This window comes from Schistocerca nitens, chromosome 4 (genome assembly GCF_023898315.1).
Source record: "Schistocerca nitens isolate TAMUIC-IGC-003100 chromosome 4, iqSchNite1.1, whole genome shotgun sequence".
Classification (NCBI taxonomy): Eukaryota; Metazoa; Arthropoda; class Insecta; order Orthoptera; family Acrididae; genus Schistocerca; species Schistocerca nitens.
Genome location: NC_064617.1, coordinates 599463017 through 599607195, shown reverse-complemented (window position 1 = coordinate 599607195; position 144179 = coordinate 599463017). Strand labels below are relative to the sequence as shown.

Here is a 144179-nt window from a genome sequence, read left to right as displayed (position 1 = left end):
GGAGACCTCGCGCCCCACGTGTTGAGCAATTCGGCGGTACGTCCACCCGGCCTCCCGCAGGCCCACTATACGCCCTCGCTCAAAGTCCGTCAACTGCACATACGGTTCACGTCCACGCTGTCGCGGCATGCTACCAGTGTTAAAGACTGCGATGGAGCTCCGTATGCCACGGCAAACTGGCTGACACTGACGGCGGCGGTGCACAAATGCTGCGCAGCTAGCGCCATTCGACGGCCAACACCGCGGTTCCTGGTGTGTCCGCTGTGCCGTGCGTGTGATCATTGCTTGTACAGCCCTCTCGCAGTGTCCGGAGCAAGTATGGTGGGTCTGACACACCGGTGTCAATGTGTTCTTTTTTCCATTTCCAGGAGTGTACCTTGATAAATATCGTTGGGCGGTTATTTAGATACGCTAATTACTTTCTGTTCTTATCTTTTTCGGTTTTATGTACTCCTCATTTCTGCTAAATGGGGCACATGCACACATGGTTCTTTAGGATCGAAAACAAGGCTTAAAACTACACAGAGATCAGAGCTCGCTTTCTGCCACCAGGAAAGTTCGAAAGTGTCTAACGCAGTGCCTTCGCTACATTTTCAGACGGATCATAAATCATGTGTTTTAAGCATTTTGTCATGTGACTGTATTGCATCGTGCTTTCTTAGTTAACGTGTTCCCTCTTTCCGCAAACATCACGCTTAAAAATATTGTAATTGCTACTCTCGACTTAGCTACTGACATACAAAATGATTGAGGGGCTAGTGAATTAGGGAAAAAAAAGAAAAAAAGAAAGCTCTGTAAACGGTTTACTTGCTGCTGTTGAGGGGCTTTCCCTGAATAAAATACCAGTGAAGTGTGCCGTTGCAATTGCCTGATAAAAGATAGACGTATTTACATTGGAGGTCTTTGTCTAGTGCGGATTGTGAGCACAGTGACGAAGAAGAAATACCCAGTCAATGCCGCAATATGAACCGTCTTATCACTTTCCGTGTTTTCCGAGTTCCGTGACCCGGGGTCCATGTCGCAACACTCAGATTGGAGCTTGTCTGGCCAAAAGTGACTTCAGTGCATCACAATTTCTGTGGTTAGGCTGCTACATTGTACACCAGTTTAGATGTCAAGTGTAAGAAAAAATTCTCGCACGACTTTGCAACGTTGCTGCACTTCGATTTACTTCACGATCTGGTCATACATATAAGGATTCTTCCAACACCGAAATCGATTCAGAACGCAGCTCAGTCTAACTGAGGACACCGTAGAATTCACAACCTAGCATGCTAAGGAATCCACACTTAATGGTGAAAGTTTTGATATAATGTTTTCCTCAATCATTTGGTAAATTTTTCTGCTGATTCCAAAGACAGCCAATATAGGTTTAAGTGATTATGAAAATTGTTTTCTTAGGAAAGTTTCAAATGAACTGGTCATTAATGCAGTTGAACAAACCTTACTACAATACTAATTAGTTACACCCTAGCCTTCATATTCCACGTGCGCAACAATTATGTAGTTCTGCTACACGTGTAATGACACAACTATGTCACTGCTAATAACCAAGTTTGATTGTTCTGTAACGTTTTTTCTAATGATTTGGATAACGATCCATCAAAATTGTGTAATATAAGCATTGGATTTTATTATCTCCCTCGTGGTCTAACGTGATGAGGATGTCTGTGAGTCTTAACGATTCAAACAGTTGTGTTGGTGGGAGCAATGCCCTGTCAAGGTCACCCATGCCACACCGTTCAGTAGGTGAGAGACAAGTGGAACGCCCGGTCAAGGTCACCCATGGTACACAGTTAGAAGGTGAGAGACAAGACAAAGAGTAGTTCCCCAGGGGGCTCCCTTTTCGGAAGTGTCTGGGGGTCAAGCACTTGGACCCTTAGGTAAGTCTGACATGGCTTCCACTTATATGAGTCCGACTTCTTCTGTTTTCTTCAAATAACGTACAGAGCATACAGCCAGGTAACGTCGTCGACAACCGATGGTTGCATTCCCGTAAGTTATTTGAATATTGTGCACGCTGGGAGGAAATCAGATCTCTTCATAAGTTTTCCTCGCTATCGGTCACTCTTGGTCAACTTTTGCTTGTTCGACTCCGATGTGAAGCCTGAAGGTGTTACATTTTTAATTTTTAGTCTTAACTTCCACAGGGGAGGAAGACCTCCTCAGGAGTGGTGAAGGTAGCTTGTCTATGGGAGCAAACCTGTGAGACAAAACTACAAATTCATACTCGCAAGTCTCACACTAAGTCTCGACAAAAGCCGAAAATCATGAATGACAAAAAATGGTTCAAATGGCTCTGAGCACTATGGGACTTAACATCTGAGGTCATCAGTCCCCTAGAACTTAGAACTACTTAAACCTATCTAACCTAAAGACATCAAATAGTTCCATGCCCGAGGCAGGATTCGAACCTGCGACCGTAGCGGTCGCGCGGTTCCAGGCTGAAGCGCCTAGAATCGCTCGGCCACACCGGCCGGCCATGAATGACAATCTAGTAAGGAAATGGTTATGAATTACGAAATGAAAGACATATTCAGTATTTCCACATGGAATGTACGGGGTTTTGGGCAAATGACAGCGAACTTAACAAAACACCCATAAATCATAATGTCAATACAGCAGCGATTACAGAAATCAAAAAGCAACTTAATATCACTCAGTACCTCAATTCAGTATCTCACGTCATTGTCAACTCAATATCTAGAAGATTTGCTTATTCTATACACAGTGTGGTAGTTCTGAACGAAGAGCACATAGTGGAATGGCAGTAATGGTAGACAGAATATGGGAGAGAACATAGGGCAGTATGCTTTAGCAAATAAAAGGATCATCATAGACTGAAAATTTATGGAGGATTCACGCAGTTACAGCAACCCACGCAACAAAGGAAGGAGCAAGGGAACAAACAGATCAGTACTACAAATAATTATAGAAACGTCTGAATAAAATAAACCTTACCAACCATATCATCTTGGCGGCAGACCTAAATGTACGAATAGGTATAGCCACCCGTTGGTCGCAAAAATCTAGAAGATACCATTAATAACAATGATATAAAACGGAGAGAGTTTGTCGCCTTTAATGAACTGAAAATAACCAACACATTTTCTGAAAGGAAAGAAACATTTAGAATGAAATATTTAAATACACATGGTTTGAAAAAGACCCTAGAGCTCCCATTGATCACATGATAGAAGTTGAAAATTTGGCTTCAGGGGGGAGAAACGTAAACAAGAACCATTATCCTCTTATATCAAGGACTCAGCTGTGGGAACGAGCTTAAAAACGGAACAATACGGAAAATGAAAGGTACCAAAACAAATTTTTTAGGGTGCATCTGCTCTGGTTGACTAAGGTACTCCAACAAATGCTGTCAAACTTACATAGAACTGTAGAATCGACAAACATTAAAAAGTATCATAACAGAGGCTGGAAAAGGAGCACTAGGTGAAAAACTCAAAACGAATCGAAGAAGGGGACTTAAAATTTGCAATGAAGCCGAAGCAGAAGCTGTAGATAAGAGAAATGGAGCATAAAAGGAGTTATTGAAGAAACAGAGTGAAGAAGCTAAACTGAAATACAATACAATCAGAAAGGAATCCAAAAAATAGTTAGACAGGCATACAGATCTCCATGGGATACAATTACAAGCAGAGCTAAATCTGACACTCATGGTAGGCAGGAAGTAGTGTATAAACTCATCAGACAGCTGAAAAGAACCGATAAAGGCACTGCAGATACAAATATAATTCCTTCCGAAGTATGGATAAATCATTTTAAGAAATTATGTATAATACAGATGCAGAAGAGCCAACTGAGGTAGGCAGAGGAAGGGACAGATGTAATAGATTTGAAACAATAAAAATAAGCGTTCAAGAAAGCGAAAAACAGAAAAGCAGCTGCACCAGAAGGAATAACTCAGAACTGATAATACAAGGGCGTGCTAAAAAGTAATGCTTCCGAATTTATGTGAAAACTCTTAATGCGTTTTCAATTTAAAAAGTTTTATTAACATTTATTTTCAACAATTTATTTACATTTATTTAATTAACAGTTTTATTTATTCTGCATCTTTATTCTTCATATCTGCGTATTTAATTCTCAAATTAGTCACCCTGGCGAAGAACATATTTCTACCAATGAGAGACCAGTTTGTTGATACAGTTACTGTAGAATGTTTGACTTTCTTCTCAGAGATGTTCTTTAAGCTTAGAAACGGATAAAAATCTGGTGGGGTCAAATTGGGACTGTGTGGAGGATGACTGTATGGAGGATGATCGACGACAGAGAACCCAGTGCGTCAGATTGGTGTAGATGTAGCAGCGCTCGTGTGTGGTCTGGTATTTTTGCTGAAGCAGAGGGTGCTCCATTTATGGATGAAGTCTTCCATTTCGAAATCCTATTAGTGCACACTGTTTCTCACACACCGACATAGTTACGCTATACACCGCCATGATGTATGCTACAATTCGGAGCTCTCTACCGGCAGAGGGTTTCAAATATGCAGACATGAACAAACACGTAGACACAGAGAATAAATATGTGGAATGTTAATAACGTCTATTTTATTTAAAAAAGCTTCTAGAGGTTTCTCACAAAAATTCGGAGGCATTACTTTTCAGTACGCCATCTGATATAGTGGAACATTCCTTGAATTGTGAATGCTCTATAAACTCTCTAATACGTGATGGCGTACAGGTAAAATGGCAGAAGAATGGAGCTGCACTCAAGTTATTACACTGTTTAAAAAGGGAGACGGAGGTAACAAAAATAATTACAGGGTAATCAGTCTTCTGAATGCTTCTTATAAGATGTACAGTAAATTTATTAATGAAAGGCCTCAAAATATCTCATGGTCAGTTCTGTTAGAACTGCAAGCAGGTTTTCATAAAGGAAGATGTGCCGACGATGTTTTCACACTGAAACAAATTATTAAAAGTAGACAAGAATTCAATTTGGAAATATACCTGGCATTTACCGACTACGAAAAAGCACTTGACCGCATCAACACTGATCAGTATTAGAGAAAAGAATTATTCCAAGAATGATCCAAATCACCAAAATAAGAACAGATACTGGCAAAGATCTGACGCCAGAAGTAGAGGTAAGCCATGGAGTGAGGCAAGGCTGTAGTATGTCACCTACACTGTTCAAGATCTACACCGGTGAACTGGTCAGGGAATGGATGGGACACAATAGCTTAAGGTATAAGAACTTAGGACATAAATTTCTAAATACAGTGCTTTATGCCAACGACCAGGTGATAATACAGGAAACTAAAGACAAACCACATACAGCGGTGCATAGAGTAAACTAGGGGTGTCCAACACTCGGTCCGAGCCACCTGCAGCCAAAAGCAAACATCAGTGCGCCACAAGAAGCGAACATCTATCACACGATCGGAAAAAATCAATAAGCATCCGTTTGTTTCAACTTATAATAAACAGGAATATTTTCAATATGGGGAACGAGAACACGAACCTATCCCGTGTAGTAATATCTCAAGTCATTAACGCACACTACAATCATACAACAAAACTATATTTTGAAAATAACTTAATGGAAAGCATATAACAATTCATATAAGGATAATGTAAATGGTGATTACACTGACTGGTCTGGTATCCTCCAATTAGGAATGTTGTGACAATGACTCAGTGCGGCTCACTGTACAAAAGTATTCGGCAAGTAGAAAATTCCATAAAGGAGCAATCAGTATTCCTACGGCCACCAACTATTCGCCCTCGGGTCTCGCTACAATCCACAAAGTGCAACACGTATTGGAATTCCTGGCTCGCTACCACAGTCCACGCCTCGCTTCCACTTATTGTTTATGTGGGGGAGTAGCCGCAGGACAGTAGCGGTACGGTTGAGCAAGTCGCACCAGCAGCTGCTCACGGCAGCGGCTTGTTTCCCATACTTGTTTGGGAGAAACTCCTCTCCTGCCAGATAAGTAGTAGTGCCACATTCCTGTGGCTATGAAGTACTTATTTAAATAATTTTTAAATCCGAAAAAAATTGTATTTAGACAAAAGAACAGAATCATACATTTATAACTATGTGCAAGGGTTACAATTTCTTTTGCAAAGGCTGTTAGGCACTTTTAATAATCACTTGGACGTTGCACTTACTAGTAACACAGAAAAGCTGAATAAGGATCAGGGAACATATAGGAGGTAGCTTTCTTTAAAAAACATACGTATTTCCGCGAAAGCAATTTTATTGTATCTGAAATAGTTGTAGAGACGATTCAGAGACTAAACGTATCAGTCTGATTAGTTTTTAAAAAATCGTATTTCCTTGCGCATATTCCTTGACGACTGTTGCAACAGTTGTTTTTAAATAATATTGTAGGTGAGTATACATATCTGTACCAGTGGCGTGTAATGATCTTGTCACAAAAGAATGAAATCTCATACTTAAAGGTGAAATTATATTGTATGTAATTAAGTTGCATCCCAACTTCCTGGCAGATTAAAACTGTGTGCTGGACCCAAACTCGAACTCGGGACCTTTGCCTTTCGCGGGCAAGTGCTCTACCAACTGAGCCACCCAAGCATGACTCACGCCCCGTACTCACAGCTTTACTTCTGCCAATATCTCGTCTCCTACCTTCCAAACTTTACAGAAGCTCTCCTGCGAACCCTGCAGAACTAGCCCCAGGCTGTGGCTAAGCCATGTCTCTGCAATATCCTTTATTTCAAGAGTGCTAGTTCTGCCTCCTGTAACCAGGTAGGTGTAGCAGACCTCTGGAAGAAGTCCATTTACAAACAGGTAGTACTCCCGAGCTCTCTCATCCTCATCAGAGCCGGTAGGCGTGGCCGAGCGGTTCTAGGCGCTTCAATCCGGAACCGCGTGACCGCTACGGTCGCAGGTTCGATTCCTGCCTCGGGCGTGGATGTGTGTGATTTCCTTAGGTTAGTTAGGTTTAAGTAGTTCTAAGCCTAGGGGACTGATGACCTCAGATGTTAAGTCCCATAGTGCTCAGAGCCATTTGAACCATTTGAACCCTCATCAGAGTGATAGTTCGTGGGCTCACAGTCTTTCCGTAGTGAACATATCCTCTCACGCGACTGCCTTTTAAGTGAGTAAAATGGGAAGGAAAATACTATTTCAGAAAGGTTACGTTTTCGGATCCAAAAATTTGTTAAAATGTGGAATAGCGCACTTGAAGTCCCAACATTAAGCGTCAATACGGCTAGGACCATGTAAAAATAGCTTTAGGCAAAATTCAGAGGCAGAAAATAGTTTTTGATCTGAAGTTGAAAACGACAGACGGAAAATGTGAGAGACCGTCAGAGCTATTGGTTTGGTACAAATGAAATTACAAAAGTTCACGGACTTTACTGGTCTCATATAGATTTGAATTTATGTATATAGACTGAAGCGTCGCGTAAAAATTTGCACCCAGGCCGGTAATCGAACCCGGGTCTCCTGCTTAATTTGGTGCATAAGTTCACAGCGTTTTTCCATATCTTTGATAAACACAGGAGATACATATAACAGGAACTTCAGTCATCAATGGCATTATACTCCTTCACTATTTACAAAAGTCTGCCACCACTGGGGTATCTTTTCAATTCCACGGCTATAGAAATCACGGGGTTTGAGGCGAAGACCTCGTCGAGCCACGTTCGGGGTGTATTTTCATTCGGAAACGAAGTTTTTGGAACGTTGTTAGGCAGAGATCGGAAAAGGTAAAAATCTGAAGGTGCAAGCTCACATGAATAAGATAGATGCTCAATGACATCCCAACCCAGCTCCGTATAGTGCTTTTTGTCGGTCTACCAAATTGCGGGCGGGCATTATCGTGGAATAGTATCACTTCCTACCTGGTTGATGTATTTGGATTGCGTCTGCAAGACATCTAAATTGTGAAAACAAATGTCAGCAGTTATGGTTACACCTTGGGAAAGCAATTCATAGTACATCATACCGTCGCTGTCCCACCAGATGCGTGACGTAATCTTTTATGGATGCGCACGGGTCTTTGTACGGTGAGTTGCTTCTTTGTTTGGGCTCAACCACTCCTTCATTCACCACGCGGGGTAGCCGCGCGTTCTGGGGCGTCTTTCCACGGTTCACGCGGCTCCCCCGTCGGAAGTTCGAGTCCTCCCTCGGGCATGGTTGTGTGTATTGTCCTTAGCGTAAGTTAGTTTATGTTATATTAAGTAGCGTGTAAGCCTATGGACCGATGACGTCAGCAGTTTGATCCCATAGTAACTTACCACCACCACTTCTTCATTCCTTTCTACTCTTTATATTAGCATAAAGACACCTTGTATAGCCACCAGTAACGGTACAGGACAGGAATGATTGAGGTTGTTTACGAGCCAGCTGATGACAAGCAAACAGGGATGCGCATATGGCCACCTGCTGATTTTTGTGATTTTAGCTTAGTGCATGCAGTACACAGACATTCGTTTTTTGGACCTTCCCCACTGAATACAGATGTCGCACGATGCTGTAATGATTACACTTCATCACATTTGGCAGTTATCGAGTTCTCCGACGTGGTCATCGTGGATTAATGCGTCTTAACGATCTTTATCAAACCCCAAGGTATTCCTTAACGTGAAGGATCACTAATGTCAAAACGACCGTCCTTAAAACGAGAAAACCATTTTCTTGATGTGCGTTGTCCAATGGCATTACCTCTTATAGGGCGTAAATGTTTCTGGCTGCCTCCGCTGCTGTCGCACCACTGCTGAACTCAAAGCGAAGCACATGTCGGAAGAATTCCGACTTCTCCACTTGGCCTTCCATTTTCCTAGTGTCCACTGCTTCAATCACTACCACAAAATTACAAAATGACAATATGTAAACTCTAAGAGTAAGAATGAACCAAAAATAAAAAAATCAGAATCGATAAGTGAACCCATTACAACAGGAATAGCAACATACAAAACAGAAACGCGATGAACTTATGCACCAAGCTATCACTTATAGCCGGCCGCGGTGGTCTAGCGGTTCTAGGCGCGCAGTCCGGAACCGCGCGACTGCTACGGTCGCAGGTTCGAATCCTGCCTCGGGCATGGATGTGTGTGATGTCCTTAGGTTAGTTAGGTTTAAGTAGTTCTAAGTTCTAGGGGACTGATGACCACAGATGTTAAGTCCCATAGTGCTCAGAGCCATTTGGACCATTAACACTTATAATATGTAATCAACTGCTGAGAGAACAGACAGATCCATTGAAGATGATGACACCTACGTATATATATTTACAAAGCTTGGCGGAAAATTCTGCCGAAATTGGCAACTAATATTCAGAAGAAACTTCCTGGCAGATTAAAACTGTGTGCCGGTCCGAGACTCGAACTCGGGACGTTTGCCTTTCGCGGGCAAGTGCTCTACCATTCTGGAATATTCAGAAGTTTCGTGTTCTTCTGGAAACTATAGATGGGTCAAATTCGTTGTTACATAATGATACTGATAAAAACATTGTAATGGTATGCGAAGTTGAAAAGCTCAAAAAACTTAGTCGTTGTGACACAATTATGAAACGTCCCCTTTGAAAAATTTTACACGACTGTCCTTAAACTGACACACAATATTTTTAGCGCAACGTAATCTGACTTTCAATAATCCCTACAAAAGAATGGCCCTGACTAACATTAACCTATACCTTTCACAAATCACTTACCTCACGAAAACCTTGGTTACTCGAACTACTGCAATACAGCGAGCACCACTACTGCCAGCTAAATAAAAGATTCAAACTACGGAAGGCACTACCTACTGATAGGAATAGTTAGCAAATGAAAGATTTTGATAGAGAACAAACAATGTATTTACCTCAATAGTCATAATATATATAGCAGTTCATGACAAATTACAAAACTCCGCCATCTCTCTCCCCACATCCACCACTGCTGGCGGCTCACCCCCAACTGCGCAACGCTACGCGCTGTTCACAGCCAGCTGCCTAACACTACAATGCAGACAACAATGCAAACTGGCCACAGGCTGCACACAGCACAGCCAGTGATTTTCATACAGAGGTGGCGTTACCAATAAAAAAACCTAAACAGCCTACTTACACAATGTATGTTGATGGAACGTTCATATATTGCACAAAAATGTGTAATTAAAAGGTCACTCATTGAAATCTCATAATCGTCTCCCATTGGCTCCAAGGTGCCTACAACATCTCACTGTAATGATGCAATAGCCTGCAGCAATGCTACATCGCCCTTTGGGCTTGGCGACACTTCAGAATGGAAGGTATCGTCACATTCGAGAAAAAGGCCAAAGCTCAGAAGCTCATGTGAGGGGCATGTGTGTCGGCATGCTGACTCTAACGGGTGTCGAAGGGGTTGCCTGCCCTCAGGCGTTAGAGCAGAAGTGACTCGCGTCCACATTACGTCGAATGGTTTCGCATCCTGTATACCAGAGCAAAAATTATAGTCATGCTTTGATGTTGCATCCTCACGATGTTGTGTTCTCCTAACCACGAGCGCGTACGGACGTGTCTCGCGCGCGCTCCCGCAACTACGGTCTTTTTGTCGGTTCTATCGGGAGCAATCACGCCAGTAAACGAAAAAACAGTGATCAGTCATGGATAATAGTGAAGTGAAGCAGTCCTACAAAATTTTCTCGTGTTTCGACTAGAGAAATAGTGCAATTAGTGACTTCGCGGGCACATTTACAGCATGTCGGACCTCATCAAAGGTATTTCACTACAACTAACATCCACAAACACTACTAATACGATTAGGAACGCTTGACATTACTAACCGCAGTGCTGTGAAAGTGTTAGAAACAATATGAAAGGAAAGTTACCGTGTGACGAATCATCAAAGTAACGTATGGTGGGATTTTTCTCCGTAATTAGACGTTAAATATCCACCAAACTCACGATAACATGTTAGAACAGTGAAGGGTAGCTTCCAAAAGTGTCCCGAATAAAAAAAAAAACTGATAATAACGGACTTAGACTAAAAACGAAGACTAACATATGGTAGCAAATCTCGCAGAAAAGACTAGCTTAATATGAAGAAAACCAGTGTGAACAATACCCATACAGTGAAGGGAAACGAGCATAATTCTGAATTATAGACATATTATAGGTAAAAGTCATAAACTGTCGAAAGTGAGGAATATTGATTACGAGTAACGTAAAGCGATACACCGAGCGACGGAACGCAAAGTCCCGAGAGTAGATCGCAGTGCGCCAGCTGACATGCACTACGCGTGAGTTTCGCAAGTAGGCCAAATTGTGCTGGCCACAGCGAACCGGTGTTGCTAAGCACGACTCGTGTTTCCGCCCCAACCGCGGGAGTCAGCAGCTTACGCGAGCTCACAGTCCCCACCTGGTCCCGCGAACCATGTGGCCGGCTGACGTGCGGAGCTGACCGCGGCGCTCAGTGTCGATCGGACATCGCCGGCGAAGCCACCCAGCCCACATTCGGCCTCGCTCTGTGACGTATCGCTTTTGGGATTTACGTGTCACAATGTGGTGCCGCACACGCAATACACACCAAATAAAGGTCACTCTTTAAGAATTAACACAGATCCGCAATCCTGGATCGAGCACGCCAGCTAAGTGGTGCTAACACCACAACCAAGTCCACGAAAGGGACGCTTAGTAGAGCGCAGAGCAGCACCAGTTGCAAAGTATCGCCTATAGGCATGGCGTCTGGTGCCCACGAATATGCCGTCATGTCACCGAGCCAGAAGATCGCTGCAATTGACGAGCTATTAAATGACATTGGGGCGGAATTAAAGGCCAAACACGTATCGAGCAGCGTACTGAATACGATAAGGAATAAAATATTCCTTTTGGCTTTCCAACTCACGTCAGCAGAAGCAAAGGTCGAGCTGCTGCAAGAGCAGAACAAAGATCTACTGCGCGAACTTCAGCACTAAGTTGACCCAGTTAAGGACCTTAGAATTGAGTCTCTCACAGAACAGGTCAACAAACTCGAGGAAGACAATACAAAACTCGCTGAAATAAACCAAGAGCTCAGGGACCAAATTAGGGATCTGACAGGAAAGGTTACTGAACAGGCACAGCAACAGGCCAAGACACTAACATACGTTGCGGCACTCTCCACCGCACCCAAAGAACATAGACGCATTGAGGTGGCAAAAGCCAAGCAGGCAACCACTCTCTTCATAAGGTCTACCAAGAACCAAGACACGAAAACAATAAAACAAACGTTGACAAAAAACATCAACCCAAGACGAGACAACCTACACATTAAGTCAATAAGAAACACGAAAACAGCTGTGATTGTCGAAGCAGCAACACAGGAGGACTGTAGGAAAATAATAGAAAAGACGAAAGATATTGAGAATATCGCGTGTGAGGGGCCCAGAAAGCGGCAACCTTTGGTGATAGTCTATCGAGTGACAGACACTATCTCGGATAGAGAATTTGTTAAGTGTCTATACGACCAAAATCTCAGTGACGATTTCACAAAAGACGAATTCGACAAAGATGTGAAAATCAGATTCCGCACAGGGCCCAAAGGAAAGGGATACAACCATCAAGTGTTAGAAGTCACACCCAAAATTTATTGGTACCTCACCAAAAAAGGAAGGGTGTACATAGACTTCCAATCCCTATCTGTCAAAGACTTTACGTCAGTGAGCCAGTGTTACAACTGTTGTGACCTTGGTCATACAACCAAAGCCTGCGTAGACACAGGTACGACCTGTTCAAGGTGTGGCAAAAAGGGCCACAAACGCGCGGACTGTCGAGCATCAGAGCCCATCGATTGCATTCCGTGCAGGAACAGAAACCGAATTTGCAATAAGAGCAGGGATGGCGTCTGCCAGACCTACAAACAGCTGCTTGATAGACTAATTGACAGTACTGACTATGGCAACTGAACACTCCCCTGAGTCAACCAACATGTTCCATAAATCAACCCCTGAAAAAACAAGATCATACAAGTCACCATCCACCAGGCACAGAAACCATCTACGTGCAATACTCTGGCGTAAGAGGCAAAAACTATTACCTGACGACTACCCCAACAATGGTCACATTCCAGGCTTGATACACAATACAAACCTGGAGGACAGCCATCATGCAATCACTGAATACATAGACGACCTAACACTCACAGGACAAATGTCACCAGAAGCCGCCAAACTAATCAAAAGACAAATAATGTACTGGATGACATTCCAGACGATCCTTATGAACAGGATAGACGAACTCGAAGACGAACTACTGAGAATAGACATGATAACCCCAAATCCTGATACCGACAGACCAGAAAACCATACGACACATGACCAACCAAAGCAACTGCACAAAACAGCGTTGCTAACGACTCAAGATTACCCATCCACTCCAGCACAACGACGCACATACGACACTACAAAATGCGAAGGACGCATCAAACCAATCAAATTCATACAAGGTGAGACCTTGAACCCAACGGTGCTAAACACAACCGTAACGCAAGCCTGCACAACTGGAGCCCAAACGGTAAACATGGACAAATCAGACACCACAGACTGTAATCAAATGAAACGTAAAATAACTCTCTCTCTGACTCACTGACAGAGGAAGAAGACGACGTCTATTATTGCCCTTACGCCAGAGATTGTAGTGTTCATAACAATGATATTCGAAACCGTAATACCGACCTTGAACAGGCCACAGCGCCGGCAGACACCACGAATGCCACACAAAAAGCCGCAGCAACAACCGCAACAAAAGTCTGCGGAGGGTCTGGCAACAGAGGCGACAGTGCGCATAACAGACCAAAAGCTGTTATGTCTGTCACAGATAGCGTAGACGAGCAGTCAAGTGGGAACCAAATCACGTCAAATCAATGCAGAATGGAGGCACAAACAACCAACACATCTGATACACATCAAGACTGCACAAACGAAACACACACAAAAAACAAACGAATCATCATAGCCTTTAGGAAACTAAAACCGCATAGAAAACCCAAACAGCCTAAGAGAGTCAAGAAAGTGAAAGCGTGTGACGACCAATCGCGGCAATCGCAGGCTGCCTCAAAACCTAGTGATACGAAAGTGCGTACCCCTGATGATACCAACACCTTCGCAGCCCCCCAACCAACAACCTCAATGCCGACGCCCAAGGAAACCCTCACAACAACCAACGAGGAAGCCAATCCAGCGCCCCCCGCAGAGGTGCACAACAACGCCGCTACACCATCACGACACGTCACGGCTGCAGAGACACCAACACACGCCATCGACACAGATAGTTTTAGTTACGACAAGCTAGATACAAATGTAAAATTAAGTAGGCTAGAAAAAAAGAGACATCTTAGAGACGGCACAGCGGATGCTCATCTGCACCCTACACCCGTACGGCCAATCTGTTTGTTTCCGTACATCAGAGCAAACCGATAGACTGATTCTCAAAACGGAGAATATTCCAACAGATCCAGACAGCCTACTAGACCTGCTCATGCAGGTGTGCGCCCGCAGGGAGGAACCATTCGATATGGACCGATAGACTGATTATCAAAACGGAGAATATTCCAACAGATCCAGACAGCCTACTAGACCTGCTCATGCAGGTGTGCGCCCGCAGGGAGGAACCATTCGATATGGACCGATAGACTGATTATCAAAACGGAGAATATTCCAACAGATCCAGACAGCCTACTAGACCTGCTCATGCAGGTGTGCGCCCGCAGGGAGGAACCATTCGATATGGACAAGCTTTATAAGGATCACGTAAGGGCTCATGGGAGAACATACTTCGATTACAGTCAAACTGGCAGCAAGTGCTACGCCACAGTTAAACACCCAAACTGCTAATAGCACAGCTTAATGCTATGCGGAGTATACTTGTAAATTCGGAGCTCCCACGGGTCCTACGTGAACTAAAACGTGACATTCTGTGCATACAGGAGCCCTACACTAGACAAGGGCATATCCCCAACTTTCCTCCAAGTGCGGCGACAGTTGCGGAGGGGACAGGCTGCATGGCATCTGTCATAATCCTAAACAAAGAAATACATACAGTCAAAATTACAGAACTCTGTTCCGAGCACCTAGTTACAGTTGAAGTCACACGCAAGGGGGATACTTGGATCATCGCGTCGCTGTACGCCCAATTCTGTCATTGCATCAAACCATACGCAGACCTCATCAGAGATGTTGCGCAATACGCTGGCAACAAAAAACTTCTCACCTGTGCAGACATAAATGCCAGATCAACCCTGTGGCATTCAGACAGAACTGACGACAGAGGTAGAATAATAAATGACATCATCCAAGAAAACAGACTACACGTACTCAACAAGGAAGGACATCACCCGACTCACATCGGACACAACGGTCATTCACCAAACATAGACATCACTCTCGTTAATAATGCCGCCGTCAACCACGTACGAGACTGGACGGTACATGACCAGATCACTGCTAGCGACCACAACATCATCACACTAACCTTAAGTGGTACACCAAACGTCAACACAGAAACACTACCACAAAGACTATTATTTGACAAAACAGACTGGGACAGAGTCAGACAAAAAATACAGGAGCACATACCGCAAGACATCACCGGCAGTGTTCATTACAGATCACACATGCTGACAGATATCATCACACACACACACACACACACACACACACACAGAGAGAGAGAGAGAGAGAGAGAGAGAGAGAGAGAGAGAGAGAGAACACCTGCATACCCACACAAAGAATGACAAAACACCAAAATAATCCCTGGACTACACAATTAACACGAGTCAAACAAGACTCAAAACGTAAACGTAAGCTTTACCAACGAGCAATTGCGGATAGAGAAAGACAATTACGACTACACGACTACCGGCTTGCCAAGGACAAATATAAACTTGAGCTGAATAAGACCAGGAAAGACCATTGGAACAGCCATGTAGCAGCAGAAACAACTAAACATTTGGGGGGAACCATACAAAATCATGACAGAGAAAATTAAGAGCCCACTGGTTCTGGGAACGCTGCGACAGGAGGATGGTGAGATGATTAAGGACTGGAGACGCACAGCGGAGTTCCTGCTAAGCAAACTCCTGCCCGACGACATCGCAGACACAGACACACCACAACATGCAGCACTGAGACGCGAAGTAGACAGTATACACCACACCAACCGTCACCTGTCCATTTACGCTGGAAGAAGTGGCGACAGCGATCTCTGAACTCAAAAACAAAAAGGCGCCTGGACCGGATGGTATCCACTCCGAGGTACTGAAACAAATTGCACCGCAGATCACCCCGTTTCTCACAACGTTGTTAAACGATGCATTAAGGCTGGGCCGTGTGCCTGCAGTGTGGAAGACCTCGAAGGCGGTTATCATCAAAAAGGCTCCAGACAAAGACCCATCAGACCCCAAGTCATACGGACCAATTTGCCTTATCAATACACTCGGTAAAGTACAAGAAAAACTACTCTGCAAAAGACTACAAGCACACCGAACACTACGGGGACTGACACCACACCAATACGGCTTCAGGGAAGGGAAATCTATAGACGACGCAATTAACAGAGCACTCCACATAGTACACGACACACCCTCCAAATACACACTTGCAATTATGATAGACATCTCAGGTGCCTTCGACGACCTCTGGTGGCCGGCCTTGTTCAAGAGGCTCAGACACCTGCAGGTACCGGAGTCTCTGTATAATAGTTTCATGGACTACTGCAGAGACAGAACGGTCGTTTGGCAAATGGACAACAAGAAAGTGAATAAACGAATTACAAAAGGCTGTCCACAAGGGTCGATCTGCGGCCCCATCTTCTGGGACATAGTTATAGAACCGCTCCTACAGTTACTAGAGGAGCACATCTTGACAGATGGAGTTGTCGCTTATGCTGATGATCTACTCGTCGTAGTTTCAGCAAACAACCGTGCCCAGCTAGAAGAAAGAGCCAATGGAACACTTAGGACAATAACCCAATGGTGCACAGATAATAAATTAAAGATAGCAGGAAACAAAACAACTTATACATTGCTAAAGGGTATCCTGCGCAGGAACCCAATAGTCAAAATCGGGGACACAAACATAAAAAGACTAGCAGTCACACGCTATCTAGGAGTATACATTGATGAACGATTGAACTTCCACGAACACATGCGAATATGCACAAACAAAGCAGAAAAGATACTACACAAACTGGCTACGCTAAATTCGGAACAATTCAGACTACCCCGGTAGTGACACGAACATACCATTGCGCTCTCTTCGAGTCAGTACTATGCTTTGCTCCCAGTACGTGGGCCCACAGGTTAAATCTCTCAACCAACCCCATTGTACGTCGAGGCCAAAGAATTGTTCTACTTCGACTAACAGGGGCATTCAACACAACATCAAATAACGCACTATGTGTCGTCATGGGAATCTTCCTCGTAGATATCACCATCAGGTACCGCGCAGCAATGTACTGGCTTAGGATGGGGAGAATAGACAAGGTTCGGCAGATCACTGGTGTACCGATTGAGACACCACGCCAACTCAGAGCATGGCGAGTGGATACCTGGCAGAGCGAGTGGGCCAACAGCGACAAGGGCCGCCGTGTACACAACTTCTTCCCTGACATCCGGGAAAGACTAAAACTAAAACATATTGATCCCAGCCGCGGTATGGTACATTTCATCACAAGACATGGCCCTTATGCCACGCACCTGTACCGCGTGAGTCTGCAGCAGACTAATAGATGCACATGCGGGGAAGAAGGTTTCCCTGAACATACTGTCTTCTTCTGCGGACAACGCACGAACATAAGACACACAGTACACATAAATCGCCTGAACACACAGAACGAACTACATGCCATAATACGCGACCCGGAAAGGTGGACTGAACTCAACAAACTAACGGACGAAATCTCGAAGATCCAACAAATAGAATACTTGCGCAACAGACCCTACCGAAGGCAACTCGGTCCAAACAGACGTCACGATGCCCAGGGGGACACAGATATGATTAGCACCACGAGTGATTAAGAAGAAACAGATACAGACCAGGGCACCAACACAGATATTGAAGCGTCCAGCGGGGATGATCCATAGTGTCAACCAAGTCAAATTCAAAGAACAGAGTGGAACAACCGACAAGAGGTGCACAAGTCACACACAATCCAAAAAACAGATTGTACCTTATATGTAAATAGTTAACAGCATCTCCATGTCTAATAAGAGCTTAAAGCTAGGTACCTCTTCAAGGGACCTACGCCTTCCGTTAAGAGGCAGCGCACAGTCTGGATGGAAGGATCTTAACTGTGGTCCCTCTCTTTTGAGCCCAACCCGACGGATACCCATGGTAGATCGGGGAAAACCACCGCTCAAGCTGTGTTGCTGGCGGGGCCAGAAGGTGCTAACTGCCACACCACGTATCATTGTAAGTCTCATTGACTCAGCGTGAACTGTTTGTACAACCAACCTACACAGCCTATACCTCAACCTCCACTACACTAACAACTTCTGATCTGAAGCTTAAAGTTAGGCACCTCTTCAAGGGACCTACGCTCCCCTGGTAAGAGGCGGCGCACATCCTGGATGGAAGCCTCTTAATTGTGGTTCCTCTCTTTTGAGTCCAACCCGACGGATACCTATGGTAGATCGGGGAAAACCACCGTTCTGGTCGTGTTGTCGGCGGGGCCGGGAGGTGCTTGCGCCTGATGTACTCTACTAGGAGCCTTGTAGGCTCAACACAAACCGTTAGCGTCATTACCTTATTACTTTTACCACAAGTACCCTTTCATTAGCAACTTTGAGCCAAGCACAAAATCAGTTACTCTCTATTGTATATCGTAAATATTTTAGCAGGCTGGACATGGAGGTCTTAGTTTCTAGCTTTAATGTACCCTAATCTCTTCTAGTTAAGGTAGCTTTTAGGATGGTAGATGTTGAAGGCATGGTGAGCAACGGCCAGCGTCTTGCGGGTCATACCAAGACCCGGGCCGCCGCCCACAACCAGGTGACGGGCAATATTATACCTATCCCTTCGCTATTCAGTTCTCTTCCTTCCTTCTTTCTAAATATTTAATTTCGTTTTGTTTATTAATATCTTACTTGATTTTGTATTAGTTATAAGTTTTTCTAATGCTGCACAAAAAAAAAAGATATCAAATGGATCTAAACAGAGTCCGCCTCCACGTGGCGGGACACGGGCAACGGTGTGAGTGGGGACGGGAGCCGGTGTGGTGTTACTTTCAGTCACTCCGGACCCCGGACCCAGTCACAGCGGCTAAGTGGCAACATACGACCCACCATAAGAAATTAGACGGTGGGTCATAAAATATAAGCAGCTAGTGAAAAAAAAAGTGTCCTTCGAGAAGATTTGAATCATATGTTTACGGGGAGAGGGAGGGGAGTGGGGGAGGGGAGTAGGGGAGGGGAAGGTGTCAATAGTGTCGAGCGTTGTCAAGAACGTCGCTCTGTTGCTCATCGCACTGCGAACTGCCGTTTTGGACAGCAAAATGTTTGGGAATCAGCTTCCCAAGGGGTGGGGCGGTTTCAATGACGAACTTCATGCCATCTCCTGAGACCTTTTAATGCAGTTACATAGTGCACAATTATGTAGACTAAAACGCACTCTTTTTCCATCGATGAAAAAAAAATCACGAAGAGAGTGAGAGAAAGAGAGAGGGAGATGGAGAGACAGACGTCTTTGCTGACTTCAAAATTCGTAACGCAACAAGTGGCGAACTTATAAGCTGTAGAAATTTCTAAAATGCCATATGGGAAAATTAGTTTCATATAGAATAAGATATGGAAGTGCCAATTAAAATGAATAAGAGTCCCAGTGAAAGGTGGCTACACTGAGCCACAGCGCCAGAGATCGCGCTAGAGAGTATTGTTCCGCCGCCTCCACTGGCAGTGATTATTGAGATGTCGTAGTGGGCAGTGCCTGTCGAGGACTCGTAGTAGTCAGTTCGTGTTGAGATGTGCTAGTGGGCAGTGCTTGTCGAGATGTTGTAGTAAGGAGTGCTTGTTCCATGTTTTATGCAGTTGTTTGATGGGATGGACAGCAGATGGTTCGAATGGAAATACTGTAATGATCAGAATGCTTTTCGTCAATATATATGAAGGTAAAATTTTCCGTGTTTTTTTTTCATTATTTCCATGTTTTAAATAATGCGTCATTACAGGTTCAGTCAACAAAGCATCTGGCTTGTGTTCTTGTATTAGAGTGTAATTCTGGTTTTCTTGAGTAATTATGGTATTTCTATTTTCTTTAATTAATTCAGTATAAATGTTATTTAAAATTTCTTGTGTTATTGAAGAAGAACTGTGCCAGATGCGTACGTTGAGTCATACTTCCACACACAGAACAGTTACACTTGTGCTTTGGTTTCGTAGGTTTTATAGTTGCTGGGGACTTAATTAATTAATTGTGTTAATGAAAATTTCCATTTCATTCTTTGTTGTTGTTCTATGCAGTCAGATAGCGTAATAATACTAGTCAGGGCCAACCGTTACGAGTCTTCGTAACCGAACAGACAGCTACTAAATCAAAAAATTAAAATTATTTGCATTCTATTTTAATTAAGCCCCCATGCACGTGGCGACCGCTGCTTCGGATCGTCCCTTGGAAATCTTCTGATTATAAAAATAGTAGACAGTAGTATTGTTGTAGTAATTTGTAGTTTAGTAATTGTAGTCTATTTTGCATGTGTAGATTTGGTAATTGTCATTCTTCTAATGGTATTTTTTTTCAGAATTTAATTTTGTTGTCTTGTATACGCGTTTGACAATTTAGTGCAATTATTTCAATTGTTCGATTAATCGTGTTTGAGGGAAACATTTCGTGTGAATGGTATTGTTGGAGATAAAGTGTCATTGTGTGTAATTTTCATATAGTGACGAGTTTTGTATGTTTTGTAAATGATTACGCGTTCGATGAAAAAGGCAAAAATGATGGATAGTCAGAATGACGAAATTGTTGACATGGCGAACTCGCCAACACAGGAGAACAGTATAATGAATAATGAAGTGGAAAACAATTTAATAAGTCGGGAAAATAGTCCGGAACCATTTCAAAATTTTTCTCAATCAGGAAATTCGCAGAATACGAGATTAACGATAGAAGATTCTGAAATAGTATCGAACACAGATAGCTTTACAGCTATGACGAAAGAAGTTGGTTTCGCGGGAAATGTTAGGGGCGAAAAGAATTTCGAACCGGCTATTATGGAGCAGTTGATGAGTGCAATATTAAATTTGGGATCACAGTTCCGATCTGAATTAAAAACATATAGGGAATCAATGGAAACACGGTTAGACTCACTGGGATCACTGTTACAATCTGAATTAAAAACAGAAATAGGAACAATTAAAACCGAGATGAAAGCAGTGGGATCACAGTTACGATCTGAATTAGAAACTGATATGGGAACAATGGAAACACAGTTAGGCTCACGAACAGGGACAGGTTTCAAAAACATGGAAGATGAATCAAAGAAAGAAATTAGAGAAGAAGTACAACCGATTTTGAAGGCTCACAATAATAGTTTAATTTCAACAGGAATTAGACAAGAGGAACAGGAAAGGGAACAGGAAGAAAAAGATCGCGTGATAGTTCAAAAATTTTCAGAGTTAAATTTACAACGTGCACACGATAATGAAGAAGTATTTGAAAGAATCGAGGAATCCGTAACAAATGACTTAACGCAACAGTGTGAACAGTCAACTACTAAATGTGCCAATACCGAAACCCGAGTTACGACACTGACGGAAGACGTAAACTTATCGGAAAGAGTTGAGGAGATTTCACACAAATTGACAAATCTTTGTTTAAATGGGGACAGAGATTCGGATGATACAGCTCCATTGCCATTTGCAGAAACCGAAGAGTACCAGAACATGAATAAGCATGTTGAAAATCAGGGAAAATTTAATGAACGTGTTAAAAGGGAAGTTGAGGCATTACGAAAGCAAGTCAAACAAATTGAAGGGGAAATCGTAGGAAGAGACAGTAGAAGAAATTTAGAATCACAGATAGCACAGGGCTTTGAAGAAAGTAATTTGTTTCATTTAAGGGATGCAACGAGAGAGCGCCAGGCGCGTGAACTTGACAATAATCGACATTGGGACTGGGACAGACGCGGTAGGTCTTTGTCGCCACGAGGCGAATACTTTGACTATAAACACTTTTTGACTGTTCGGAAATTTAAGATCTTTCGTAATTCTAAGAATGACATACATCCATGTTCATGGATAGATCAGTTTACGTACGCACTTCCGCCAGATTTGCCACTGAGTCACAAACTGAAATTTATGTGCAGCTATTAAAGTCCTCAGGGGATTCACTATACTAAGTGAATATGTGCTGTAGCGTTCACAGGGCCCCGAGCTGTAGTGGTGCTATTTCCCTTTTAGTTTTCTGCACCGCTGCCTACTCTTTCACTATTCTTTGCATCTATAAAAAACAATTCTTCTACTATCCATCTGTCTAGACAGTAGGTAAAGAATAACCGGATTTGACTGTTTTACCCAAAAGTGACTTTGGATATTACCGTTTGGACTTACTATGTTGTCTGCAGCATTCATTCGTAATTTAAACGAAATTTTACCTGTTTATCTTCGTGACAATATTACTTCAAATGTTGACGACATTCTTATTGCTAAACATTCTTGGAGTGAGCACAACAAAATTTTGGATTCATTATTACGTATTTTTGCAAGAGTTGGCATTACAGTGAACTTGGAAAAGTCTGAATTTGGTCGTTCTCAGGTGAAATTTCTCGGTCACATTATTTCTACAGAAGGTATTCTTCCTGATCCAGAGAAGCTAGACGCTATTCGTAATTATGCTGTTCCTTCCACAAAACGTGATGTTCGTAGTTTCCTTGGTGTCTGTAATTTTCTTAGACGCTTTGTTAGATTGGATGATTTGGCCTCACCTCGTTTACACATTTCAGTTATGCGCACTTTGGTCCCAGAAAATGCTTTCATAAATTACGAGAAAATTGCTACTTCAGTAATATGGAAAAAACGTATTCGATCTGTTCTTGCCAAATGCAAATTATGTCAAAAGGCTAAGCCGCCAACTGTTTCTCACAGAGCACCGTTGTTTCCTATCATTCCAGCGAAATTAAAGGACATGGCTGCAGTCGATTTGTTCGGTCCAGTGGTTCGTTCTACTAATGGTTTTGCGTACATTTTCGTAGCAGTGGAATTGACATCAAAATATGTGTGTTTTACACCTTTACGCAAAGCAACAGCTCGTTCAGTATCTAACGCTTTCATCAAACATTTTCTTAAAGAAGTGGGTCATGTTGATAAGGTTATATCAGATAATGGATCACAGTTTCGCTCTAAAATTTGGCTTCGTACTCTACGGCGTCGTAAGATTAAACCAATTTTTATTTCACTTTTTCACCCTCAATCTAATGCTTCAAAGAGATGGATGAAGGAAATCAATAAATTGTGCCGTCTTATTGTCATCAGAATCACAGAACTTGGGATCAGTATCTTCATATTTTTCAAAACATTCTGAATGAACTTCCAAATGACTCAACTTCTTTACCGCCTCTATTGTTATTAAAAAATAAAGTACCAACAAGTCGCATTTCTGAAATCGTTCCTTTTCCGCCTTCACGGAAACTGCGGCATTCTGAAGTTGTCAACCTGGCTCTACAAAATATTGCATCTGCGGCTGCTAGAAGAGAGAAATCAGCTAAGCGTCCTGGTCGTTTAAAAACTTTGTCAGTTGGTCAGAGGGTATTAATTAAGTCCCACCGTTTGTCTCATAAAGGAAAAGGCTTATGTCGAAAATTTTTTCTGCTTTATAACGGTCCATATAGGGTTCGCAAAATCATTCATGATAACACTGTTGAAGTAGAAACTCTTAAATCTCGACGCTCTAAGGGAATACATCATATATATAACGTTAAAATTTTTGTGGAATGATATAATTTTGAAAAAATTTTGTGGAATGACATACTTGTGAGAAACTAACAGCTACATGTAAACACGAAGAGAGTACAAGGATACCGCGCTGTGTTTTGGCGGCGGCACATACTCAAAGCAACAGTCAGTCTGCGCGCCGCACAAGGCAGTCGTTGACCGCAAACAATTACTTCCTACGTCACGCGCCTACAGCTGATCGAGCGCTCAGTGCGAATGCACTGACAGAAGTAAACAAATACACAGTGGAATTTCTCCGATTAAATTCAGTATAAAGCTATAGTGACTTGATAAATTATGTTATTAACGTTCAGTATTTTTCAGGATACGGTTGTATAAAATATTTAAGAACTTCAGGTAAATTCTGTGCGTGTCCGACGTTAAGACGACTTGCTATCGAGAAAATTTCAGGAAGAGTGTAATTTCTAAAAAAAAAAAAAAAAAAAAAAAAGTAATAAACTAAAAAAGGTAACTATTAATTGAGTTTATTTTTCAGGTAACATAATTCCACTTAGGTACGTACTTTAGACGTAATTTGCTGCTTACGATTACGTGACTCATACTTTGTGCTAAATTTCATGTTCTATGAATTTACTTGTGAAGCGACGTGCTTGTGTACATTTACTGATTTTGACAATTATTGATTAATGAACAGTGTTATTACTTGTGTATTCCTTTTCACGGATGTCATATTTTTTTTATTATGTGCCTACTGTGCTTATTTATTTAAATTGTAATTGTCAACTGATTAATTGTGCTGACTGTGGTTATGTATGTAAGTTAAACTTTGTGATTTATCTGCTTTTGCCTTCATGTTTACTTATTAAGGTTACATATGAACATTTATTTGCTTATGCTGATATGATGATAATGACCTGTTTATTATGTAAGATACATATTTGCTGCTTTGCGTATGGATTGCATATTAACACATTTCTGTTTGTTGTCATAACTACTCTTTAATTTGGTATATAGAAATGCTGATGTACAAACATGGAGGTTAGATTACTCTATGGTATTAATTGTAGATTGTTCGCTTGGCAGAGCCTCGTTATAGGGATTGTGCTGCATCCACTTGTTGACATTCTGTTCTCTACTGGTATATTTACTCGCTATTGCATGTTTTGCTTACGCTCAGTGCCTTATATTTTTAAGATAAGAAAATGAACTGCTATAATTCTACGAACGACATTGGTACAAGAAACTGCATAGAAGTCACATGAGCTGGAGGTTTTATGGAAGCTGTATAAATTTATGCTAATAGGAAGGAAGCTAACGACATGACATACCAACACTAGGTTAGACCATTGACAGTTATTACACTGCATTCTTCGTGAGCAATTGAAATAGGAAGTGACACTTGACACAAGAAATACTCCACATGTTTGCTTCTGTTTGCCATAATTTTTGAAGTGGTGTACACACTGAAATATCACGATCATTAACACTTCGTAATCGTACTTAATTACTGAGAGTTATTCGAACTAAGTCTGTTAGAGGTCATGTATGCATTTCTTTTATTTAATGATGGACAAGGAACCAAAATGTATCTTATAATTTATAATGAGTAGAAAATTTGGGTCAGATGGATTACACAGAGGTTGTGTGTGGACACTGTGTCTTCGGATTGTATGGGATGCTGAATTGAAGTTTGCATTAGGATTTTATCTGTACTTGTTCGAGGAGACTGACTAGAGGAAAGAGTTGTTATGGAAGTAAAATGATATTGGTGCTGAGGTTTATATGTATCGACGTATTGAAGAGGTATTATTGAGGTATTGAGATTACGTGAAGTTGATGATTATTGGAGTTTTGGTGGACAAGAGGTAAGGTAAATGATATTGATAAGGTTTATATGTATCGACGTAAGAGGTATTAGTGAAGTATTGAGATTATGTGATGCTGATGATTATTGGAGTTCTGGTGGATAAGAGGTAAAGTAAGTGAGGAGCATATTTTTTTTGTTGGTCTATATGGAACAAGGAGGATGAAGATGGCAGACTAGAACACTCAAGTAGAAGGAAGATTGTGTACACACACACTTTGTCAAATCACTAAGCAGTATATACTTTTTTTTGAGAGAAGAAGCATTTGCATATCTTGGCTCACTGACAGTTGTTCAGCAACCGTACATTTTGATCTGGCTTGGCAAACATTGGTCTTGACATGATGACTATGACGTTGACTAACTATTGACTGTTATACATTGCTGCCACTACTACTTGATACACATGATGAACATAAAATTTTGACAGAATTGCATTTACACGGTTAACACTATTCAATTACACAGTAGCACTAATGTGGATGAAAGATGAGTGAGTGTTTTGTGTGTTTTCCTTTTATAATCCCAGAGAAGTGATCCCAACCTATCTCCATAAATATTATTTTACTTGTTTGTTGTGGCTTGCACTGACACCCATAAATATTATAGGTTTACTGCTATTTGTGTATTGTAATAGTTAATATGACAATTATCTGATATCATTTGTGTGTTTATTATTATTTGTATGATGAACTGTCTCATTAGTGATAGTGAATATTATGGACTGTTACCTGCACTTATTCAACATGGTGGATGCCACCTGGACATGTTTAATTTCTGCTGATGAACAGTGTGATTAGTTATAGTGAATTTTATGGACTGCGGTCAGCACCTGGTCAGCATTACTGGGTGCCACTGATGGACTGCTTCTACTGAAATGATGTCACTTGTTGGTGTCTGCACCTGCTCAACATTGCTGGGTGCCACTGATGGACTGCTTCTACTGAAAAGATGTGACTTGTTGGTGTCTGCACCTGCTCAACATTGCTGGGTGCCACTGATGGACTGCTTCTACTGAAAAGATGTCACCTGTTGATGTCTGCACCTGCTCAACATTGCTGGTGCCACTAATGGAACTGCTTATACTGAAATGGTGTTACTTGTTGGTGTGTGCACCTATTCAACATTACTGGGTGCCACTGATGGACTGTTTCTACTGAAAAAATGATACTTGTTGGTATTTGCACCCGTTGACCATTGCTGGGTGCTACTGCTGGAACTGTCAACTACTTGTTTCTTGGGCTATGGAAAGCGTTTATGTGAATATTTGTATAAACTGATTTTTTGTGTATTACTGTTTGCGAAAAGTTATGAGACTCTTACCTGCACATATTCGTCATTGCTGACGCTATTGATTGAACTGTTTAACCACATAATACTTGTGTAAACTATTATGTAAAGTCACATGTATGAAAGAATTTGTATTGCTTACTGTATTTTATATATTAGGTTCTTGAAAGGTCAGTGCAAAGCCAAAATTTTATCTAGTTATATGATATTTACGCATTAATATTATCTTTTATTTTTGTCTGTATTTTTTTGGACGAATTTGGTGGTATTTTCACCACCAATGCTGGCAAAAATACCATCAAATTCTAGCCCGTGGAGGAAGGGCATATGAAAGGTGGCTACACTGAGCCACAGCGCCAGAGATCGCGCTAGAGAGTATTGTTCCGCCGCCTCCACTGGCAGTGATTATTGAGATGTCGTAGTGGGCAGTGCCTGTCGAGGCCTCGTAGTAGTCAGTTCGTGTTGAGATGTGCTAGTGGGCAGTGCTTGTCGAGATGATGTAGTAAGGAGTGCTTGTTCCATGTTTTATGCAGTTTGATGGGATGGATAGCAGATGGTTCGAATGGAAATACTGTAATGATCAGAGTGCTTTTCGTCAATATATATGAAGGTAAAATATTCCGTGTTTTTTTCATTATTTCCATGTTTTAAATAATGCGTCATTACAGGTTCACTCAGCAAAGCATCTGGCTTGTGTTCTTGTATTAGAGTGTAATTCTGGTTTTCTTGAGTAATTATGGTATTTCTATTTTCTTTAATTAATTCAGTATAAATGTTATTTAAAATTTCTTGTGTTATTGAAGAAGAACTGTGCCAGATGCGTACGTTGAGTCATACTTCTACACACAGAACAGTTACACTTGTGCTTTGGTTTCGTAGGTTTTATAGTTGCTGGGGACTTAATTAATTAATTGTGTTAATGAAAATTTCCATTTCATTCTTTGTTGTTGTTCTATGCAGTCAGATAGCGTAATAATACTAGTCAGGGCCAACCGTTACGAGTCTTCGTAACCGAACAGACAGCTACTAAATAAAAAAATAAAATTATTTGCATTCTATTTTAATTAAGCCCCCATGCACCAGTTTTAATGATGAAACTGAAATGAAATGATCGAATGGCGTTATTGCCTGGAGAACCCCGTGGTGTTGTCTGGCCGCATAGTATGAGTCATATTATTCGGCGAATTACGTGTCGATGTTGATGAAATGATGATAAGCGCAACATAGAACACCAGCCAGTCCCCAATCGGCTAAAATCTCCGACGTGTCCGGGAATCGAACACCGGGCCGCTGCATGGCATTCAGCGAAGCGGACTACTCAGCTACGGAGGCAGACACTTGTTAAGATGGATATATAAATTGACTACGTTGACAATAAATTTGTAAATATATTTAAGAATATAAAAAAATGAAAATTTGTAGAAAATTCTGTGCTTTGAAAAAGTTTGTCTCCTCGCGATGGACTCTGCGTAACACTGAACGAATTGGTAGAAAAGCCTTTAATTAACATTTAAGCATTAGAGGCTCATTTTCTTTTGATCTCAACGTACAGGGTCGCTTTTTTTGTTACGACTTATGCGAAAAATATTTTAGAGCTTCGAGTAGAAGTATATTTGTAGCTGCTTGCTTTGAACAGAAGGACTGGGCCCGATCTCTGACCCCGAGAGGCGTTGGTCCTATTTTTCCGACGGTGGGAGGCGTCGGTCATGCACCCTCAGGAGTTTCTTTTCAATTGACAACATAGTTAAGTTAGTAAACCTTCGCGAAATTTCGGACCGAAAAACTTCTCTTAACTGAGGCTCTGGACGCGGAATAGTTAAAATACGTTCACAGAATCTCACCGCAGGCTGCTCTTCGAAATACAGCTGACAAATTACCAACGCCATTATGAAGCAGTTCTCCTAAACTATGCGTTACTACTAGCTGCGATCTTAAGTGGGAAAATAAAATGTTCCATAGTAATCTTTTTGCGATTAAAATCAAAGATCAACGAGACAGTGTTTATACCGATCAAAATTATGCACGTTTAGAAGTTAAAAAAGTAAAACAATTCGAGTTACTGAATCTGTCTTGCAACTGCTCGAGTACTGTGTCCTAGATTTTGCAATAGATTCTTCTGAAGTTCCCAAACTGACTAACATCATGCCTAGGATGTTTATTTGCTTGTTCATTCACATGTTGACGATGAATGACCCACACTCCTTCAGGTCAGTCACATTTTGTCCCCAACATTAAAAAAACCATTGTTACACAATAACCATTGTCGTAAGCTCTGGCTTAAAATGTATCGAATAATGCGTCAATGAGGAAGAAATTATCCGCAAAAGCATGTAGAATGGAGTTGAAACACATCTTGCATCATGATTTCAACTCTACGAGCAGCTGTATCGGCACCATCCTCCCATATCTCATTTGAATCTATTATTACATTAAGAAATGAAACCAGTTAACTAATGTACTCATATACGGTTTTGGCTTAACGAACTGGAGAACGCCGCCTCGTGGCAGACACTTTAGGCAACCGTTTCTTTGCTTCCTCATTTGGAACCCTGGCTCTATTGGCTGACATGGAAAATAAGTAGAAAGACCATTCAAAATGAGGAGATAACTTCTGCGCTTTTTTATCTTTGACACACCTTGAGATAGCGTTAAATTCAGTCGGTGAGCGAAAGAATGAACGGACATTGCAGTACGAAACGTGTATTTCACAGTAGACTGCAATCCATTCAAATGACCAGCCCTTGTTTGTTGCTCCATCGTAACTACAAGCGTTTGGTTTTTTATTGCACCCGTATCTGTCTGTCAGTTGTACCACAGTATGATACGGGACCTCGGATGTTCTGTCGTCATAAATTTTAAAGAATTTTAAATATCTTAAGGGGACTCGACCATGAGCTGTAACGGAGCGAAAGGCTGTGACCTGTGAGGGGCTATTCACATCAGTTGTTCCGTCCAGAATAACCGAAGAAAAGTTAGTTTCACTTATCTCCATTCTTACTTCACTCATGAGCGTGTATGAAACGTAAACAATTAAATCGTTCACTGTTAGAACACAGTAGAGTGTTCTAAATGATGTTTCCGCTTTTCGTCATATTCACAGACGACCTGTATGGGTCAACGAACTGCCTTTATTCAGAGACTCACGTGATTCATCACGCCCTTTGAAGGCCATCTCTTGTGCTGACATTTATGTGTATGCCCCTATTCTATCGTACGAGATTGTTATGCTGTAAATTACGAACTTTCTTCTATTCGTTCAACATGCAATCAACTATCGCCTTTCGAACGTTGTTTCATTGATTGTGGAAAGCTAATGTTTCTGGGACTGGCTCTGCATTTTGCTAGGTTTGTAAATGTTAACCGTATCGCAGTAACCAACCCTATTCCAAACAGATTTATCATTTATGAATGAAAGACGTATGCATATTAGTGAATCCTGTTACCCACCTATTGCTGTTACACAGGTGCGTACTGATACGCCGTATGCAAGGTGTCACCTTAACTGCAACGCATCATTCAGGTGTAGTTGTATCCTCTTCTCTTGGAAACTGCGAGCGGGTAAGTTGGGCTGGTCGCAGTGGCCGAGCGGTTCTAGGCGCTGCAGTCCGGGACTGTGCGACTGCTACGGTCGGAGGTTGGAATCCTACCTCGGCCATGGATGTGTGTGATGTCCTTAGGTTAGTTAGGTTTAAGTAGTTCTAAGTTCTAGGGGACTGATGACCTCAGATGTTAAGTCCCATAGAGCTCAGAGCCATTTGAACCATTTTTGAGCGGGTAAGTTGTGGATAGGAGTTTCACAGACTGCACATTCACACGTGCGTTGCCCTGCTTGGATATTTATGCCCTCTGCTCTCTACACTACGATACTCAACGAACTAGGTTGTTAACGATCCCATACATATACCATGTTTATTACAAACCGTTAAGGCTGTTTATGCCGTTGAGACATCGTAAAAAAATGGTTTAAATGGCTCTGAGCACTATGGGACTCAACATCTGTGGTCATAAGTCCCCTAGAACTTAGAACTACTTAAACCTAACTAACCTAAGGACATCACACATCCATGCCCGAGGCAGGATTCGAACCTGCGACCGTAGCAGTCGCGCGGTTCCTGACTGAGCGCCTAGAACCGCTAGACCACCGCGGCCGGCAGACATCGTAAAAGCATGAACCACATGAGTAATTATTCATTTACCTTAAACACGAACACCTTTACTCCGCGGTAAAGATATTCGTGTTTAAGGTAAATGACAATACAAATATTACTCCTCATAATCTCTCGCCAAGACCTGCACTCGAGAGTAGCATGCAGCGACGCCTTCTGGAAGTCCAGCGGGTGCCCAGTTAACATCGGTCCTCACTGGAATCGTGCCACACTGTGAGCGCGAAGTTACGAAGTTTGCTGAGAATCACGAGAAATCGGCAGCGCTAAATCAAAAACATTGCACAAAATCGTATTTGTCAACCCACATAAGGCACACTTTTAAACTTTAGCAACGTCGTTGTTGCCAGTTTATGCTGTGTAAGCAGTGCTTAGCTTCCGTCCATTCAATCCACTCCACTGACCCCTACATATTTTTTTTTAACTCCTCTGTAGTTCTTTTCCTCGGTGTGTCGTTCTGAGCTATATCATGCCAGTGTATGTGCTGTGTACACTGTACACAGACAGACTTGACGGGGGAACCACATTGGACACCGATGCACAGAGCTTCATTTTCAATCGACGTATTTAATTTTTCTATGTATGTATTTTAAAAACGGATTCATAGTTCCTCAGAGGAAATGTTTTTATGATTGTACGAACTCGGTAAGATGTGCTATATTTTTTGCCGTATCGTCGAAAGTATGTGGCTCACTAAAGCCTGAACTGTTATATGTAGACTAAAAACAATGTATTTTATTGAATAGTGCCAAGGCGACGTACAAACATTCATTCCAAAAAACTAAAGAATATTAGCCATTTTACGAAGTTGTTGAAGCGAGCACCAGAAGGTCGTCAGATTTTTGATTACGACGAAATGCTGCTTGGCCAATGTTCATTAAATAGCCCACTAAGACCACTAAACATGCTGCTTCGATTTCTTGCAGGAGCTCTTATAGTAGATACGAATTTCTGTGACGCGCAGAATCTTGTAAGGATTCTCTTATCTAAACGTCAAACGGGGTTAAAAGTGAAGAATGTGGTAAGGCAGCTGCACTTCCTCTTTCATTCGAGCAACCTAAAAGATTGTCAGTCGTACACAATATGGTAATGTCTAGGTGCACAACATACCATACAGGAAGCGTGACTGAGGCGTTTGTGTGTAGGTTGTTCGTGAACTATTGTCCCCGACCATGTTCTTGTAAGTTGGCTCCATTTAGACTCCTAGACGAAATCAAACATTAAATTCGTTGTAAACTGAAGAAAGATCTGCGTTTAACTTCTAGTCGATGACGTCATTAGAGAAGGAGGATAAACTCAGGAAAGCAATGGAAAAGGTAGTCGGCCATGTCCGTTTCAAAGGGACCATCCAACATTTAGTTTAATTTATTTATGGAAACACCGGAAAAAATATAAATTAGTGACCTCTTGATTAAGAATCCAGTGCCTTAACTCTAGTGGCTGATGACCTAGTAGTTTAGTCCCTTTAATAATCCAACCAACCTAGGCTCTGCACCACCTCAGTCGGTCCGTAAGCTCACTTTCTTTGCTCTAAGACATGTTAGTTGCCTACTTTGCAGCACCCACAATAACTGCTGTTTGCTGAACAAAGTGCTGATCCTTTTACAGTCAGTTTCTGTAACATGCTGCTGCAGCCACGTATCAGGTTATCTGCTTTCGTTTCATGAGTGATGACGTGGTGGTATTACATTTTAAAGCTTGCTACTTTAGAAATGTGACGCAATTTGGTTCTCGTAACACAAATATCATGTTTGCTATACTTTAACTGTGAGGGAATAAACTGTTCCGATACGAGACGCCCAACAATCTGGTCACACTGCGGCACGAAGTCGCCATACTGCCCACATGGGATGTAATATTGGTCCACAAGATTTCATACTTATAGTTGCTTGAAAGCGTCTCGTTTGTTATTCTGGTCCGTATTGATCTGTTCACTGACAGAACAGCAACGACTTTCTCAAATTTCACTTTAAAACAGTTTTAGCTGCTATAATTAGAGCAGCCAATACTTTGGGTCAGAAATATATTTGTCTTAAGTTATGTACTCTAATGTATACACCTAAAGAAGCTATAAGACCGTACTTACACATTTCGGCAGTAATTTATCAACTCTCTGCAGTTCTCTCTAAATTTCATGCAACGTAATACAGAGAGTCTGGACAAACGTTAACGATCAGCATTTTAAAAACTTCCCGTTCTTGCGTACAAAAATATTTTTCCAGGTAAGAAATTCTCTGTTAATTAGACTAAATCAAACGTTACTAACTTCACAAGGCTGAAAACAATGTATTCGAGTTGTCATACGAAAGGATGATATAAACGGTGGCAAATTATGCGTCTCACGACTTCTATCCTACGTTAGGGTCACAAATCAAATACCACTATTGAAGAAACGAATTCAGTCCTAAATTATGGCTGCTTTGAATAACGCAATTGGTAAAGCATTTTGGTATGAGAAACAGTGAACTCTTGAATTGATGCTTGTTTCTGGTATCTTAATTCATTTTTGCCTCATAATTTAATGGAAGGCATTATTATAAATAAAAGGCCGCTGTAGTCTCTAAGACGATAACCACACCTACGGGAATCATACAAAAATCATGTAAGGAGACATGGTTGCAATATATCATTTACGAAAACTACGTTTAATGCGTTAAACGTCATCGTCCGCTAAACCCGCTGGGCAGAACAGGTGATTTGGATTGCGGAAAGGGCCAAAGGAGGTTGGGATCAGTTTCACCTTAAAATTATAATTTAATAACATATTTACAATCAGAGCGGCACATAGCAGAACTTTTGCAACTACGATATTCAAACTCCAAATCTTTCACGGCTGAAGGCCTCCAAACAAGAAATCTTAAAAATCAGCAAAGTAAATTTCAAGTGACCGCAAACACGCAGTTACAATTACAAATAACATACATATCACGGCTAGGCTGAAAGCCTCAAGGCAAGGGTGGATAGACAAACAAAAACAATGTAATACAAACGGCTGAAGATCGACAGTAAAATTTTCAAGATTTTAAAATAAATTACCATAACCTTTCAAAGGCAGAAGGCTGCAATGTTTAAGCTTGAAAGGTAATTTTAAGAATAAGGTTCCAAGGCTGAAGGCCAACAATTAATTTTCCAGAATTTAAAAAAGAAATATAAACATAAGCCTTAAGTTTTAAGTAGCTGAAACCAGACTAAAAGATAAGACAACACAACTACAATAACCTTTCAGCAAATATCCACTTGCTGGAATTCAAACTTACTTCCATAAAACAAAGTAAAACCAGGAATTTTTTTATCATTGGCTATGATAGATTATAAACAGACAATTAAGCACTTGTGAGAAAGACAGTAAAGACAACAGCACTCAGAAGCCTCCAGGGCGTCGGTCTGCCCTCGTTCACTTAGATGAGACAAGTGGTGAGCCCAACTACACTTTATCTGTCGGAACCCAACCAAGGGACAGCCACAGACCGACCAACAAACGACTTGCTTGCCACTAATCGGTACATGAGGATTCAAACAAAATGTTACAGGCGTGATTATCGACAATCAAAGACGTATATGTATTAAGCTGTCAAAACTACACACCGTGATGGATAGCGACAACAGGTGAGGAAAGGACACTGCCTGAAATTACGTTAGTGGCTAGTGCACGTAAAATGGTTCAAATGGCTCTGAGCACTATGGGACTTAACATCTCAGGTCATCAGCCCCCTAGAACTTAGAACCACTTAAACTAACTAACATAAGGACACCACACACATCCATGCCCGAGGCAGGATTCGAACCTGCGACCGTAGCGGTCGCGCGGTTCCAGACTGAAGCACCTAGAACCGCTCGGCCACCAGCGGCCGGCCCACTGCAGGTAACCGGAACACTAACGTCCACAAGGCAGAAAATTCCGCTGGTGCACTTGAATTTTAGTCGACCAATATAGTTAATTCAACAGAATGGCGGCTAAATTTCAGCAATACAAACACTGTGTTGCCCACAGGAAAACCTCCCCAGCAGCGAACCACCAAAACGAACCACACAACTTGAATGGACATGGCTTGGCTACTTGAAACCACTACTCAACTGGGTCGGTGAACCACGAAGCTCGTAGCGATCGGACAGCTCCACACACGCACTGACACCGCGCAGGTACCGCCAGCGGACCCAGCGGACCCAGCCGACTGCACCACACGGAGATAACTTCCCTGGTCCGCAGGAACCGACCGACTCCTCTCACAATGCCGACAACATCTAAAATAGTTGTCAGTGGAAATAACGCCAACTACACACACAACCTGACCAACACTTGCACGAGGACCTGAACGATACCCAACTGTAACTAAGCACGCACGAAAACAAACCGGGAGTTGATGCGCGCACACACACACACACACACACACACACACACACACAGCCGGCTCATGTACGATCGGCGAGCCAAAACGCGTCGTCCGATAGGACGACCGACCAACGATCCATCAAAAACCGTGGCCCGGCCGAAGTGATGTGTGGCGGCAATGGTCGGGCGAGCCAAGTAGACGCAGACCTCACTGCTGCTCGAACCCGACTGCACTAGTGCCGCATCGCAACTCCCCGACTTGCAGGTCCGGACTGAGCTCCATACTCGTTCCAACTCATTGGCAGCCCGAACTCGCGACTCGAACACGGCCTACGACCGACAACGGCCGGGAAGTAATAGCAGTCGAACAAAGATACTACGAGAGGGGATATATCGATACGCGCTGCTAACGCTGCTCACGGTCAGGTAAAGCAGCAACTCACTGACAGTAGTAATTTAAATTAACGTAATGAGGCGGAAATACGTTAAAGACAGGGTGAAAATACATGATGGCGGGAACATGAGCCACGCATGGCTTACATCGTACAAGAAGTAAGGATGATTAGGGTTTAACGTCCCGTCGACATCGGTTCATTAGGGACAGAGCAGAACCCACGTATGTTTCGAGACTGGGGAAGGCAATCGGCCGTACTATTTCAAAGGAACCATCCCGGCATTAGCATGGAGAGATTTAGGGAAATCACGGGAAATCTAAATGTGGATGGCCGGATGCGGGTTTGAACCGCCGTTCTCCCGAAAGATAGTCCAGTGTGCTGACCACTGAATTACCTAGTCGGGTGCATTGTAGAGATTTAGAGAATACTACGATATCCAACATACGTAGGTTTTTTTTGCTGAAGAAGCTCTTGCAGATTCTCAAGTAGAATTAATAGAATGCTGGAAATACCTGTTCAGTGTTGGTTTGCAAATCGTTTCCGGACGTTATAACGCCTCTCAGTTTCAGGTTATCAAGTACCTATTTCTTTGGCCTTGTGTTCCACTCGAAAATGAAAAGAAAGTCAAAAAATGGCTATTCGTGAATACAAATAATTCTGTTGAATTAATGAACAGCACTGCGGAAACAACGGTTTCCTTCAACAAATCCTGTGTCGTCAGGGTACAGATATCGATTCCATACTGCAAGGATCGAATTACCCTCACGCTCCTTCGCTACAGAGCAGCGGCATCGCTGACGGGGATTACCCACAGTTGTACAACGGAGAGACTGGCGCCTGGAGATCGTATGGCGGTTTACGAGAGAGTCAGTCGAGCCTGAGCAAGCCCGCAGGGCAGGTCCCGGAAGCTCGTGCTCAGCGCATCGAGCGTAAAGGAATGAATTAGTTTTTCGATATTGGGGGATATTGTCAGCGGAGCCGGAGCATTCTTACAGAGCAGATCATAAGTGCCTAAACTTCTCGCGATCGTGCATAAAAGTGATAGATTTTACTGATAGTCGCGCCAGAGTTAAAACGCAAGTAGAACTAGTATTTCTGTGTGCGCAAAGTTAGAATTTTGTAGCTCAGAATCATATTTTATTTCCGGAAAACTTGAAATATATCAACAGAAAATCGAGCAGGCCAAAACATCAATAAATCAAAGTAATAAACTCATGATAAATATTTATAAGCTAAGAAATATGTAAATAACAATTATAGAGTCTAAGAAAATGGGAAGAAAAATGTTAAGAAAAAATGTATTGTAAAATTTATTTGAGTTCTTTGCATATCGATGGTGACAGTGATGTGTCCGCACCAAGCTCTTTGTTGGCGGAAGAGCCCGCACATTGATACATAGGGAGCGCGACGAGAAGCGCGCAGCATTGTCGATGGAACACTCTTGAGCCAACCTTTGTGCAGTGAAGTTCTGTGTAGCGACAGAGCGGTGTGCCTGTTCGCCACCAGCTATATATTACTTGAAGAATACTATAATTATGTAATTGGTAATTATTCATGACTTATTAAAAATCGACGTGATGAAGACATATAAGGTATTTAAGCGCTAACTGAATATTGTAAGTTAGTTGTTACACTTTTAATCTGTTTTATATAAACGATCCCCAAACTAAAGTTTTATAAGTTGAATCACTATAAAGAGTTAAAAATTTATATTCAATCATTTTCAGAATAGATCAGTTTATCTCAGTCAATATCGTATTATTATTCATTCAACCCATTAACCACAACATTTAACTTTTGTTGAGTTTTCTCAATTTTTTTAGTTAATAATGACATTGAATTTTTCACCAGTAACTTCAATGAAAAAAGCAAATGAATAATAGGTACAGTTTTAGTTCACGTATTTGCAAATCCCAGTAAATGAATGCCAACCCAAAGAATTATCAACAATAGATCAGAGTGAGTATATTCAGATATGCAGTCAGATGACGTTATCCATAGGCGACACAGTAAAATAAAAGGTAAGGAAAATATATATGTCTGTTTTCAGGTTCACTACATAGACAACCAGTACTAAGGGCCAAGGCGTAAGTTTATGTGTTCAAGTCGAAATAAACTTATTTTGATCAGTCACATTAATATTGTTAACAATAAAGGAACAAGGCGTACAACATTGTGTACGCTAAAGACTATCAGATCAGACACGTTGTCAAAAGCAAGCGCAGACAGGAAAGCTGCAAGGCTCAAAAAAGTTCAATTCTCTTTCTTTCATTAGGCGGAAAGTAAGTTAAATTATTTTATTCTAGACGGGAAGGTTATCGTCTAAACGCATTAAGCTCAATCATTATTTCTTTTATTTATTCGACGGAAAGGTTTCACACTGGTGTAATGAAAAGACGATATTAATGATAAGACAATGGTAAACTCATACAGACGCGTGATAAATCAGTGACTGCATTTGTAGAGTGCAGCCAGAATCGGCCGAGATATATTTCCTGATTTTAAAGTGGAACAAAATAACTGAACGTACAAAACTGTTCACCTATTAAAACCTCTTCATCATTAATATAATGTTTTGGAAGGAACAGAATCATAATGTGGGAGAACTGATAGGGCATGTGTTTTAGCCTCGCGGTCAGAACTTGAGTTATCGGCGCACGTACCTCTATAGCTGCCTACTTATCAATATCCGATGCCTAATTTTCCCAACTAGGCAGACTATAACAAATATTGGTTGACTACACTACTGGCCATTAAAATTGCTACACCAAGAAGAAATGCAGATGGTAAACGGGTATTCATTGGACAAATATATTATACTAGAACTCACATGTGATTACATTTTCAAGCAATTTGGGTGCATAGATCTTGAGAAATCAATACCCAGAACAACCACCTATGGCCGTAATAACGGCCTTGATACGCCTGGCCATTGAGTCAAACTGAGCTTGGATGGCGTGTACAGGTAGGCAACAGTCGAACATTTTCTGTATCCAGAAAGGCCCGTACAGGACCTGCAACATGCCGTCGTGCATTATCCTGCCGAAATGTAGGGTTTCGCAGGGATCGAATGTAGGGTAGAACCACGGGTCGTAACACATCTGAAATGTAACGTCCACAGTTCAAAGTGCCGTCAATGTGAACAAGAGGTGACCGAGACGTGAAACCAATGGCACACCATACCATCACGCCGGGTGATACGCCAGTATGGTGATGACGAATACACGCTTCCAATGTGCGTTCACCGCGAAGTCGCCAAACACGGATGCGACCATCATGATGCTGTAAACAGAACCTGGATTCATCCGAAACAATGACGTTTTGCCATTCGTGCACCCAGGTTCGTCGTCGAGTACACCATCGCAGGCGCTCCTATCTGTGATGCAGCGTCAAGGGTAACCGCAGTCACGGTCTCGGAGCTGATAGCCCATGCTGCTGCAAACGTCGTCGAACTGTTCGCGCAGATGGTTGTTGTCTTGAAAACGTCCCCATGTGTTGACTCAGGGATCGTGACGTGGCTGCACGATCCGTTACAGCCATGCGGATAATATGCCTGTCATCTCGACTGCTAGTGATACGATACCGTTGGGATCCAGCACGGCGTTCCGTATTAACCTCCTGAACCCACCGATTCCATATTCTGCTAACAGTCATTGGATCTCGACCAACGCGAGCAGCAATGTAGCGATGCGATAAAGCGCTATCGCGATAGGCTGCAATCCGACCTTTATCAAAGTCGGAAACGTGATGGTACGCATTTCTCCTCCTTACACGAGGCATCACAACAACGTTTCACCAGGCAACGCCGGTCTACTGCTGTTTGTGTATGAGAAATCGGTTGGAAACTTTCCTCGTGTCAGCACAGTGCAGGTGTCGCCACCTGCGCCAACCTTGTGTGAATGCTCTGAAAAGCTAATCATTTGCATATCATAGCATCTTCTTCCTGTCGGTTAAATTTCGCGTCTGTAGAATGTCATGTTCGTGGTATAGCAATTTTAATGGCCAGTAGTTTATATTCACTTGTAGAATCAATAAACTATTAGGTGCCGCTTGAAGTGTAAGTTTGACTAAAAAAAGGTCTGATGTTTCTTTTTTAGTTTTCGATTAATCTCTGGAACTGCAGCAATGTCTTCTACAGCCCGACCTTACCTGATCTCCGCCTCCAAATATTACGAGTAGGAGTACTATTAGCAGAGGTCTCACTGATACTGATTCCCGCTGATTTTGTGCGGACCCTGTAGATGGGCTTTCACTCTTCTGTTTTTGGGGAGAGGGATGAGTCTCCGCGTACCTCTGCGCTCATTATTTAGGTCTGCGCTTCACTCAGTCTTGTAATTGTTAATCAAATATCATGGTTTTATTACATGAAGATATATTCCATCTTTAGGACAGAGGACAGTGTATACCGAAATAGGTATAACTCGCAGCCTGATATAGATTCGAGCGGTCCAAGGCGCTGCAGTCATGGACTGTGCGGCTGGTCCCGGCGGAGGTTCGAGTCCTCCCTCGGGCATGGGTGTGTGTGTTTGTCCTTAGGATGATTTAGGTTAAGTAGTGTGTAAGCTTAGGGATTGATGACCTTTGCAGTTAAGTCCCATAAGATTTCACACAGATTTGAACATTTTTGATATAGATTAACTCACAACTCCAGAAATGATTTTAACGGACGTGTGGTCTAACGCACTGCTTCCTGAGCGGGAAGGCATGCCGGTCCCCAGCACGTATCCGCCCGGCGGATTAGTGTCGAGGTCCGGTGCGCGGGCCAGCCTGTGGATGGTTTTTAGGCGGTTTCCCATCTGCCTCGGCGAATGCGGCCTGGTTCCCCTTATTCTGCCTCAGGTACACTATGTCGGCGATTGCTGCGCATACATTTGTCTGTAAAAATGCGTACACCATAGTTACTCTACCATGCAAACATTGGGCTTTCACTCGTCTAGAATGAGACGTTTCCGGGGGCCAAACAGCAAACCAACCCTGGGTTCGGTGTGGGGCGACGGTGGGGTGGGTGGACTGCTGTAGCCTGTTGTGGGGTTGTGTACCACTGAAGGCTACGGCGGCGACGGAGCCTCTCCGTCGTTTCTAGGTCCCCAGTTCAATACATACACACATACATTACATTGCAGTTTTCAATTCCATTTTGAATTTATCACCAGTAGTGCCCTCCGATTGAAGAAAATCTATCGTTACCTGCATCGCTCTATTCAGGGTGTCACACTTGTTTCTGTCTTGTTTTGCATTCTTGCTTTCTTAATAGGAGAAATCTTTTATTTCTTACTAGCTGACAAACCCGGCAGTCCCCGGTATTCATTTTGCCAATTTTATATTAAAAACGAAAACAAAAAATGAGATGATTTTTACTGAAGTATGTAAAAAATTTCATTTTCATTTGTTCGTGAAAACAACTTTGAAATTATGAATCAGTCATACAAAGAAACTGAAGTGGAGATGTTCACAGAGGCCCAACGTGGGCCGTAATCATCGTACGGCAGAAAAACTTGGTAATGCGTTAATGCGGAACCGATTTATTCAAGAAAAAAATTGTTCAAATTTTGACCAGCAGGTGCCAATATGGCCGGCCGATGTGGCCGAGCGGTTCTATTTGCTTCAGTGTGGCACCGCGCGACCGCTACGGCCGCAGGTTCGAATCCTGCCTCGGCATGGATATGTGTGATGTCTTTAAGTTAGTCAGGTTTAAGTAGTTCTAAGTTCTAGTGGACTGATGACCTCAGATGTTAATTCCCATAGTGCTCAGAGCCATTTGAACTATTTGAAGGTGCAAACCTGGCGCCGTGCAGAATCTCGTCGACGCATCCGGTGTCCATATTGAACAAATTACCTAAGCGACGGTTAATAGTATCCAAATTATGTCTGTATTAATAATATCAACATTACGCCTTTCTCACTTATTTGGCCCTTCCTGCCGCACCTCCCGTTCCCAACCCATCACATACAGAAATATTTCTATACGACTTCCTTGCATCCACAGAGTCAAATTTGGAACTGATGCCTAAAATTGGGTCTAATTATTTTCCAGCGTAAATCGTTTCCTCATTAACACATTAGAATATCTATCGAGTTCCGCTGCCATACGATAATTACAGCCCACAGCGGACCTCTGTAAGTAGCTGCACAATAATTATAACCTCCCGATAGTAATGTATTAGTCTGCAGATTAAGAAACATGATCGCGGAGAGTTTCGGTCCGTTGGGCGCAGTTACTTCACGTGTCTACATCTGGATTATGTCACTTGTCTACGGCAATGTTTCTTCATACCTCTATAGACGACTATCGTTTTCGCCTACAGACGTTTCCGCTTCGCAGTTGACAGATATCAAAATCACTCCCAGGTATCAGTGATTTCCTTAATTGACTCGACAGTAGGAGTGTCTTATAAAAGGAATAAATGTATTAAAATGTAATGCACGACGCGGCCTTTTCTCCACTTATTTCAGTGTTTGTGACGTTGTACCTCTTGAAATATGTGTCGTACAATGACATATTTTTGTAGGTACATTCAGCGGATTATGTGGACACTGTCAGCGAAGTATGTTGCGAATAGAGTTAGTATCAAAGAAGTGACTGCGGCAGTTTTTCATGCAGCTCATTGTTTATGACATCATATCTCCCGAAGTGTGACAAAGATGTGACTCTTAACCCCACAGCGACTGTTGCCTGACAGCAAGGGTGACCTGTTCCAAGTTTAATTAAAGTCATTCTAGTGATTTAGTAGGAGACATGGAACATACACACATACACACATCCATTTTTATAACGTTTTCCGATGAAAGTCAACATAGGTAAAATCAAGTAGGTAAGAGAACTATGTGTCGCCATCGAAACGGCACAATACGTTTGTCACAGGTATTGCAAAATTTAAAAGTACGTCGACTAATGCAGCGCCTTTTTCCTAGTCCGTACACCTAATAAGTATGCTATTTTTTTTTATTCCTACCATACCACGTAGATCTTTTTGAATGTAATAGTAGAGCCAGAAGTCAATAGTACTGGGCCTACGGTACACAGTTCTAAGTTGCCCACTTGGTAAATGATGCCAGCAATGGTAAGTCGGGTGGTGGGCGACTTCCCGGTAGTGTTTACGTTGCATCAGCTGGTCTATTCGCAGCTTCAGTCGGAACGCCGCACGCCGCGCCGCGAGCCAAAAACCGCCAGTATATACATGGCAGGCCACGCGTGAGCAGCGCAGTCTGCTTGGTATCTCCGCCCCAGGCCAGGTGGTCGCGTGCGCTCTGGGGGCCGGCTCGTTGACAACTGCGCAACTGGATAGGGTCACTGGTTCGCACCTGTTGGTGTCTGCTTCGCTGGAGCAAGGCTACTTCTCTCAACATGGATCAGGTTAGCGAGGTACGTCCAGCGATTTGCCCGACGCAACTTAAGCATGCACACTCTGTACTCATTCAAGTAGTTTTCAATCACTCGTGCTTTGTGCCGAAAGTGATACACTTCCATGGGGACTTGATCGAGAAGTTTACATTTCACGTACGCTAGAACTAACTAGGACAATGTTTGACACTGTAGTGAGTTGCGGCTCCCTAGCCACACTTCCGCAACTGTCTCGCGAACGATTCGTTTTCAGACCAATGTTCATTGAACGTTTTAGTTTCAGTTAGCCTATTGTTTCTAGAGATCAGAAACGGAGAGAGTATGCGTCTATTGGTCGGTCTGCGCGCGTCACAAATCAAGGCGCAGCTGTTACATCAGTGCTAACGGGAACCTTTCGTTCCCGCTGTAGTTCAGCGGGTATGGCGATTCTGAGAACTGGGCGCTGCGGTCGCTTCATACCTGTCGACTCGTTCTCTTTTACTGAAGCATACTGGAGTGTACGGCTAGTCGTAACTTACTCTTTGCAAGAGACAGAAGTACGTGATCTTCCTGCTGTAATGTAGCACCGAGAAGGCGAAGTGGCCGACTGCCGGCATCGCATGTCATTTATCGGCTAATAGCGAGTTGTGTAGTTTATCATTCATTTCGGCAATTTATTTTAACAATTAATCACCATTTGGAGACTGCGCTTCGCCCTTACGTCACGTGTTCTGGCTCTGTCGAAATCGTTAACGTCTCTAAAATGTGTACATGTCTACATAATTGTTAAACTTCCTTTGAATAGATATTAAATACTAAAATAAATCTAATGCTTTCTTGAAAAAAGATATATCTTTATCAATAAATGTATAAACAAAACAATATTCGCTTCTAACCAGTCATATTGACATGTAAAGTGCTTCTGTCATTTAGTAATGTCGGTCATTTTGTGACATTTCAACCTGCAATCAACAATGGCTATAAAGCCGAAATCATGATTGTGTGAATTAAGATAATATCAATTTACAGTTTAATAGTGGAAATTTCTTTCAATACGTTTGCATACATAGCGGAAATGTCGTGGGTTCGCTGTTATATTTCCTAACTCGTGTTCTCGCACGCGTTTCTGAGTCGAGTCCCGACAACAGGCTCAAATGACGTGTCGGCTGCGGCGGAGAGGCGCGGAGGTGGCGAGTTAGAAGATGACGTCACAGGACTCGCTGGCGTCAGTTTGATATTATACGTCCTGTGTACTAGTTTTGTGTCGGGAAGTTGTTATCGTTGTCGATAAAATTATTGAATTCTGTCCTTGGAGTACGATGAGTGGAAAGAACTGCCTGCTTATAGCGCAATCAGCAGTTCTACTGATAAAGAAGATATGACGTTTTTAGCAATATCAAGATGAATGCAACCGAGCCTTCAGTAGTAAGCGTAGGGGAATCTGTAGTGTCGATTAACGTGGCACCTGTCACGTATGCCATTGCAAGGCAGGCAGGTGGCGTCGCCTGTGTGTGAGTCAAGTCAATCTGCAGCAGCGCCCAATGTTCTTCCCCTGCGTCAGTCCGGAACACAGTGCCACACGGTTTTGCGTATGCCCTTCAGCCTTCCTTTCACGGAACTTGAAAAAGTACGTGAACGAGGAGCTGGTGACGTTAAAGTGTGAAATTCCGCGAGCCTGAAATGAATCTGGCGTATCAGATTTTTGCTTCATGAAGCGGAATGTGGCCGAAAAGATGCGACATCGTTGTACGTTGCCAGCAGAACATAGCAGCGGCCATATTGCATGGCGTTAAAAACGTGTATGTGTGCCTCTTATTTCATAGAGTACGTACAATTAATATAAGCTGTTTCGAAGCATCAGCAAAATGAAGATCACTAAAAAATGCGTCGTTTTAGCTACGGTGTGTTATAATAAGATGTCAAGAAATTACATATCAGTAGGTAAAGGCATCGTGTAGGTAATTTTAGTGTTATAACTTATATACTACGAAAGTGTACCTTTTCAATGCTACGGCACAACAATTATCAAAGTATGTCTCACTGGTACTGTTTGCATACTAAATGTAACATTTATAGTTACGATCTTAACAACAGTGTTTGCCATGTGCGGTAGCCATGTAGCTGTGTTGAAACTCTAGCGCCGGCACGCTAGGCAAAGGTTTTCGGTCAGAGGGCTGGCTACGCTCGGTAACAAAATAAAAATTAAAAAAAACTGAGTGATGTGTTCAACGCCTAACCTGAACAGGTTCAAATGGCTCTGAGCCCTATGGGACTTAACATCTATGGTCATCAGTCCCCTAGAACTTAGAACTACTTAAACCTAACTAACCTAAGGACAGCACACAACACCCAGTCATCACGAGGCAGAGAAAGATGAACAAGGTAGCGAGTTTGCGTCCGGCCGCCTCCGGTATTTTTAAATGTATTGTTCTATACATTAATCTGCGTCGTTTTTATTCATTTACAAGTATTATCTCAAAAGTCGGTGTTACCTGTTATAACTAATAAAGTTGCAGCAATTCCAGTTGCAGAGGACAACGATTGGAATGTTTCACCAGCTCCCAGAATGTGTGAAGGTAACTTTACTCACCGTAGGTATTTGCTGTTATGAAACTTTCTGTACCCATCTCTGGGTTTATGGACGGGCCTATATTTGGTGTCTTGTAGGTAAATACACTACTGGCCATTAAAATTACTACACCACGAAGATGAAGTGCTACAGACGCGAAATTTAACCGACAGGAAGAAGATACTATGATATGACAATGATAAGCTTTTCAGAGCATTACACAAGGTTCGCGCCGGTGGCGACATCTACAACGTGCTGACATGAGGAAAGTTTCCAACCGACTTCTCACACACAAACATCAGCCGACCGGCGTTGCCCGGTGAAACGTTGTGATGCCTCGCGTAAGGAGGAGAAATGCGTACCATGACGTTTACGACTTTGTTAAAGGTCGGATTGTAGCCTATCGCGATTGCGGTTTATCGTATCGCGACATTGCTGCTCGCGTTGGTCGATATCCAATGACTGTTAGCAGAATATGGAATCGGTGGGTTCAGGAGGGTAATACGGAACACCGTGCTGGATACCAATGGCCTCGTATCACTACCAGTCGAGATGACAGCCGTCTTATCAGCATGACTGCAACGAATCGTGCAGCCACGTCTCGATCCCTGAGTCAACTGATGGGGACGTTTGCAAGATAACAACCATCTCCACGAACAGTTCGACGACGTTTGCAGCAGCATGGACTATCAGCTCGGAGACCGTGGCTGCGGTTACCCTTGACGCTGCATCACAGACAGGAGCGACTGCGATGGTGTACTCAATGACTAACCTGGGTGCACGAATGGCAAAACGTCATTGTTTCGGATGATCCAGGTTCTGTTTACAGCATCATGATGGTCGCATCAGTGTTTGGTGAAATCGCGGTGAACGCACATTGGAAGCGTGTATTCGTCATCGCCATACTGGCGAATCGCCCTCCTGACGGTACAGGGTTACACGTCTCGGTCACCTCTTGTTCGCATTGACGGCATTTTGAACAGTGGACGTTACATTTCAGATGTGTTACGACCCGTGGCTCTACCCTTCATTCGATCTCTGCGAAACCCTACATTTCAGCAGGATAATGCACGACAGCATGTTGCAGGTCCTGTACGGGCCTTTCTGGATACAGAAAATGTTCGACTGCTGCCCTGGCCAGCACATTCTCCAGATCTCTCACCAACTGAAAACGTCTGGTCAATGGTGGCCGAACAACTGGCTTGTCACAATACGCCAGTCGCTATTCTCGATGAACTGTGGTATCGTGTTGAAACTGCATGGGCAGTTGTACCTGTACACGCCATCCAAGCTCTGCTTGACTGAATGCCCAAGCGTATCAAGGACTTTATTACGGCCAGAGGTGGGTGGTCTGGGTACTGATTTCTCAGGATCTATGCACCCAAACTGAGTGAAAATTTAATCACTTGTCAGTTCTAGTACAATATATTAGTCCAATGAATACCCGATTATCATCTGCATTTCTTCTTGGTGTAGCAATTTTAATGGCCAGTAGTGTATCTTCTTCAGTGATGGTATGCACCTTCGAAAAAATCTCTTCTTCCATTCAAGTTAAATTACGAAATGAATCTCGATCTTCAAATCTATGTAATGAAGTATGTTATTTCAGAGTGTTAGTAGTGAATAAAACGTCGAGAATATGGATATTACGCATGCGCAAACTGCCGTTAGAGATTATACCTTAACCATATTTCGTTTAAAACCGACAATGGGATGAAAATTTGATTGAGTTAAGGAATAATTTCTACCGATATGTTTATCAGAAAGCTGTATAGCGTAATGCAGTGATCCTCTAACAGAAATTCGTTGTTCAAGCAATCTACGAATCCAGAATCTCTTTTGAGATTTTCTACGCTCTTCTTCTGACAATAGCTAACAGAGTTATCGCAACTGTTTTACGCGTGTCCATTTTCGTAAACTGCGTGTTTTTCAAGCCAAATAAAGTAGACAACGGCCGCTGGAGAGCGCTGAGAGCGCAGAGCTCGTGTCGTGTGCTGCCGGTGCTGTGACTCGTGAGGTCAGACGGGACATGTTGGCGACTTCGCGGTGAACGCACATTGCGTCCACGTCAACGTTTGCTGTCTCGTTCCTTGTGAGGACGGCTATAGTTAGCTAGCGTTGACGTGAAGCTGTACCAGTTTTGTGATGTCACTTCCTTATGTTTCACGTTGAGGAGCTATTTTGTCACGTAACATACAGAAAAATTCTGCTATATTTCGGCAACATGTCAGTAGAATCAACAGGAAGCAAGAACACTCTCTACGTTACACAGAACTGGCGAGTCGGCATACTGTATTTGTCATTTTCGGTGGTGGGTTTTATATTCTACATCTGCATCATACTTTGCAAACCACCTAACACTGTGTGGTGAGGGTAGTTCTGGTACCACTAACTAGTGCCCCCTTCCCTGTTCGACCCCCGAGTGGCGCGTGGGAAGAATGATTGTCGGTAAGCCTTTGTATTGGCTCTACTTTCTCCAATTTCCTCGTCGTGGTCATTTCGCAAGTTATATATGGTAGGAACTAATATGTTGTGCGACTTTTCCCGGAAAGAGCTCTATCGAAGGTGCAATAGTAAACATCTCCGCGCTGCACAACGCCACTCTTGCAGCTTCTCCCACTAGAGTTCGTTAAGCATCTCTGTAACGTTCTCGCGCCGACTAAGCTATCTCGTGACGAAAACCACGGCTGTTCGTTGTATCTTCGGCATCTCCTCCATCAGTCCTACCTGCTAAGGATCCCATACTGATGAACAGTACTCAAGACTCGGTCCAACAAACTCCTTGTAAGCCGCTTCATTCGTGGATGAGCCACGTTTCCTTAACAATCTTTCTATGAATCTGTCAGACATCTGCTTTTCGTACTGTTTTGTTTATGTGATCATTCCACGTAATGTCGTTCTGGATGGTTACTCATAGATATTTGACGGTATATACTGTTTCCAGTGATTCATGATGAGTAGTATAGTTCTACAGTAGTGAAGATCTTTTCCTATGTATGAGGAATATGTTAAATTTACTTACGTTCAGCGTCAACTGCCAGAGCTTGCACTATTCATCAGTCCTCTGCAGGACATCCTGCAATTCGATACTGTCTTCTGGCACTGCTATTTTCTTAGAGAGAGCCGCATCATCTGCTAACAGTCTCATAGAAAATCCGACGCTTTCCTCTATATCATTTATGCACATATACGGTCCTATCACACTTCCTTGGGATACTCCCGAAATCACCTGTCGATTTTGTTCCGTGAAGAGTCACGAGTTCAGTCTGCAAGGAAGTCTTGAATCCTGTCGCAAATCTGCTCTGATATTCGGTAAGCTCGTATTTTATTCACTAAACAAAAGTGCAAGACGCTGTGAAGATGCACTCTATGAATGTATACTGTTTCTAGTCCCCAGCACATTGAGGATCTCTCGCAAACGATTCGTTATTGTTCCGATTTGTTGTAATAAACTGTAGGGAAACGTCATACTGGTAGTTAAAGAATTGTCTTATTTAGTTGTTTTTGTTATGACTCGTGACTTACGAAATTATGCCGTTTTAAGGCAACGGCATATTAAAGATTCGTAAAAAACCGTCGTTTATAGTAGGATTCATTATAATTAAATGTCAGTTGCTAACGATGAAGTCCTTCAGAAGTTCAAAATGGTTCAAATGGCTCTAAGCACTATGGGACTTAACATCTGAGGTCATCAGTCCCCTAGACATGGAACTACTTAAACCTGACTAACATAAGGACATCACACACATCCATGCCCGGGGCAGGATTCGAACCTGCGACCGTAGCAGGCGCGTGGTCCCGTACTGAAGCGCCTAGCGCCACAGCGGTCGGCCCTTAAGAAGATTCTAACATAAAATACAAGGTCGTTTGTTGCAGAATATCAGTGTAGCATAAGTTGTCGACGCGCCGGGCTGCGAAGCAATGTGTACTGGATTCGCGTGTCGCCTATCGAAGTTCATCTTCCCCTCTACCTCCTCCTCATCACCTCTATCTTTTCTTCCTCCTCTCTTTGTCCATCCCCTTCTCCTCACCCCTCTCTCTATTTTGTCAAGCTCCTTCTCCCTATTTCCATGTCTCCTCTATCACATCCTCACCTTTTCTCGTTTCCAATCTCTTCCTCCTCCCTGTCTCTATCCGTCTCCTTATCTTATCATCTTATTCTTTCTCCGTTCAATTTCTCTTCTCCCCATTCTCTATCCATATGACCTTCTCTCCTTTCTATTCACTTCACCCGCCCCCTCTCTCTGTCCATCTCCTCCTCTCACCTATCTGTTTCCATCCCCTCCTTGTCCCTCACTTTCCGTCCATCTCCTCGTATCCGCTTCTTTCTCCTTGTTATCGTCCCCATCCCAATAGGAAGTTGCTTGTCGTTACCCCGAATAGTATTTCTATCCAGATAGCGAGTAGTACCTGTACCAAGTTTGACTGAAGACGTTTAGGGATTTAGGAGGAGCGTTTTACACGTGTGTGGCCTTTCTCTTGCACGCCTATGTCACATATATGTAACATACGTCGCATATATTCGTACATGTAGTCCATCTGTATCACTAGCGAATTTCGCCCTGCAGTTTCGTTTCCACGCGACTTCCCTTTCCTTCTAGTACCGCTTTGCGATAATCGTTGCGAAGTTGCTCGGGGGTGTGACTCAAAGGTTACGGGACGAACTGAAGACTTAAATTGACAACTGTCTGCCTAATGGCATGCACTGCGGGTTGTTTGCACCAGTGAATGAGCTACAACAAACTGAATCGAAATTAACTGTTTTTATACAATCGAGAGTATGTTAACATATTTACAGTTAACGGAAATTTGTGACTTTTCTGTCATTTTCGCTGTTAGTTTCCACACTATAGTTTAATTTTACTGGGCGACAGTGGCGCTGCTAGTCACAGAAAATAAAACTACCCGTATGATATATCTCTTTCTTGCTATTTGCTCCCACTGCCGCACAGTACATGAAACACGGAACGCCACATACTCGTCCCACTGCACTCTTTTTCTCAAATGTCTCCCGCAGTAGCCTAGAAGATTAACAGTTGTATACAACGTCATGTTTTTGTGTCTCGCGTACAAAGATGATGTTCAAAAGCTGATCCTCCATTTTCTAAATAAAACAATACAGAGTTGTTATGTAGGAGGTGACGCAACTCACATCGCTTCGTATCGTGGACTCTAAGACGCTGATAACTGGATAGTAACACGTTGCAAACGATTTGTTGGTGTGTTAATCTACAGTCGCGGCATCTGCAGAGTCATACTCAACTATACAGAAAATGATTCGCAAACTACCAGCTATTAACTTGCGCCGTCAACGAGCCTCAATTCAGTTGCTCTGTTGGAGGCCTTAGCGCAAGCGACGCTACAGAGTAACACAGAAACGCCTAAGCAGTCTATAACTGTTTGTACTGTTTGTATCCCGCAAGTCGCAGTACGGCGTGGGTAGAAATTGCGTGGAGGGAGGGGAGCAGACAGGGAAAGGTTGCGCGGAGTGTCAGTACTATTCTCCCCACTTCTGTTCCCATTCGTGGTTGGTACAGCGGATTAAGTATTGTCAATGTACATTATGAACCTTTGCGCATATCTTTATCAGTATAATTCTTACGCGTTGTTGATCGAATTGACAGTATATAAAATTGTCCGACGTTTCGGGCGCTATTGCAAACGGCCTCTCTCAGGGCTTTGTGCTGAGCTGAATGACGGATTTTGTATAGTATCGGAGGAAACTGTTTACGTGCTTTCATAGTATACTTGAGGATAGGAGGAGGGGTGTTAGGCGTTCTTTATTCTACATCTACATCTACATTTACACTCCGCAAGCCACCCAACTGTGTGTGGCGGAGGGCACTTTACGTGTCACTGTCATTACCTCCCTTTCCTGTTCCAGTCGCGTACGGTTCGCGGGAAGAACAACTGCCGGAAAGCGCGCTCGAATCCCTCTAATTTTACATTCGTGATCTCCTCGGGAGGTATAAGTAGGGGGAAGCAATATATTCGATACCTTATCCAGAAACGCACCCTCTCGAAACCTGGCGAGCAAGTTACACCGCGATGCAGGTCGCCTTTCTTGCCGAGTCTGCCACTTGAGTTTGCTAAACATCTCCGTAACGCTATCACGCTTACCAAATAACCCTGCGACGAAACGCGCCGCTCTTCTTTGGATCTTCTCTATCTCCTCCGTCAAACCGACCTGGTACGGATCCCACACTGATGAGCAATACTCAAGTATAGGTCGAACGAGTGTTTTGTAAGCCACCTCCTTTGTTGATGGACTACATTTTCTAAGGACTCTACCAATGAATCTCAACCTGGTTCCCGCCTTACCAACAATTAATTTTATATGATCATTCCATTTCAAATCGTTCCGCACGCGTACTACCAGATATTTTACAGAAGTAACTGCTACCAGTGTTTGTTCCGCTATCATATAATCATACAATAAAGGATCCTTCTTTCTATGTATTCGCAATACATCACGTTTGTCTATGCTAAGGGTCAGTTGCCACTCCCTGCACCAAGTGCCTATCCGCTGCAGATCTTCCTGCATTTCGCTGCAATTTTCTAATGCTGCAACTTCTCTGTATACTACAGCATCATCCGCGAAAAGCCGCATGGAACTTCCGACACTATCTACTAGGTCATTTATATATATTGTGAAAAGCAATGGTCCCATAATACTCGCCTGTGGCACGCCAGAGGTTACTTTAACGTCTGCAGACGTCTCTCCATTGAGAACAACATGCTGTGTTCTGTTTGCTAAAAACTCTTCAATCCAGCCACACAGCTGGTCTGATATTCCGTAAGCTCTCACTTTGTTTATCAGGAGACAGTGCGGAACTGTATCGAACGCCTTCCGGAAGTCAAGGAAAATGGCATCTACTTGGGAGCCTGTATCTAATATTTTCTGGGTCTCATGAACAAATAAAGCGAGTTAGGTCTCACACGATCGCTGTTTCCGGAATCCATGTTGATTCCTACAGAGTAGATTCTGGGTTTCAAGAAACGACATGATACACGAGCTAAAAACATGTTCTAAAATTCTACAGCAGATCGACGTCAGAGATATACGTCTATAGTTTTGCGCATCAGCTCGACGACCCCTGTTGAAGACTGGGACTACCTACGCTCTTTTCCAATCATTTGGAACCTTCCGTCCCTCTAGAGACTTGCGGTACACCGATGTTAGAAGGGGGGCAAGTTCTTTAGCGTACTCTGTGTAGAATCGAATTGGTATCCCGTCGGGTCCAGCGGACTTTCCTCTGTTGAGTGATTCCAGTTGCTTTTGTATTCATTGGACACTTATTTCGATGTAAGACATTGGGATCGAGCACGGCGTTCCGTATTACCCTGCTAAACCCACCGATTCCATATTCTGCTAAGTCACTGGATCTCGACCAACGCGAGCAGCAATGTCGTGATACGATAAACCTCAATCGCGATAGGCTACAATCCGACCTTTATCAAAGTCGGAAACGTGATGGTACGCATTTTTCTTTCTTACACGAGGCATCACATCAACGTTTCACCGGGCAACGCCGGTCAGCTGATGTTAGTGTGTGAGAAATCGGTTGGAAACTTTCCTCATGTCAGCACGTTGTAGGTGTTGCCACCGGCGCGAACCTTGTGTGAATGCTCTGAAAAGCTTATTTGCATATCACAGCATCTTCTTCCTGTCGGTTAAATTTCCCTTCTGTAGCACATCGTCTTCGTGGTGTAGAAATTTTAATGGCCATCGCATTTATCCCAGTGTTCCGCCACCGCTGCCCGTGTGCCTTGTCCCTGACGGATATATCTTTCATGAGCTACAGTTCCTGGGCTATCGGCCGCCCAGTCTCGCCTACACGTCCTAGCCCACATTCGCAACCGATGTCGTAGACTTCTGCGGTGTTTAGCTTCTCGACAGCATCTGTCGTTGGACCTGTAACATCTTTAATTTTATTTTTGCTCCGAAAGATTAGCTTCGTGCTCTCTCGGCGGAGAATTTTGCCCACACGTTCAGTGACCCCTTGTACATATGGTAATAGGTCTACGTTCTGTGCTTCCTTCTGCTATTCGGTATTGGCTTCATACTTTATCTTCATAGTTTCATCTGTCATATTCTTGCCACAACCGATGGCTGCAGAAACGGATCTAAGGTGTCATAGTTTCGCCTACAGGTGTCCGTCATCGCTGATTTTGTGGGGTTTCATGGTTTAAGTGTGAACGGGGAACTTCTGTGTGGATGATGGTGGGAGGAGCCCCCGGAAGCCTACGCTTAATTTAACTAACCTGTTTGGGCAGGAAGTATACAGAAACATAAGGCAGCTTTAATCGCTGCGACTAAAAAGAGGTAAACTACTGAATGATTCTGCTTTCCTGAAAAGATGTAGTGACACCAATGTAGCTCTAAAACTCTTACAGCTGACGTACCGTACAAAATCGAACAAGGCTAAGAATATCTGTTTACAGGCGAATAAGGCTTTACTGAGAAAGAGGATCCGGCACATTCGTATTAGACTCGACAACATCACCACCAACAACAACAACAGGAAACTGTGTGAACCGCACCTCTTCCTGACAAGAAAGCTGGAGATGGGAGACTGGGACAAGGTCGACAGGCTAACCTTTCAACAAGCCACAAGATGGAGTGACAATATCACTGACCGTGACTACGACATATACCACGAGCTAAAGCAGAGAATATCCGACAAGAAACGATACGAGTCCTGACTGATGTAAAGCCATACAAAGAAAACATAAGCGGGGAGGAACGACGTGCTATCGTGGAGCTGAAGAAGACCCTCAGTTAGTAATGGCACAGGCAGACAAGGGCAACGCTACCATTGTACAGGACACAGCAGACTACAACAAACGAATGAAGGAGCTTCTTCTTCTTGTTTTTTTTTTTTTTTCTTTCTTTATTCGTCAGTCTTCTGAATTCCTCTCTTGTGTCAACCACTTCATCTCAGAGCAGTATTTGCAACCTACGTCCTCAATTATTTACTAGATGTATTCTAATCTCTCTCTTCCTCTACAGTTTCTGCCCTGTACACCTCCCTCTAGTACCATTGAAGTCATTCCCTGAACTATGGAAGTATTCTGTGATATCTTAACAGATGCCCTCTCATCCGGTCCCTTCTTGCTGTCACTGTTTTCCACATATTCCTTTCCTCTCCAATTCCTCACAGAACCTCTTCATTCCTTACCTCATCATTCCACCTATTTCCAAGAATCGTCTGTAGTACCACATTTCAAATGTTTCGCTTGTCTGTTCAGATTTTCTCACATTCCATGTTTCACTGCCATACAATCCTGTGCTCTAGACGTACAGTGTCAGAAATTTCTTTCTCAAATTAATGCCTGTGTTTGATACTAGTAGACTTCTCTTGGCCAGGGATGCTCTTTTTGCCAGTGCTAGTAAGCTTTTGATGTCCTTGCTCCGCCCGTCATTGGTTATTTTGCGGCCTATGTAGTAGAATTCCTTAATTTCATCTACATCGTGACCATCAGTCCTGATGTTCGGTTTCTCGCTGTCCTCATTTCTGCTACTTCTCATTACTTTCGTTTTTCTTCGCTTTATTCTCAATCCATATTCTTCACTCATTAACGCGTTCATTCCATTCAGCAGATCTGTAATTCTTCTTCATTTTCACTGTAGATAACGATGTCCTCACCGAATTGTATCATTGATACCCTTTCACCTTCCAATTTAATCCCACTTCTGAACCTTTCTTTATTTCCTTCATTGCTTCTTCATTATACAGATTGAACAATAGGGGTGAAAGACTTACACCCTTTTTAATCCGAGAACTTCGTTCTTGGGCGTCCATTCTTATTATTCCTCTTGGCTCTTGTACATATTGTATATTATCCGTCTCTCCCTATTCCTTACCGCATTTTTCTCAGAATTTCGAACATCTTGCACAGTTTTACATTGTCGAACTCTTTTTCCAGGTAGACGAGTCCTACGAAAATCTCTTGATTTTTGTACAGACTTGCTTCTTGGTGTCTTTACTTTTCCTATAACTAAACTGATCATCATTTACCACATCTTCAGTATTCTGTTCCATTGTTTGAATGGAATACTTAATGAATGCATGCTTGCATTCAATATTTCGGCGGCTACATCGGATATTAATGTACCAGCATTACACATTTGTAATGCCTTATCTCGTGCTTACATCAACCTCTGATCTTGCAATGTCAGTCACTTATATATGTTGCCTAGACAGATGTATTCACTGAATATAGTTACTCTACATTAATTACGCTTTGGTGTTGCAGTGTTTTCTCCCGTCATTTTGTTATGAACATATTTACCGATTATGCAGTATGTGACGATGACATGTAATACACCGTCTAGTAGTTTTGTATTTCCACTTCTACTAAATGAAAATATTCCGTAGATCTTATTTTTCAGAAATTGTTCCACTTGAAAATCGCTATAAGTGTAATTGCAGTTGTGTAGGTTGTAAATAAAGTAATTTTACCAGTCAATGGGGACCCAAGACAAGAAAAGATAATCAGTACTGTAAACTGATCTTCCGCACTACTGTTTTTGTGTCTGCCATTGGAAGGTAGTACATCAACACCAACTGCCATTATACCGCCATCGAGAAAGACTTAAGTAGGAATATACACTACTGGCCCTTATAATTGCTACACCACGAAGATGGTGTGCTACAGACGCGAAATTTAACCGACAGGAGAAGATGCTGTGATATGCAAATGATTAGCTTTTCAGAGCATTCACACAAGGTTGGCTCCGGTGGCGACACCTACAACGTGCTGACATGAGGAAAGTTTCCAACCGATTTCTCATACACAAACAGCAGTTGACCGGCGTCGTTGTGATGCCTCGTGTAAGGAGGAGAAATGCGTACCATCACGTTTCCGACTTTGATAAAGGTCGGATTGCAGCCTATCGCGATAGCGCTTTATCGCATCGCTACATTGCTGCTCGCGTTGGTCGAGATCCAATGACTGTTAGCAGAATATGGAATCGGTGGGTTCAGGAGGGTAATACGGAACGCCGTGCTGGATCTCAACGGCCTCGTATCACTACCAGTCGAGATGACAGCCATCTTATCCGCATGGCTGTAACGGATCGTGCAGCCACGTCTCGATCCCTGAGTCAGCAGATGGAGACGTTTGCAAGACAACCACCATCTGAACGAACCGTTCGACGACGTTTGCAGCAGCATGGACTATCAGCTCGGAGACCATGGCTGCGGTTACCCTTGACGCTGCATCACAGACAGGAGCCCCTGCGATGGTGTAGTCAACGATGAACCTGGGTGCACGAATGGCAAAATGTCTTTTTTTTCGGATGAATTCAGGTTCTGTTTACAGCATCATGATGGTCGCATCCGTGTTTGGCGACATCGCGGTGAACGCACATTGGAAGCGTGTAGTAGTTATCGCCATACTGGCGTATCACCCGGCGTGATGGTATGGGGTGCCATTGGTTACACGTCTCGGTCACCTCTTGTTCGCATTGACGGCACTTTGAACAGTGGACGTTACATTTCAGACGTGTAACGACGCGTGGCTCTACCCTTCATTTGATCCCTGCGAAACCCTCAATTTCAGCAGGATAATGCACTACCAAATGTTGCAGGTCCTGTACGGGCCTTTCTGGATACAGAAAATGTTCGACTGCTGCCCTGGCCAGCACATTCTCCAGATCTCTCACCAATTGAAAATGTCTGGTCAATGGTGGCCGAGCAACTGGCTCGTCACAATACGCCAGTCACTACTCTTGATGAACTGTGGTATCGTGTTGAAGCTGCATGGGCAGCTGTACCTGTACACGCCATGCAAGCTCTGTTTGACTCAATGCCCAGGCGTATCAAGGCTATTATTACGGCCAGAGGTGGTTGTTCTGGGTACTGTTTCTCAGGATGTATGCACCCAAATTGCATGAAAATGTAATCACATGTCAGTTCTAGTATAATATATTTGTCCATGAATACGCGTTTATAATCTGCATTTCTTCTTGGTGTAGCAATTTTAATGGGCAGTAGTGTAATTGGATTACGAATCGCTGAAAGTGCAAAATCGTGCCAAGGGTGCGAAGTGTCTCTGAAGAATATTATAGCCACGACAAGTGTTTTATTTTAGTATTAGAAAATCTCCTATGACATTAACTACAATCAGTTCCCGTCATAAACAGGATCAGATAATGGTGACAAAGACTAAAGAAGAAAACTAGAAAAAATATTTTTTTCTTAAACGTATTGGCTACAGAAATTTTTATCCAACTGTTATGTTTGTTTCTTTTAAACAAAAACAAAAAAATCGTAACCGATAGGAGACTAAACTTCAGAGCTAAGACAGTTCGTCACAGAAGGGAGCTCTGAACCCGAACTTTATGGTTTCTCAACCAAGACTAGTTAGTGCCAAATATATATCGTAAAAGCTACTTACAACGTTTTAGTTAATTTTATGCTATGGTAATTACTGTTTCTGCTGATTTTTCTTCAGAAGATGCTGCAATTGGCGTCACACTGGTCTCGTTCACTGTTTCAAGTTCTTCTTGCTAATTCGGAATCCTGTTTTTCTAGACAGCACATGGTTTGCGACATTGTGGACCGAACTCTTCACAGAGATCATTCCCCGTCATGTTTGTCACTCTGTTGACAATGACGAAAGCTGAGAGTATAAGTTCGACGTGGAAACATCTCCGTGAAGCATTTATTACTGAAGTTACGGGTAATTATATGACAGATCTCCACATGGCAGTCACACACGCTGACCGAAGAGCTGTATTGATTGTACGTTGGCACTAATGCAGGAAACCATCGTGCTAAAAATAAAGTAAAAGAAACACAATAATTATATGATTTTAAATTTAGCCTTTTCTGTAGCTTACGTTCTTGTTTTCCTGCTAGTTTTGTGGTTTTGCGCATTAATACCAACATACAATCACTATAGCTCTATGCTGGTTGAAGTGAAACTTGAATGAGAAGTAACGGCTCCAATATTAGGAAAGCTGACAACACCTGGAAGACCGCGTATCCCTCCCCACCGAATCTAAATGGCGCAGAATGGTAATGGACGACAAGATAGTCTGTTAGCAACGCGGAATCGTCCAGGTCTGTTCTCGGGTCTTATAAAAATTAAACAGTACGTATGTTGTGGGGTTGAATGGGTGTGTGCATGTACGTGGATGTGTATTATTCTAATAACGTAGATAAGAACATGAGTTGGCGAGAGCGAAGGTGGGCGAAGTGGGGTGCACAAAATGAGAAGGAAGGGTGCTGGCTATAGTAGGGAGGACCCCGGGGTAGGGAGGATCGAGGTTTCAGTAGGATAGATGTAGGTTGGAGTGTGGATAGTCGAGGTTGGAGTAGGGAGGATGAAGATTGGACGAGGAAGATGGAAACGAGAAAGGACGAAGAAAAAGAAACATGGTAGGAAAATGTATCAGCTATACGATTTGCATAGCCTTTTGATGGAGTGTAGGCTTCCAAACTTGACGAATTGAAAAAAGCGACTTCTTGTATCTTTTCCATTTTTGACTTAAAATGTGGGAAAGGAGAGAGTGGTACAGGCAGGTGAGAGATAGCAATGAAGACTGACAGATGTGAGCCACTCGGTCTGATTCTGGTGGTAGATCAATACCTGGTGAAGTAGCAGCACGGGATCTCTAGGGAGAAAGCTGGGCCAGTTCTTGCCTCTGGCAGGTGGCGCCGGGGTTCCCCGCGCAGTTCATCTGAACAGTTCCCCTGCCTCCTCCCTCCCGCCTTTCCCCTCTATTGGAGGTAGTAGGTAGTACGCACTGCCCCCACTCCCGAGCGCCACGTGCGTCACGCCGGCGGTGGCGGCACGCGGTCCCCGACCCTGAGGAGTAGGAGGCGGCGTCGGCCGGCTAGCGGTCCCGCGTATAAAAGAGACGGCCGGGGCACGCCGACCACTGTTCTACCATAACCTGCGACCAACAGTGCTGCCACCCTACTGGGCTCCTCCGAAAGCAGCCTGCCGCAGCCGACAACTCAGGCCGTTCCGTGACAGACGCCGCTGCAGTAAAAGTCGCATAGCCGACGGCAGGGGGTTCCCACTCAGAGCTCCTCGTATTGTATAAGGTAAGCAGCTTTTCGGCAAAACATCTCACCAAGTCGCCCAATAGAAGGCTATGTCACACTTAGTTAGGATTAAAATCTATGAGCGAGTATAATTTCATTGCACTGCTGATTTCATCTGCAACGGCTGGAAAGTTAGTTTCTAACAATAGTCCCAAATATCGTGTGAACATTTCGTCAGAGGGTTAGAGTATATTTTACTGTGTTATTTTGCTGTCTGAGGCTTTGTCCTTCTTCTAGTACTTCTATACTCAGCTTTTACTGTGATCAAAATATGTTGCAACGCCACCTGAATCCTCGACTGTAAGAAAGGTAAGAGTTTGATGGCATGTGTTTGCACGACCGGTGTAAACATTATAACGTATATTTATCATGTCGGGCACGTTACTGTGAGATGACCAATCATTTCTTTTTATTTAATATCATTTGATACCGTTCTCCATTTCATTCTACCATATGTCTCTCGTTTCGACACTATTTACCACACCCAACATGGTCGACAAACTTCCCCTACAGTATTTCACCAATGACGCATATTTCAGTACTAAATTATCAAATGTTCCACTACCATGGCTCTTTTCTAGTGAACATTTCCAACGATTTTTTCTTCTCCCCCTCGGTTCCTGCTGACCCCATAATTTTTAACATCGCTTACAAAACCACACTATCAGACCATTTTCCTTCAGTTCCGGCGTTTTTAATTTTTTAGTTTTACTAGATTGTACTCCAGACGCGCAACTTACATAATTTCTCTCTGAATTCCATGTTGAAACTTGATAACCGTCAACCTTATTTGGTAAATATGGCTTTCTTTGTCTGCAGTAATCTGTTTCCGATTCTTCTGTGGTTCAGTCGTCTTTTAATTTCTCTCCACGTCTTAGTGTCGTGTTTGTACATGTCAGTGTAATAATTACTTATAAAGACCATGATACTTCTTATTTCTCTTCAAAATGAGTCTGCGTTAGACAATCGGTAACCCAGCTGCTGAGAGGTGCTATATTCCAGACGAAAAAGGAAAAAATAATTTAAAATAAATCTGATCACGCTATACGTAGCTCCGATATTTTCTATGAGTTGATAAAAACTTTAACAAGCGACATTCTACAAAATACTGAAATACCCTATTACGTGCGTCTTCAACTGTATGTGCAGGGTATATATTACACGTACAAATGAAAGGAGCGTGTGGGAGACAGTGAAACAAGCAAATAATGCGGATAAACATAGGTCAGAAAATTAATCGTTTCCTCGATACGACGTATCCGCAAGCGCTCTGATGCATATATTACAACAGTGTTAATGTCTAAGGCTACGTCTATTTTGAAACACTGCAAGTGAGGCGTAAGGTGCTAAGTAATAAATCAGATAAATATAATTCCGGGTACACAAGTACCGTTAATAGTGTTGCGACAGCTAGTGTATCTGTCTTTGCTCACCATGGCCTCCCAGTTCCCGACTTGAACCCGCTGAAATTTTTTGTATGGGAATATTTAAAAGTTTATGAATAAAATCGGCTAGATCGTCAGACTGCAGATATCTCATGTTCGTAGGAGGCGAAACGTCGTAATAAATAAAGAAATTGTAATAAGTATTCACAATGCAATGATATCGGACTCACAGAGGAAATTCATTTCCTATATTAACAAATATTCAAAAGGTTTGGTGTATTCCGTCCCTGTATTCCATCCATGCTGGTAGTGTAGAGGAAATTCGGGAAACCACTGTGGATGGTTGTATATGCTTCTCGGAACACGCCTGGTATTTCCGAACGTGTATGGGAATACGCTGTAGACTGCCTTCACATAAGCGTTGGCAGTGTGGAACACATGTTGGAAAGTGTTTCTCGTCTATAGTTTCGATCCTCGAGGACTCTGCTATAAGGTGCTCATGTACGACGTATCGGGGAAACCATCGGTTTATTAGTTGGAAATTCTACACAAAATATTTTACGGTCCTCCTAATAATGCCTTTTTCTCTACATTATCATCAATGGTTCTGTATAAAATACCATAGCCAGGTCGTTGTCTTCTCAAAATATTGTTTGGATTCCGTATATAAAGATCTGATTTGTCATTAATCTCTGTTACCAGGAATGCTGTCGTCACTCGTGAACGGGCACATGTTGATTTTGATACCTAAAATAAGAGAAATTTACTAAAACTAAAAAACGGATTTTGATTGGTCTAATTTCCTTGGACCAACTAATGTCAAGATACTTCTGAGCTTATACACTGAAAAGCCAAAGAAACTGAGCCACCTTCTTAACATCGTGTAGGGCCCCCTCGAGCACTCAGAAGTGCCGCAACATGGTGTGGCATGAACTCGACTATTGTCTGAAGTAATGCTGGAGGGAAGTGATATCATGAATCCTGCTGGGCTGTCCATAAATCTGTAAGAGTACGAAGGGATGGAGATCTCTTCTGAATAGCACGTTGTAAGGCATCCCAGAAATGCTCTATAATGTTCATGTCTGGGGAGTCTGCTGGCCAGCGGAAGTGTTTAGACTCAGATGAGTGTTCTTGGAGCCACTCTGTAGCAATTCTAGACCTGTGGGGTGTCGCCGTGTCCTGCTGGAATTGCCCAGGTCCGTCGGAATGTAGAATGGACATGAATTGATGCAGGTGATCAGACACGATGCTTACGTATGTGTCTCCTGTCAGAGTCGTACGTAGGCGTATCTTGGGTCCCGTATCACTCCAACTGCACACTCCCCACACCATTACAGAGCCTCCACCAGATAGAACAGTTCCCTGCTGACACGAAGGTCCATGGATTCATGAGGTTGTCTCCATACCCGTGCACGTCCATATGCTCGATATAATATAAAATGAAACTCGTCCGACCAGGCAACATGTTTGCAATCAGCAGCTCAGTGTCGGTGTTGACTGGCCCAGACGAGCTTTAAAGCTTTGTGTCGTGCAGTCATCAAGGGTACAGGAGTGGGACTTCGGCTCCGAAAGCCCATATCGATGATGATCGTTGAACGGTTCGCAAGCTGACACTTGATGGCCCAGCACTGAAATCTGCAGCAGTTTGCGGAAGGGTTGCACTTCTGTCACGTTGAATGATTCTCTTCAGTCGCCGTTGGTCCCCTTCTTGCAGGATCTTTTTCCGGCAGCAGCGGTGTCGGAGATTTGATGATTTACCGGATACCTGATATTTACGGTACACTCTTGAAATGGTCGTACGGGAAAGTCTCAACTTCATCGCTACCGGCAATGCTGTGTCCCATCGGTCGTGCGCCAGCTATAACACTGAGTTCTAACTCACTTAAATGTTGATAACCTGCCACTGTAAAAGCAGTAACCGATCTAACAACTGCCCCAAACACTTTCTATCTGTTTACATATCTCTGTATTTGAATACGTATGCCTATATCCGTTTCTTTGGCGCTTCAGTGTAGAAACCTGCAAGCATTGCGGCAGAAATGAATGTCTTTGGTGACGAGCTGATAACCACAAAAAACAGTCAGATAAAAAAAAAAAAAAGAAAACAAGTTGGTATGTCTTCACTGGATAGCTCTTCACTGATTTACAACGCTTGCAAAATGCGAGGGTCTTTTGCGGAGCTGTCGGGACAGATACACAAGGTCAGCAATCTCAGCTGATCTCGATTTTGCAACTGTAACACTAACGTAACTTTTCGTAATCGAACGTGTCATTCCGCGCATGTGCTGAAGAGAACGAGAGACTATGTTCACGGTGTAAATGCTTCGTTCGGAAAAAATTAAACCGAATCGAATTGGTTATTTCAGTAGCAATTCTGCAAAAGAAACGCACACGCATATCCGTGTCGCTAGGAATGCTTACTTACCATTTACGTGGCCGTTGTTTGTGGCGTGAAGAAATTATGGTATTCGACTGAAGAAGCGTTGCTAGCGGTGGAAAAGATAATGACGTGTGAACGACAACGACGTCTCTGAGGACCATTTACACTCGCGTAAGTGTGTCCCATAATTTCAGTTCTCTGTCAGACAAATTCTGTGGAAGTCAGGTCACTTTCGATTTAACTGGTTATCGGAGTGCGATTTGTTAAAAACGATTCAGATAAAGCGATGCTTTCCGAAAAAAGTAACTTTTTTATCTGATACATTTTCAGAATAATAGTTTAAAAAAATGGTTCAAATGGCTCTGAGCACTATGGGACTTAACTTCTAAGGTCATCAGTCCCCTCGAACTTAGAACTACTTAAACCTAACTAACCTAAGGACATCACACACATCCATTCCCGAGGCAGGATTCGAACCTGCGACCGTAGCGGTCGCGCGGTTCCAGAACGTAGCGCCTAGAACCGCTCGGCCACCCCGGCCGGCAGAATAATAGTGAAACTGAAGTTTACAACAATATGTATCCGTACTATACCGGTTACTAAGCTGTAATAAAGTTTAGTGCCTGAGGCCTCGAATATGATATGCAGCCGCCATTACATGTAACTGTCGGACGTTGAAAGTTATGCGATGACCATGGAGGTACGGCTAAATGACTGTGAACTTTTCTTTCATTAAAGACAACTTGGGTAATATCCATTACTTCTTAAGAAGAGAAATGTTTAAGTATTTCCACAGACCATCTTCTATTTATTTTGCCTAGCGTTATTCTGTATTCTGATGAAATTAAATATGAAACGGTTCTCTTATTTTCTATTTCTTCATTCCGCCAATATTTATGTAATTTAAGACTAACTGTACAGGAGCTGTCGAGGCAGTCCTGAATGTGGCTACAAGCTACTTTGTTTGGACTTCGTACGAAGTTGAAAAATGAGATCCGTCAGTGAGACGTGATACTTCTCTTTCATGGTAATCTTCTAAGAAGGAATGTTGAAACTGAGCGGCCTGGCTTCTGTTATCAGTGGCGCTAAATACGAGGAAACTGAGGCTGGACAGGGGCCGTCGGTGTTGATGGGTCAAGGCGGTTGCCTGGGGTTCCCGAACCCCACGACCACTGGCGGCGGGCAACCACGATAACTAACAGCACGGCCTATCTCTCCTGTTGTCTCAGCATCGCCTGCTGCACACTCAGCACTGCTGATTACTACGAAAAGCGTCTTTTCCGGTTCCGTGGGCTCTACGAACCAGAATCAGCATCCACGCGACGCTGCCATCTCTTATCCTGCACGATTGTTTAGGTCTGTAGGAGACATTGGGAGAGTCGTACCCCAAATATAGAGCATTTGCTATTTAGATTTGATATGATAACTATACGTATCGCACCACGTCCAGAACAGTGACACAACTAAAAAAAGCAATATTTGAGAAAAGTCGACATGAAGAATTCTTTAAAACTTATATAAAAATGCTATAACTTCGTTAAAATTTCAAGTAAGAATTTTTGGCACGAAATTTCATTGTGTTCTAGGCAACAGTAATACGGAAATGTACTTCTGTTCTCACCGAATGTAAAGTGTTACCAGGTGACTTTTAGTTAGTTCTCTGAGTTGTCACTTTCCTTGGTTTTCTAAAACCTTCTTTTGTTTTATTATGACCCTCATGTAATACAAAATGCTACTTTCCTACCCCAAATAATATAACTTTTTTTTTGCTTACTATAATATAATATGACATTCGAATCTCCCTCGGGCGAAATTTGTACTTAATTTGAATATAGAATGAGAAAAAAGTTGGTACTGTTTTGTTAAGAAAATGCAAAAGGCAACATTATAATTCATGAAAATTAATACAATTTAATTAGGAACATCAAATAGTTAAAGTTTAAAGAAAACGATTTACGAGAACACAAAATCGTAAATGGGCTTTTGTAATGTAGCAATACTTTCCGCTGAGAAAAGGGATGCAATACGAACTTTCTTAATAGCAGAAATTTTCCTTTTTTTATTGTACACTGCAACACACGAAGTTTCGTAGTATTTACGTCAGCTGTTATCGTTAAAACAATGTTCCTTTAGACATGCATGCATGTCTGAACGAAATTGTAATGTGAGATGCAGACACTGTATAATCAGAGACATTCTGATAATCAATAATGCTAAAAATTACATTCAACTTATATTATGCAGAAAAATGTCACAACGCAGACTGTTGCGCTCTTCTTGACTGAGCCACGCACACCTGCCGTTAGCAACACTGAACCGACGCTGTCCTTCCCGCGGTGAATCATGAAGTAACCGACAACAAAACTGACAGGAATGCCCTGTACTGGACAACTTGCGAGACAGAGTGATGTTTCTCGTGCAAATTGGTGCACTTCACACGCACTTTTCATTGACAAACTAAAAGTTGTCGTTTTTTCGACTTGTGTCACTTTTTTTGGCGCGGTGCGATATGATTGCCCAAGAGGCTGCACCACTTCACCGGATGTATTTCTTTGTAGATAAGTGAAATTCAAAACGGGATTTCTACTGCCGCATCACACCTGCCTAAGACAAGTACTGAGTCTTGAAATTTGTGATACACCTATTTCAGTTTATTTTCCCGAGGCTAACTGAAAAAGTGTCATCTTTTACAAAACAGCGTCACTGACGTGCCAATGGGTGAAATGATTTGGCGCATTACATAGAATCACAAAGGCAGATCAACAGTTTGAGTACTTAATGTCCTCTAATTTCTATAATTGGTAATAATTGCAACTTCTACTGTTTTCTACAGCAAATGAACATATTAAGTTTTTATTTTGTGTTTCATTGCGGTAGAGTTTCTTTATTGTACCTGTTCTAACGAAGACTGCTTAGCAGTTAAAGACGGTCAAACTTGTTACCAGTTTGTGCGATTATAAAAAATTCAATTAAAATGTATAAAGAAATGTCCCACAGCACTGTTCCTACCAAAACGACAAAATATTCTGGTGTAACTACGAAAGGCCGTAAAGAAATTTTGAAGACTGTATACAAAATGAGCAATTACCATTCTAGGTTTGTCTATTTCGGTAGCGAGGATGAATTAACTGAAGTGAACGCCTTGCGTAGAACAAGACGAACCACAATCAGCAACGTGCGAATATTTTATAAGTGCTGCATCTTCTCACACAATTTTTTCATCAGTTATCTCTACACATAAAAGATATTGCCTGTGACGACAAAGACTTGTAGCTCCAACAGAAACATGCTCCACGCTCACTTTATAGATTAACGTTAGTGTTCTCTAGAAGATTGGACAGACATGACAATTTCCTGCTGAATAGCCTACAGGCTGCCATGTTATTCATATAGAATCTATTGTGTAACTATATTTCGACGATCACATTGCAGGTACTTATTCTGATGATTACTGAATGGCCTATTGAAAGCATCGTGTTTGGTGTTTTGGCGTATTGCAATCCTTTCCCGTAGCTCCTGCAAAACCATACATTTCTCAGGGACATTTACGACAAGCGGCGACCGCAACACTCCGATGTAAGAAACCGCATATCATGTTCCTGCAATCAGCTGCCTCACTGCATCACTTCCGGACGCTGCAGTGGTGGAAGTATGGCGCAGGGAATGTCCCGCAGCAGGTGACGCCCACACATTGCTCGCTGAAAAATTGCTGCTCGGGGCACCTTTGATGACCAAGACATTTTATCTGACTCGATATTCTTCTGATTGGTTTGATGAGGCCAAATTCCTCTCCTGTGCCGACCTTTTGAAATCATAGTAGCACTTGCAATCTTCAAGTATCCGCTGGATGTATTGCAATCTGTGTTTCCTTTACAGGTTTTACCCTCTACAGCTTCCTCTAGTCCCATAGAAGTTACTCCCTGTTGTCTTAACAGATGTCCTGTCGCTTCTTCTTGTCAGTGTTTTCAATACATTCGTTTCCTCACCGATTCTGCAGCGACCACCTCATTTCTTACTTTATCAGTCCACATGATTTGCAATATTTTTCTGTATCGCTACATCTCAAAGGCTTCGATTCTCTTCTGTTCCGGTTTCCCATAGTCCGTGCTTCACTACCATAGAATGCTGTGCTCCATTATTCACAGAGATTTCTTCCTCGAATTTAAGGCCAATGTTTGATACTAGTAGACTTCTCCTGGCTAGGAATACCCTCTTTGCCAGAACGATATTGCTTTTTATGTCCTCCTTGCTCCGTCCGTCATCTGTTATTTTGCTATCTAGGTAGCAGAATTCCTTAACTTCTTCTACAGTTCTGATGTTAAGTTTCTCGCAATTCTCATTTCTGCTATTTCTCTTGCAATTCTCATTTCTTCTATTTATCATTGCTTCCGTCTTCCTTCGATTTACTCTCAATACATACTCTGTACTTATTAGACTGCATTCCTTTCAACAGGTCTTGTAATTCTTCTTTACTTTCACTGAGGACAGCAATGTCATCAGCGAATCTCATCACCGTTATCCTTTCACCGTGAATTTTATTCCCACTCTCGAAGTTTTCATTTACATCCGTTATTGCTTCTTCGATGTATAGACTGAACAGTACGGGCGAAAGACTACATGCCTGTCTTACCCTTTTTAATCCGAGCACTTCGTCTTGGTGTATCAGTCTTATTGTTCCTGCTTCGCTCTTGTACGTATTGTGTGTCACCCTTCTTTCCCTATAGCTAACCCCTATTTTTCGCCGAATTTCGAACATCTTACGTCACTTTATATTGTGGAACGCCTTTTTCAGGTCGACAATCCATTGAACGTGTTTCGAATTCTCTTCATTCTTTCTTCCATTACCAACCGAAACGTCAGAACTGCTTCGCTTGTGCTTTTAGCTGTTCTAAAACCAAACTGATGTCTTCTAATGCATCCCCAATTTTTTGGCATTCTTCTATGTATTATGCTTGTCAGCAACCTGGATGCATGAGCTGTTAAGCTGATTTTGCTATAATTCTCACATTTGTCGGCCCTTGCTTTCTTCGGAATTGTGTGGATAATGTTTTCCCGAAAGTCTGACGATATATCTCCAATCTCATACATTAAACACACCAGCTAAATAGACGTTTTGTTGCCACTTCCCGAAACGACTTTGCAAATTCTGATGAAAAGTTTTCTATCCCTTATGCCTTACTTGATCTTAAATCGTCCAAAGCCATCCTATTACTGAATCCTCTGTCTCTACCCTGACGACTCCTGTTTCTTCTTCTATCACGTCATTAGACGTATCATGATACACTATCGATTTAAGTTTCGGTTGTATTGACCAACAAGGCGATGTCTTCCAATAGATCAGATCCAGTGGTGAGTGTAGATCCTCTTATCCGTCAGAAAATGAATTCTGTTGAACATATTGTTAATCAGTTACCTAAAAGAGAAAAAGAAAGTTACACTAGGGCAAAGTCATAAGTTATTCCAGTGCTCTGAAACAATATTCAATGTCTGGCAGTAGGTGATAACCAATTTCGTGCTATGTTATTAGTTTCACGCTTTTATTCATCGCTGGGTATAGTTACAGCAAATTATACTATAGTATTGTACCATACAGTAAATTATACTATAGGTCGACAGATAGAAATGACTTTGGTTGCATAAAGTTGTGTACTGTCAAAATATCGGACTTCGTGAGGAAGCAACAATCTGCGAGTATTTGACCAGCATACTGGATGGGCGCGTACTCCATCGACCAAGTTTCAGAGGTTTTTCAGGGATATTTTCTGAGTTTTTGGTTTAAGGAGCAATAATATAATTACGTGATTCTTGAGTTTCTCCCGGCGTATTTGATAATCAAAATATCCACGGGTGTACTGCCGGTCTACAGTGTCCAACGGGCCCGTTGGACACTGTAGACCGGCAGTACACCCGTGGATATTTTGAATATAATTACGATTTATTCGGTTTGTTACTCTTAATTATCTTTGTTCCTCTGAAATTACCATTACAACACTGAAAAAGCCTGTAATATGCAATCATTAAAAGGTACATGAAACACACTGAATTAGCGCCTTTATGTAGATGCGAGACTGCCGCGCGAGATTAGCTGAGCGGTGTGAGGCGCTGCAGTCATGGACAGTGCGGCTGGTCCCGGCGGAGGTTCGAGCCCTCCCTCGGGCATGGGTGTGTGTGTTTGTCCTTAGGATAATTTAGGTTAAGTAGTGTGTAAGCTTAGGGACTGATGACCTTAGCAGTTAAGTCCCATAAGATTTCACACACATTTGAAGATTTTGTAGATGCGAGACTGCTGTGATGTTGTTGCCGTCGCAGCTGGAACAGCTCAGAACAGCGTCATTGCACAGTTCTTCAATTACATACAGTGGAACCATACACAGCATACCTACTGGCCAAATCTTCACTAGTAAAGCTGTCCACGCTGCTTTCTATCACTGTTAATGTACAACAAACACTGCTGGAAAAACAATTCAGAGGCAGAACCCTGTAATATTAATTGCAAGCTTGAGGGTGTTACTGTTGTCAGCGGGAAATATCGTGAGTGAATGGGAAAAGTGTGTTTCCAAGCAAAGCACACAGTGCGACATTTGCCGCCATTGTATACAGGGTGTTACAAAAAGGTACGGCCAAACTTTCAGGAAACATTCCTCGCACACAAAGAAAGAAAATATGTTATGTGGACATGTGTCCCGGAAACGCTTACTTACCATGTTAGAGCTGATTTTATTACTTCAAATCACATTAATCAGGGAATGGAAACACACAGCAACAGAACGTTCCAGCGTGACTTCAGACACTTTGTTACAGGAAATGTTCAAAATGTCCTCCGTTAGCGAGGATACATGCATCCACCCTCCGTCGCATGGAATCCCTCATGCGCTGATACAGCCCTGGAGAATGGCGTATTGTATCACAGCCGTCCAAAATACACGAAGAGTCTCTACATTTGGTACCGGGGTTGCGTAGACAAGAGCTTTCAAATGCCCCCATAAATGAAAGTCAAGAGGGTTGAGGTCAGGAGAGCGTGGAGCCCATGGAATTGGTCTGCCTCTACCAATCCATCGGTCACCGAATCTGTTGTTGAGAAGCGTACGAACACTTTGATTAAAATGTGCAGGAGCTCCATCGTGCATGAACCACATGTTGTGTCGTACTTGTAAAGGCACATGTTCTAGCAGCACAGATAGAGCATCCCGTATGAAACCATGATAACGTGCTCCATTGAGCGTAGGTGGAAGAACATGGGGCCCAATCAAGACATCACCAACAATGCCTGCCCAATGAGTCGCATGTCAACACAAGCACCGAAGTCAACATTACCTTCCTTCAATTGGGCCAACTGGCGGTGAATCGAGGAAGTACAGTACATACTGACGAAACCAAAATGAGCTCTAACATGGAAATTAAACGTTTCCGGACACATGTCCACATAACATCTTTTCTTTATTTGTGTGTGAGGAATGTTTCCTGAAAGTTGGCCTTATCTTTTTGTAACACCATGTATATACTTCCAGTCCAACACAAAGGGAAATGTGGCTAAGAAATCAAACGAAATTCAGTTAAATCAAACAGTACGTTTTTAGAGACCTTTTCAAGTCTCAGACATCTGTATGCAAACTGAAGCGACGAACGAAAATTTGTAACAGGTCTCCTGCTCACTATGCAGATGCGCTTACCAGTACGCCACCCTGGCACAGTGCCTTTCCACAACTGCGGAGTCTACCCAGCACGCCTCCCTCCTCAATCAAAGTTCCCATCCATGCCTAATCCCACTTGGTATTCCCATTTACTTCGAACAGCATTGCTGTACCTCTCCGACTGTATTGGAATAGCACGTAAGTGTCAAACGAAACGGTGGATCCTGCCTGAAACACAGGCATAGGTGCTTTAATCGAATGAAACTGTGTGTTTTAAAAGACCTATGCCTAGGTTTCAGGTACGATCCACTGTTTCTTTCGGTGCTAGGTGCTATTCCAGTACAGTTGGAGATCTGCAATGCTGTTTGAGTTCAAGTGGAGCACAAAGTGGACTGAGGGTGGATGGGAATTTTGATTGAGGAGGGAGGTGTACCAGGGCAGTCCCTGCTGTTGTGCCAAGTAACTTTGCCAGAGTGGCGTAATGGTTAGCGACTCAGCCTAGAGAACAGGAGACCTGGGTTTGAATTCTGGTGTTGCTACAAATTTTCAGTCACCGCTTCTGTCTGCATGTACACGTCACAGAAATGTAATTACTCTGTAACGATTCATTGAAGACGAATACACTCAGAACCCCCCCCCCCCAAAAAAGGCCTAAATTTTGTCGGCAGAGTTCTGATTCACCTTGTATAGCCTTCTTTATTGGAATAACATTTGGTGGGCCGACCGTGTTAAAATTCCAATGTAATGCCGGGGTCACGATCAAAAGTGACATTCTGTGATACACGGGAGAACGTTGGAATTCTGACTCTCAGTGTAATTGGAGAGTCACGGAAGGCAATTATTTTGACGCAACTGCAGTTATACATGTACTGTCAACTGGCCTTCCAACTCCACTGAGTTCCTCACTCGACTGCATCTGGTAAAATATATGTAGGAGCGGTCAGTACGGAAGGCATATTCCCTACTGCATGCTGTTTCATTTTACCGCCTTCTGTACATCTTTCTGTTAGCGAATTCGTTGGCACTATGGTTAATCTGCTTCCGTGACCCAGATTTCCGACCGCCCATCATGAATTAGGTTTTCGATGATTTCTCTTTTTACAATGTTGGCTGAAGTACTCTCTTTTGAAAATCTGAAGGGACAAAACACAGCAATCAAAAGTCTGTTTACAAATCATAGAGTAACCAGAAAGCACTTACAAGAGTCGAGAGGAATCAAAGGAATTGTAGCCTATCTCCTATGTTACTCAATCTGTACACTGAGCAACAAAGAGAAATTTGGAGTAGAAATTGAAGTTGAGGAACAAGAAATAAAAACTTTGAGGTTCGCTGTTGACATAGTAATTCTGTCACAGACAGGAAATGACTTGGAAGAGTAGTTGAATGTAATGGACCGTGTCTTGTAAGTAGCATATAAGACGAACTCCAACAAAAGTAATAGAAGGAGAGTCGAATGTAGTCGAATTAAATCAGGTGATGCGGGAAATTACAGCCGGGAACAAGACACTTGTAGTAGTAGACGAATTGTGTTATTTGGGCAGCAAAATAACTGATGATGGCAGAATTAGAGAGGATAAAAAATGTAGACTGACAGTGGAAAGGGAAACGTTTCAGAAGATAACAAATTTATTGCCATCGAATATCGACTTAAATGTTAGGAGATCTTTGCTGAAGGTATTTGTCTGGGGTGTTGCCATATATGGAAGTGAAACATATACGAGGAACAGTTTATACAAGAATCATTAGACTGCTAAAGATTAGATGGATAGATCTTGTAACTAATGAAGAGATACTGAATAAAATGGAGCGAAAAGAAATTTGTGGCACAACCTGTCTAGAAGAAAGGCTCAGTTGATAGGACACATTCTAAGACATTAAGGGATTACCACTTTAGTATCGAAGGTAAGTAGGGAGAGTAAATGTTGTAGTGGGTGACCAAGAGATAAATATAGTAAGCAGATTCAGAAAGATGTAAGCTTCACTGGATTGCACGGGATAGAGGAGTATTAAACTAGCCTTCGGTCTCAAGACCGCAACAAAAACGGCAACATGATTTACTTAATCACTTTAGGCAAATGCTGTGTTGGTTTGTACAAGGTAAAAGTCGCTCCGCATCTTTGTTCAACAAAACCTGCATTCCTTTTCTTCAAATACGCCGAAGTTCAGTGGTTGTGAACCTCCTACCTTTTTGTGGCACCTCTGGGCACAAACATTAAGTTCCTCGTAACGCAACCCTGAAGAAGCTGCAGACTCGCACACGGCGTCTGACAGTGCGTGGTCGGTCTCTGCACACAATGAATTAACGGCCGAGTTGTGCCGGCGGCCGTGGCCGTGACCCTGACCCTGACCCTTACCCTTACGCGTCACGTGGCAGAATCCACGTCAGCCGAGGTCGCGTTGTGGCCGGAAGACCTGCTGCGCTGTTGCGCGTCGGGACCTGGGAGACTGTACGGCCGGGGTGTCAGACCGTGACCCAGCTGCACGTCGTCCTGCGATTACATGTGGTGGAGCGCACAGGTAGCTGCAACGTGACGGAAGCCAGTCCCGCAACACGGGAAAGCATTTACTAACGAAATAAACTGTCATCGGAACTAAAAACGTACACTACTGGCCATTAAAATTGCTACACCCAGAAGAAATACGATGATAAATGGGTATTCATTGGACAGATATATTACACTAGAACTGACATGTGATTACATTTTCACGCAATTTGAGTGCATAGATCCTGGGAAATCAGTACCCACAACAACCACCTCTGGCCGTAATAACGGCCTTGATACGCCTGGGCATTGTGTCAAACAGAGCTTGCATGGCGTGTACAGGTACAGCTGCCCATGCAGCTTCGACACGACACCACAGTTCATCAAGAGTAGTGACTGGCGTATTGTGACGAGCCAGTTGCTCGGCCACCATTGACCAGACGTTTTCAGTTGATGAGAGATGTGGAGAATGTGCTGGCCAGGGCAGCAGTCGAACATTTTCTGTATCCAGAAAGGCCCGTACAGGACCTGCAACATGCGGTCGTGCATTATCCTGCTGAAATGAAGGATTTCGAAGCGATCGAATGAAGGGTGGAGCCACGGGTCGTAACACATCGGAAATGTAACGTCCACTGTTCAACGTGCCGTCAATGCGAACAAGTGGTGACCGAGACGTGATACCAATGGCACCCCATACCATCACGCCGGCTGATACACCAGTATGGCGATGACGAACACAGGCTTCCAACGTGCGTTTACCGCGATGTCGCCAAACACGGATGCGACCATCGTGATGCTGTAAACAGAACCTGGATTCATCCGAGAAAATGACGTTTTGCCATTCGTGCACCCAGGTTCGTCGTCGAGTACACCATCACAGGCGTTCCTGTCTGTGATGCACCGTCAGGGGTAACCGCAGCCACGGTCTCCGAGCTGATAGTCCATGCTGATGCAAACGTCGTCGAACTGTTCGTGCAGATGGTCGTTTTCTTGCAAACGTCCCCATCTGTTAACTCAGGGATTGGGACGTGGCTGCACGATCCGTAACAGCCATGCGGATAAGATGCCTGTCATCTCGATTGCTAGAGGTACGAGGTCGTTGGGAACCAGCACGGCGTTCCGTATTACCCTCCTGAACCCACCGATTCCATATTCTGCTAACAGTCATTGGATCTCGACCAACGCGAGCAGCAATGTCGCGATACGATAAACCGCAATCGCGATAGGCTACAGTCCGACCTTTATCAAAGTCGGAAACGTGATGGTACGCATTTCTCCCCCTTACACGAGGCATCACAACAACGTTTCATCAGGCAACGCCGGCCAACTGCTGTTTGTGTATAAGAAATCGGTTGGAAAATTTCCTCATGTCAGCGCGTTGTAGGTGTGAATGCTCTGAAAAGCTAATCATTTGCATATCACAGCATCTCCTTCGTGTCGGTTAAATTTCGCCTCTGTAGCACGTCATCTTCGTTGTGTAACCATTTTAATGGCAAGTAGTGTATTACTATTTGCAGGGTTCCGATTATTAAGTTGAAGTATCTGGTTTATTTGAAAGAAAATCTACTGTTCCTCGTATAATAATTTTTCGGGCGTCTGGCTGAATAATGGATTTCATATGCCATAATATTTGTGAAAGCTTTTGAACCCATGCTACATATAGCCGAGTCCAGATTGCCCCTTCTAAGACGTTTGACTTTTGAACAAAAGCAAGAACACGAATTAGTGTATCATCGAGAATGGAGGAGGACAAAAAATGGATTGTACCCTTTTCAGAGGCACCAATACGGCATTTGCTTCATAGAACATGGGGAACGACGGTAAAACCTTTATCTCCAAGCGCGGAGAATAGAAAGTGCTGTATACTGAGTCACGACTTCATATTTCAGTACAGTCTTCGTACGTCCGTTCTTTTCTATGCTCCACATGGAAACGTTTATAAAATTTGGGTCACGTAGAAAATATTTAAGGAAAGTTGTGCGGCTGATTAAGTGCAAAGATAATTATCCGAAAAAAACTGTTCAATATAAGTATTTCAGTTGTTGGTGAGGCGATAGCCTGGTTACGCCAATATGTAGTCGTGCCAGACAGCGTGTTTACTGATTAATTTTGTTTTGAATCTCAAAGCTTCCGGCATATGATCAGCAGCTTGCTAGTCAGTTGAATTTCCGTCTGACCTCGAGGACTGTGGCTCAAGGTACCCGTGCAGTTGTATGGAACCATGTCTGTTGCTGCTGACAGTTAATATGTTCTGAAAAAACATAAGCGTCTGCATGTGATTTTTGTTGTACAACGCAACTAGATATAAATATAGCGAACTCAGTTATACATTATTGGAACTTTTCCATCATAGATGCATCGTTTACCTTTCTGATAGACATTCTGTGATTTGCTTTAAATACTTTTCTTCTCTTTTTACATTAAGAGAATTGATGGATACTCATGTATTTCATACGGTGGGATGTTTTGAAATGTGTGTTTGAAGTTCTTTTCGTTTCTTCTTACCTCCTTGTCGTCACAAACTTCACTCTGAAGCAACGTATATGTAGTAACTGCTTTCTTCTTATTTCTATAATACCTACGTAGAAATTACTATTGATGTACAAGAATGACGAAAGAACAACGAAAGAAGGCCTGTCTTAGGTCTTAGGTCTGTTTATTTCGAATGAGCCTTGTAATATTTTTTATACAGCAGTGATGTAATTTATCCATGTTATTCACATTATTTCATTGTTAATTCCAAACTCTTTCCTTTTCTCCCATTCCCTGTAAATTGTAAATTATTTATCTTCTCAACAACTGTCACCGTGTTAAAAGCGATTTTAATAAGTTTTCTTCCTCTTCAATGGTCATCATACAGCTTTATGTGTGGCTTATGTGTTACGTTTGCTTACTCTGTTGCAGATGCGGCGGGAGAAAAACGTCGTCGCTCGTGAAAGCGACACGGTCCTCACCCTGAGCGTATTCAATCCTCCGTAAGTAACGACACTCTGACTTTGATATAGAAAACACAAAACACAAGTGTCTCTGTCATAATGTTTTGATACATCTTTTAACCGATAGTGACATCAATATCATGTCATCAACTTTCTAACGCTTACAGGTTCCGACATACCTGCTTCCTTTTGCGTAAGTCTCGTCTGTTCTTCTCGGTACCTGCACGGGCTCCAAAACTAGAATAGAGGTGTTAGTTCTGGTTACAGGTTATAGCAATATTGTGGTCGACACCAGAGGTGGATTTAAAACACCTCAGTTGCACTCTAGGTGTAAAGTATTCACTGATGTCATTTTTGAGTCTCACATACATCTCGAATTAAAGGAAAGCTTCCAGAATGAGATTTTTCACTCTGCAGCGGAGTGTGCGCTGATATGAAACTTCCTGGCAGATTAAAACTGTGTGCCCGACCGAGACTCGAACTCGGGACCTTTGCCTTTTGCGGGCAAGTGCTCTAGGAAAGCTGCTTGTTACCTAATACATTATGTCATAGATTCTGAAACTGTTCTAGTGCGGTAATCATATAACACATTTCAGTGGTTCAAAACGATTCACACATTGCAAAAAATGTGAAATATCACTCCCCCGTACCACTGTCCTCAAACTCATTTAAGGAATACGAAAAAATTAAGATAGTGCACAAAAATAATCAGTAAGTCCATCAATACTTCCCTGCTAACCAGTCATTGTTCTTAGGACTCTGTAATCACTGCGTTCATCTAATACGTTCTCACTGAGGATTAATGTCCACCCCCGGTCGCTGAGTTGCGCCGGCACGGTAGCTCAGCGTTTTCGGTGAGAGGGTTTAGGTAGCCTCTGTAATAAAAAAACTGAGTGAACGGATCAACGAACAACCTGAACGGGTGTCGTTGGACGTCCGCCAAACAAAAAACGAGATCAACAGAAAAAAAGTGGTCAGCGCGACGGAATGTCAATCCTAAGGGCCTGGGTTCGATTCGCGGCTGGGTCGGAGATTTTCTCCGCTCAGGGACTGGGTGTTTCGTTGTCCTAATCATCATCATTTCATCCCCATCGACGCGCAAGTCGCCGAAGTGGCATCAAATCGAAAGACTTGCGCCCAGCGAACGGTCTACCCGACGAGAGGACCTAATCACACGACATTTACTGAGGATTAATGAGTAATTACTGTCACAGAAGTCATGAATTAAGCCCACGAGTAATGAAAACGAACTGTACGCAATATTTGCGAATATTTCAGAATGTTAGCTTTCGGACTGCGGCATACTACTCACAACAAGAGACGTATTCGTCGCTCCCTTTATTCTCAGCCGCAGACTGCCTGACCTCAGAAGTCCTAGGTTTATATATAGTTTCGCCTACGAACAATGTGTTTTACACTACTCATTATTGACTTTAGCCATACTAAACAAAATATTTTATTACACTCAAAATATTGAGCTTCCTAATTAGTTAATTAACAAATCCTGAACGTCAGTTGGAAAATATAAAATATATCGACAAAATTATAATGCCGAAGTTCACAATCTGACACTAATGTTGACGTAATTTGTAACTGAAATCTAAACCTTTAATGTTATATGCCTTACGGAAAATTTGGAGATATGTAAATCCAAATGATAGCCGTTAATATGCCGAAATATGTTTCCTACTTCTCATTAAATAAGTGCTATTGCCTTAACATTTTAAGTTAACAATATCTCACAACGAACAAGGTTTCTGATCACTGCAACTGTATTAGCAATTAGTGAGAAATGAGCAATGAAATTCAGTGGGATTAAGCTTATTGATTAATCTAAAATTACTATGCACTCATTGGGTACTAAGTACACTATCATATTGTCATTATCAAACGTACTTCGTCTGAAGCTGAATCGTGTGACGCCATTCAGAACGAATCGTGTGACGCCATTCAGGAAAAATACTTAATTCTTGGTTAGGGCTTCTATATTCTCAGCTGGCCGGTGTTGCCGAGCGGTTCTAGGCGCTTCAGTCCGGAACCACGCGACCGCTACGGTCGAGGTTCGAATCCTGCCTCGGTCATTTATGTGTGTGATGTCCTTAGGTTAGTTACGTTTATATAGGTCTAAGTTCTAGGGTCCCCCCCATGAACCATGGACCTTGCCGTTGGTGGGGAGGCTTGCGTGCCTCAACGATACAAATAGCCGTACCGTGGGTGCAACCACAACGGAGGGGTATCTGTTGAGAGGCCAGACAAACGTGTGGTTCCTGAAGAGGGGCAGCAGCCTTTTCAGTAGTTGCAGGGGCAACAGTCTGGATGATTGACTGATCTGGCCTTGAAACGTTAACCAAAATAGCCTTGCTGTTCTGGTACTGCGAACGGCTGAAAGCAAGGGGAAACTACAGCGTAATTTTTGCCGAGGGCATGCAGCTTTACTGTATGATTAAACGATGATGGCGTCCTCTTGGGTAAAATATTCCGGAGGTAAAATAGTCTCCCATTCGGATCTCCGGGCGGGGACTACTTAGGGGGACGTCGTTATCAGGAGAAAGAAAACTGGCGTTCTACGGATCGGAGCGTGGAATGTCAGATCCCTTAATTGGGCAGGTAGGTTAGAAAATTTAAAAAGGGAAATGGATAGGTTAAAGTTAGATATAGTGGGATTAGTGAAGTTCGGTGGCAGGAGGAACAAGACTTTGGTCAGGTGAACACAGGTTGTTGTTGTTGTTGTGGTCTTCAGTCCTGACACTGGTTTGATGCAGCTCTCCATTCTACCCTATCCTGTGCGAGTTTCTTCATCTCCCAGTACCTACTGCAACCTACATCCCTCTGAATCTGCTTAGTGTATTCATCTCTTGGTCTCCCTCTACGATTTTTTCCCTCCACGCTGCCCTCCAATGCTAAATTTGTGATCCCTTGATGCCGCAGAACATGTCCTACCAACCGATCCCTTCTTCTCGTCAAGTTGTGCCACAAACTCCTCTTCTCCCCAATTCTATGCAATACCTCCTCATTAGTTATGTGATCTACCCATCTAATCTTCAGCATTATTCTGCCGCACCACATTTCGAAAGCTTCTATTCTCTTCTTGTCCAAACTATTTATCGTCCACGTTTCACTTCCATACTTGGCTACAATCCATAAAAATACTTTCAGAAACGACTTCCTGACACTTAAATCTATACTCGATGTTAACAAATTTCTCTCCTTCAGAAACGCTTTCCTTGCCATTGCCAGTCTACATTTTATATCCTCTCCACTTCGACCATCATCAGTTATTTTGCTCCCCAAATAGCAAAACTCCTTTACTACTTTAAGTGTCTCATTTCCTAATCTAATTCCCTCAGCATCACCCGACTTAATTCGACTACATTCCATTATCCTCGTTTTGCTTTTGTTGATGTTCATCTTATATTCTCCTTTCAAGACAATGTCCATTTCGTTCAACTGCTCTTCCAAGTCCTTTGCTGTCTCTGACAGAATTACAATGTCATCGGCAAACCGCAAAGTTTTTACTTCTTCTCCATGGATTTTAACACGTACTCCGAACTCTTCTTTTCTTTCCTTTATTGCTTGCTCAATATACAGATTGAATAACATCGGGGAGAGGCTACAAACCTGTCTCACTCCCTTCCCAACCACTGCTTCCCTTTCATACCCCTCGACTCTTATGACTGTCATCTGCTTTCTGTACAAATTGTAAATAGCCTTTCGTTCCCGTTATTTTACCCCTGCCACCTTCAGAATTTGAAAGAGAGTATTCCAATCAACATTGTAAAAAGCTTTCTCTAAGTCTGCAAGTGCTAGAGACGTAGGTTTGCCTTTCCTTAATCTTTCTTCTAAGATAAGTCGTAGGGTCATTATTGCCTCACATGTTCCAATATTTCTACGGAATCCAAACTGATCTTCCCCAAGGTCCGCTTCTACCAGTTTTTCCATTTGTCTGTAAAGAATTCGTGTTAGTATTTTGCAGCTGTGACTTATTAAACTGATAGTTCGGTAATATTCACATCTGTCAACACCTGCTTTCTTTGGGATTGGAATTATTATATTCTTCTTGAAGTCTGAGGATATTTCACCTGTCTCATACATCTTGCTCACCAGATGGTAGAGTTTTGTCAGGACTGGCTCTCCCAAGGCAGTCATTAGTTCTAGTGGAATGTTGTCTACTCCTGGGGCCTTGTTTCGGCTCAGGTCTTTCAATGCTCTGTCAAACTCTTCACGCAGTATCGCATCTCCCATTTCATCTTCATCTACATCCTCTTCCAATTCCATAATATTCTCCTCAAGTACATCGCCCTTGTATAGACCCTCCATATACTCCTTCCATCTTTCTGCTTTCCCTTCGTTGGTTAGAACTGGGTTTCCATCTGAGCTCGTGATATTCATACAAGTGGTTCTCTTTTCTCCAAAGATCTCTTTAATTTTCCTGTAGGCAGTATCTATCTTAACCCTAGTGAGACAAGCCTCTGCATCCTTACATTTGTCCTCTAGCCATCCCTGCTTAGCCATTTTGCACTTCCTGTCGATCTCATTTTTGAGATGTTTGTATTCCTTTTTGCCTGCTTCATTTACTGCAATTTTATATTTTCTCCTTTCATCAATTAAATTCAATATCTCTCCTGTTACCCAAGGATTTCGACTAGCTCTCGTCTTTTTACCTACATGATCCTCTGCTGCCTTCACTACTTCATCCCTCAGAGCTACCCATTCTTCTTCTACTGTACTTCGTTCTCCCACTACTGTCAAATGTTCCCTTATTCTTTCCCTGAAACTCCCTGTACAACCTCTGGTTTAGTCAGCTTATACAGGTCCCATCTCCTTAAATTCCCACATTCTTGCAGTTTCTTCAATTTTAATCTGCAGTTCATAACCAATAGATTGTGGTCAGAGTCCACATCTGCCCCTGGAAATATCTTACAATTTAAAACCTGGTTCCCAAATCTCTGTCTTACCATTATATAATCTATCTGATACCTTTTAGTATCTCCGGCATTCTTCCATGTATACAACCTTCTTTTATGTTTCTTGAACCAAGTGTTAGCTATGATTAAGTTATGCTCTGTGCAAAATTCTACGAGACGGCTTCCTCTTTCATTTCTTAGCCCCAATCCATATTCACGTGCTATGTTTCCTTCTCTCCCTTTTCCTACACTCGAATTCCAGTCACTCATGACTATCAAATTTTCGTCTCCCTTCACTATCTGAATAATTTCTTTTATCTCATCATACATTTCATCAATTTCTTCATCATCTGCAGAGCTACTTGGCATATAAACTTGTACTACTGTAGTAGGCGTGGGCTTCATGTCTATCTTGTCCACAATAATGCGTTCACTATGTTGTTTGTAGTAGCTTACCCGCACGCCTATTTTTTTATTCATTATTATACCTACTCCTGCATTACCTCTATTCGATTTTTTATTTATAACCCTGTATTCACCTGACCAAAAGTCTTGTTCCTCCTGCCACCGAACTTCACTAATTCCCACTATATCTAACTTTAATCTATCCATTTCCCTTTTTAAATTTTCTAACTTTCCTGCCCGATTAAGGGATCTGACATTCCACGCTCCGATCCGTAGAACGCCAGTTTTCTTTCTCCTGATAACAACGTCCTCTTGAGTAGTCCCCGCCCGGAGATCCGAATGGGGGACTACTTTACCTCCGGAATATTTTACCCAAGAGGTCGCCATCATCATTTAACCATACAGTGAAGTTGCATGCCCTCGGGAAAAATTACGGCTGTAGTTTCCCCTTGCTTTCAGCCGTTCGCAGTACCAGCACACCAAGGCCGTTTTGGTTATTGTTACAAAGCCAGATCATTCAATAATCCAGACTGTTGCCCCTGCAACTACTGAAAAGGCTGCTGCCCGTCTTCAGGAGCCATACGTTTGTCTGGCCTCTCAACAGATACCCCTCCATTGTGGTTGCACCTACGGTACGGCTATCTGTATCGTTGAGGCACGCAAGCCTCCCCACCAACGGAAAGGTCCATGGTTCATGGGGGAGGAATACAGGGTTATAAATACAAAATCAAATATGGGTAATGCTGGAGTAGGTTTAATAATGAATTAAAAGAATAGGAGTACGGGTAAGCTACTACAAACAGCATAGTGAACGCATTATTGTGGCCAAGATAGACACGAAGCCCACGCCAACTACAGTAGTACAAGTTTATATGCCACCTAGCTCTGCAGATGAAGAAATTGATGAAATGTATGATGAGATAAATGAAATTATTCAGGTAGTGAAGGGAGACGAAAATTTAATAGTCATGGGTGACTGAAATTCGAGAGTAGGAAAAAGGAGAGAAGGAAACAAAGTAGGTGAATATGGATTGGGGCTAAGAAATGAAAGAGGAAGCCGCCTGGTAGAATTTTGCACAGAGCATAACTTAATCATAGCAAACACTTGGTTCAAGAATCATGAAAGAAGGTTGTATACATGGAAGAACCCTGGAGATACTAAAAGGTATCAGATAGATTATATAATGGTAAGTCAGAGATTTTGGAACCATGTTTTAAATTGCAAGACATTTTCAGTGGCATATGTGGATTCTGACCACAATCTATTGGTTATGAACTGTAGATTAAAACTGAAGAATCTGCAGAAAGGTGGGAATTTAAGGAGATGGGACCTGGATAAACTGAAAGAACCAGAGGTTGTACAGAGTTTAAGGGAGAGCATAAGTGAACAATTGACAGGAATGGGGGAAAGAAATACAATAGAAGAAGAATGGGTAGCTTTGAGGTATGCAATAGTGAAGGCAGTAGAGGATCAAATAGGTAAAAAGACAAGCGCTAGTAGAAACCATTGGGTAACAGAAGAAATATTGAATTTAATTGATGAAAGGAGAAAATATAAAAATGCAGTAAATGAAGCAGGCAAAAAGGAATACAAACGTCTCAAAAATGAGATTGATAGGAAGTGCAAAATGACTAAGCAGGGATGGCTAGAGGACAAATGTAAGGATGTAGAGGCTTATCTCACTAGGGGTAAGATAGATACTGCCTACAGGAAAATTAAAGAGACCTTTGGAGAAAGGAGAACCACTTGCATGAACATCAAGAGCTCAGATGAAAACCCAGTTCTAAGTACAGAAGGGAAAGCAGAAAGGTGGAAGTAGTATATAGAGGGTCTATACAAGGGCGATGAACTTGAGGAGAATATTATGGAATTGGAAGAGGATGTAGATGAAAATGAAATGGGACATGTAATACTGTGTGAAGAGTTTGACAGAGCACTGAAAGACTTGAGTCGAAACAAGGCCCCGGGAGTAGACAACATTCCATTAGAACTACTGACAGCCTTGGGAGAGCCAGTCCTGACAAAACTTTACCATCTGGTGAGCAAGATGTATGAAACAGGCGAAATATCCTCAGACTTCAAGAAGAATATAATAATTCCAATCCCAAAGAAAGCAGGTGTTGACAGATGTGAAAATTACCGAACTTTCAGTTTAATAAGTCACAGCTGCAAAATACTAACGCGATTTCTGTACAGACGAATGGAAAAACTGATAGAAGCCGACCCCGGGGAAGATCAGTTTGGATTCCGTAGAAATGTTGGAACACGTGAGGCAATAATGACCCTACGACTTATCTTAGTAGAAAGATTAAGGAAAGGTAAACCTACGTCTCTAGCACTTGCAGACTTAGAGAAAGCTTTTTACAATGTTGATTGGAATACTCTCTTTCAAATTCTGAAGGTGGCAGGGGTAAAATAACGGGAACGAAAGGCTATTTACAATTTGTACAGAAAGCAGATGACAGTCATAAGAGTCGAGGGGTATGAAAGGGAAGCAGTGGTTGGGAAGGGAGTGAGACAGGTTTGTAGCCTCTCCCCGATGTTATTCAATCTGTATATTGAACAAGCAATAAAGGAAACAAAAGAAAAATTCGGAGTAGGTATTAAAATCCACGGAGAAGAAATAAAAACTTTGAAGTTCGCCGAACACATTGTAAGTCTGTCAGAGACAGCAAATGACTTGGAAGAGCAGTTGAACGGAATGGACAGTGTCTTGAAAGGAGGGTATAAGATGAACATCAACAAAAGCAAAACGAGGATGGAATGTAGTCGATTTAAGTCGGGTGATGCTGAGGCTATTAGATTAGGAAATGAGACACTTAAAGTAGTAAAGGAGGTTTGCTATTTGGGGAGCAAAGTAACTGATGATGGTCGAAATAGGGAGGATATAAAATGTAGGCTGGCAATGGCAAGGAAAGCGTTTCTGAAGAAGAAAAATTTGCTAACATCGAGTGTAGATTTAAATGTCAGGAAGTCGTTTCTGAAAGTATTTGTATGGAGTGTAGCCATGTATGGAAGTGAAACGTGGACGATTAATAGTTTAGACAAGAAGAGAATAGAAGCTTTCGAAATGTGGTGCTACAGAAGAATGCTGAAGATTAGATGGGTAGATCACATAACTAATGAGGAGGTATTGAATAGAATTGTGGGGAAGAGGAGCTTGTGGCGCAACTTTACTAGAAGAAGGAATCGGTTGGTAGGACATGTTCTGAGACATCGAGGGATCACCAATTTAGTATTGGAGGGCAGCGTGGAGGGTAAAAATCGTAGAGGGAGACCAAGAGATGAATACACTAAGTAGATTCAGAAGGATGTAGGCTGTAGTAGGTACTGGGAGATGAAGAAGCTTGCACAGGATAGAGTAGCATGGAGAGCTGCATCAAACCAGTGTCAGGACTGAAGACCACAACAACAACACAAGTTCTAGGTGATGATGACCTCAGATGTTGAGTCCCATAGTGCTCGGAGCCATTTGAACCATTTTTTCTATATTCTCAGGTGTTTTTCAGAACTGTTGTTTCAATTACTGTTAAATCAAGGGCTGGTGACACGTAACAGTTTACGTGAACTCTGGTTCTTCATTCACTTGTTGGTGCTACGTAGCCCTGTTTGGCAATTTTTTTTCCATGTCATTGCACTTAGTGTGTGCCTGCTTACTGTGTTATTAATGTTATGTCTATGACATTAGAAATAAATCCCTGGTTTTATGCAATGGGCTACGTTATCGTGCAAGAATTCTGTATACTTTCATTATTTCGTCTACATCTACATCTACATACATCCTCCGCAATCCACCATACGGTACGTGGCTGAGGGTACCTCGTACCACAAGCAGCATCGTCTCTCCCTGTTCCACTCCCAAACAGAACGATTGAAAGATGACTGCCTATATGCCTCTGTACGAGCCCTAATCTTCCTTATCTTATCATTGTGGGGTTTCCGCGAAATATAAGTTGGCGGCAGTAAAATTGTACTGCAGTCAGCCTCAAATGCTGGTTCTGTAAATTTCCTCAGTAGCGATTCACGAAATGAACGCCTCCTTTCCTCCAGAGACTCCCACCCGAGTTCCTGAAGCATTTCCGTAACACTCGCGTGATGGTCAAACCTACCAGTAACAAATCTAGCAGCCCGCCTCTGAATTGCTTCTACGTCCTCCCTCAATCTGGCCTGATAGGGATCCCAAACGCTCGAGCAGTACTCAAGAATAGGTGGTATTAGTGTTTTATAAGCGGTCTCCTTTACAGATGAATCACATCTTCCCAAAATTCTACCAATGAACCGAAGATGACTATCCGCTTTCCCCACAACTGCCATTACATGCTTGCCCCACTTCATATCGCTCTGCAATGTTACGCCCAAGTATTTAATCGGCGTGACTGTGTCAAGCTCTACACAACTAATGGAGTATTCAAACATTACGTGATTCTTTTTCCTATTCATCTGCACTAATTTACATTTATCTACATTTAGAGTTAGCTGCCATTCTTTACACTAGTCACAAATCCTGTCCAAGTCATCTTGTATCCTCCTACAGTTACTCAACGACGACACCTTCCCGTACACCACAGCATCATCAGCAAACAGCCGCAAATTGCTATCCACCCTATCCAAAAGATCATTTATGTTGAAAATCAGCATTCAGGATGGAAAGTAACCTGGAAATCGGATATTCACAAGGCGCGTGGTGAAATACAGTCTCCACTTTTTTTTCAGACTCAGATTGTGGTCTACCACACCCGAATCACAATAATGCTTGAATAAATTCCCCTCTTAATCTTAAAATCAGAGCTGGTTGAGGAGATGGTATAGAAGAACATGACATTAGTGAATATCAAAAACCTTTTGTTCCAGTGAGAACTCCATTTGTTTCTGTGTTTCAGTAATCTCTTAACCTATGGACATTTGCTGAACATCTGCAACAATTGCAATCATTGTTACTAATTGTACACGCAATTATCGTACATAAGTACTTTTCAAATGTTGATTACGTCACAGAAATTTACTTGGATGAAACGTTCAGAAACACTACATGCTTTCTCGTCGTTAATCGTCTTTCAACGGAATGCACCAATTAAAAAATTGTAGACACAAAGCTGTTCAGTTACGCAACAAATCTCAGTACTGCAGAATGACCATGTGTCAAATGAATTTCGGTACAATGTGAGCGACAGTTCACACTTAGTGTGTACTGCTTTACTCTTCCACAGGGTGAACGTGACGGATTTAAAGAGCGGCGGGCAGAATGGTTCGGCACCCGCAGCTACAGCTGACTACGATCCTTTCGCCGAAAGGAACCGTGAAAATGCCTACTCGTAAGTATTCATGACGATAATTCTGTGTATAGTAGTCACTCATGATGAACATTTAATAATTTATTAAATTTTATTGATTTCACTGTCGGCAGGGGGCCAAACATAATTACAGGGAAAATCATCACTATTTTACCACTGTTTCATTTTTTTCTGTCTAGATTTTGAATTATTATCCCGTCGTCTGGCGTTACAGGCAAAGATGTAATGCACACTGACAGACAAAGAAAAAAAAATCTTCAAAATGATTAACTGCCAATATTAAATACACGATATAATAGGTTTAAAATAGTAGAATAGTGAAACGAATTACTGTAAAATACACTTTCATTGGGACACGACCTAATTATAATGTACTGGGTACTCATTCAGGAATGGAGAGAAACTTGTGTGTTTGTTCATTCACTAACTGTTCAAGATTATTCTTGCGGTTCCTCTTGATCTCGAGCATTACGAATAGCGCAAGTTTATATTTGTCTAGTGTGAAATTTACCTTCTCTTAACCTTATGACTTCACTTTCATACATTCGTTACGTCTGTTAGAAGGATTTGACATAATACATAGCGTTCTGTTACTCATCTTTTCGCACTAAAATTCTCGCAACTATAGGAAACTACACTACTGGCCATTAAAATTGCTATACCAGGAAGATGATGTGCTACACACGCGAAATTTACCCGACAGGAAGAAGATGCTGTAATATGCAAATGATAAGCTTTTCAGAGCATTCACACAAGGCTGGCGCCGGTGGCGACACCTACAACGTTATGACATGAGGAACGTTTCCAACAGATTTCTCATACACAAACAGCAGTTGACCGGCGTTGCCTGGTGAAACGTTGTTGTGAAGCCTCGTGTAAGGAGGAGAAATGCGTACCATCACGTTTCCGACTTTGATAAAGGTCGGATTGTAGCCTATCGCGATTGCGGTTTATCGTATCGCGACATTGCTGCTCGCGTTGGTCGAGATCCAATGACTGTTAGCAAAATATGGAATCGGTGGGTTCAAGAGGGTAATACAGAACGCCGTGCTGGCTCCCAACGGCCGCGTATCCCTAGCAGTCGAGATGATAGGCATCTCATCCGCATGGCTGTAACGGATCGTGCAGCCACGTCTCAATCCCTGAATCAACATATGGGGATGTTTGCATGACAACAACCATCTGCACGAACAGTTCGACGACGTTTGCAGCAGCATGGACTATCAACTCGGAGACCATGGCTGCGGTTACCCTTGACGCTGCATCACAGACAGGAGCGCCTGCGATGGTGTACTCAACGACGAACCTGGGTGTACGAATGGCAAAACGTCATTTTATCGGATGAATCCAAGTTCTGTTTACTGCATCATGATGGTCGCATCCGTGTTTTTGCGACATCGCGGTGAACGCACATTGGAAGCGTGTATTCGTCATCGCCATACTGGCGTATCACCCGGCGTGATGGTATGGGGTGCCTTTGGTTACACGTCTCTGTCACCTCTTGTTCGCATTGACGGCACTTTTGAACAGTGGACGTTACTATTCAGACGTGTTACGACCCGTGGCTCTACCCTTCATTCGATTCCTATGAAAACCTACATTTCAGCAGGATAATGCACGACCGCATGTAGCACGTCCTGTACGGGCATTTTTCTGGATACAGAAAATGTTTGACTGCTGCCCTGACCAGCACATTCTGCAGATTTCTCACCAATTGAAAACGTCTGGTCAATGGTGGCCGAGCAACTGGCTCGTCACAATACGCCAGTCACTACTGTTGATGAACTGTGGTATCGTGTTGAAGCTGCATGTGCAGCTGTACCTGTACACGCCATTCAAGCTCTGTTTGACTCAATGCCCAGGCGTATGAAGGCCGTTATTACGACCAGAGGTCAATTCTAGCATAATAAATTTTTTTCCAATGAATACCCGTTTATCATCTGTGTTTCTTCTTGGTTTAGCAATTTTAATGGCCAGTAGTGTAAATATCAGTTTTTCGAATTGGTTAGAAAGCAGTTCGTGATTAGAAGTATAACGATTTTTTAACGAGAGAAAAATTTCAATAGGTTTTAAATACTCCCTTACAGCTCATTATCTATTAGAATGGAGATCATTGTATAAGTTACAACAAAAATCTCTTTTTTTATGCGCAGTTAGTCATTTGACTTGGGGCGCTGAAGTCGGCTAAGATTCCCATCCGAAGCTTTTAATTCAGTTAAAATACGTTTCATGGACATTTCTTTGATGTTTATTGTCTTTAGTATAGCTACAAAGGAAAGGATATTCAATAACTGAATCAACTGGTGCCATGTTTGTAATAGCCTGTAGAGAGGACGTGTCTCAATTTTTGTGTTTTTCAGTGTCTTTGTGGAAAAGAACAGCAGGTTTAATTTAGTTTGAGAGATAAATTCCGCCAAGTTCTTGTGCTCCAGTGTAACTTGATTTGTTAGGTAATTCTAAATGTAACAAAGCTGTACGTACTGAGTTCCCTTGCCTGAGGTTCATTCTGGAAACCCTTGTGGTTCAATGTGATAGCCGTACCCAAAATTTAGCTCCTGCAACACTGTTGTTACAACAATATTAGCTACTTAAATAACCAGCCTGTCATAAACGGTTCCACACAGCAACAACAATTTACATAGAGAGACGCGTAGGTCCACTCTCGCCTCCACAAATACACACAGAGGAAGAGAGAGAGAGAGAGAGAGAGAGAGAGAGAGAGAGAGAGAAAGGTGTGGGGGGAATAAGTGTGAACTTATGGATTTCCAACGCTTCGCGCTGAATGTGGCCACCGAGTCCCCTGACCTTTCTCTCCTTTTGCAGCGACTACGGTGCCTTGGCGCACCTGCTGAAGTCGGCTCTGAGCAGCGGCTTTCTGGTGATGCCGAATGCTTTCAAGAACGCCGGGCTCGGGTTTGGACTGGTTTCTACCTTCGTCATTGCCTTCATCTTCAACCATACTATACAACTGCTGGTAAGAGTTTCTCAACATTTTTTCCATCAATCTGCTTTAAACTTCTAGTGATATTGTTGACACAGGCTGGGAAAAATAAAGTAAACCCGGAAAATGCCTACGCAGTACTGACCTTTGTTAATGGAAGACATAGAAGGTGCTGGCTATCGTTAAAGATACAGCGTTGTGCTCTATTTATCAAGCTCTGGCTAACGGATAACAGCAACAGCTTTTTCAGTGTGTGAGGATTACTTATGTTCACCTGCCCCTTCAATTTTCCCCACAGGTAAAAATCACAAGGGCACTGACTGTCCTCTCATCACCGAACAGCTCGTGCAGTCGTGACAGAATAGTCATAAAGGTGATACAGGTGCTTGCTGTTCCCTTGTCTCGCTCAAAATATCCACACAGCCTTTCTTCTTCCGTGATTTGATACCCATATTGATTAAGCAGTTGCTGCACATACCGTTTAGCATTAACAGCTAGATGAGAGAATACTGTTGCGATGCGGACACCGGATATTGCGCACCAAACACCAATCTTCAGATTATGCAACGGATTTTCAGAGTGCTTGCGTATTGACGCATATTCTGTGAGTTCACATACTCTGACAGGCTGAACTCAGACTCATCTAAAGAAATTAAAATGCAGATCCAAAAGTCCTAATTCCAGTTCACTTGGAAACCACCGGCAGAACTCAAGGTCTCAAGTTCACTTATACGTTTTAATTCAAGGAGAACAGTAAACTTGTAAGGATTTACATGAAGGTCCTTTTTGATAACATTTCGACGCGATGATCACTCAATTTCCAGTTGCACAGAGAAACAATATTGAGAGCTCGTCGTACCGTGTTCGAGGCTTTCTTTCACTCGACCAATGTATTCTGCTATTCGAGATCGTTACGTATAGCTACGGTTTTTATTCGCTACGCAACACTTCTCGCGCCATTTTGCCACTATATTATCCATTGTAAACTTAGATGGAGGTTTTCCACAACAATTAAAATCTTAAACATTTGCGAAAACAGTTCAGCAAATGTTTTTCACTATTTGCGCTTCACGTAACACTGGATGACGAAATACGTAAGTAGTGTCACAAAAGACGGTGCATAAATTTGCATAAAGGTGAGAAGTCATGAGATACCGCATCATATGGAGTCAGATTTCTTTTGACCGGTGTAGTGCAGCGACTAGATGCGGCGGGATGGACTCAACAAGGCGTTGGAACTCCTCTGCAGACATTGTGTTAGCCATGTTGCGTCTTTAATCGTATTGCCGGTGAAGGATTCTGTGCACGAACTGACCTCTCGATTCTCTCTCTCTCTCTTTTCTTTTCTTTTTTTTTTTTTTTTTTTTTTTTTTCATCAGTCTACTGACTGGTTTGATGCAGCCCGCCACGAAGTCCTTTCCTGTGCTAACCTCTTCATCTCAGAGTAGCACTTGCAACCTACGTCCTCAATTATTTGCTTGACGTATTCCAATCTCTGTCTTCCTCTACAGTTTTTGCCCTCTACAGCTCCCTCTAGTGCCATGGAAGTCATTCCCTCATGTCTTATCTGATGTCCTATAATCCTGTCCCTTCTCCTTATCAGTGTTTTCCACATATTTCTTTTCTCTCCTCATTCCTTACCTTATCAGTCTATAGCACCACATTTCAAATGCTTCGATTCTCTTCTGTTCCGGTTTTCCCACAGTCCATGTTTCACTACCATACAATGCTGTACTCCAGACGTACATCCTCAGAAATTTCTTCCTCAAATTAAGGCCGGTATTTGATATTAGTAGACTTCTCTTGGCCAGAAATGCCTTTTTTGCCATAGCGAGTCTGCTTTTGATGTCCTCCTTGCTCCGTCCGTCATTGGTTATTTTACTGCCTAGGCAGCAGAATTCCTTAACTTCATTGACTTCATCAATCCTCTCGATTAGGTCCCATAAATGTTCGATGGGACTTATGTCGGGCGATCTGAGTGCGGAATGTTCTTCAAACCAATCGCCAGCCCGGTGACATGGTGTATTGCCATCCATACAAATTCCATCGTTGTTTGGAAACATAAAGTCCATGAATGACTGCAAGTGGTGTCCAAGTAGCCGTCCAATCAGTTGTCGGTTCGCCAGCCGTGGTGGCCGAGCGGTTCTAGGAGCTACAGTCTGGAACCGCGCGACCACTACGGTCGCAGGTTCGAATCCTACCTCGGGCATGGATGTGTGTGATGTACTTAGGTTAGTTAGGTTTAAGTAGTTCTAAGTTCTAGGGGACTGATGACTTCAGAAGTTAAGTCCCATAGTGCTCAGAGCCATTTGAAGTTGTCGGTTCAGTTGAACCAGAGGGTCCAGTCTATTTCACGTAAATACAGCACACACCATTATGGAGCCACCACCAGCTTGCACAGAGCCTTATTGAGAAGGTGGTTCCCGGACACGTCCGTCGTACGCGTAACGCTGATTTTTACGATTATCTATGTTAGTATTGACATCTCAAAGCAAAAGCCGCTGCTTTTAGTCATTAAATGAGGACCATCAGCCACTGCGTTGTGCGTGGCAGAAGGTAATGCCTGAAATGTGTTATTCTCTGCACTCTCTTGACACTGTGACCTCGGAATATGGAGTTCGCTAATTCCGAAAATGGAATGTTCCATGCGTCTAGCTCCAACTACCGTTTCGCGTTCAAAGTCTGTTAATTCCTGTCAGGAGGCCATAGACACGTCAGTAACCTTTCCACATGAATTACTTGAGTACAAATGACAGCTCCTCCAATGCAGTGCCCTTTTATGCCTTGTGTATACGATACAACGGCCACCTGTGATTGTGCGTATCGGTTCCCATGACTTTTGGCACCTCAGTGTATTTCTAGACGGTAAGGGACTAGCTAGGAAACAGCAATCTAAGAGCACAGTTTTACTGTGTGTTAACCAGTTCCTAGATAGCAAAATATTTCTCGTTTTTAGGTTAATGCGCAAATAATAAAACACAATTTCTATTAATAACATAGTACTATACAAAAATGTGTCTGACAGCAATTTCATATGGCTGAATAACCAAAACTCTCCGTAAACAGAAACACGCGGACGTAATTGTAGTGTAGTGTCCGCCAGTAACGACGCATATCTAAATTTATAGGATGAAGGAAAGCAATCATGAAGTCATCTACGAGAAACCAAAGACACAGAACTTTACAAGTAACTATCGTAACTCCTTCCGCCGCGAGGACGTCTGTCGAAGAAGGTTCAGCATTAATTTCTAGCGAGAAGAAATTAGGTGTCTGTTAAAGAAAAGAAACTGTATTTTATCATCCAGGGATTGATAAGTAAACTTTGGAGTTATTCATTTGTTTGATCAAAGAGGTACACGAGATACAAAATACCGCAGCAGTCCGTCTGAACCTACCTTAACACTCTGAAACTACTGAACTTTGTTCAACGCCACTGGCCAGAGTCTAAGATCAAAGCTTGGGTGGATGCGTATGTTGGAAATATAATGATCCCTGTTATAAAAAAAAAAATCCTCTGTCCTCGTAGTCAACAGGATTCCATTTTCAAGAACGGCGACAAGAAAAGATAAGAAAATAAAGAAGCAGACAACTACTGTGGATCGTTTATTCGTGAAGCACGGACCATGTGCAAGACGATTAATAAGATACTGTTTTTCTTGTTACAGTCTTTACGTAATTGGAGGGGAGGGGGGACTTTCCTTGGCTCTTACAGTCTCAAGGCTAGAAGGTGCGCATCATATGCCCAGGCACGGACAGATACTTCCAGGAAATAGTGGCTAAGAAGGTGTCGCAACGCTTCCTGGAAGACGTAGGACATTATGAGTACTCTTTGTCACCGGTTCTTTGTGGCCACGATCTGTGAAGTGTACCTCCCATTGACAAAATAATAGCGATTTTTTTCAGCCTTCGCAAAGCAGCTAAGAGTAAAATGCTGGCAGTGTCTGCAGCTTTCCCGGCTGACTAAATCGACTTCGCATATTTCGGTAGAAGTCTAACAGTTTCTAACTACTGCATGATTGCCATTTAATTTCCAGCGTAAAGTAATGAAACTGTATTTTATCCACAGTGACAAATACGTGAATACATTCTGTTACATTATAAAATCACTATACAATGCTGAGAAATAATTTTACGCATTTTATTTCGGTTGGAATTCATTAAATCCGGCGGACGCTTTGCACAAAGCATTCTCATAGCTAATTTTCCGAGTGAATTGTACGACACCTTTTCCTTCTGATACGTCTATTATGCTAGCTACTGCGTACCTTATGCAATTTAAAGTGGATTTGCACTGTTTAAAATACGTCCACCATATGTAAACAGATGTGGTTCTGCATACCGTGTCTGTATGATGTAACAAGCATCGATGAGTAATATGTATAGGGACGTGGCCTTTTGCACAAGGTGCTTTATGTTTATCAATAATTATTTTAGTGATGAGAAGCCTTTTATAATGTGCTGATTTTAATCGATCTGGCATCTTGTGTGTGAGGTTCAGAGTAAAATGAATATGTTTCACAACAAAAAGATTTTAAGACCTGAAAATGACAGCAAAGTCTGTTGCAACCGGTTGTTTTAAATAAAGAAATGTTTTGTGCGCTCTTGGCTATTGAACGGTTTTTTACAATTAAAACCGATCTCTAAGTGAGAAAATCCAACTTTTCAGGTCATCGACTGAAGTGAAGCTCACAGAACGTGCTCACTTCGTAATGTTGTGTACTAGAAAGTAAGCCCACTTCGTAATGTCGTGTACTAGAAACTAAATACAACAAACTAATTTAACGCTTGACCCCTAATAACAAAAAATAAAGCACCATGCCTCTGCAAGGCCGAGAGTTCTTGTCCTTGTTATTGTGTAGCCTTCTCGAGCCCATGTATCTAAAGGTTTTTCTGTAGTTCCGCTCCATCTTTTCTCTGTTTGTCCCTCTTTTCTATTTTTCTCTCTGTCCCTCTTTTCTTTCTTGAAGCGAAAACTTTTAGCTTCGTTTGTGAAAGTGAATCAGTCGCAGCTTGTCAAACTTCCGCCTCATTTTCTGCAGAGCAGTCAATAACGTCCTCTCCTTCTTGTTTCATTGACAATCCAAACCAAAGGACAAAAACAGGTGCACCGCCCTAGTTTCGGTCTGTAGTGGCAAACCTTATTGGTAGCTCTAGCACAAAGATGTAACGGGCAGATAGCGTCTGACTATGTTCCTAGTCACTCATTTATTTCAACTAACGACGTACTTAGCAACACACCAGTTTTACGTTAAGAATGTGACTCATATTCAGTTTTGACAATATTCGCCAGAACGTTCCGTCAAGAGAAACTTCTCATCGTCTTCGTAACCGAAGAAGCTAAATTTTGTCCTGCGAATACCTGGGCTTGATTTTTGTGTATGTGATCAGATGGTAGGATGTATATGACGCTGAACTGGCGGGGTGTTGAGACTGCAGAAAGAGTATACTAAAAGTGACATTTCATAGTGTATTTACTACGTTGTTAAAGTTTCTCCGATAGCGTATTTACGTGAGTTCATATATTAAAAAGGAAAGGGGGAAATAGTTCATACCACGCAAGAAAGTTAAAAAAACAAGATTTGATGATTGTTGTTGAGTTATGTTAAGAACATACTTTTTAAAAGGTACTGATGTGTATGTATCTTCCAGAACCTGAAAATATCCTTTAGTACGTTCACAGCAATTTCAGTGCATTTTCAGTAACATCTTGTACCCCAGTTGGGATCATGACTACCAAGAAAAAAAAATTAAAAAATGCAAATGTTGTCAGCTGTTGTGACTTTTACTCCCAACATGGTCCTGAATTTGAAGATATTGAGCATTAAATTCACTGGAAAGTGGCATCTACTACTAAAACTTAAATTTCTGGGTTAGGTGTAACTGAAAAATTTAAAACATTTATGGAATACTGTACAAGTATTAATTGCAAACAATAATTAGGTTTTGCAAAATTTTAAAATATTAAGTAACTGACCAGATTACAATGTTTTCAAAAGGTGGGCATCAATTATCCCCCCCCCCCCCCCCCCCCGTCACAGTTTACAGTCCTGCGAGGCTTAAGAGCGAACAGCCTTCTTCTTTATCCATGGTCACACTAAAGCACTGTGATAGAAAAGGTAAGTGACAATGCGAGAGTACTCAGTAAATTTCTAAACTGCAATAGGTACGTATAATGGGAAAAAGCTAATAACTGGAAAATTAGACATAAGATTTAGAACTGAGAAATAAATTAATGACGATGAGGGCCATGCGGAATGTCGTGCGTTGTGTAGTACTAACCTACATCTAGAGGAGTGTGAAGCTTGTAGGTCTGTCAAATAATCTCTACAGAACCTCGTAGGAGAACTCTGTTTGCTTTGAGGATGCACTGGTGATAGAAAAACAATAAGCAGTGTTCTTTCGAGCGTGGGTGAAACTTAATTTTACAGTTTGAGATTTGTAGCAGATGTGCGAATGAGGAAACTAGGAAGCTGCTACTCACAAACCAAATGTTCTTTGAAACGCGTCTTTCTGATAGACATTCTATGAGACGGACTACGACGCTAGCGTTTCAGCTGCATCACTGCATGTAGCTCAGTTTCCGATATATAACAGTGGGTAGCTAACGGGCCTGGGTTGAACTTGACAACTTCAGAATGTCGGTGAATAAAAGTCTCTCGGTGTACATGCCACGTCAATTCAGGATAAAACTCCAAGCTTTCGACCACTACCTCCATGGTCGTCGTCAGGGCGAAAACTGACTGTCGTAAACTATTTTTTTTTCTTTACTTATTTTCAATTCTCCCCGAAGGGGGCGGGCTGGCAGCAGCTTAGTACGCTGCTCTACAGCCTACAGACTTTTTTAAAAACGGAAGAAGAAAAGAAACAAGAAAAACAGGCGATAAAATGGTGACTTAAAGTGTAAAATGGCGGAAAAATGCGGAAAGTTAAAACAGAAAGCAAAGGTGTTGGCATAGTTAATAAAATACACAGGAATCAGACAAGTAACATAGTAGACACACAATTAAAAAACATGGCGATAGTCTGGTTTCTGTTCGCAAGAGACAAAAAATTACACCCAGCGACAGTATGATGGCCGTTCGCAACACTTCCCAAAAGACACAACACGGAACACTCACTGTAAAACACTGTAAAACAATGGCGGCACAAAGATGACACTCCCGAGCCAATGGCAGATGTGGGGGGGGGGGGGGGACCTGGAGGAGGGGGAAAAACAAGGAGGGAGGAGGGGAAAAACGAAAGGGGGGGGGGAACAAGGAGGGAGAGGACTCATGAGGGGGGAGAGGGGCAGGGCAGACGCGAGAGGGAATGAGAAGAGGCAGAGGAGGGAAATGCAAAAGGACTCGGGGGAGAGAGGTCGTAAACTAGCGACGCTCTCACTTTTATATGCAAAGGACGGCTTCTGATTGGCTGGAATACGTCATAGCAACAGCGATATGGCGTGTAGTGAAGTGGTGCCCTCTACTTCCATAGTAGTAGTTTCTATCCAGCGTTGCTTGCAGCGCCATCCCTTGAATCAGGAGGTAAAGTGCGGAAAGTTATCCTCTGCGATTTTTCTTTATCCAGTGCACTCTTCCAGGTGTTGCTAATTGCATAGCCGTTCTCTCTGTTGAAGTTACTGTCGCTAAGTCTAATTTCGACTGCTTCCTGGATCACAGATTCCCAGTAATTCGATGCGTGGGCTGTTACTGTGGTTTCTTCGTGTAAAATCTTATGCTTGTTAAGCAGGCTATGCTCAGCCACCGCTGATTTTTCCAAATACCTGTATTTCAGGTGGCGCTGGTGCTCGATGCAATGGTCGGCAACGGTTCTTACTGACTGGCCCACGTAATTCTTGCCGCATTCGCAAGGAATACTATAAATTCCCGGCACCCTTAAGCCGAGACTATCTTTGACTGGTCTCAACATTTCCTAAATTTTCCTAGATGGTCGGAAAACAGGTTTAATACCTTGCCTCTTTAGGACTCTGCCTATCTTGCTTGTTGTAGCACCGCAAAATGGAAGCCGCGCTATGTGTTGGTCCTCTTCTTGTTTATGGACGGCAAGTGTCTTACTTTCTTACACAATACTGATTTAATTTCACCGGCATAATAACCATTCCTCTTGAAAACAGTCGTCAAATGATTGATCTCGGAACCGAGGTGGTCCTTGTCGGAAATAGTCCTGGCTCTGTGTACTAAAGTATTCATCATAGCTCTCTTCTCAGACGGATGATGGAAGCTGTGGCTATGCAGATATAAGTCTGTATGTGTTGGCTTCCTGTACACAGAATGGCCCAGTAGTGGGCCAGTCTGTAAGAACCGTTGCCGACCGCTGCATCGAGCACCAGCGCCTCCTGAAATACAGGTATTTGGAAAAATCAGCGGTAGCTGAGCATTACCTGCTTAACAAGCATAAGAGATTCTTTGAAGAAACCAGAGTAATAGCCCACGCATCGAATTACTGGGACTCCGTGATCTGGGAAGCAGTCGAAATTACACTTAGCGACAATAACTTTAACAGAGACAACGGCTATGCAATTAGTAACACCTGGAAGAGTGCACTGGATAAAGAAAAATCGCAGAGGATAGCTTCCCGCACTTTACCTCCTGATTCAAGGCATGGCGCTGCAAGCAACACTGGATAGAAACTACATCTATGGAAGTAGAGGGCACCACTTCACTACGCGCCATACCGCTGTTGCTATGACGCACTCCAGCCAATCAGAAGCCATCCTTTGCATGTAAGTGGGAGCCTCGCTACTTAACGACACCACCCTGAGATACCTTGGCCTCACCCTTGACTGGCATCTCACCTGGGCCACTCACCTCCAGACCATCCAGCAGAAAGCCCATTCCCACCTCCACCTTCTGAAACTCCTGTGTGGCCGGACATGGCGATTGCATCCTTCTACCATCCTCCAGACCTACAAATCCCTCATCTATCCTATCCTCTGTTATGCCAGCATTGCCTGGATCTCCACACCCACCCGCTTTTACAAGGCCCTCCAAATCCTTGAACTTCATGTGCTCCACCTCGCCTTCCGTATCCGCCTTCCTTCCCCCACACAGCTCCTGTATGAACTCATCCCCTTCCCCCATCTCCTCCTGTTCCTCCAACATCTCCACATCCTTTACATTGTCCGCAGGCTTGATTCCCTCCACCCTCTGGTTTTGTCCTTCCTCTCTCAATCTCAACCCCCCACTCACTGCCGCGCCTCTATCTCTGTATCCCTCCCTCTCTCCACATCCACACCCTCCATCTCCTTCATCTGGGCAATTTCCAGTGCCTCCCCCTCCTGGATGATGAACTTCGCCATGACATCCACCCTTCCTTCCAACTATAACCTGGCCTTGTCCCCCCCCCCCCCCCAGGGTCCCCTTTTTCCTCTCCCCTCCTTCTCCCTGAGCGGATTTTCCTCCTCACCCCCCACCCCCCCGAGACCCTGCACCCCATCTTTGCCTCTTTCCTTCCCACATCCCTCCCTACCTGGCCCTCTTCAGCGCGCCCCCCGCCCATCTCCCCCCCTCTTCCCCTCCCTCCCACCCTTCTTCCGGTCTCCCTCATCTCCTTGTGCCTGGCAGATCTTCCTTTTTGACCATCTTCAGTGTGCCACGTCAGTGTTTTGTTTAGTGCTGTTTCTCCTGTGCGTCAAGAGGTGTGATTTTAATTGTGTGCTGCCTTGAGGCTCCATGTCAGTGTTTGTTATGTGCTACGCCATCTGTCGATACTTTTATGCTCTGGTCATACTGTGCCTTGTGTTCTTTTAATTGTCCCAGTGTGTGGTTTTTTGTGTGCGCTACTTTCTTACGGTTTTTATCTCCATTTTACAGTCGCCCCTTTTTTTGTCTATTGCCTTCCATGATGTTCCCCCTTTTTTATATCTATGTTCACCATATTTTCTCCTTTGTATATTTTGAAATGTCTTCTCTTGTTTGTTCTATGTCTTTCGGCTCACGAGCAGCGCATATGCTGCTGCCAGCCATCCCCGATGGGGAATTGAAATACAATGAAGGAAAAAAAAATAGTTTATGTTGTGTCTATTTCCTACAGCATAGACACAATGAGGTAGCTAGGTGCACGCTAAACTAACGCAGACGGGCTTGAAGTTCTGGAACATGAGACTTATTAATGAATAAGAGGAAAAGTACGTAGATGCGTTTAATACTTATCTTTATTCTCTTGTTGGAATACATCTCTCTTGAATATTAGTACGCTATTAGCACTGATACAAATGGCGCCTTGCTAGGTAGTAGCTATGGACTAAGCTGAAGGCTATTCGATCTGTCTCTCGGCAAATGAGAGGAAGACTTGGTAGGTCTAGTCGCAAGCTATGTCGTCCGTACAACTGGGGCGAGGTCATGTCCGTGTCTTGTGACCTGCCATGTGGTGGCGCTAGGTTTGCGATTACACAGTGGCGACACGCGGGTCCGACATGTACTACAGGACCGCGGCCGATTTAAGTTACCACCTAGCAAGTGTGGTGTCTAGCGGTGACACCACAGTTTACGACAGTCAGTTTTAGCCCTGACGATCACCATGGAGGTAGTGGTCGAAAGCTTGGAGTTTTATTCTGAATTGACGCGGCATGTACACCGAGAGACTTTTATTCAAGAAACACGTCGCGAAAGACTTCGTAGCCATACTAGACTGTCAGTAGTCATTAGTGGTCCGTGCACCGTTTGCGGTCGCTGGCGGTAGTGCCACCAATTGGATTTGAACCAGAGTCCGTTGCTTTGCAGGTGCGGTGCTCCCAAGAGCTGTGCCGGCGGGAGCGCGTGCCGGTGCTCGCCTTCGCTGAGACCGCGGAGGCGGCCTTCAAGACCTCCAGGTTTCCAGTCCTCCGCTCCTACTCCACGTTCGCAAAGTGAGTAATCGTATCGAGCCGAGAATAATTTTAATAACTAGTAATAATGTAACTACCACTGCATAGTGACTCTAAAGAAACCTGTAGCGCCGGCCGGTGTGGCCTTGCGGTTCTAGGCGCTTCAGTCTGGAACCGCGTGATCACTACGGTCGCAGGTTCGAATCCTGCCTCGGGTATGGATGTGTGTGGTTAGTTAGGTTAGTTAGGTTTAAGTAGTTCTAAGTTCTAGGGGACTGATGACCACAGATGTTAAGTCCCATAGTGCTCAGAGCCATTTGAACCATTTGAAACCTGTAGTATTTAAACTCAACTTGATGTTTCTGCTTAATGAATTCTTCTTCTCGAAAGTGTATAAACTGCCGGCTAATAAAATTACAACACAAAGAAGGCGGTATGTAACAAACCTCGGGTTGTCATGAAGTAAACTAAATGTTAAAAAAGAAAACAACCAACGCGTCATGAAGGAATTATCCGAATGGGACGGAAAGCCCTGCCCATAATGAGCCAAAGGTCATCAACTGAGGAGAGACCCGGCGATCTTGCTCGCCAAGGTAGGGTTTGGCAAGCACGAAGACAAGCTCTCGCCGTGTTCCGACGGGTAGTCTGTTGCCGAAATGTAAGAAGAGGATGGTTCGCCTTGAAGGGCAACAAAACGGGACGCAGAGTACCGTCATTGTACGTCTGTGCTGTTAAGGCGCCGCGGATGACAACGAAAAGAGTCCTGATATCGAATGAAATAGCATCACACTTGGTTGTACTGCGGGCGACTGTGGGGTTCGGTTCCCGGGTTCGATTCCCGGCGGGGTCAGGGATTTTCTCTGCCTCGTGCTGTACTTAGGTTAGTTAGGTTTAAGTAGTTCTAAGTTCTAGGGGACTGATGACCATAGATGTTAAGTCCCATAGTGCTCAGAGCCATTTGAGCCATTTGACTGTGGAGTTTGTAACCCACCGCCGTCCGGGGCATCTCCAGAGATGTCTTCGCTGGTGATCGGGCCTCAGTTAGAAGCGGGACTCATTACTGAAGATGCTCATAACGCTGATCCCTTCAGAATACTGTACAGCATGTGAGACACTGCTCTCCGTACACCACTTTCATCTTGCGATAAATTTGTGAAGCGTGCTTCCCTTCTGCGTGAAGAAACTGGATAACAGCTCTTTGAGCTGATCGGGAGAAATCCATCATGGAGCGAACTGCGGAAAGCATTATTTAGAAAAGATGAAATTCTTGCGAAGCCGTTAACTCTGCTTATGCAACTGCGAATATCATCACGCCACCTCTCGGTAAGAACATTCCCTCACTGTGATTATACCGGGTGATCAAAAAATCGGTATAAATTTGAAAACTGAATAAATCACGGAATAATGTAGATAGAGAGGTACAAATTGACACTCATGCTTGGAATGGCATGGGGTTTTATTAGAACCAAAAAAATGCAAAAGTTTAAAAAGTGTCCGACAGATGGCGCTTCATCTGATCAAAATAGCAATAATTAGCGTAACAAAGTAAGACAAAGCAAAGATGATGTTCTTTACAGAAAATGCTCAATATGTCCACCATCATTCCTCAATAATAGCTGTAGTCGAGGAATAATGTTGTGAACAGCACTGTAAAGCATGACCGGAGCTATGTAGAGGCATTGGCGTCGGATGTTGTCTTTCAGCATTCCTAGAGATGTCGGTCGATCACGATACACTTGCGACTTCAGGTAACCCCAAACCCAATAATCGCACGGACTGAGGTCTGGGGACCTGGGAGGCCAAGCATGTCAAAAGTGGCGGCTGAGCACACGATCATCACCAAACGACGCGCGCAAGAGATCTGTCGGACATTTTGTGAACTTTGTTTTTTTTTTTTTGTTCTAATAAAACCCCATGTCATTCCAAGCCAGTGTGTCAATTTTTACCTCTCTATCTACATTATTCCATGGTTTATTAAGTTCTTAAATTTATACTGACTTTTTTATCACCCGGTATACAATGGAGCTACCTTGAAGGTCTCCTTTTGAATTTGGCACATGTTGCTGGTAGAAGTAACACTCTCTACATTCCGTCTGTCAGAAATAAGTAAGCAGTTGGTTCCTCCATTCAGAAATGGCATCTGTATACTGTTTGTGTGTGAGGAGATGGTTTCATGCCTCGTATAAGAAGGAGAAACGTCTGTCGCAATTAAACAGCCTTCTTACCAAATCAGGCGACCCTGAGGGAATTATATTCGGTTATATGGTTAGGAAATCTTTCAGACGGTATTTTCCTGATGTGTAGCCTTATATAGAATTGAAACGTTGACAGTAAACGGTTCAGACAACGATACACACTGGTTGGGCAAAGAGCAAACGCACAATGTTCTGGTAACTGATATGTCCACCCGGTTACATGTTTCATACAAAGAAAACGAGAATATCTAGAAACCTTCTTTAAAGCAGACTCCTTTTCTTCCGAATAGAAATTCCTCGTAGTAGGAGCTACATATACCATACAACATTTAATACTTAGAAGGTTCAGTTATAGACTTTCGTATGCCCCCACAACATTATCTGTCAATTTCACTATAATGCAAAATCTTGCCACTCCTTATAGATTCAGAGTTGTGAAGGGCTTTGTCGCAACAGGTCATACGAAAAGCAGCGTATCATCCAGGTGAACAATGTTAACAGACACTGTTAATTCTTCATTAGCACTGTCTGGAAACTTGTCCACTATGTAAAGTAGGACAGATGGTAATCTATGGCATCTCTCCCGAAAGAGCACACTGCTGGTGCACGCACAAGTGTTTCAGAGCACACCATTCATCGTACATTGTTGAACATGATACTCCGCAGCAGACAACTCCTACGCGTTCACAAGCTAACCCAGCGACATCGGCGGTTGCGATTGCAGTGGGCACGGGACCATCGGGATTCGACCGTTGATCACATTTTTGACACACGAGGGCGATGGTCGTGTCAACGAAAGACGTCATCGAAGTGATCGGCGGTTCAAAATGCGCAGCGCGCCTCGGACGCAGGCTGGTGCGAGCTGAATTATGCTATGGGAGACATTATCCTGTGCTTTCATGGGACCTGTGGTAATAATCGAAGACACGCTGACAGCTGCGAAACACCTGCATTCATTAATGCTTGATGTCTTCCCCGAAGGCGACGTCGTCTTTCAGCAGTGTAATTGTCCGTGCCTCAGAGCGATAACAGTTGTGCAGTGCTTTGGGGAACATTATAGTGAACTCACGTTGATGCCTCTGCGACAAAATTCGCCTGACGTAAATCCTATAGAAAACATTTGGGTCGCTATTGGGCGCCATCACAGCGTACGCAAACCAGCGGCCCTTTATTTATGCGAATTTCATGACCTGTACGTGGAAATATAATGCCATATATGTCTACGAACCTACCAGCAAACTGTCGGATCCCTGATGCTCAGAACCAGTGACGTATTTTGCTACAAAGACGGACAAACAAGCTATTAAACAGGTGGTGATAATATCTTGGCTAATCAGTGTGTATTCTCTGTTTTGTAAGTAATATTCACTTTCAAATTATTTCCTTACTTGTTCATTCCCTTGAAGAAAGAGCTTTAAGCTTCAGCAACCAGTGTAGTAAGGGGTCATTAAAGTCTGAGCACAATCTCAGATAGGTCTAGAATAGGGAAAGAAATCGACAATGTGGTTTAGAAAGGAACCATCCCAGCATCCGCCTTATCCAAGTAGGAAAACCACGTCAAACATAAACCTGGATGGGAGGACGGGCTTTACAACCCTCATCTCCTGTAAGTGCCATGCCCTAACCACTAACGACCTCAGTCATTTATTGTGGTTTTAGTATTAGTTACAGGTGTTTATTTACTCAAGTGCCGCAAAATGTAGTTACTCTGAATAATTATGTTGCTTGTCAGCCGCTGCTCTTATTATGGTATTCGATTTACTCACGCAGCCCTCTTCACAGGAATTTTGTGAACGTCGGGATCCTGTCATCTTACTACGGAGCGTCCTCCGTGTACCTGCTGCTGCTCGCCACTTCGGTACAGCAGGTGAGTCTGCTGTCATAACCCAAATTTGAAGACACTACTGCAACACACAGGAATACAACATTCTAAGTGAAATGAACGCGAGACTTCCGGTATAGAATATCAACCTTGTAGAGACCTACTGACTGATACTACACGACAATTGCATTTTGTAAACACACTTGCTACACAGAAAAACTATTTTCCGTGTTTCCAAGCTCCTGATAACTACACTTGTATGACTGACTCTGATTTAAGTGTGTGTTGGCGTGGAGGGGTGGAGGGTAGGAGAGGGAAGTCGTGCACTCTCCTGTGTGTGTGTGTGTGTGTGTGTGTGTGTGTGGGTGTGAGTGAGTGCGTTCGGTAAGACCGCAAAGCTTGCAACAGAAGAGAATGAGGAGGAGATTAATGTTTAAGGTCCCATTGACAACGACGTCATAATACACGGAACACAAGTTCGGATTAGGGAAGGATGAGGAAGGAAATCTGCCGTGTCCTTTAAAGGAAACTTCGCGACATTTGCCTTCAGCGATTTAGGGAAATCACGGGATATCTAAATCTCAATTGCCGGACGCGAATTTGAACTGTCCTGCTCCCGAATGCGAGTCCAGTGTGCTAACCACTGCGCTACCTAGCTCAATCTTGCAACAGAAATGAGTAAGCGTACATGCTTTTAAAAATTTAGAAACATAAGACTAAAACTCTCGATCCAACACACGAATCGTTATAGCAGATAGAAACAAATTTATTTAACATGCAAAACACATTAAGACAGCAATAAACGAAAAAAAAAATGGTTCAAATTGCTCTGAGCACTATGGGTCTTAACATCTGAGGTCATCAGTCCCCTAGACATAGAACTACTTAAACCTAACTAACCTAAGGACATCACACACATCCATGCCCGAGGCAGGAGTCGAACCTGCGACCATAGCAGCAACGCGGTTCCGGACTGAAGTGCGTAGAACCACTCGGCCACAGCAGCCGGCAATAAACGTAAGTCCTGTAGCAATATGTAGGAAATAAACTATCATTAACGCAAAATAACTGGAAAATTTCGGTTTCTGTCCTAGCCTGAGACTTAAGGCTTTTCTGTCAGCGAATCATAAATTAGCACTTGTTTTATTACCAGTAAATTTCTCCGGGTGTGGTGGATTCAGCGAAAAGTTGCACGAGTCTTTCTGTAGCGCATTCAGTCACAGAACTGCCCCTTCTCCAAAAAATTTATTTTCAGAAGGCGGATTTCACCCTCTTTCTCCACAATCACTCTACGGAAATCAATCAGATTGATTGATTTGTGCCTCCATCGTTCCGAATCGCATTTTGTACGACTGCCTCATGTTGCAACAAATTTACTTTATTTCGAATGGTCCCTCTTCTTGCTAAGGTTTATTATTTTCGGATTGAAAGGGAAGGTGGTTCGACACTGAACTTCTGTGACGCCATAGGCTCTTAATCACATACATTCGTAGTTCATACTGACATTAGAGAGAAATTAGACGACTCCATGTACTGAAAACAGAAGTTGTATGTAACCGTCCGGTTCGTCACTGCATATTATATTCTCTGCTGGCATGATTTGACGCTTTGATGACGTTTCCCCCACATACTGACATCGTGATGAGCGAAATGTGGAAATTCGAGTTGTAATCGTTACTTAAGGGCGAAATCGTCCACGCAAGGGGCCATTGTGGTCTCTGTGGCTTCTTAAGATGCATCGTACTCAGTAACCATAGAAAATCATCTCATGTTTACCAGAAGATTAGAAGAGTTTCTGCATGATGAAACATATTACATCACTCATAGAACGCTTTTTTTAATATATGAAGCGCATATTCATATTCGCTGCTTTCAAATGTTCTCGTTCGTTGTTATTTAGAGCAAAATATTCGAATCATCTAAAGCAGAAAATTAGCAAACTGTTTTGAGATACTCAGAGATACATACCTCTCTGGTGTTCTCAAATAGCAAGTGACAGGTAAAGATTAGTGCTGAGCAATACATTGATATCATGATCGATTGAGACGTAGCAACTGCCTCGATGATAAGAGGTAACCTATTTCTGTATCATGAACTGGTGCTATCATACAAGGAAAGTCCTCGCCCCAATCGAAATGCTTCTGAGACTCATATGAGCGGTTGGCTACAATTCATGAGCATTGTTGAGTAACGTTTATCTTGTCCAAATATCTCTTAAGAATTTTGTTGTCTCTAAGCTTTGGATGTCATCACTAAGGAGGCCCTTTAGAGGGAGCTGCTCTTGTGAAAGAAATACCTCGAAAGGTTGTTATTAATGAACAATCAGAGAAACAATTAGTACGGATTTCAAGGGCTGCGGTACTATCGAAGACACGCCGATATAACGATGTGCTTAGAAACTGTCCGTCCTTAATCATCACAACGATGCCGAAAAAAAGTGATGCAGAAGATGACACATATCTAAGGTGCTTTAAAAATAGCTGGATTCTTGAAGTAAGATTCCGAGAGGAACAGTGAAAACATAATTTGTAATTTCGTCACTATCAGCCTGTCTCTCTTTTCCTTGTCTTTTTATCTGATTACCTCTAGTCTTATTGATACTGATCAATTATCTTAGACTGTAAATAATAGATTTCAGCTATCAGTCGTCCTTTTGCAATTTTATTGACAGATCTAGATTTCAGCTAGAAACTAGCCATTCCCAATGCACTCTCATTTTTGATCAATGTATGTAATGCCTGTTGGTCGGGCTTCATCCACAGTTCATTGAATTTCCAAAGGACGGCTGATAGCTGAAGTCTATTATTTTCAATCGATATAACAGTCGCTGCATGCAACAGCCTTCGGAATGGAAGGTAACCTGATGAATTATCTTAGTGATAACCTAATATAGTGCAGGCACGGGAAGGGTTGCAGCGATACAAAAAAAAAAAAAAAAAAAAAAAAAAAAAAAGTCTCTTGATCATTTTACTAACATGCTGCTTCTTTTGTGATAGTGAACAGTTTGCTCTGCTGTTGGAAAGCATCCTGTAAACACTGAAGTGAAACCATTGCCTCAATTTATGTAGAAATGAAGACCTCAGTACAAGAAAAGCAGAAACGTCACTCACTTAACGAGAGTATTGGCTTGTTACTGGTGTTGTCATTGTTTTCGTTGTCTTCACTCCAAAGTCTAGTTTGAACAACTTACCATGCTAGTCTATCCTGTGCAAGCCTATTCATCTCGACGTTACTATTACTTCAACCAACATCCAATTGAACCTGAGTACTAGACCTTCCTAACTAATTCTAATTCTTTTTCTTTCCACTCTTCCTCTATACCAAACTGACATTTCCTTGATGTTTCTGGGTGTTTTCTATTAGCCGACCACTTCTTATTATCACGTTGTGCTATAGTTTCCTTACCAATTCCTCATTAGTAATTCGATCTATCCATCCAGTCTTCAGTATTCTTCTGTAGCATTGCATTTCAAAAGCTTCTTGCCTTTTTTTGTCTGAATTTTCAACTGATGTTCCATCTATTTGCCGTATCTGTCAGAATTACCATGTCATCGAGTATTGTTGTTGTTGTTTTTGCTGTTGCTGTGGTCTTTAGCCCTGAGACTGGTTTGATGCAGCTCTTCATGCTACTGTATCCTGTGCATTCTTCTTCAACTCAGAGTAACTACTGCAACCTACATCCTACTGAATCTGTTTACCGTAATCATGTCTTGGTCTCCCTCCACGATTTTCTGCCCTCCGCGCTTCCCTCCAGTACTAAACTGATGATCCCTTAATGCCTCAGAACGTGCCCTACCAACCGATTCCTTCTTCTAGTCAAGTTGTGCCTCAAATTCCTCTTCTCCCCAATACTATTCAGTACTCCCTCACTAGTTACGTGATCTACCCATCTAATCTTCAGCATTCTTCTGTAGCATCACATTTCGATAGCTTCTTTTCTCTTCTTGTCTAAACCATTTAATGCCCACAGTTCAGTTTCATACATGACTACGCTCCCTACAAATACTTTCAGAAAAGACTTCAGGACAATTAAATCTACACTCGATGTTAACAAATTTCTTCAGAAACACTTTCCTTGCCATTTACATTCTACATCATATATCCTCTCTACTTCGACCACCATCAGTTATTTTGATCCCCAAATAGCAAAACTCATCTACTACTTTAAGTGCCTCATTTCCTAATCTAATTCCCTCAGCATCACCTGATTTGATTCGACTCATCGGTGTTTTTTATCTCTACTTCTGAACTTAGACTCCTTAGATATCTTTGCTTCTTGTTCACTCCACAGACCAAATAACACCGGGGAATGGATACAGTTCTGTTACAGTCTTCCCTACTACTGCTTTCCCTATGTGCCCACTCTTACTATTAGAATTGCAGTACGAGTTCTGCACAAATTGTAGATGACGTTTTTCTCGCTGTATTTCCTGTGTACTCGTCTATTGGCGTATCCGTTGGTGATGGACGGGTGTTTGCGTGGCAGGTGTGCAGGTACTACGTGCCCGCGATGGCGGAGCTGGACATCCGCTACTACCTGCTGATGCCGCTGCCCATCCTGCTGGTGCTGGGGGTGCTGCGCGAGCTCAAGTACCTGGTGCCCTTCTCGCACGCGGCCAACGTGGCCGTGGGCGTCAGCTGCGGCATCACGCTCTACTACATGTTCTGCGACCTGCCGGACATCGCTGAGCGCAAGAACTTCGCAACTGTCGCACAGCTGCCCATCTTCTTCAGCATTGCGATCTTCGCCATGGAGTGCATCGGCGTGGTGAGTTGAGGTCTTCCGTCCTAAAGCTGACAATTTTTGAGAAGGGGTTCGCGAAACAGACTCAACCCTCCAGGCCCTTAAGATTGCAACACCAGAAACACAGTAAATAAAGAAATTTTACTTATTGTGCATATATTGTATACACTGAAGTAATAAAGACACGGGATGGCTATACGCACATATACAAACGGTGGTCGTATCGCGTACACAAACCATAAAAGGGCAGTGCATTGGTGGAGCTGTCATTTGTATTCAGGCGATTTCCGTAAAATGGTTTCCGACGTGATTATGGTCACACGACGGGAGTTTAAAGATTTTAAATGCCGAGTGGTCGTTGGAGCAAGACGCATGGGACAATCGATTTCGGAAATCTTCAGGGAATTCAGTATTCAGAGATCCACAGAGCCAAGAGCGTACCTAGAACACCAAATTTCAGGCTTTCCCTCTCACCACGGACAATACAGTGAGTCGTGTGAAGTTAGCACCCCTTTTTCGAGAAATATACATTTTTTTCACAGTTCTTGTTAGATGTGCCATAGTTCTAGAGTTCTTTGCACAAAATTTCAATAGTTCTGCAAAATGTAACGAAGAAAACAACAATACTCGAAAAAATTTTCGTATCGAAAACATTCTCTGACAATTTCCGGAAAATGTAAATAAGTACAAGAGTTCTGAGCACAGTTCTGAACAGAGCTCCAAGAGTTCTTTCGAAAATCCAAGTAACATTTTTTTGTGCAGCTAATAGTTTACGAGATAATTGCAATTTAAGGAGAAAATCTTTTCACTTACTGTGAAGTTGGCACCCTTTTTTTTTTGAAATGTATACTTTTTTCAGATTTCTTGGTAGATATGCCATAGTTCTAGAGTTCTTTGTACAAAATTTCAATAGTTCTGCAGAATTTGGCGAGGAAAACAAAATTCGAAAAAATTTCCGTATCGAAAACATTCTTCGTCAATTTTCGCAAATTGTACATAAGTACAACAGTTCTGAGCGCAGTTCTGAACAGAACTCCAAGAGTTCTATCGAAAACCCAAGTAACAATTTTTTTTTGCAGCTAACAGCTTACGAGATAATTGCAATTTAAGAAGAAAATCTTTTCACTTACTGTGAAGTTGGCACCCTTTTTTTCAGAAATGTATATTTCTTTCACAGTTCTTGACAGGTATGCCATAGTTCTAGAGTTCTTTGTACAAAATTTCAATAGTTCTATAGAATTTGGCGAAGAAAACAATATTCGAAAAAATGTTTCTATCGAAAACATTTTTTGTCAATTTTCGCAAAAATTAAACTTGTACAACAGTTCTGAGGACAGTTCTGAACAGAACCCCAAGAGCTCTATCGAAAATCCTAATAACATTTTTCTATGGCGATAATAGTTTGTGATAAATTGATTAATGTGGGACACACTTTCTCTACAGAAAATATAAATATATTCGTACAATAGCTCTGATGACAGTTCTGGACACCACGTGAAGAGTTCTATCGAAAATCCTAGTAGAATTTTTTAGTGCAGGTAATAGTTCAAGAGGTAATTGCAACTTAATTAAGAACCCCATAAGAGCTCCTACTGTGAAGCTGGCACCCCTTTTTTCAGAAATATATATATTTTTCAGAGTTCTTGATATATAAGTCATAGTCATAGAGTTCTCTGTACAAAATATCAATAGTTATGTAGAATTTAGCGAAGAAAACAACATTGTATAACATAGCTGATTCAGGAACCCTTTCCTTCTGATACAATTCTTACTGTTGCCACAATAAATCACTTGTGCATAGATTCCAACTGTACTGATCATTACAAAAATACAACCATTGACCAGCGGCGCACATTTCTTGCAGCGTTGTACAAAGCATTCGGCTTATCCGCTGTGAAAATACCACACTTAACGTTATTTTAAAATTTACGGTGGATGGCTTCCGTTTATCTACAATGTCAGCATCTATCGAATTATCTTCATGCAAACGTGATGCCTGGATCACTCACGTCCCCTTTTTAGGTACGGAGGAAACTAGAGGTCAGTCTTGTGGAAGCCAAAAAAGGAAATGTGGGCAGCCCTTCTTTTACTGATAGCAAACTCTAGAGAAATCTCCACGCTTGTTTTTCTTCATCATGCCAACAAAAGAAAAATTCTCCCTTCATAGCTCTATTATCATTCCAGTACTAGTAAACCAGTTGTCCGCTTTCACATTTCGACCTGACTGATATATAGGTTTACACAGTCACAGAACAACATCAAAATGTTTATTGCTCAGTTGGTAAATCCTTCTGGTTGCAACACAGCGTATATTTCCAAATTGTACAGGTAAAATACTTAAGAATCCACACTTAAGAAACCATACTCGTTTGTTTTGATTGATACATATTGGCGAAAACTGTACCTTCCACAGAATCCTTCCAGCTTCTTGTCTACTGTAACATTTTCTCCAAGGGTGTAAGAGTTGTGGTAGTTGCGTACAAACACAGTAAATATTTCCCGAATAGCTGTTAGCTTGTCTAATTGTCTCCTTTCATCACGAATAGCGCGACTGTAAAATCTAAGGCTCTCCAGAATAAATTTGAAACGTTTTATGTTCATTTGCGAGGTGAAATTTTTCAATGCCATCACCATCAGTTCCACACAGATCTTCCAGGCTTTATCTGTTAGTTTTGTTAACAACAATTAAAAACAAGAGACTGATGAAGGCTTTCAATTCAATATCATCTATTGATTTTACCCCTCTCTCACGCTGAAATGAGGCTTTGATGCTCTCAAAATTCTGATTGGAATACAAAACTACAATAGACAAATATCGTTATCTATGAGGTAATTACAGCATCACAAATGCTGCTTTGGCTGCACCTATTGGTACAGGTAAATTTCGAATAATATTATGCTCTTCGAACAATGTGCTTTGGATATCTTAAACATTATCTAGTACTTCCCACTTACAATAATAAAATTCCTATAAAATAACGCAACCAGGCGCAGTGTATTAATCTGAAATTTGACGTTCAGACAGCGGATACTGACTATTAAACAGTTCAAACAGAATTTAAGTGCAGTTTACATTCTGGATTAGCTTTGTACTACTTACTACGTTGATAAACAAATAAATTAATCGCTGAAATGAAATACGAAAGGGCACAGTGGATAAAAACGAGCAATGGGCTCATATCTCATCAAGAGAGCATTAGCGTCGATACTGAATCATACAACATTGAAAGGCACACATGAAGTGTATATTTTTAGAATCAGGAAGAACCAGATGAATTTTGTTACGCAAAACAGTAATTGTTTTGAGCTCTCATGACATCCAGGACCCACTAACAGCTGAAAATATGCCCAGGACCCTCATGGATGAAAGTTATGTGGCAACATCACCAGCCTCTAGGATACATAAAAACATGTGGTGTGTGTAACGAATAAATTTGAAATTGCTGTCGTTAATATTGTTGCAAACATTTGTTCTAGTTAGAAAGGAAGTGTGGAAGTTTGATGAGTTACACTACAGCGAGAGTTAAAAGTCTTTACAATATATAGAAATGTAAGTATATTTACTGAATATATCGTACAAACGAACTAAGTAGTATGTTTAAATCCTAATTCAATACATGACTGATAGAGGTGTTATAATGTTGAGGGGATACAGTATTAAAGTTAATAAGAAGTTCGAAATTTGTAAATAAGAACCTCGTTTATTTGGTCCTCAGTAATCCGGATTTCCGGTTTATCCGGATTCATATTTTGTGTCCCTTGGTATTTTTCTCTTTTTTTCTTATAACACGAAGATGTGTAGTCGGTGAGGTACATAGGCTGCTTATCACTAGGCCGGTAATTTAGTCTAGTACTGAGTGATAAGGAACTCGGAGTGTGTGAATGACATTGTTTCTCAAGTATTGTACATTAATATAACGGTGTATTGATGCCCATCAAGTAAGTTGCATAGTAACCACGCCAACAGCACTCCACCACAGCTCATTGTACCTCTGGTCTGGTGCGATTCTCTACAGGTGTGACACCATCTGGTTAGTGGCGCGTGTGAATGTCTCTGCTCTCTCAGCCATCTGTTTGTTTTGCACTGACGAGCCTTCTCTCCTTAAATCATCTAAGCGTGCACATCCCACGCTTCCACCTACAGTTACTACAGTCAGTCTTAAGAAGGTGTACTGGCATTTGTATAGTGCTGAACATTTAGACTTTTTGTATTTAGTAGAATATACATCCGGGTTTTCGATTTTCGGTTTTCCAAAATAAAAGTGAGAATTTACGATCGTGCTCATAGCTGTACTTCCAGCAGTACTTTATCTCCTGCGTTCCCAATTTCGTAGAAGTTGTCCTACGAAAATTGCAGAAGAAGCACTCCTGGACGAAAGGATATTGTGACGATATTCTGTCGTCACAGCCTGGGGTTAGAGACCCGGTCCGGCACACAGTTTTTATCGGCGCACACCCACTGCAGAGTGAACATACAATCTATTTCATAATCTACTGGCACCATAAAAATGTTATGAGGGTTTTTAAAAGAACTCTTTCGGTGCTATCCAGAACTGTCAGCAAAAGGGTTGTGCCAATTTATTATAATGTAGACCAAGTGGGTCTCTCGAAAATGCTATTATCTCATTAACTGTTATCTCCACAAAAAATGTTATTACAGTTGTCGGTAGAACTCTTAGGGTCGTATTAAGAAATGCCATCAGATCTTTTGTACGAATTTATTACTTTTACGTGACAAAAGTGAGTCCCACATTAATTATCTCATATAATGTCATCGTCACAAATAATGTTATTATAGTTTTTGGTAGAACTCTGTGGGTGATATTCAGAACTGTCATCAGAACTATTCTACGAATTTTGCTATATTAGATAGAGTATCAGATTAAAACAATTATTGTATAAACTATTATCGCCACAAAAATGTTTTTATCATTTTCAATGCAACTCTTCCGGTGCTATCCAGAACTGCCAACAGAACTGTTATACAAATTTATTTTTTCCAAACTGACAAATAATTTTTTACGATACCAAAATTTTGCCGAGTTATTGTTTTCTTCCCGAAATTCTGTAGAACTATTCGTGTTTTGAGCAGGGAAATGTAGAACTATTGCATATATATCAAGAACTGTGAAAACAATTTATATTTATCGTAAAAGGAGTTCAAACTTCACGGGAAATGCTCATAAGCATTCCTTAATAAAGGCAGTTACTACGTAAACAATTACCTGCACAGAATATGTTACTAGTATTTTCGATAGAACTCTTACAATGCTATCCAGAGCTGGCATCAGAGCATACGAACAAACATAATTTTTTTTTTTTTAGTAAGTGTGCCCCACAATTAATCAATTACCATACAAACTATTATAACCACAAAAAATGTTATTATGATTATCGATAGAAGTCTTGAGGTGTTAACCAGAACTGTTCATCAAAACTGTTGAACGAATTTACTTTTTCTGTGGAGAAAGTGGGTCTAACATCAAAGCAGTTGCCGTATAAAATGTCATCGCCACAAAAAGATATTATTAGGATTTTCGATAGAGCTCTTGGTGTTCTGTTCAGAACTGTTGTACGAATTTACTTTTTGCGAAAATTGACAAAGAATGTATTCGATACGAAAAATTTTTCGAGTATTGTTGTTTTTTTCGCTAAATTCTGCAGGACTATTCAAATTTTGTACAAATAACTCTAGAACTATGACATTTCTATCAAGAACTCTGAAGAAATATATATTTCTGAAGAAAAGGATTCCAACTTCACAGTAAGTGAAGAGGTTCCCTCCTTAAATTGCTATTATCTCGTAACGTGTTAGCTGCACAAAAAATTGTAATTAGGATATTCGATAGAACTATTGGGGTTCTGTTCAGAACTGCCCTCAGAACTGTTGTCCGAATTTACTTTTTGCGAAAATTAATGACGAATGTTTGCTATACGAAATTTTTTTCGAGTATTGTTGTTTTCTTCGTTAAATTCTGCAGAACTATTCAAATTTTGTACAAAGAACTCTAGAACTATGCCATATCTATCAAGAACTCTGAAAAAAATATATATTTCTGAAAAAAATGGTGCCAACTTCACAGTAAGTGAAAAGATTTTCTCATTAAAATGCAATTATCTCGTAAAATATTAGCTGCAGTAAAAAATGTTACTTGGATTTTCGAAAGAACTCTTGAAGCTCTGTTCAGAACTGTGCTCAGAACTCTTGTACTTATTTACATTTTGCGGAAATTGCCAAAGAATGTTTTCGATACGAAAATTTTTAGAGTATTGTTGTTTTCTTCGCTAAATTCTGCAGAACTATTGAAATTTTGTACAGAGAACTCTATAACTATGACTTATCTATCAAGAGCTCTGAAAAAAATATATATTTCTGAAAAAAAGGGTGCCAGCTTCACAGTAGGAGCTCTTATGGAGTTCTTAATTAAGTTGCAATTACCTCTTAAACTATTACCTGCACAAAAAAATTTCACTAGGATTTTCGATAGAACTCTTCACGTGGTGTCCAGAACTGTCATCAGAACTGTTGTACGAATATATTTATATTTTCCGTAAAGAAAGTGTGTCCCATATTAAATCAATTTATCTCAAACCATTATCGCCATAGAAAAATGTTGTTGGGATTTTCGATAGAGCTCTTGGGGTTCTGTTCAGAACTGTCCTCAGAACTGTTGTACAAGTTTAATTTTTGCGAAAATTGACAAAAAATATTTTCGATACGAAAATTTTTTCGAATATTGTTTTCTTCGCTAAATTCTGCAGAACTATTCAAATTTTGTACAAAGAACTCTAGAACTATGCCATATCTATCAAGAACTCTGAAAAAAATATATATTTCTGAAAAAAATGGTGCCAACTTCACAGTAAGTGAAAAGATTTTCTCATTAAAATGCAATTATCTCGTAAACTATTAGCTGCACAAAAAATGTTACTTGGATTTTCGAAAGAACTCTTGGAGCTCTGTTCAGAACTCTTGTACTTATTTACATTTTGCGGAAATTGCCAAAGAACGTTTTCGATACGAAAATTTTTTCGAGTATTGTTGTTTTCGTCGCTAAATTCTGCAGAACTATTGAAATTTTGTACAAAGAACTCTAGAACTATGCTACATCTATCAAGAACTGTGAAAAAAATGTATATTTCTCGAAAAAGGGGTGCTAACTTCACACGACTAATACAGTGGGCGCCGGCCTTCATTTAGTGACTGAGAGCAGCGGCAGTTGCGTAGAGTTGTAAGTGCTAATAGATAAGCAACACTGAATGAAATAATGTGGGATATATGACAAACGTATCCGTTAAAACAGTCCGACAGAATTTCGCGTTAGTGGGCTATGGCAGCAGACGGCCGACGCTAGTGCCTTTGTTAATGGCACGACATCGCCTGCAGCGTCTCTTTCTCGGGTTCGTGATCATATCCGTTGGACCCTAGCCGACTGGAAAACCGTGGCTTGGCCAGATTTCAATGGTTAAGAACTAAGTGTAACGCGCCCATGGTATAGACGTAGAGTCTTTCATTCATAACCGAAACCTCCTCGGTCCCGGGTTCGAAACCCGGCACTGCTTAAATGTTGAATAAAAATCACCAGCAATGGCGGCCAAAGACTTCCGGTATAAGAAGTCGCCCTCATTCATCCAACGGCCTTGTCAAAGAGGGTCGCAGGACCGGATAGATGTTACGGGACTCTCTTGCCTTCGGACGGGAAACTGACCCTAAGAGAGGAAGAATGAGCGATGATCAACGGCTTGAGAATGCAGAAGGCAGTGGAAAATATGGCATTACAGACGCAGTGTGTATCCACAGGACATGTGGCCTGTAATTTAAAAAGTGGTATGATGATGTCTCCATTGAAAACAGTTTCAGGAATAGTACACCATTCGGATCTCCTGGAGGGTACTGCCAAGGGGAGTTGACCATGAGAAAAATGTTGAATAACCAAAGAAAAGTTAACGTTCTGTGAGTCTGAGTGGGGTGAGTCAGAAGTTTGAACGTAGTAGAAAAGCTAGAAAATCGGAAAAGCGAAATAATAAGGTTGACTTTAGATATACTGGAGGTCAATGAAGTGAAATCGACAGGAGACAAGAATTTGTGGTCACACGAGTATAGGTTAATATCAGTAGCTGCGAAAAAAGGCATAACGGGAGTGTAATTTGTTGTGAATAGGAAGTTAGGGCAGACAGTGAGTTACTGTGAGCAGTTTAGTGGTAGAGCTATTCTCATCAGAATCTAAAGCAAATCGACACCGACGTCACGAGCAGAAGATGAAGAGATAGAGGAAGTATATGAGGATACTGAACGAGTAAGATATTGTTACACTTAAAAATACATATGTTCAGGAATCTTGTCTTTTATAGAAAGATACGTGATATCAACAGATTTAGTTTTTAAAACCGTCTCGTGAAGTCTCGGTCCTTAGACAAAAGAGCATTTAAGCCTTCTCTTGGACAACTGACTTCTAAATTTTTCTCAGTCTGCATTTCCTGTCACTCACTGCGTTCGTTTTTCGAAGCTTTTATTGTCTGCTTGCAGAGCCCTGTCACTTGTAAATATGGTTCACCTACTTATCTAACTGTTGTAAGTCCATTACAAAGTAACAAGAGTCTTCTGTGTGAAATTATGGTGTTCAAGAATCTGAAATAATAGTTTAACACGCTGCAGATGTCTACACAACATAGGCAGTGTTTACGGGTATTACGTACGTCTGGTAACGAATTGTCTTTTGTTTGGAAATGTTATTCCAAAGGCATTACAGAATGTCGTCAGAAACAATCTGAAAAATTGTAAGGGTGATTCAGCGTAGATTGTGCTGAGAATAAGTTGTTAAGAAAAAATCCGATACGTTGCGTCGTTTCCTTGTTAATTAGCACTGAAATTAGCGCGTTCTTCGTTTGGTTTCCCAAAACCGAACAAGAGAGCGGTACAATAGTTTGACATGGGACGGAAGTAAGAATGGAACCCGAGTCGAATGCTGAGCAGTCTCGTACGCAATCGTCTTCGCTATGAGAACAATTGACACTACTTGTATCTGGCGGGACGCTAAAATTTGCACCATCGACAGCCTGCTTGGCTAACTTCAGTGCTAATTAACTCATAAACGACGCAACATATCGAATTTTGTAAACATTTATTTCTCAGTACAACCTACCCTGCAACACCTTTACCATCTTTTCACACTGTTTCTGACCACTTTGTGTAAAATACAAGTGAAAATATCTTAATGAATCTAGGCTGCTGCATCAGTGCAGAAATCTCATTGTATCTTTTACAGGTGTTGCCGGTAGAAAACAGCATGAAGAAACCGAGCCATTTCCTAGGATGCCCTGGAGTGCTCAACATCGGTTTCTCCATCGTCGTCGGCTTGTACGCCATGATGGGCTTCGTCGGTTACTGGAAGTATGGCGAGGACACCATGGATAGCATCACTCTAAACCTGCCGCTAAATGAGATGTAAGTGTATCCTGAGCCCTCTAAGAACTCGTAACAATAGTTGGTAACTGTTACGTACCTCATCAGTAACTAAAGTAGTGAAGGGTACGGCAAATAACATTTATAGCAAAATCCAGATTGCGATCACTGTGTGAACATCATCAATGCACTAAATGTAAGTTGAAACATTAAAACCATTAACATACACACATTTTCATGTCGAAGGTTGAGTTCACAGTAATCATTCGGTTTCATTAGTTTGTGTGAAGATACAGACAGTCGACAAACACTGTGATGGAATTTAGTATCTGTTTTTACTGTTTGCGTTTTAGCACTTCTGGAATCAGAAAATTTTATACCAGTGCTTTTAATCAAAGCGATTGTCTAGTCAGAACAGCCCCATAAGACTAAGTAAAAAAAAAACTGTCTTGCGCAACATTGTGATGTAGTGATAGGAATTCAGTTTCTTTGCTAGAATATATTGAGTAACTGGAAGTGTTGGTGGATGAATGGTCTGTGAAAACACAGTCTTCTGAAACACATGAAAACACGTTCAGGTAACATTTGCGCGTGAATAGAAATTTTCCCAACACATTCTTTTAGCACTGCATGTTTGAAAATTGCTTCAAATGTCTTCGTATGCAGGGACGACGGCTTCCTATTAACGCCATTCTGCATGCAGGAGTGGCGTTTCCAACGGATCAAGCTACTGCACTATCTTGTTAAATGTAAAAATTTCATCTCTGGCGAATAATTATAGAAGACCGGCGATTACGATAGGATGTTATTCAAACGTCTCAAAAACAAACATCGGCCTTAAGGCCCAACGGAACGGACCGCTCGCCGAGTCATCCTCAGCCTTTAGGCGTTACTGGAAGCGGACACGGAGGGGTATGTGGTCAGCATACCGCTCTCCCAGCCGTTGTCAGTTTTCGTGCCCGGTATCCTTCTCAGTTAGGTAGCTCCTTAACTGACCTCACAAGGGCTGAGTGCACCCCACTTGTCATCACGCGGTAGACGCGGACGGTGACCTATCAAAGTGCTAGCCAAGTCCATTTTTATTTTTTTTAAGGAGCTCTCAATACATATTCAACTGAGCTCATAGATACACGTATTGACAGGCTTAAGCGTATATGATATTATGAACAACAGAAGGACATCCATGCTACTTGTACTCAAATTTCATAGTTCTTACGATACAGAATTGCACTACAAGAATAACAAAAAAGTCTTACCAAAGTCAGAGCATCTAGCGGATTCGGTATTACAATGTGGAAAAAATCATTACCTTTGAACGATACAAATTGTAACGATGGTATGGCATTGATGGTCGGAAGTTTCCACCTGGCGGAGTTTGGCCGGCGAGTTGCAAGTCTTTTCCGTTGACGCCACATTGGGCGACTTGCGTGTTCATTATAAATGAAATGGTAATAAAGACAACACCACTCCCAGAGAAAGAAAATCTCCTGCCCTATTGGGAATCGAATCCGGGCCCTCTGTATGGCAGTCAGACGCGCTAAACACTCAGCTAAAGGGGTGGGCAAATGATACTGAGTTGTTGCAAAATTATATTTTCATCAACAAAAATGGTAGCAACGAAAACGAGCAGTGGCCTAAAGCAGACGTGCATCATGCACTCCACACTGTGAATATGTGCTCGTAAACTGTGCGTGAAGAGTTAATAGACTTTTATTTCTCGGTTGTAAAATACGACAGTTCTTCACTGCGACGGTACCTAACAGTTGATGCTGAATAGTTGCTCTTCCAAATAGCAGTCCAGACGAATAAACCAGTTGCGACTTTCCCTCATACTGTTCGTACCTTTGATTGTCGGGCTACGCGCTGCTCTATTTAAAAAAGAATAGCTCGATGTAGTCATAGGGTCGAGCCACAAAAGGTTCAAATGCCTCTGAAGACTATGGGACTTAACATCTGAGGTCATCAGTGCCCTAGAACTTAGAACTACTTAAACCTAACTAACCTAAGGACATCACACACATCCATGCCCGAGGCAGGATTCGAACCTGCGACCGTAGCGGTCGCGCGGTTCCAGACTGAAGCGCCTAGAACCGCTCGGCCACACCGGCCGGCGTCGAGCCACATCCAACTCACTGCAAATAATAAACTGTATCTGTGATGCCGCAGACAAACAATCCTTCCATTGGCTAAAATCGGAGTTAATAAAATATACAGAAATACGAAATAAAAGTTAAGTGAATAATCTAATGAGAAGAGTTCTATTCCAAAAGCCGTATTTGGTTTAGACGACAGAGAATTATGTCGAACAATATTTATTCAAGAAAGGACATCTGAAATAAACGGGAAGACAGACAGAAAATACCTTTATGAAATGCAATAAAGTTACGTCTAGAACTTTTCGATAACGGTAACAAAATCTTCAAACTAAAAAGTCATCGAAGAGTCGCGAAAACTAAATCCATTTCATGCTCACAATACGTGAATGACTGACTAGTTCAAATAGTTTAGAGTTGAACACGATGATTTATAAATTATCACACGCGATACGAAGAACAGTAATTAACATTCTGTCTATCCTCGGTTCCGTAATACAAGCGGAAAAAATTAGAATCCTACTCTGTGGCATATTCGGATCTCTCGTAAGTTAGAATGCCTTCATTAGTTGGAGTATTGGAGGGGGCATTCACCGCCCCGAGCCAATCACCTATACGACTAAATCACGCAGATTACCATAGACAGGTTTGCCTTCCTCCAGCAACGACACAAAGTATCATATCGCTCCCTTGGTCTCTTCACTCGAAAAGTCCCAGTTTCCACTTGACTCCCGCAGTGTTCCGCCACTGTCTGCTTTTTCTTTGGCTGAAGACCGTTCCCACCAAAATTACATCGTTATTAACTTCTAAAGACATGATCTGATTGAATTCATCACTTCCCATACTGAACTAACATATTACAACATTTTTTAAATAAAGAAATTTTAGAACTTTCAGTCACATTCAGAGCATTCATATTAATTAGAAATAAAGGTTTGCTCACAAATAAATAAGCTGGTGTTCTTGGGCAACGACGCGATCGCTGATCGTCCTTAATTTAAGGCTTGCAAGACAGATGCGACTGTCTGGTAGACTCACAGTAGTATCTGATTGGATGCAAGACAGGCACTTTCCAGTACCTGTTACATACACACTGCAGGAGAGATAAGGCAGCTCAGGAACTCACACGTCGGCTCCGTTTCTACTTTTTCTTCGAGACTTGTGAGTCTACCTGTGCTGTGCTGACGTGTTTCCCTCTCTTGTGACCGCAGCCTGGCGCAGTCGGTGAACGTGTTGATCGCGCTGGCTACGCTCGTGACGTTCGGGCTGGCGGTGATGGTGCCCAACAACATCGCCCTCTCCATGATCCTGGAGAAAGTCTCTCCTAAGAGGGCCGAGGTCGTCCAGTACGTCTTTCGCATCTTCGTCGTCCTCGCTTCAGGTAAGGAAAATTGCTGGTCACTCCATTACACAAGTCGCATTATGCTCTTGTTAATACTTCTGGTAAATCGTGATTCTAACGAGGAATAAAAAGATTTAGCAACAAACTACCAAACTATTGACAGTCTATGTACACCTCTAATGCTCTCGTCTTCCTCTTAAGTTTACTTTAGTCAGATACAATAAAACACTTCTTTTCTCTTTTGTTGACTTGTTACTACGTATCTATTTCAAAACGTCTGATGATTTAGTAAAAATTCAGAGCCAGTAATGATACCGTTTCTACTTCCCCATTTACTTACACACTCCGAAAGCCATCATACGGTACATGAGTGAGGGTACTTTCTCTCCCTGTTATACCCCTCCCTGCCATTAGCAAATGGAGCGACGGAAAGCAACTGAATTACTTCTGTACAAGCCCTGATATCTTCAACTAGGGTCTGCACTATACCGTTTTTACTTCCCCACTTACATACACACTCCGAAAGCCATCATACGGTACATTAGTGAGGGTACTCTCTCTCCCTGTTATTCCCCTCCCTGGCATTAGCAAATGGAGGGACGGAAAGCAACTGACTTACTTCGGTACAAGCCCTGATATCTTCAACTAGGGTCTGCACTACGTATGTAAGACGTTTGTTGGGGACCGTAGGATTATTCTGCAGTCTGTCACAAATTCTGGTTCGCTAAACTTTCTCAGCAATGTTTCGTGAAATGAGCGCCATCCTCCCTCAAGAGATTTCCATGTAGCTGTCAGTTTAATGAGATAACTTGACACGGCTGTCGGGAATTTGACGAATTGCATGGTGGCCATCAGATGCACAGGTCTATTGTGTATTTTTTACTGGTATCCGTCGTAATGACCAGCTTCACGGGAGGAAAGAAGATGTATATCAGACGGTTATGTAATTCCACTTTCCACTGGATAAATTTAAAACCATCAGTCATAAAATGTTTAGAAAATAACTTGAAAACCACACAAAACTGACTTCTCTATGATTAAAAAGAACGATCATTAAGGTGGTAACGAAAATAACCAATTGAAAGTGGATCTGCACATCCATATAATGAACAGTTTTTCTTTCTTCCTTTGAAGACGATCGCTACGACAGTAAAGAGTAGAAAGCAATGAATAATTTTCTGTTGCTGACGGCAAACACGCATTTCTTCCAATTCCCATCGGTTCACAGCACATATGCGCAACACTCGCGTGTTGATCAAAGTAACCGCTAACAGAATTGGAAGGAAAATCAGCATTGGCCGTATTCTTCCACTATTCACTTATTGGTCGTGGTGCACACAATACGCCATGGAGTCGCCAATAAATAACCGCTAACAAATGTGGTACAACTAACCCGAATTACTTAGGTGTCTTCCTTTAATCTGTCCTGGTGGGGAAGCCAAAGTCTCGATCAGTACACAAGAATCGGTTTTACAAGTGTTTTGCATGCTGTCTCTCTCATATATAGACATTTTCACTTACATGGAATTCTCCAAATAAAGCGAAGTCACCCATTCGCATTCCCTACAACCGGCATTAGGTGCTCGTTCCACTTCCTGTTGCTTTGCAGTGTTACACCTAGATTTAAAATCGAAGTGACTGTGTCAAGCAGAACACCACTAATACTGTACTCGAATATTACAGGATGATTTTTCCAACTCATCCTCATTACATTTTCCCACAGGTGGAGGAAGATGCTATTCATCACACCAAACATAAATTCGATCCAAGTCATTCTGTGTCCTCCTACAGTCACTCAAAGACACTACCGTGTCAGTAGTAACTAGTCGTTTCCGTGTATAGGGTAAGCCAGAACTCCCGGCAAACTTTCAGAGGACCAAAACAAGAAAAAAATTTTCAGTAAACATGAGCTCCAAAGTGAATACCTTAAGAGCTATGAGCACTTGTTCATCTTCGCTATTGTTAGACACGTTTCTACTGACAGCTCTTTGATTTCCACATCTAAAAAGCGCTAGTATGGACCAAAACAAGGAAAAAATTATCATGAAACATGAGCTCTAACATACATACCTTAACAGCTATGAGCATTTTTTCATCATCGATACTGTGAAACACATTACTTTTACTGGGAAAGTTCTCAGAACTCTTCAGGTATGCAATTTAGAGCCCATGCTTACGGGATTTTTTTCTAGTTTCGGTGCATACCACCACCTCTGAAAGTTTATCGGTGGCGTTCTGGCTCACCCTGTATAGATAACACTGTGATCCCATAACGCATTATGCCAAGTCCGCTTGACACCTGAAATCACATAGCCAAGAGCCTTTGCAAAAAACTACAGTTTTTTTTTTTCTTTTCCGTTTCAGTGTCAATAGCGGTGGCCATCCCGAAGCTGCAACCCATCGTGTCGCTGGTGGGAGCTGTCTTCCTGTCCGTGTTGGGACTCTTCTGCCCACCCATCCTGGAGATCGTCGTCTTCTGGGACGAGGGCCTCGGCTGGAAGCGCTGGAGAATGTGGAAAGACATCTTCATCGCTGCCTTTTCACTCTTCGGCCTAGCAACTGGTTGCTACGCTAGTATTGTTGACATTATCAACACCGTATAGACTGCTGTAACTGCAGCCGAAAACCCGTGGACTGAAAACTGGATCCACTGCTGTAGCGTCTGCGCGAGAGATGTTCTCGATGTAGTGCCGGCGTGTAAGCCTCCTGATCATTAAACGTGAGGCCATTTACTGCGTCGAGGAGAATATCTAGTTCAACCGGACTGCAGCTGTTGAACTGTATGCATGAACTGCGAAGGACAGAAGTGGTGGATACGGACTTTGCGAATCAAGTTCCTATATCAGAGCTCTTTTAGTGTGTTTATGTCGTGTGTTTGAGAAGTGTGTGTGTATGTGTGTTTTCTCGCTGTATTTATGTTGCTACATTCCGGGTACAACAATGACTCTCGACACGCAACACATCGACGTACAAATATTTACCAATTTCCAAAGCGTACAATAAATACAAAGGTGACGCTGACTGGATGATGTGCTATTGTGAGAAAAATATACACTTGCTAAACAGATTAGATGTAATTTGCAGTTGTCAGAAAACATATGTACCCACTGATTCAATGTGTAGGACTAATTTTTTCATTCTCTGTAAATGCACTTATGCCACAAATGGAGATAAATAGTAGTGTCTTCGAATTTTTTTCTTACAGTGTGGGTGATTAGCTATCACGTGGAGTTGTCTGAAGTGTCTATCACAACTTATTTGACGCTATTATAAAAAAGCAGTGAAAATATAACTGCAATTGCATTAAACGGATTATTCGACAAATTGTGCAACTAACGTTGGCCGAATACAATTGTGCATTCTGTTTATACAAGCATAACTGTTTTTGATAAGTGCATGAATGTAATGAGTTACAGCTGTTATTATGAAACAGCAGTTTTATATTAGTAAGAATTTTTGTCTTCAGTTCCAAATATAATTCACGTTGACGAAATTTGTTACTTCTAGTTTGCAATTACGTAAGCTAACAGTGCCTAACTTTAAGTCGCACATCATTGTTTCGTTTCTGTCAGTGTGAAGCAATACCAGTACCTGATTAAAGAACTGTATCATTTGCAGCTGTAATGTAAATGTCAGTTTTAATATACCTTTGTCACGAGATACTGAAAATGATTAGTGGCTTGCTTTTGATACTGATAATTATATTTATTTTCTAGTATATTTGACCATGTTTTATTTGATTTCCCTCTTTCCTCGTGCGTGTCTCAAATATTGACAATGATTAAATTTTAGCTGTCCACCTTTACAGATAGTCAACAGGTAGCAGCAAATAATTATCACGTAAATACTAAATCTCCAATAACAAAAAAAGTATCCTTCTTGTTGCAAATGCATAATCACTGGCTTACTCTCACACAGTTTGTTCATCAGTATAAACTGGCAGTTATTATAACTTTTTAAATCCCTGTAGATAAAGAATAAGTTTTACTGTTTGTTTGTTATGCAGTCTATAACTGTGTGAAGTGGTCACTTCCCGGAATAGGGCTGTCGTTTTACAGAACTCTGAAATGTTTCATACTGTGTAAAAACTACACACTTCTAAGGAGTCCACACATTTTTCTAAAAACATGTCTACCTACAGCCATAAAATTTGGGCTACTTTGACTTACTGAGGAATACGAGGAAAACTTAAAAACTTCTCTCCGTGGCGCAAAGCATTTTCTTTTTATATTTGCGAATGTGTCGTTCATAAATCTAAGTCGTCAATTTAATCTGCTAAATATTTCTGTTTATAGAGCTATTTATACAAATCATGTTGTGTGCATTTCGTTCTAATCGATAAACTGAAATATTTTCATTATAAAATTCTTTCCTTTTGGGAGCCTAACTCTGATAAAAATTCATCTAAAGTTACTGATTGTACATAACTTACGATTTTTCGTTCTTTTCAACACATCAGGCTTCCATTGCCTAACTAAAATGTGAAGTTAATCCACGTGGAGTATGTCCCTCAATTTCACAATAGTTGAACAGTTAATGGCCTATGAAGCAGTTGGTGACACAGACGTGTAAAAGGAAGCATGTTCATTTTACATTAAGAAATAAATAGGAGATAGCTTTATGCAAAATTTATTCTGCATTATTGAATGCTGACGAAGAAAAATGCGAATATCAGTTTTTCTCGATCATTCAAAATGGTTTAAATATCAATCAGTTGATATTTAGGCCTCATTTTGCAACTGGGAGTGAGATGTAAGTCCAGCACCTAATGTCAAAAAATGAATAGCAGGAAACATAAAAAATTTAAATTTTTATTCGATGTAAACCTCTTTAAAGCCAATGCATTTAATCGTAGTGCAATGTGTGCGTAGAGCATAATGCCCTCCCTCAATTACTATTCTGAATGGGCTCGGAATCATTCATTTCTAGTTACAACTTCTTGGTTGGACTGAAAATGATATAAAACAGGAACAAATTTCATGGGGTGTGGAAATAAGTAGAAGTGCGAAACAATCTAGTGAAAAGGATGAAGATTCTTACACTAAGTACGTTAGTCTTCATTTTCTCACAAAGTCCTGCATTAGGGTGGGTGCAGTGTGCTGAACGCGAGGCAATTCTCACGTAGTTTTTCATTCGACTAGTCCTTAAAAGTTTCATAGTGTCACTAGTTACTGATTTACCCCTTGCAAAGTGTATCGTGGCAAATATGGCATTAGGACATTGTTCAGTACATCACGAAAAACTAAAGAAATGCTGTGTTTAATGAAAGATGATCTACTGTCACAAAGTTTTCATACTCTTATGAAAGGACATGGGTTTCGCTTTGAAGCTATCGAAACCCTATTCCACCCTCCGCAGCACTAGGAATCTACATTAAACGAAGCGTTAAATATTTGCAACTGCATCAGTGCGTTTATTAAGGTCAATGGCTACGACCTTAATGAAAGCTGGGGACAACTGCTAGAACGGAACGTTCTTCAAAAGAAGACATCAAACAGTTAATGTCAAAGAGGGGAAAACGGTGCTTGGGGCAGTCTCTATTCTTCCTCCACTCCATAATTCCAGCCCGAGGAACAAAGGAACCGTGTTTCTTTCACTGCTGATTCACTGCTCGTGCATGCAAGTCGCGTCCTCCAAGTGACGGCACTCCATTTATGGCGCCACACCGCTTGTGTATCAAAGACATATGTCGAGCCCAGCTGTCATCTGCTGCAGACGGTGCAGATCAATAGTAATGCATCTACAACAGCAAAAGAGTTTTATACGAGTTTTTATCACAAAAAGCTTCACAACTATTATCATTTTTAACAAACGAATTCACCCTCAAGAACTCTTCACGTTACCCTCGCATTTATTCTTCTTTAACTAATGCACTTTTATTGGAGCTTATTGCAGTCGTCAGAAGACATTAGAAAACATAAATGAAAATTTATGACGAGTTGTACTATGCATTCAATAGCGAGTCTGAAACAGAGTTTCGATGGCAGTGTGCACCGCCTGGCGAAAGTATACAAAGGACAGTGTGGATTAATTGTTACCTCTGTGTTGTGGAGAAGCAATGCTTGTACTCTTCTCTTGTTTTGATGTTAGGTACTATTATCTTTATAATCATCAGATTATTCTTAGATGTGCTTCTCAATAATAAGTATATTGTGCCGTGCATCCTGTATATTTTTCCAAACAAAAGAAAAACTATATTTCCTTTACTTTTGACTGGATGGGAAGTTCTGTAAGAATACCTTTACATTGACATCTATTTCCTTATGCTGTTATTCCTCAGTTAAATTTATTTCACTGACTTCAGTCACGAGCATCCGCAGAAATTTTTCCGGGGAAGGGGGGGGGGGGAGTTGGACACAACTCTAAAGTTATGTCAATTTTGATATAAATGAGCAAGTCAGATCCAAGTCTTCTCACGCTGCAAGCCACATAAGCCAAAGTCTTCTCCAAAGTCTTCTCACGCTGCAAGCCACGTAAGCCAGAACTGCTTAAACAAGATGTTTAGTGGATTCACGCGAAATGACTTCCAGAAGAATATGAGAACTCTGCAATGAATAAAAATTGTGTACTCCTGATAGCGATGAAGATCCTACATAAACACCATTATCTATAAACTAACCAACAGAATACAACTGATCATTTGTACTTGGCTTAAAGGAATCTGGCAGTGGAGGGGAGGGGGTTATAAATAAAGGAAAATCACTTACGAGAATTCTGTAACGATTAATAACCTGTATTCTGATTGTAAGGTAGGGGGCAAGCACTCTCTCCGGACCCCCACACCCCCCACCCCACCCATCCCCACCCCTGCTCTGCTCCTTCGATTATGCCTATGCCTTTATTGCAACTGCTCCACACATGTTAAATAAAAATGACAATACTCTGCAATATACCTTTCATACTTCTCAATAATAACTTGTCGTTACCGAGCGAGGTGGCGCAGTGGTAAGCACACTCGACTCGCATTCGGCAGGACGACGGCTCAAACCCGCGTCCGACCATCCTGATTTAAGTTCTCCTTGATTTCCCTAAATCTCTTCAGGCAAATGCCAGGACGGTTCCTTTGAAAGGGCTCGGCCGACTTCCTTCCACATCCTTCCCTAATCCGATGGGACCGATGACCTCGTTGTTTGTTCGCCTCCTAAAAATCAATCAACCAACCAAATAGTCGTTCATGGTGTTCCACTTTGATTGCTGCCACTTGCTATTATTTTAAAATATCAAAGAGTACTCTTATTACTATCTGAAATTTATTACAGAACTCAATCTTTCTCTTCTCTCATTCGTTGTCCTACGCCCGTATCCTCCTGTTGCCTTTTCTTCTACTCCTTTCCCAACAACTGCATTCCAGTCCCCTTGACTATTACATTTGCATCTCCTTTTGCATACTGTATTACCATTACAATATACTCACATACTTTCTCCATCTCTTCGACTTGAGCTTGCGACGTGCTGGTTTGCTGTCGATTCTTATCAGATGACAACTGTTCACAATAACTCACTTTCTGCTCTACCTTCCTATTGTTCTACATCCGTTATACCATTTGCTGCTGCCACTGATATTACCCTGTACTCATCTGACCAGAAATCCTTGTCTTCTTTCCATTTCACTTCACTGACCCTTGATATATCTAGATTAAGCCTTTGCATTTCCCTTCTCAGATTTTCTAGCATCCCTACCATGTTGAAGCCTCTGACATTCCACGTCCCGACTGGTAGAACGTTATCCTTTCGTTCATTATTCAATCTTTTTCTCATGGTCATCTGCCCCTTGGCGGTTCCCTCCCAGCGATCCGAATGGGAGACTATTCCGAAATCTTTTGCCAATGAAGAGATCATCACGACACTTTTCAATTACAGGCCACATGTCCTGTGGATACACGCTATGTGCCTTTAATGTAGTGGCTTCCATGGCCTTCTGTATGGCCTTCTGCCGTTGGTCATTGCTGATTCTTCGGCCTTTAAGGCCAGTTTCCCACCCTAAGGAGAAGAGAATGCCCAGAACCTCTGTCTGTTCGTCCGTCCTCTTTGACAAAGCCGTTGGCAGAATGAGGTTTACCTCTTATGCTGGAAGTCTTCGGTTGCCAATGCTGATTATTAATCAAAATTTAAGCGTTAGTAGGTTTCGAGCTCAGGACCAATGACGTTTTGTTCACTAACCAAGGATGCTATCTCTGGGCCACGCGTGCTTTTCATGAAACAATCAACAGGTCATAATCGAGAGGTCAGCTGGTGCACACAATCCTGTATCGGCAACACTTTCAGAGTTATAGAGGCTGTATGCTCGGTATTTCTGCAGGTCGAGTTGCTGTACTATGTCAGGCAAAAGAAGATCGGACACAATATTAGGAGGTATCGCATGACATTTGTCGTCTCAATGTAAATAATTCCAAAAGTATTCCAACAAGCCATGTTCATTCGTTTGAGCTGTCTCTCTATCTCTCTGTCTCTCTCTCTCTCTCTTTCTCTCTCTCTCACACACAGACACACATACACACACACACACAGCTTTCCAATATGCAAGGCTGAAATTACTGTCGACAATCTTACATGTCTTACCTACTTATCACTTTCTGTAATGGATGACAATAGAGGTACTTTCTATTCAATGTTGCAGCATCTGAAGCGGCTGGGAGGGGACGTGACTGCGAGATGGACAACGAAGATAGTAATTTAGTCGAAGCATACGGGAGTGATAGGTGGTCGAATTCGGTTTAAGGACCCGTGACACATTTTGAATGCCTATTTTTGCGTCTCTGAGAACAGAGAGCTTCAAATTAACCAACCTATTAAAATCAGTTTTTCACCAGTCTGCAATTCTCTCATAAATACGTCAGGTGACATTAAAGAAATCTACCCAATAATAAAAAATGTAGGTTGAATGCCTTTCAGAATCAGTGATGAATGGTGTTCCACTACTGCTGTTGGCAAGATGTTAAAGAAGAGAGAGAGTCTGATTGGTCATTAAAAGAAACCATTCAACTTAATGTTAATTAAAATAAAGGGTTATATGGAGGACTATACAGAAAACTGCCAAAAGTGATAACAAATAAACACTCAGTAATAAACGATCACTCAAATGAGATGCCTGTTCGAAGTGATCAGTTGCAGCTGTTTTGTGTCCCATAAATAAGAATGCACATTCTGTCTTCATATTTACTATATGCAAGCAAGTTAAACTTTTCTCAGTAACCATTTGCTACCAAGCTGAAACATGTACATATATTCGAAAAGCAGAACAATATGTCTGTATTAACTTGTTTAGTATCTAGTATTTTGGTTACAAATGGATGGTCATAGTAGACGAGAAAGATGAAAAAACCTTACATCTACATCTACATCTACACCTACCAAATACTCCGCAAGCGTGCTAATGGTGTGTGGTGGAGAGTAATTTTTGTACCACTAACTGAGCATTCCAACCCTTTTCCACAAGAGTCATGTAAATCTATTAATGTTGCAGGTTGCTAATACACATACATACCATTTCTGTTGCATAAAAACCATTTGATTCTACCACATATCAGCATTACTCTTCATCACTCCTCCATAACAGTATGTGAGCTGACTGGACACAGTTTAAGCCAATCCACAGTATCATGCCTGGTGGCAGGAATTTGTACATACAATTTACAAAGTTTAGCAACATGCTACATCTTCCATTTGTAATTTATGCCGTGTATGGAACACATGCTAGAGCCATTTGCTACTTGCCGTGGTAGCAATAGCTCAGGTTCGTATTCCCATCAAGTACATTTCCATACACCATCCAGTACAGTTTGTTACATATGGTGTAGCTACGGCAAAGAATTTTCAGAGTTTAGTTTGTACAGATGTAACAACTCTGCGAAATGGTTCGCTGAAAAACTGTATGTAATTACGAAGACAGTCAGTAGGTTTTAACTGCCAAATATTCCTGAAGAAGAATTAGCATTTCACTCAACAGAGGCCTGCCATATTTGCCAAGAACTGTTTAAGAAAGGGGATGTTAAACATAGAGATAGGTGCAATTTTTTTACTGCCTACTGGGGTGCTGCAAATGCATACTTTAACTTGTAATATATATCTTGTTTTACAGTCCCAATCATAATTCGCCTGTGCCGCCATCGGATATGGAGAAGTATAAATCTTTTACGCACTGTATTTTAGTAACCTAACGAGAGTGGAGATTAAATATAAAATTGTGATTTATGGATTCGTCTCATATTTTGGCAAGTTTCCTTGAGATCTGTGTATCGTAATTTTAAATTGTACAAACTGAGGATAATGAGGAATTGTATTCCTGAAGATAATGATTTTAATTTAGCCCATCAGAAAAGTGTATACTGAGTCTTTTTTATTCGAAGATCATTTACATCCAACTGTGAAACTTGAAAGTGTTCTAAACTGTGAATGTAACATAAGAGGCGAGGACCACAGGGTATGCAGTGTATTGCATTTGCTCAAATGTAAGGCGCTAGAGGAGTGTTCTGCTCTGTCTTTAAAAATCGATGTGCTACTATTTGTTGATGTATTTAAAAGCTTTTATAGCCTTTGTCTGAAAACATATGAACTGGATCTTGTTCATTACACTATTTCATCTGCTTGTCATGTGATGCTGCACTGGGAATTACTCGAACAGAATAGTAGCTTATTAATGACAATGAACAACTGTATTGAAGGAGGCATTAGAGCCAGTATTGTTCATTGGTCATGTAGACTGTCATGGCGAACAACAGTTTCATAGCTAGTTATCTACTGACAAATCTTATATTACATATCTTGATGCGAACAGTCTTTACAGCTGGGTAATGATGCAGCATCTTCCAGCGTCCGTTTCTGTATCGCTTTCTCCAGCAATTGTTGAAACTTTTGATGTGGAAAAAAGCAAATATGATGCTGATGTAGGATACATTTCAGAAGTAGATCAGAAATAGGCAGAATTTTCCGATTTTCATTCAGATTTGTCGTTATGTACTGAAAAATAGGCACCACGATCTCATGGTAGCAAACCAAGGAAATGAATTTCTATTTTATGTGATAAGAAAAAACTATGTTATTCACCACAAAAATTCAAAACAAATCTTCCATCGTTAATTGGTATTAAATTTTTTTTGTAATACTGACGTTTAGACAAGTTCCCTGCATGAAATCATCTATGAAGATTAATGCACAGAAACATATGACTGGAAGCAATGATTCTGAGAAGAATATCTTCAAAGTCGTAGTATATCCCAAAGATAAAAGGCAGAAAACTAATGACAATGTTGTACCGAAGTAGCTAATTGTAAAACCCAATTTTCAAATGACCGTTATTTATAGTGAAAGTTTAGTTGGTGCAAAATTAAACAGGCCTATATTAGTGTTCGATTGGCCAGTAATAATAGAAACAACTATTTAAGATATTTCAAAATCAAAATGGCTCTCTTTGACTACAGAAGTTTCCTGTACCCACATCACTGTTAGAATGTTTCATTGTGTTAGACACCATTTTTAGACACCGTCGTATGTACATGCTTGCAAAATTAAAATTCGAATAATTGTGATTAATTAATTAATTCACAGGAGCAAAAAAAAAAAAAAAAAAAAAAAAAAAAAAAAAAAAACAGGAAATTTGATCATATTTATTTTTATGTTTATGCAAACTTACCAGACAACAAAAGATGGATGCAAATAAACTATTAGGTAAGTTTGAGTACAGTACCAAAGGAGCAGAACCGTTGGTTCAAGTAACCGACTGGTCAATAAGAAGGCAGAATTTTTTAAGAAAATAGACCTTTTGAACCAAACTATGAGTATTGTACTAAAGCAAGAAGGAATTATTTTGTCAGCGCAGATTACGATGATTGAAGTTCAGACAGGTCTAGTGGAAACTGACCAAAAAGTAGCTAATAAATGATATTTAAGTTGAGCAGGAAGAATTTTAATGAAGAAGTTTGACACACATAGACGATAACAGGCCGAAGAATTTTTTAAATGGACTTCTGAAAAGCAAATTGGTAAAGTAATTTCCACGAAATTAAATGAATGGGGAGAAAAGGCTAACAAACAACTTGAACTGTGCAAGATACTCATGTTAAACATGTATAATATAAAATGTAATAACTTGAGTCGTAACTAGGATGTTTTTGGCGGTTTTTCCACAAGTATTATAATTCAGAATGTTTTCTGTTTCTGCTTGCAGTAGCTGGTACTGTTTGTGAATGGACATAACTGCTTTGTTCACGTAAACGCACGTCATCTTTCATGTGGAGTCCACAAGCGGCATTTTTTTCCAACCAGCATTTTGACTACTAGGGTTGCCATCTTATTAATTCAGGCAGGTCACAGTGCTCCAAACAGGCCTCTCAGCCAGCCCCATGGCCACCATCGCACAGCAGAATTTTTCTATGCAGTAGAGGCTGTGGCCACTGTGGCCCATACAACTCCACGTGGAGATGAGGCTGCGTGGATTTCTTTTGCCTACTCTTTGGTATTATCTTTTATTTACTTATAGCTGTTATAGCAATTCTTTAAAGAAGAAATACACTGATCTGGAAGTAGAGAATTACAAATTTAGTGCCAGTTTTTGAAGAGAAAAGAAAAGGAGACACGAAAGAGTAGATATAGATGTCCCTTCACCAACATATCTGGGTGTGGTATCGGCCACCATCAAGTCGGCCGCACTTCAAAAAACGCGTCCCGCCAGTCACGCCGACGCATTTCTTACAGTCGCCACCGCAGCATGAGGGTGCAGCCACGTACACTTAGGTACTGCCAATGATGTCCAAGCAACCACTCTCAGGAGGTCCATCGGTGTGTCTCTTAAGTTTCAAACATTGATACAAAGACCCCATTTTTGGTGTTTGCCGTTTCATAACATTTAGAGACTTCCTTAGAGATCAGGGCTCGTTATCTAATGAATACTCATTGTACTGAGGACTGACTACATTGTAACCTTTCTATCTATAAAACATTTAAGTCTACTTTTAGTAGCCGACGCTATAACTACAGCAAGCAAAGTTGTGTATTACTTTTACTATTTGATATTGTATGTAGGATAAATTAATGTCTGAATTCTCTGCCCATGAACCACATCTATACACCTCTCCTGTATCCGCTAGAGGACTACAAAGCGTGCAAAGGAAGTTACCACACTAGGGGGAGAGACGGTATGTGGTGCTACAGATGTTAGTACATCACTCCTTGGCAAAACTCGATTTGTTCACTCCAAGCACATCTAACACAAGATATGTCGGTGTTGTTTGTTAGCGTCCTGAGTTAATATTTGTTAGGATACAAAACAAGTGGTACTACTGCTACCGTATAGTAAATAAATAAATTTTGTATGGCTGTAATCTAATTAAATTATATAAAAACCTTAGGTGGCTGTAAAAGACATAACAAACCACAGGTAACCTAATTGTTAATCTTGTAAGAACGTATTTATATTATAAAACTAGTTTCTTTAAGTATTATGCATGTTAATGTTGTATGTATTGCATAATATCTGTGATATGTCGCTGTTCTAAATTAACACTGTTTGAATTACCTCTGCGTGTCTGTCTGTGTTTTCATAGTCCATATGAGTTACATTCATATTATTAAATTTACAATGATGAGTTTATTTGCATTACTTCTTAACAATGATGTGTACAAATTTAACATGGATTCTAGAACAAGATCTATCCATTGACTATTATAATTACTTCTACTTTTAATTACATTCGTGCATATTGAGATATAAGTTGCCATCTTTACCTAATGTTCATGTTACTTGCTTTGTATGTTTTATGTGTTTTATGCTGGGTGTGTTTTGTGTGTCTATGTGGTGTCAGTGTAGTTCCAGCCACTCATTTCATTATCAGAAGTGGAGCTACTCGAATTATCTATGTCGGCTTATATTTTTCTTCTACGTCTTCTGAACTGATGAGCCTGTATGCATGTCATGTTCCGCTTTTGAAATGATGTTAGCGTTTTTTTTTGTTTTTTTCAGTTGTGTCCATGTATTTGCATTCCTCAGTGCTTTGTATACTGTAGTTTCTGTTATGTGTTCTCTACTGTTACGTAGTCACCTGTATCTAATGCATTTTTATATGAACTGTTCTGGGGAACCAATTTCCCCACACGTTCAGCGATTGTTTTCTGAAAGCGACAGGTGCACCAAGTGCATAGGTAAAGGTCAGTGTCCAGCCAGAATTAATCATGCGTCGGATGGTATTGACGGCGCATCCGTAAGCGCTTCTGGATACCGGGAGAAAATGAGTAGATTCGGCAATCATGATCACTTTCGTCCTTCTCTTTTTTCCAAGTATCCACATGCCAGTTTTTCAGTTGGAGCCTATTTCTATGCGCTGCCCAGTGACCTGCAACACTCTTTCAGATCCACCCATCTTCAGCCAGTATGATGCAGCCCGATATCTGGTAGTTATATCGATCGGGTATATTCCAAGCACAACGTATAGAGAATGGACTGATGTGGTGCGGAACACCCGAGATACTCTGAGCAGCACACTTCTCTGCTGCTGCCCAACAGTGATCTTGTTCATGTCGAGAACGGGTCTCTCTGCCTATGTACTAGCTGAAAGGCTCAATACCGACTCAAAAAGTGCCCAGTAGTACCTTCTTACGTCTGTAAGTGGTACTCTGCATTGTGTCAAATTTTATATCGCTAGTTAGTGAAGTATACTTTCGGCATTGCTCGTCAATGTTTGTATGTGTTCGTTGAAGCTATGTCGTTCGTCGGTGTGTAATCCCCTCCTTTCCCATACCTGGGTTTGTGTTGTTGATTTTAACTGCCGGGTGTCTTTGTAATGACCCAGTTTGAACGTTCATCTCCCTCAATTAAATTCAAGAGAGGTTCATTTGTGATATCCCAAAGATGGATTCGCAGATAGAACCTTCTCGACATCCTTTGATAATCCTTTTGATATCTTGCAGTTGCCTTCTTGACAATAGTCTCGGGAACTACTATACAGGGATCTTGGCACCTGTAGTTCTCGAAATCGTGCAAACGTCGCTGGTCACCAAACATTATGGAAGGCGCCAGCTATCTCTATAAGAATTGCAACTGCCTAATTCTGTGGTGCCTGTTCTACAATTTTGAAAATACGGTTAACTGCGTCGACAATGGATTTTCTCGGTGTAAAGCCAAATTTATATTGACTAAGACCATGGAGTTTCCTAGGAGCCTGAAGATCGTTACATAGAAGCCTCTCATGGGGCTTTGGCAGTGTATTTAACAAACAAATTAGTCGGTTTGATTTTGATTCTAATGGATTCCTACCTGAGCGTTTTTAATAATTACTGTGTTAGATGTTTTCCAGCCTACTGGCGCCCGTCCCACTCACATGGCACCATTTATTAAATTTATTGAAAATAGGGTTAACTGTAGTGAGACCTGGCGCAGTGTTTCCGAGTGGATATGGTCTAGTTTTTCGAATGTTGGTATGTACTTTCGTTGGGCAGTTTGTAATATTTGCTGAAGTCTGTGTGTCCTTAGGCATACACTTTCATCTACGATTTCTATAAGTTTATTTCTTACTTTCAATCCCGTCCCTGTTTTCCCTGCTTAATACATATTTATGCGATGATGCTGCCCGATCTGCTTTAGTCTCTGATTGCATTATGATCGCTTTTCGTTAGATTCAAATGTACACTCCAATATTTTTCTGTATTTATAGCTGTGTAGTTGTTTCTACATTGCTATTGTTACCTGCATTTCTGATATATGTAGATGGTTTTCCTTCTCTGTTAACAGTGTACAGTTTGTTCGCACTTAGAATTCCACTGAAGATCTGACCTCGGCCATCAGTGTGACCACAATGCCACAAGATGGATCTGGCATTGATGTCGGATGCAAAGATCATCTTGTTCCCTCTTGAGTAAATTGCTGTAGGTTGAATCATGTCTCTATACGGCTGAAACATGTAGGAGTACGATGACGCCAATACGCATGTGTCTGTACCCTTGGTAACTGCCACAATTCTACGTCACAACTGTGTAATTTCTGTAGGATGCTACTCGGTGTCCATTATCAGTATAGCAACTGTAACCTATCTATCTCCTGTTATATTCGTCCAGAGAAGGGGGGGAGGGGGAGAGGTGGGGGAGAGCACAAACATTTACTTTGACATTTCTATAGTACGGTCCTTGAAGGCTCCTCAAAGTTAAGCTCTTGAGTCACTCTGGGGAGTTCTGCACTTACAATACTTCTGTTGATGAGACTGAGCTGCAACAACCCTATGACTGCCTCGTAGCCGCGCGGGATTAGCCGAGCGGTCTTGGCGCTGCAGTCATGGACTGTGCGGCCGGTCCCGGCGGAGGTTCGAGTCCTCCCTCAGGCATGGGTATGTGTGTGTTTGTCCTTAGGATAATTTAGGTTAAGTAGTTTGTAAGTTTAGGGACTTTTGACGTTAGCAGTTAAGTCCCATAAGATTTCACACACATTTGAACATTTTGAACTGCCTCGTACACACGTAGCGCTCCATTCTCATCTGTTGTAGGTCAATGTACACCCTCCCATGAGCCCTAACAAGGCCTTTGTAAATTTTGTTAATGTTGGGAACTTCCGAACGCCACCTGTAGACCTGCCTCAGAAGGTCAGCAAGCTCATTTCCATCAGCGGACAAGTTCTCCATTAGAAAGATTTTCGTGTCCATCTACATCGTTGTAGGGAAGCAAATGGAATCCTCCTGCTCTTGTGTAATATTTGCTCAATTTGAAGAATATAGCTATGATCGAGCCTACTAGGTTCAGTTCAAGCCTTCTACAACTGATTGGTACTTGTTCATTCTGTGTGTTGCTCAGTTCAGACTTTCTATAATCTGTTACGTCCTGCTTATAATCATATACCTGTTCGTCCTTCAAGTTACCTACTATTTGTTTATGCACCTCTGCCCTTGTGTCTTGTTTACAGTCATTATTGTGAGAGTTAATTTTACTTCCGCACTTAGTTTTTATGGCTTTATATGTAGTCATAAGCGTGCTTGCCTTGCTGACCTTGTCACCGTCTACAGTGACTTTGTCCTTTTTCTCCTGGTTTATATTTTCATTACTAATGGTTGATGCGGTTGTTGTTACAAGACATGCGTTGTTATTACTTCAACAGATGTCACATCTTAGGTGATTGGTGAGGGTATCTCTCCTCCCTCAAACGCCACATCATCGACGGTGGTACACGTACATCATCAGACACACCATCATTTTTACTTTCTGTAGATGCTGCATTGTTGATATCGCACGCGTTTAGTGGGCACTAATGTGAATGGAGTTGGGGGTCTCAAATTTATGGCAGAAGGACTTGTAGTATCTCCGTGCGATAAAGTTAACCAGTTTTATGTACTGTTTGTCCTATGTTGCATTATATTACTGTAATGTTCGGGTTTTGTATGAGGCACATTGTATTTTTTTGAGTTTTGTTGCGTTTCGTAGATGTTGTTGCGAGATGCATTATGACACTATATTTTGTTAGTGGATAGTGCGCGAGAGCTCGCGCGTGTGTGTATGTGTGTATGTATGTGTATGTGCGTGTGTGAAACAGAGGGAGAGAGAAGTTATGAATCACTCTTTCAGTTAGCTAATGACCCATTTCTTCCACCTTAAAAATTAATGTAGTCTGAGACGTAGTCCATTGCAAGAGTTCACATTATAGCGAATATGGAACAACAGTATCTACCTTACTTCGCTGCACATGGCGTTCTGTGAGCTTCCTGTTGCGAAGCTAAAGTTTGTCACTTTGGTACAACGACCACCTGACGACATTTCTCTTATTTTAAAGTCAAGAAATGAGACAAGCTGCTGCTGTGTGGGTTCATTAAGAATTATGTGTGTCAGACGCCAGTTCATGATCTACCACATCTGCCCATCGGATTAGTGTAGCTGTCATAAATGTTATGCCTGCAATGCTGCAAAACACTTGGAGAGAAATTGAATACAGATTAGAAATCTGTCGCGCTGTCTTGTGTGTGTATTAAGGTGTATTACGTGTGTAAAAAAATCTTAAGGTACCATACTTGTATAAACATGCTGTCAGTAAACATCTCAATTACTTCTCAAGTTATTACATTTTATATTACTGCACTTTTAAGAGAAAAACAGAAAGTACAACAACAGTGACTAGCGTCTTGATGGAAGTGCACTCTGAGAAAATCTGGTGCAAGTCCAGACCAAACTTATCGGTTTAAAAGGAACTATAGATCCAGATATTGAAAAAATGGTGAAATACCATCTTTGAAGACACCAAATCAGTTACAAAGTAAATTGCTGATGTGCCACAAAAATGTGCGAATATGGAGTCACTTGCACATAATATTGACATGATGTGGCATTCTACCCACAGTTACTACTGAACAAAAACAGTTGCATTATAAGCCGGCAACGCAGGATTCTATGGAACAAATATATTGCATGGGGGCTGCACCTACTCTGACGTTAACATTGTTCAAAAAAAAAAAAAAAAAAAAAAAAAAAACTAATATGACTCAGACAATTCCAGATATTTCTACTGGATACAGGATGCAAACATCTATTTGTATTCATACGATAAATTCGACATCTTCTACCACACCCTTTAACAGACATACAAAGGATATGATTTATTAGCAGGTGTGTGCAAGGGGAAACTTCTCTTTGGGCCACCATGTCAGCAGAATCTTGCAATAGTTACGAAGATTTTGAACATACTTGCCTTGCAAAAGCGGTATTCAGGAGACACTTTGCAAGAAAGTGGTTAATCCAGAGCTGTACAGTCTGAAGTAAGGCAGCCTATGTGAATAGAGAAAGTTATGTCACTGATCGATTTCATTAATATTATACTAGAAGTGGAGAGGGCAGGAAACATTTGTGTGCCCCTTCAAAGGAAAGGCGCTGTACGCTAGGCAAACTATTGGAATGTGACAATAATGATCAGCCGGTAGTGGTGGCACAAGGAACCACAATTTCCATGGCGATGTCAAAGGAACTTGTCAGGCAAGTAATTCAATTGCAGTGTGCCTAGATCACAGCATTCTGCTGAAAGAAAGTGGCTAAAATGACAAGATATCCAGTACAATGCTGGTTATCCAAATTCAAGTGTCGATTCTCTGGATATCTGCGATTGTTTTGATCTTTGGTAGTCAGCTGCGACTCGAGTGTGAGGTGGCAGGCTCTGGCAGAGAAACAAGGGGTCACTGGAGAGAGGCGAGGGCAGTAGGAGCCTAGCCAAGTGCCGTTCGAAGTGGTCGTCGATTTGGTCGCCGTCGGCAGTACTTGAGGTGTGTTCTAGACTGGCCAGCGAGTCTAGGCGCTTGGGACCCGCTGACGGCTGTTGCTTTGTGGACCTGTTTCACTTACCTGCCAAGACGTGGACTCTTGGAAATGTTTTAAGATGCTTTTCCTGCCTTACTTAGTTTCATTTGAACAGTTCTTCTGGCCTCTGCATCTGCAGGTGTGTTTACCCTGAAGTTGTTTCAAGCACAGTTTGCTCTTGAACTCTGAATTCATATTCTTGATCTATTGCGTGGGTCGGTGTTAATATCCGTTAGTTACTTTTATGTTCAATGGAGCATTTTGCACGATAAATCGTATGATGTGGAACGAGTCATTTTACATTCATACTGCAAATTAATTTGCACATCTGTTTGTACTTTAAACATTACTATATAATTACTTTTCTTTTTTCCCCTAAATGAAAACGAGATACACAGACTGAGGTAGCAATTCCTACCCACCACATTTTGCACATTATAAACATAGCAATTCTTCTACGGAATAAAAGGAGCTGTCAACTTTTTCAATTTGTTTTCGAATTTTACCTTACTGTTTGTGAGACATTTTTTGTCACTGCGTAAGCGGTAAAAATTTTAGTTGCAGCATTGTGCACCCCTTTCTGTGCTAAAAACAACCTTAATGTTGAGTAATGAATGTCATTTTTTCTTCTAGCATTCTAATTATGTACCTTATTTGTTTCTTTTGAACTGTAGTGGATTACTTACAACAAACGTCTCGAGGGAATAAATATATTTCGAAGCAGTTGTCAGATGTCCAACTCCTTAAACAGAAGTCTACAAGATGAACGTGGGTGAGCACCACATATTATTCTTACAGCACGTTTTTGGACAATGAAGACCTTCTTTCTTAAAGATGAGTTACCGCAAAGCATTATTCCATATGACATTACTGAATGAGCATAAGCAAAATATGTCAACTTCCTGATTTCTCTCTCCATAAATTTATTATGATTCTAAGTTCAAATGGGGAGTTCCAAAATGTGTTTTTTCCAATTTAAATTTAAGTTTACAGCGGCACTGAATAGTAGTTCAAGTTTTCCGCGTAAGGGTTTGAGTTGTTTCACCGTCATTGTTACCTTGAAAACACGTTGTTGAATACATGTTATTATTCTAAGTATTTGCTGTTTTACCTTTTCTAAGTACAAGTATCCAGTCTGTTGCTGATTGTACTGTATATTTCCGTGCTCTCCAGGCGTTCACTAAAATCTGTCTTAAATGGTTCAATGGCTCTGAGCACTATGGGACTTAACATCTATGGTCATCAGTCCCCTAGAACTACTTAAACCTAACTAACCTAAGGACAGCTAGAACTACTTAAACCTAACTAACCTAAGGACAGCACACATCATCCACTCATCACGAGGCAGAGAAAATCCCTGACCCCGCCGTGAATCGAACCCGGGAACCCGGGCGTGGGAAGCGAGAACGCTACCTCACGACCACGAGCTGCGGACTCCGTCTTAAAAAAAGTGTTTTAATTTTGTATATTACCGTACTTCGTGTTGTATGTTGATAATGGTTTTTCTTTTACCGTCGTAGTTTCACACTCTAGCCGCCGGTGGTATTCACTGTGTGGGGTCTCTTGTCTCCGCTAATAGCCAGATTCATGTGTTGTTCAAGATTATTTTAGCAAGCAGGGGTTGTGTCCCCATAGTTTTCCTGGATTGAGTTCTTGCCCTTTGTTGCAAATATCTTGTTTTTCTAGGGGCAAATTATTATTAGTGTGGTTGCCGCCCCTTGCGGCTTGTTAACAGTTGTACATAAATTTTGGATGTGCCATTTTTTCGACCTTTGTTAATTGGTATGTAGCGGCGTCAGCACGCAACGTAGTTACAGTGTTTGCGGCAGTGGATTGCAGCTGTACACGTAATTCAGGCGCGGGCTCATCAGTAGTAAGTTTGTGCATATTGAAGTACCTTATTTATGGTAGATTTAAGGATCTGTTACCTGATGTTTTAAAAAAAGTTCGTGCGTCTTAGAGTTTTCATTTGTCATCTTTTTTTGTAATTTCTTGTTTTGCTTTTATCTGCAGATTTGAGAAATAATAACACCTTTTTAAAATAGTGATAGTTTAAGGCCAAAACATAAATAAAATTTAGTTGTTTTAAGAAGAATGTAAAAAGACGATAGGCTGAAGGAGAGATTTGTTAGTGCTATCACTGATTGTGAGTGTCGGTGAATACTTCGGAATAGTTCCTACGAGCTGTTGACCGCCAGTAATAAAAAAAAGTTAGTAGTAGAGAAATAGTATTGCCAATCCCATGCATTAATGTTAGGAATTCATCCGCGTACAACAATGGTTAGATCGCCAGCAGCTAACACTGCATTTATTCTAGTATTCGCTATCCTTAACTATTATTTTACTGATATATACAATTTGTG

General features: G+C 41.9%; 1 protein-coding gene across 2 annotated transcripts; it reads left to right on the top strand.

The window, feature by feature from the left end:
• Nucleotides 1–43061: 43061 nt before the first annotated feature.
• On the top strand, nt 43062–126291 carry LOC126251766 (proton-coupled amino acid transporter-like protein pathetic). Of its 2 annotated transcripts, none has more exons than XM_049952386.1 (10): nt 43062–43221; nt 76595–76665; nt 87144–87248; nt 90051–90201; nt 100890–101014; nt 104950–105034; nt 109476–109757; nt 119000–119178; nt 122441–122610; nt 124936–126291. In XM_049952386.1, the coding sequence occupies exons 1-10, from the start codon at nt 43204–43206 to the stop codon at nt 125172–125174; spliced, it is 1425 nt and encodes a 474-aa protein (XP_049808343.1). In that variant the 5' UTR covers nt 43062–43203; the 3' UTR covers nt 125175–126291. The 2 variants fall into 2 exon arrangements, with proteins under 2 accessions (XP_049808343.1, XP_049808344.1); XM_049952387.1 differs by lacking the exon at nt 43062–43221 and adding an exon at nt 59631–59811.
• The last annotated feature ends 17888 nt before the right edge of the window (nt 126292–144179 follow it).

What these genes read in the sequence shown, in the direction of transcription:
- LOC126251766 (XM_049952386.1), top strand. An exon ending in AACCGTGAAAATGCCTACTC is followed by an intron (nt 87,249 to 90,050) that starts GTAAGTATTCAT and finishes CTCCTTTTGCAG; the next exon opens with CGACTACGGTGCCTTGGCGC. An exon ending in CTTCGTCGTCCTCGCTTCAG is followed by an intron (nt 122,611 to 124,935) that starts GTAAGGAAAATT and finishes TTTCCGTTTCAG; the next exon opens with TGTCAATAGCGGTGGCCATC.